This window comes from Venturia canescens, chromosome 8 (genome assembly GCF_019457755.1).
Source record: "Venturia canescens isolate UGA chromosome 8, ASM1945775v1, whole genome shotgun sequence".
Classification (NCBI taxonomy): domain Eukaryota; kingdom Metazoa; phylum Arthropoda; class Insecta; order Hymenoptera; family Ichneumonidae; genus Venturia; species Venturia canescens.
The window spans coordinates 11647670-11791848 of record NC_057428.1 but is presented as its reverse complement, the minus strand read 5'-3'; the positions used below and the strand labels follow the sequence as shown (position 1 = coordinate 11791848).

General features: G+C 40.9%; 6 protein-coding genes and 3 non-coding genes across 14 annotated transcripts; 2 read left to right on the top strand and 7 right to left on the bottom strand.

Annotated features, from left to right (window-relative positions):
• Window positions 1–35344: 35344 nt before the first annotated feature.
• On the top strand, window positions 35345–62605 carry LOC122414545 (uncharacterized). Its single transcript, XM_043425919.1, has 3 exons — window positions 35345–36778; window positions 45345–45754; window positions 53860–62605. Exons 1-3 carry the CDS (start codon window positions 36643–36645, stop codon window positions 54040–54042), a joined length of 729 nt encoding a protein of 242 aa, XP_043281854.1. The 5' UTR covers window positions 35345–36642; the 3' UTR covers window positions 54043–62605.
• Window positions 62606–81685: 19080 nt separating this feature from the next.
• Window positions 81686–82863, bottom strand: LOC122414856 (calcium-binding protein P-like). Its single transcript, XM_043426459.1, has 2 exons — window positions 82056–82863; window positions 81686–81960 (listed from the first exon to the last, which is right to left on the bottom strand). The coding sequence occupies exons 1-2, from the start codon at window positions 82858–82860 to the stop codon at window positions 81722–81724; spliced, it is 1044 nt and encodes a 347-aa protein (XP_043282394.1). The 5' UTR covers window positions 82861–82863; the 3' UTR covers window positions 81686–81721.
• A 619-nt stretch (window positions 82864–83482) lies between these two features.
• LOC122414770 (uncharacterized) lies at window positions 83483–86336 on the bottom strand. Of its 3 annotated transcripts, none has more exons than XM_043426348.1 (6): window positions 85546–86336; window positions 85287–85461; window positions 84951–85207; window positions 84573–84865; window positions 84355–84491; window positions 83483–84267 (listed from the first exon to the last, which is right to left on the bottom strand). In XM_043426348.1, the coding sequence occupies exons 1-6, from the start codon at window positions 85833–85835 to the stop codon at window positions 83659–83661; spliced, it is 1761 nt and encodes a 586-aa protein (XP_043282283.1). In that variant the 5' UTR covers window positions 85836–86336; the 3' UTR covers window positions 83483–83658. The 3 variants fall into 3 exon arrangements, with proteins under 3 accessions (XP_043282283.1, XP_043282284.1, XP_043282282.1); XM_043426349.1 differs by having other exon boundaries at window positions 84355–84455; XM_043426347.1 differs by having other exon boundaries at window positions 84355–84865.
• Window positions 86337–86455: 119 nt separating this feature from the next.
• LOC122414772 (uncharacterized) lies at window positions 86456–88842 on the bottom strand. 3 transcript variants are annotated; one of them, XM_043426352.1, is made up of 4 exons: window positions 88666–88842; window positions 88229–88458; window positions 87353–87557; window positions 86456–86753 (listed from the first exon to the last, which is right to left on the bottom strand). In XM_043426352.1, the coding sequence occupies exons 2-4, from the start codon at window positions 88413–88415 to the stop codon at window positions 86609–86611; spliced, it is 537 nt and encodes a 178-aa protein (XP_043282287.1). In that variant the 5' UTR covers window positions 88416–88458; window positions 88666–88842; the 3' UTR covers window positions 86456–86608. The 3 variants fall into 3 exon arrangements, with proteins under 3 accessions (XP_043282287.1, XP_043282285.1, XP_043282286.1); XM_043426350.1 differs by having other exon boundaries at window positions 88524–88838; XM_043426351.1 differs by having other exon boundaries at window positions 88229–88841.
• A 2566-nt stretch (window positions 88843–91408) lies between these two features.
• Window positions 91409–101885, bottom strand: geko. 2 transcript variants are annotated; one of them, XM_043426354.1, is made up of 4 exons: window positions 101192–101879; window positions 100765–101067; window positions 100380–100512; window positions 91409–91861 (listed from the first exon to the last, which is right to left on the bottom strand). In XM_043426354.1, exons 2-4 carry the CDS (start codon window positions 100985–100987, stop codon window positions 91690–91692), a joined length of 528 nt encoding a protein of 175 aa, XP_043282289.1. In that variant the 5' UTR covers window positions 100988–101067; window positions 101192–101879; the 3' UTR covers window positions 91409–91689. The 2 variants fall into 2 exon arrangements, with proteins under 2 accessions (XP_043282289.1, XP_043282290.1); XM_043426355.1 differs by having other exon boundaries at window positions 100380–100509; window positions 100765–101885.
• A 2028-nt stretch (window positions 101886–103913) lies between these two features.
• On the bottom strand, window positions 103914–105451 carry LOC122415236 (uncharacterized). Its single transcript, XM_043427221.1, has 8 exons — window positions 105362–105451; window positions 105173–105262; window positions 105029–105091; window positions 104875–104940; window positions 104752–104793; window positions 104598–104669; window positions 104390–104500; window positions 103914–104051 (listed from the first exon to the last, which is right to left on the bottom strand). The coding sequence occupies exons 1-8, from the start codon at window positions 105449–105451 to the stop codon at window positions 103914–103916; spliced, it is 672 nt and encodes a 223-aa protein (XP_043283156.1).
• Window positions 105452–116133: 10682 nt separating this feature from the next.
• On the top strand, window positions 116134–116205 carry TRNAQ-CUG (transfer RNA glutamine (anticodon CUG)). Its single transcript has one exon. It is a non-coding gene; the product is annotated as a tRNA-Gln (tRNA).
• Window positions 116206–116371: 166 nt separating this feature from the next.
• On the bottom strand, window positions 116372–116463 carry TRNAY-GUA (transfer RNA tyrosine (anticodon GUA)). The gene is given in 2 exon segments: window positions 116372–116407; window positions 116427–116463. It is a non-coding gene; the product is annotated as a tRNA-Tyr (tRNA).
• An 8039-nt stretch (window positions 116464–124502) lies between these two features.
• On the bottom strand, window positions 124503–124574 carry TRNAQ-UUG (transfer RNA glutamine (anticodon UUG)). Its single transcript has one exon. It is a non-coding gene; the product is annotated as a tRNA-Gln (tRNA).
• Between the last annotated feature and the right edge of the window lie 19605 nt (window positions 124575–144179).

Sequence of the window (144179 nt, the reverse complement as noted above, 5' to 3'; positions counted from 1 at the left end):
GGGCACCATATGGCGTTGCAGGTGTACGAGGAAGCCGATTAGGGCTCGCATGAATTTACATTAATGCCCTTCCGAGTTCACGACGTTTACGTCGATTTATTATTATTCGGGTGTCTCCTCCTGACCCCCAGGAGCAGGATATCGGACTTGCTCGTGGATCGTACTCTTCCAATATTTACACACAGGTACGAGAATTATCGGCCACTCCCGCGGCCACCTGACCTGATTTACTCAATCAATGTGCTTTTTTTTGTATCCAATGATTTTATTGCAGTCGGCTTTTCTTTTTATGCGGGATACGTCCGAGTTTATTATTCATGGGGCGAGCTCGAGGACACCGAGGGTGAATATGATTGATTCACTTGATTCAACTCCGAAGATGCGCTCGCGCTTCCGGCTCGACTAATTGTTATTGACACTTGTCTTTATTCGCAACGGATTCTCGATCAGAGTCCCCGAGTATTTTGTCAATAATTTCAACCGCTAATTCAATAGTCGTGGGCCCCTAATCTCATCAACGTTTCTTCCTATCCTTTGGGAATTATGACGGGTTAACTTTTGTTCGGATAGTTACTCATTTTTCGTTAATGTTTCATGGCAACTTTGGCCAATCCTTTATTCCGATTTATCGCGAAATTTTTCTCCCGATCATGCCGAATTTCTGTCACTGTCAATCTCGGGATGACTCTCTACTATTTTTTAGTTATTTTGACATTTTATTAAAAATTTATCGATTATTTCGCTCTGCTTATTCAACGATTTATTCAATTTTATAATTTTTCTTACAAAATTGATGATATTTACCCAATAAAATCGTTTCGGGGGTTCCATTGCGGAGCTGTCATTACTGAAAAATCTTCCGAATTTCGTACACTGTCAAAGAACAATATTTTTCTCCTGTTTTCTCGTGCAAGATTGCTTTCCTTGGCACTTCCATCTCGTTTCTTGTACTCCGCTCTTTGCCCACTTCACTAATTCCATGTTTTCACGTCGCCCCCAAAAATCTTGTAAACGGTCAGACAAAAAGTTCACCGAGCTTCGGTCGGTCAGCACAATCAGGAACTTTGAATCACTGTCTCCCGCTCGCCTGAGGACTCGATTCGAGAAATCATCCGAGCCACAATAAACCCGTGGCGTACGGAACGTCGTCGATCACCGTGACTGCTTGAAATTTCGACAAAATCTGCAGACTCTTTTTGTCGAATTAATGAATAATTATTGTCGGTGATGCACGAGAGTTTATGCGGCGCGAATGGCCCGGCGGGTGAGTTGCGTCATCGGAGTGCATACAACATCAGAAAGTGCAGAGAGTTGCACGCACGATGACCACCTGTGCGAGCCTACCCCTCGCCGGCACGGACTATTCTAATTTTCGTATATACCACAGCCGAAAACAAGCGATTCGCTGGCATAGATAACGCTGCCCGCGGATCCATTAACGATTTCCCATTAGCATAGATCGATCGTAGATCCTTCCTCGGTGATATAAGGACTCGTGTGCGCGTGTGTGAGTGTCAGCTCGCGTGAATCGTACGGTGCGCGGTTAACGTACGATCACACGTGGTCGGATTCTCGACGCGTGCGTCCCCGGCCACTTTTGGTCGGCCCCCTGCCCTGGAATGCTTATTATGTTTGCAGAATACTTATTTTTCGTATGAAAACTAAGCGTTATGCATCGATAAGAAAATTTCAAATGATTAAAAAAATGGAAGATTGAAAGGATGGAGAGTGAAAGATAATTGGATAGTAGAACAAATGATTTTGGTTACACGTTCGTTTACTCGTGCTTTTGTTCTCGTTGTCATTTGTCACTTTACCTTGATCACGATGATGGAGCTCGTCGGAATATCAAGCGAATCGGAAAGAACGTAAAAACTCGATTGTTTTGCTGCTTCCGATAACACGGTCGACACAAAATTTGACTTTGACATTTAAGTATGGAATTTTGGTAGATTGGATCATATTTGAGCGAAAACAAATTACATGGCACGAATAAGTTTGATTTCGTATCCAGGAGAAGGCGTGAACGATATTTTTGAAAATCAGTCACTTCAATGTTTATTTTATAATGAAACCATGACACTGGAGTTTGCAACGTCAGAGTACAACTAAATGATCTGAAAAAACTCTCCAACGATTCCAGTAATTCTCCAATAATTTGCAATTCGTAGTTAATCAGTCTACGCCAATGATTCGTGAAATAAATAATTGGTGAATTAGAAATGTTATTTACTTTCATTTTGTTGGACTCCAACGTTGCAAACTTCAACATCGCATAATACAAATGTCATTTTCATTCATTTTAACTAGCAAACTAGCTTACAAAAAAGTGGAAAATTATTCGAAAATGAATACAGACCTTGTTGTTCCATGTAAATCTATGCTCTCTGCTTGTACAAAACACCTGATTGTTATTTATCACTCGAGTGCCATCTGGAGACACTGTGTGAATCTAAGAACCCCACTTTTGTCGCGAGGTATTTTTGAATGTATCAAAATGAATTAAAATTCTTATGAAAACATGAAAATGAAGTATTATTGTTATAACTACGACAGAAGCAAACTTTATGCGAAACAAAGGTATTTTTTCTTCGTTTTAGTGCATAATTAACCCGAAAATGATGAAATTACGACAAACAACAAAATTTCTGAAAACACAATGAATTGTCGTTGACTTTAATTTGTCGGCAAATATTTCTAAACGAATTAAATTTATTGGCCGAGTAAGAATTGAGCAGTTTCTGACAAAGTATTATTGGAGAATGATGACTCCAATGAACACGTTTTCGATATTTCGATGGGTGTTACAGCGAGACGTAAATATTTTTCCTAAGTAGGTCAACAGCGATGACGCTAGTAGAGGCATCGAATTGAGTTTTTTTTTGTCAAATCCAGTCGAGAGTAACTCGTCGACACAGAGGATGAGTCAACGCGTCGACCGCGCGAGTGGCCAGACCCTCGAGTGTGTGTGTGTGTATAGAGGATAAGCGCAAGCGCAATTCTAAAATCACGCGGTGTGTCGAGAGTCTCTGAGGGTGAGAGGCGCGAGGGGAGAAAATGTTACGCTACCGCGAGAGCATCGTTTGCAACGGGAAAAAGGTGACTCACCTCGAACTCCAGGTCTCGAATTTTGACCCATCCGCACTGCGGTTCTTCTTCGATCATACGAGAAGGAGAGAAAAAAGAGAATCTCGCAGGTGGAACTTTCGACGCTTGGCCTTCGCATTGATGACTCGTTTTGTTTTCAGTATTTGCTCGATCTGTTCCACTCGCATTTCTCCACTTTCGCCAGCTCGCTTCAGTCCTTTGTCGAATTTAGAATAAAAATATTGTTGTCGCGCCTAAAATTTATCAAACAAAAACCAATTTTATGAGGAATCTCAACTGGAAAACCCCCGCAGATTCAGCAAGCTTTTTTGGACTTTTCGTACCGACCGAAAAGTAAAACTCGAAAATGAATTTCAAAGAACGAATTTATCATTCCGAATTTAATTGGCATACTGCCTTATGACACAATCAACAAAGTCATTAAGGCATTACGACAAAAATGTAATAGATTTGAACAGAAGGTGAACAAAGGTGTGTGCTTAATCGAGCAGTCAATTGCGAGTGTAGCAGGGTAAGAGGAATCAAAGTCCATTATGAGGGGGTTGTCATAAGGGTTGGCTTCGGACACTACTTGTCAGACACGCAACTCGATAATCGTATTTTTCTTCTCCCCTCTTTTCCATTTGTCTATAAATGTCTCGTACGAGAGTTGAAAGAATAAATATGAATATTAACGAACGTAGAAAAATGTTGGAGCGTTTCGTCTCGGTTGTAACGGAGCTTGGCGTTGGCTCGGTCAATCCTTTCGAACGACAGCGTGTCGGATGTATTTATTCCTAAAAAAACGAGTAAGCGAGAACGCATTCATTGCGTTTCCTCTTCAATCGCTGAATTTATTTATATTATTTGGAAAAAACATACGGACCTTTGGAAAGAAAAGAAAAAGAGGAATGGAATGGGATCGAGGATCAAAAAGCATGCGAGGACACTTCCCGACCACCCGACGCCAAAGTCAGATGCTGCTGAATCGCACATATAGAAATATCGCCCCGCTGTACAATTCCGAAGCAGCGAAATATGTGTGCGGATACAGATCGGCGTACACAGAGAGACCCCGAGCGGAGAGAGAAGAGCGAAAAGCTTGGAGCAGCAGCTACCGCGACATCTCGACGCCGCGGCGTGCGTGCGGATAGAGACGAAGGGAGGTATGCGGAATTTTATGTCCCGTAACTCCCTTGGGACACACATGGAAAGGATAGAAAGAGGAGAAGAAGAAGAAAAAAACGGGAAATGAATAGCAGGGAGAAAATCACGAGAATAGAAATAAGAGAGAAAGCAGGACGATCTGCGAGCCCTCTCTTTTCCCGTTTATGTTCTATATACTGTCATCATGATGTCCAACTGAAACGATGAACAAAACAAAACACGTCGTGTGGAGCAGAGCTCTCCCCCTTGCTGAACTCCCACTCGTTGTACGATGTGTCTCGAAAGTCGAGTTCTTCGATGATCGAATGAGTGCTGGATGAAGAAATTCTGAGAAGAAAAGTCTTCGGTGGAAGCCTCCGGGAGGCTTCCACTGAAGACTGAATTCACGCTTGAATCGGGGGCTCTTATTGAAATGGCGACTTTTCGGACACTCCGTACAGTCGTCCCGTGACGTATTTCCAAGTACGAAAAAGCAAAAGAATTCGTGGCATTCGCGCTGTACGTGCGAGGGCTGCGGGAAAAATACTCTGCGATTCGATTTCATTAAGACAAAATTAAATCCCATTCTGTCTGCGTCAATCCTCCAACTACCCCACTTCGGCAAAACGTATCATTCGCAACGTTATTCGAGAACACAACGATTCTCTGCTCGCCCTTGGAAATCAACGAATACCGTACTGTCTATAAAATAAAGGTCCACATTCGTTCGAACTACCGAAACGTTTTCATTCCATCCACGGTACTCTCAACGCCAATTTTAACTCGGCTATCGCTAAACACTTATTCAAGCCCCATTTTCCTCCTTTTCCCAGCCACCTTTTTAACTACCGTTTCTCAAATTTTACGATCAAACGCCCGTGCCTTTTCTCCGATAAAAGTGGGGCCGTTTCTGAGCTGACGGGAGACAGTCGTTCTTTGGATTCTTCGTGGATCAATGACGGCGCGGAATCAATGACGTTTCTTAAGGACTCTCCCGAGGAGTAAATACCACTTCGAACCTGCCTTTTATTTGTGGATACATCCGGGCTTTCTGCCCCTGTTTTGTCATCCCCCAAACAGTTTTTATAGCAAAAAAAAATGTTGTGGATACGAGTGTTGACAGTTCGTCTTGCTAGTCCATTGTGTATCAAGCTACCGGATTTTTCGCACCTGTGATCGTCGATGCGTGTCTCCCTAAAATGAGAATTTCTGTATTCTCGTGACACAAGCGTCTACATAAAAATGGTATTTATAGGTGTTATTTAAGGGGCTATAATGCCGAGTTCCCGAGTTCTAGATCTCGTTAATCAGATGAGTTATTATCACGAAAACGCACCGGGATCAGTATCGCTTCCTCGCGTGTGTAGCACATAAAACTGGAGCAGACTGGGCCACTTCCTTTCGACATGATCATCGGTGCGCAAAAACCTTCTCAATAATCCTAAATAGGCTACCCATTCAAAACAGCGTATACGTATGTGATTATCAAGTTTTATCCGCTCTCTCCAAACGGATCGACGCTCCATCACGTTCGTTCAACCTGAGCGGAGATTAATTCGGAAGGCCCCTCTGCAGCAGGTAAGCATCCAACACGCTGTCTAAAGCTGGTTACCGGGGATTACGTTTAATTCCATCCACAGAGTATTTGCGTATCAAAAGTGTGCATTCTCCCAAAAGTCCGCGGAGGGAACGATTGCTAATTCAGTTTTTTGAGGAACATATATTTTCAAAAAACGTGAAAACTTTTTTTTGCAATTCTATTGGGGACAGTTCGAATCGAATAACTTGACGAGCACGGTTGATTATTTCATTAGGATGAGAATCAATTTGGAATTGATCGTAACTTAAAGTAGTTCGGTCGTTCGATAAAGTACGGTGAAGATCGACACTTTTTTTGGGGTAAATTAAAGTTTCAGGTCCTCTGATAACAAAATTTGGTATTGTTTCACTTACAATTTTGAGTTTTTAACACGGTACCCTATGGGGGAACTCACAATAATATGAATTGTGAAAAAATTGTACGGTGTTCAAACTTTGGAAAATATTTATACTTATTTTTGAGACTGACTCGTGTGCTTTCATTCGTCTAGTTGCTTAGCTTTTTTTCAACGAATTGGCCATTTTTTTCTCAGTGCCATTACACCGATATAAACTTTCATTCGCACAATAAAAATGTTCCCTAGGTTACGTGTATTTAAAGTGTCGGACTCAATCATTAACTATGGTCAAGTTGTAGTAAAAATTTCATCTTTTGATATATTTGCAAAGCATTTTATTGTTGCATCATGATCAATAACCCTTGACATAATAAAAATCTAGCAGGCGCAAAGTAAAAGAAAATGTGGTAAACAAAAAAGTAAGCTTCTTATAAAATTAATATTATATTGGGGAACGAATTTATAAAAAATTATCGTCGCTGAAAAACTTGTGCAGGAGAATCTAACGTAATAAAACTCGCAAATAGAGTCACCATACATAATAACCATGGGACATCTTGTCCGTCATACTGAGCAACTGAGTCACGCGCCAAGATTGCTCTCAAGCCCGTGACACAAATTTTACATGATCCATAGGACCATCCTTATCGCAATAAAGGCGACGAATATCGCAAAGCTGATCCGCGCATAGAAAATAATAAGAAGAAAAATTCATAATGGGGACTTCTCGGAAAAGACATAAAAGTGACTTTATCATCAACAGTCGACAGGAAGGTATCACGGATGACTATACAGTATCTTTATACAGTATCTCTATACATGATCATCGGCGATGACGACCATGGCCAGATAGGTCAAAGCGTCGACCTGAAAACTCCAAATCCAACCCTCAACAACGCAGCTACCACGCCATTTTGATATTGCAAACCAATCGGAAGAAAAAATGGGGAAAAGTACTATTTAAACGGGGCACTAGTACCCTTGAGCGTTGTCTTACATCGAAATCTCTGAAACCGTCATTACGTCGGATTATTTCGCGAATGATTAAAGAAAAAGACTTTGTCATAATTTTCATCGGCTCCCGTATCAATGCGGACTTGGAAAACTTCAAGAAGTAATCGCGAACCAATATCTCAGATTAATACTTAAACCAAATTCGACTTCCAAGAATAATTGTAATAAAAGTAAATATAATTATTAATATCGTAAAGCATATTCGAGCCATTGCAACCGCTCGAAACCTACGACGACGTTTCGCACTCGGACGATTGTAAAGGACAAAAGAGGGAACAGCCAGAACCCTCCAATAAAATATCAACAGCCATTAACCAAGCAAAAATCTTGTGAGTACTCATTTATTCGAAAATATATATACAAAAATATATCGTCACACCTCAGAAGGTTCACCTGCATGCCATCGGGGTCTACATCAATCAAACTCGCAAAAAATCATCCTTGTGCTCCCATACTCAACAGACGTGGCTCTCGTCCCTGGGTAAAGGACTTGAGTGTCTTGACCCGAAAGAAGAGTCAATACCCGTGTTGCGTTCCTTACTAATTCAAAATCTTCTACGAGGACGTAACAACATTCTTGTTATAAAAATTTTCTCAATACAAGTGTTTATTAATTTTATTCATAATTTAAGGAGGGTGGCTAGCGACGATACAATGTTGCCATGCTAAACCATGTTAAATGCATTAAAAATTTCAAAATGATAAGAATTTAATAAAATTTAGTGAACATATTCTTTAGTGCCAAATTTGACAATACAATTTTTTTAAGATTTTCCTTCTGTACAGTTATCGAGTAATTAATCACTAAAATTCACGTGTATAAGCATTGCATTTCCATATATATAGGTATACATTCCGGGCATAAGAAATCTGCTTTAATGCGTAATTACTCGATAACTAAGCAGAAGAAAATTTTGAAAAAAATTGTGTCTTCGCACTTGATGTTGAAGAACATTATCACCAAATTTGATCAATTTCTTATCATTTTGACGAACATAGCCACCCTCCTTAAACTTCCATTAAATCAACATAAAGTAGTCGCTTACTTGACTGATCATAGAACAGCCGAGCTACTAAGAAAACATTGATTCCACTGACCGAGAGAATTCCCTTAATTTTTCCATTCGAAGGTTAGAATATTTTGGAAATTTGCTTTGATTTCTCTCTCTCTCTCTCCTCCTACCTCCGGAGATCGTACGCACTCCAGCATCGTCCATAAGCTCGTTATGCCGCACGACAATGAAAAGGTTTCAACTCGGGATTGTGTTAATTGTAACGCGTTTGCACATATTGACGAGTTTCTCGTCAGTGGACGTCAGCGACAGCAGATTCTCTGTGGCCAAATACGTGCCATTCGAGATTTCTGTCGCTCTCACGCAAAACGTATTTACGTACCAATAAGCGTAAAATTGGCCTAACTACTCAGGGAGACAGAGAGAGAGAGAGAGAGTGAAAGAAAGTGAGGGAGACTCGTGCAATCGCGGGTAATTGAATTCACCTTTGTACGGGAGAGCTGATGTATTTCCTCTTTCTCTCTCTCCCTCTTCGTCCCTCACTCTCCCGACACGTATTTATACATGTATAGCAGAGCTACGGGAACACGAAGCTCCTCGTATGAATATTCAATTCCTCAATTTGCCCCGCGAATAGTCCATACAGCTAGAGGTTCAATTTGGCTGACTAACGTCAAAGAGTATAACGCCAGTGGTATACGCGCGCATCATAGAGTTAATATATACGATGAGTATTAGTCGTACATGTATAGCAGGGTAACAAGCTTGCCCCGCGTTTCCCCATCAATTGGCTTTTTCCCGGAGAAAAGCTCTCTCGAGCTAAAATAATGTTTCGAAAGCTTTCCCGAGCTGTGGCATGCGTATACTGGCCCAGCGTATATGAGCAACAAAGTTTTAGTTAACTTGAACGAACTAATGAAGTTTTAGACAATTCACGAAGCGCGGCTCTCCCCGTTGAGAGCTTTCTTCGGACCCGGCGTATAAGAGTGTTTGAGCCAACGATTCGGGGAGCAGCAAATGTCTCAACTCATTTCCACTGCGATTTTGTGAGTCGAGAGGCACACAGAGAAGTGATCTCGTTACGCGAGTTCTTCTCATTTATTGTTCAACGTTTTTAATGTTTTGAGGCATTTCACGGTTGTACGTTAAATAATTGTATTACGTGCAGTTCGGTTGCTCGTTTTTTTTCAATAAATTTCCGATATTTTCAAACATTTGAAAAACCGTCGATAGTTCTGCCTTCTCTAATCACTGTCACGTGCCAGAGCAGTTTTGATTGTTTTATTTGTGTTGCGAAACAAGCGACCCTTTTCGTCTCATTCGCCCCTGTCGATATCGATACTGGCGTTCACCATTTCGTCATTATCTTCCAGTCGAATTGCATGGAATTCAATACTACTTTATTCCATATCCATGAATACGTGCAGGAGATGAGAAATGGGAGAAGGAGCGGCGAGAGAGAGAGAGAGAGAAAGAAATGGAGAGCTTTTTGTCTACTGCCCTTGGATCATGCACCGAACGCGAATTACTTACACTCGATGATCGCAATCAGCACGACTATTCATTGAGAGAAGCTTTGCCTCTTTCCCCTCCCTTTACAAGCCCCGCAATATCTGCACCGCGAATGTTTCCATTCGTTCTTTCGGGTTTTTGTGTTTCGTACGTCATCGCGGGACAAGCGAAATTGACATTGTAAATAACGATGAAAATACGTTTCGTAACGTCCTCGTCAACCACTCAATTTTATATGCTTAATTGCACCGATTCAACGCTTTTATTTGTTCAATGGAAGAGGTCAGCAGCATATGCAACGAGGACGTCGCTCCGTGGATTGTTGTAAGACTCGCATAATTCGCATTTTAAAATTAGCATCGGAAACGGAAGCGCAGTTTCTCTTACGAGGCAGAATTTATTAAAAATGGGAGGAACGAGCCACACTTTTTCGCAATCTAAACAAGCATCTAAATCAACCTGGTGCTTGCACGCCAGTACGGAAATGAAGGTAGAAAGGCCACTCAGGATAAATCAACGAAGTAAAATGATTTTTTCGCGAATAAAGAGAGAGCCCGAGAGGAAGAAACGTATAAAAAAGACTCATTTGCATTACGCTGCCATTAGAGCCGTATTACGATTTGTACCGGCGTTTAACTTTCGTCAGTTTTAGGACGATCTTTCTCCCTTCGCGCATTAACAAGCGCATTGCCTTTTGCCTCGTGACCGTTCTCCCCTTTTTATCACAAATATACGCGCACGCACACACACGTTTTTCGACGTCCTACTACGACCGGGGTAATTATCAGAACTAATTTTAATTGCTGCAAACTCGCGCGGGCGCGCGCCCGCCTTTGCTAAAGTCTCGCACATTTACGGGAAAACAAAGAGCGGATGAGCCCTCGATTCCCACGTGGTGCACGCACATTACCGAGCTCCGTAAAAAGTACTTAAGAGACGCCAAAAGAGTTGAATTCATCCAATGTGTTTTTATATACGTGCGCGTTCGAAAAGGAGACTCTTGTGTGCTCAAAGAATCACCCTCCGTGTCGAGTCGAGTACGATCAAACGACCACCATTTTTCGTTTTCAGTTCTGACAGAATGTCAATGAGAGTCGGGCACGAATTTGAGTTCTGCAAAAAGATTTTTTGTTCTATTCGTCATTTTTTGTTCTGCAATCTCTTTCGTTAATGCCGAGAATTAAGGTAGGTACTGTACAGCATGCTGAATCGTCAAATGAGTGCCAAATTCTCAAATGCTTTTAACCACGAAAATGTCAAGTGTTCAAGTTTTCAAAATGCCCTTCTTCAATTTGCTCATTTTTCTATAATGAAACTTGTTTTTTCAATTTTTCTAATGATTGCAATCGATTACTAGGGAATTTTTACCCCTGAAAAGTCTCGTTGGAAGATTAAATCCATACATTCATGGGTGGAATATAAAATTTTGATAAGTCCAAGTGCAAATTTGCACCAGTGTGGTGAGTGTGTGGCCTCAAAGAGAATGTGGTGTAGACGAGTCAAACTGACTTCAATGTACCCACTAAATGTATTGTTAGTGAATTTGTATTGCAGCATATCTTATTAACACGTAAAAATATTAAAAATGATAGTTCTGCGAAACCATGAACTGATAAATGCAAATCTCCACGCGATGACACATTTTCAGTGGTATTTTTCAAAAAATCATCTGCATTTTTTGACCAATTTTATTGCACCACGTCTCATTTTGTTCTTTAACCGCGATCTAAAAATCCACTATGTAGTTTTTTTTAAACTTAATCGTTTCACTGTTGCATGTTCATTGAGCGAAAAAACTTTTTCATTAATCATTTCTGAAGGAAAGAATTTTAGAAAATATCTACGTGGTGAATTCGTAAAGGATCAGTCGACGAACTAAATGAGACTGAGTGCAACAAAATCGGTCAAAAAATACAGATAATTCTTTGAAAAATACCACTGAAAATGGGTAATCGTGGGAATTTGGATTTATCAGTTGATCATTTTGTAAAACTATTCTTTTCAATATTTTTTTTAGGTCAATAAAATATGCTTTAATGCATATCTACTAACAATAATTATACCTTAATGGAGCTTTTTCAAATCGAGAAAACTGGATAAACCTCTTCCCATTATCAGGCGATATATAAAAGCTCTCGAAAACATTCGTAATATGAGAATTCCCTCGAATTTACTTTTAAAACACGAATGGGATTGAAATTTTAAAAAATTTTCCTGACGATGCTGTGCGATGAAAAAACTGTATAATTTTGACCACGCAGCTGCAATCGTTTGGGGTGCGCGTCTGTATTTATATTGGGTAGAGTTTCAATAACGCATACGCAAAATTCGGTGATCGCTCTCGAAACCCGCTATTTTTTCTCACGTCAAATTCTTTTTTTTTGCTCCATTCATTTTCCGCTAACACTGGTGCGGCTGTTGCCGCGCTGCTGCGTATGCATGATGCGAGAGCTGGGCATTAAAAATTCACGCGGATGCCCGGAAGTGCATGCTGCAAGTATATTGCACTCGTGAATCTCGTTCGCGTTCCGAAATCCCGAGCTGTGAGTTCCAGTTAAATTGTTCACTTTCGGCAGGGGATATATATTTGCTGGGAAAAAAGGATGGAGCAAAAAGTCTCGATCACAACCGGATGTCGATGAAATACCGGACACGATGGAAATCCCATCAGTACCAAGCCGTATGAATAAATAAATTCCTTAAATACGCACTCGATTTACACTGCTGCCTAAAAGTTTTAAGGTATTATTGCTGCTATTATTATTATCAGAAAAAACAATCTTTTATTTGGCATCAACGGATGGAATTTTTATGGTTTTTTGACAGCGATTGGGCTAGCAGCGAAAGTGACTTAAACAAATTTTTAGAAAAATTGGGCAACCCTTTTCCTTGATTCAGTATATTGAATTATTAGAATTGAACAAACTTTTTTTTCCAATTAGAAAGTATTCGCGGTGATCATGTTCAAAGTTGAGAGCTCAATTAAAAATCATTTTTAAAAACTCTACATGAAAACTAGCGTGATTTTTAAAACAATCAATCGAGTTCTAGAGACTTCAGGATTTCGCAACAATTGCACATTTTGTGAAATCAATTAGATCGAAAAACCGATGCTATCGTACATTTTGTTAACTTTTTCGAAAAAAATTAAAATTTTTCCAATGATCAGCGATTTTAATTCTTATAATTATCATTGTTTTTGCAACTTTTAAGGTTCTCGGTACATTCTAGAAAACGTTCAAAGTGGTGTCATTAGAAATAAGCTGAATGGAAAAAAATGTTCTTTTTTTGTAGTGAATCATTTTTGAAAATTCTCGGGGTATCATGAATATTTTGCACAACCAATTTCGTTACTTATAATAAAATTCGATCCGCATCCCTCTGCACATTATTTTCTGGAGCTCTTTTAGTAAAAAATGTCAAAAATATAATTGTATATCGATTTTTATAATTTCTCACGAACCATCTGTGTGTGAACACAAATTATCACAACACGAATCTACGATCGACGTAACGCGTCGCTCAATCATTTTCGTTTGATTCGATAATAATTATGGCCAAATGTCTCCATCGCGGTCTCATCCGATAAAATCGCTGATTCTCGTGGATACGATGGTCGCGTTATCATAAAAATCGGAGGCCAGACGTGAAAAACGTTGAAGGAAAGGAAAATGGTAGAAAGCAGTGTTCAACGTGCCGAATTCGTAATGATCGAGTCTCATGTAACCAGGAAAATAAACGAGCACGTGGTCCTCGTTCCGTGTACGGCACCAAAGAACTTCGTCCCCGTTCGGAGGCGTTTTTTCGCTGACTTTTTTCAAAGCTTTTGTTTGGAGTGTTGGGCAGGTTTTAGTTGCGGAGAATCGTCGCAGGTTAAACGCGTCGTTCATCCCCCGAGCGAGCGTGTAATGATGCCGATGGTGGGGTTCAACGATGGGTGACGAAAAAAATGGTCAAACCAGCATGCACGATCAACCCCCACCGTAGCGACTCAGCCGCAGCGATAATCGAGCCTGAGGGACTTTCTCTCGACGAGCTACCAGAGATAAGTCGTTTTTTTCGTCTCTTCGCTTCCGTCGATTCTTTTTATATTTTTTTAGGCTAAACCCCTCGCCCACGAACTTGCAACGGGTCGAAAACGAAACGCGCAATAATAAAACTAAATTACCCGTTCTATGGGTAATAATTCATAGGGAACGCACACACGCGGGCACAAGCTTTTTCCTCTCTTCTTCGCGTCGCGTTACGTTTTTTTTTCATCCCCTCCCCTCGCTCGCATACTTTCTCGTCGACTCGCGAGCTCTCTTTGACGCTCCATTCCCAAATTATCGGTAAATCTTGACTGGATTTGTCAACGCTCCTCGCTGTTTCCAAACTCTTTTTCGTCTCGCGAAAACGTCGAGCGAGGAGAGCTCGTTACATCAGCGTTTTTCTCCGCGCATATTAAATCGTTCGGTAATTACGAGTTCCTGCGCGCTCCGAGTGCCTATAAAAATGTTCATTTTTTCGCTGCGCCAATTGCATCAATTATAACGTACGCGGAAACACACGAAAATGTCTGAGCCACCTGCGAGTGTAGCAATTTGCAGATCGCGATCTTTCTGTTCATTTATTATTTCCAAAAAAAAAGCTCACGTTGGAAGTTCAAAAACATCGATTCGCAGTTCTCAATAAATCCACAAATAATTGACAACGACAAACTTCTCTTGATTTTCCGTCACCGATCATCTGAGCTTCTGATATTATCAAGTGTGAAAAAACTCCATTCGCTCTTCGTCATCTTCAATCATCATTTCGGGAAAAAATATTCGAACCTGTTTCACTGCTTGAAAGCAATACAAAAAGGCCACGTGCATACGCAATCGTCCTGTTTCGTCTCCCGTTTCACTTCATTCTTTTTATTCATCCGCCTTTCATTCTCCCACGTCCTCCTCTGTAACGGAAACAAATGACAGGTCGTTCGTATAATCGTATTGAGTCGTCCCGGAACGAGTGAAACTTCGAATAATGCGGGGGGTTGTTCCTTGTCAATTTTTTTCCTTTCGACGACGAGGATTTTAATCTCGTAATGTCAAAGTTGGATGTGAGCGAGAAGCAGCGGATCATTAGTCAAGCTGTCATATCGATATTAATAGTATGAGCTTTTCACGAATATTATCAGCGTCCCATGTACGTGCAGTGGCTTGAGGAAATGCATTTCATTTGTGCCCCCTGCTCGCCCACGCGTTGAAAAACTTTGCGAACGCTCGCGGAGACAAGGGAGGAAGAGTGACATTGTTGAATGATCGCTTGCATGAACCACATCATCGTACGACGACGGAGATTTCTCGTGGAAAAATTCACCGCTCAATTCGCTTCATTACCATTTTTATTGGAGTAAATAGGAAAAACGTGTTCGCATCATTTAGTACTCGATGAATATTTATCCAATGATCGAATTGACTGGGCAGCAGGAGGAAAAATTTTTTCATTGAAAATTGATGCTTCTGTAGCGCGTGGAATGATGAAATTTCATGGCAAAACGTTGTGTCGTCAAATGGAAAATTCGAACGTCCACTCCTCAGAAATCATCCCCGATCTCCCGATGCTTTTGTTTTTCGATTATTTATTCATAGATATTCTGTCAATCTGGAAAGGGAGTGAGAGAGGAAGACTAAAAATTGCAATTATTACGAAGCCCGGTGGTCGAAAATCTGTCGTTAACATTTTGTTGTTGGGAGTCACACGGACAGACGGCAGACGAATAAAGGCGTACGACGAGCTACAAACTAAGACGATTAGCGAAGCGGTGTGAGGTCTGTGTACACCGTTTAACGAGGTTAGCTAGTCTAGGCTTGCCTGCCACCCAGTGATGCGGACTGTTCACATCGGGAACGTCAAATTTGACGAACGTAAGAAGTGCGCACGCAGAACTTTGAAGCGCACACGAATCCGTGAAAATAAATCGGAGAAACAATTGGTCGTCAAAATTGTGGAGGGAAAAGTTCGGAGTCAAATTTCTGTGCGATGGACCATGAAAGAACTGGCGCGGCGGGGAGCCAATCCTGGATGCCGCTCAGACGAAATCGGCGGGGCGAATGGAACTTCCCAGCGCTCCGGATTGGCTGACAGTGCTCAACGAATAGTTCATTAAGATGGCGGTGAATCACGAAATCAAAATAATCAGAATTTGATAAAATTTGGTGATAACGTTCTTTGCCATCAAGCATACAAATACAATTTTTTTCAAATTTTTTTACCACGTGATCATCGAATAATTGAGCGTTAAATCGATGTAAACTCTATGCTTTATACACGTGAAATTTAGTATTCAATTACTCGAGAACTATGTGGTAGAAAAATCTAAAAAAATTTATATTGTCTCAAGTATTTTTAAAGAATACATTTACAAAATTTTATGAAATTCTTAATATTTTTAACGTTGTTCAGCAAGGCAACATTGTATCGTCGCGATCCCCCAGAAAAAAACAGTAGAGAACTTTTTTCTTCGGAATTTCAGAGCCTGCTTGACTCCGAAGCTAAAAAGTACTTTACGCACACTCAGCATTGGCTATCGCAGATAAACTGGATTGCTTGTAATCCGCTGATGGGAAAGCCTCCTTTTTTCTCGAATCCGTCAAAGGATTTTGAATCGCCCTATAAATATGCAGCTCGCCCGCTCTGCTATTGTCTATAGAAAAACCAGCGTACATGAATTCGCACACGTGTACCTATACAGAAACTTAATACACATAAAGAGAGTGCGAAGGCGCCCCGGACCTCATCGCAGTCCTCCCCTTTTCCGGCGGCCCCACGTGGAGGGATCTCGTCAACGTTCGAAGATGACTCATGCCCAAGAGACGTTAAGGTAGACCCCGGATGGGTACCGTTTTTCTACCTCGAAGAGACCGAGGTACCGAAGAGACCACTCTCCCCCTAGGAAGTCGCTTCCCTTCAGCCACAAGCTCATCGCCACATACCGATATACACAGGCGTGTACTCGCTCATAATACACACTTCGTCTTTCTGCTCCACGTGCGTCCATGACTTAGTCATCGCGTCTGTACATACTTTGGATTTTTTTACTTTTTTTCACCGGTTTCTTCTCCCTCCTTCCTCCCGCTCTCTGCCACCTCACTCGAGTCTGGGTACCCGCACGATTGCAACGTTTGCGGAACTTCCTATTTGCGTATGCATTGTGGGGAGAAAATGAACCCTTCTGGGAATAATGGTAACGGAAATTGAAGAATGCTTTGTGTTTCGTTAATGAAACAATGTTAGGAACGATTCGGATTATATTTTGGATATTCATATTCAATGGATTGGTGCTACTCTTCATATTTCGGGTTCAGTGTGTCAGATAACCAAATTGTTGAACGGTCGATATTTCGAAATTTTAAAAGCTTCAAATCAGATTGGAGAAAAATAAGTTATTCGAAATTCTTATCTCCGATCGACTATTTAGCAGATTACGTGTTTAATCGAACACTCTTGAATTCGTATTTACTTGAAAATATATATGACAATAGTTTTCATTTCGAATGCATCTTTAACAGACCATACGAATGTCAAAAGTTCATATTTTCGAATTTAAAATGGAGTTGTTTTATAGAATCTAAAATGAATTTTTCGAGCCTATAAAACACTTAGAATGCAGAATAGCGATGGCTTGAACAGGCGAAAATGGCCATGTTTGAGCGCCGTGTGTTTTGAACTCCGCTGCGTTTCTTTATTTTTATCAGTCGACTTTCTAACGTTTCGCCATTTTGACAGTTCGACTTTGTGGTGTTTCACTATTTCAACCTCAGTAATATTAGCTCTTTAGTTACTATATTTTCGAAATTGTGAATATATTCACAGTATTTTTGATTGTAGTGATTCATGAATCGAAAGAGTGATAGTCGAATTTTCGGAAAAACGATATTTTAGTCGTCGTTCCATGGGCGATTGTTACATTCTATTTTCGATTGTAAACGCGCTTCGAACCTTGAAGTTTCTGCTTTATTTATTTTCCATATCTAGTCGAATTTCTCTGTCTCCATATTATCATTCGAATTTAAAAAACTTGAGATCGTAGCTGTTCGAAATTTTAGTCATTCTAACATTTTATCCCCACCCCACATATTTCGTGGCAATACTGGAGATTGCTATTAATTTTTGACATTGACACGCGCGAAGTGTGAAACGCGATTTCATTAGAATGTTCAATGTGAAAAATGACTGGATTCAACACCGTTTTATTGCTTTTTTCTTCCAATTTTTCTTTCCTTTTTCATAACATTATCATGCAACGTCTTACGAGCTCAGTTATTCGAGATAATATACACTACACGGAGAGATTCGAAAATGCGTCATTTAATAATTTCCAAGTAGGAGGTGCCCCGCGTGTTGGAAATTCACGCTCCGCTGCTGATACACGAGAAGTGATTCAGAAGTCGTTGCTGCACCACCATCAGGCCTTTGTCTCTTTCTCTCTCTCTCTCTCTTCTCTCTCCTGGTATTCCGGATTCTCTATGCAGCTATTCCACATCGCAAGGGAGTCGCACGAACTGTAATTTGCTCTGTCATTTGGCCCATCGTCACACTTAACATCACCTTTCTCTCTCTCTCCGTGCTCGCGTTCTCGAGCGCTCAGGATTTCGAGCTCTCAGTTTCGGAGGGCGAGAGCCTGTGCAATCGGACGTTGCACTCGCGGTTGCGAGATGACGCATCTTGCCGACATGCTCCGACGAGGATAATGCAGGTGACACAACGGAACCGCGTCGACGATCGAGACACGTCGACGCATTTTTTCTATGAAACAAACAAACAAACAAGCCGAAATTCTTGTAAAATCCAAGATTTTCAGTTTCTTTTGCTTCGACGTAACCGTGTGAATAATTTTTTGTTCAATCGAGTCTTTTTCATGAGACGCTTTTTGTTTTCACGGTTGTCTCGCGCGAGTGGTGAAGAGGCCCGTCGGTATCCCGGGATCGTCCGAGCTCCTTGGCCCAAACGCAAACACAAAAGGCTCATCGCGCTTTGAAAAGACTCGGGAATAGAAACGATGAGTTTTTTCTCTAGTCGAAAATATTTCAGTTATATTGGCCCTGCCGATTATTCCGAACGGAGATCGTCTTCGAGATAGCATACTCTGATCGCTGCTTTATTTACGAATCCCACGAGCTGAAAATAGGAAGAAAAATGTCTGTCTCGACGCCTTCTCTCCTCGGCATTTGCATATTACGCATGATTATTTGTCCTTTGAAAGATGTAACGAAAAATAATGGCCATTTTTCCCACGGGGATTTCCGAGTTATTCATTTGATAACGCGAGAGTAAGTTCTAGGCGAGCGTGAGAATTTTTAGTGGGCGAAAAAATGCCGAGATTCGAGCTCACATGCGTCGAGCTCCGCAGAACGTATAACGCGATATTGAGCGTTAGGTTTTTTGTAATTGGCTCAACTGCATTTTCTCATTACAGCGAAGGGGCTTTTATTTTCTTAATTTTAGTTCTTGACCGCGCGGTGCGAAGACGAGTCCTGGAATCGATTTATCATTATTTTTGGCTTGCCATAATCGCGTCGAGTCCGCCCACCGATTACGCGCACGTTGACCGCTCGAGGCAATTTCCCATTACACGCGAAACACCATCGAAGCCCCTTTATATATCTCACTCTTGGTTCTCCTCCGTTGTTTTCACTGCTTCCTTCTCCTTTTTTCTCCTTCTCCGAAGGAGTTTCAGAGAGCTTCGTTTCGTTTGCGTTTTATTAAAATTTAAGGATGAAAAAGTAGGCACAGCTTGATGCCGGATCGTAAATAACTGTAATTAAGTGAGGAAGCCGTGTCGTTTCTCCCACGCTATGAGCGACTCCTTTTTCCTCTGCCCTGCCCTAATTTTGCAGTGCACCCTGCTTCAGTTGTTTTTCGCATCTTTCGTACCGTTCCAATTTCCCGTGAAGATAAACAAAACGCCAGAGACTCAAAGCAGCCTTTGAGGCTCCGTATTTTCGAGTCCTCCGGGAATAAATAAAAAAGCGACTGGAAGAAAGAAAAGGAGGCAAAAAGAGAGGCTGATTTCTCCGGCGATATAAGATCGCTAATGTATACGCAGATATCGTGTCCTTTGATCGAACAACATTTGATACTTTACGATTGAATCTTTTAAGTGTGTTCGCGAGACCTGTTAAAAGACAACGAAAGAACATCGCCAGCGAGGAGAAACTCCTTCCTAAATCAAGAGTGGAGGGGAGCTTGGGCAATGCCCCAAAAGGCTCGGGGACTTCGGAGTACCAGGAGCAAAACTCTGAGAAAACCTCGTCGAATTCCAGGAAGCTCCCCGAAATCTTTGCCTCCTTTTTCTCTTTCTTCTATCAACCTCTCTTTCTCTCCTCGGAGTGTTCTTTGTCCATGTAACCTGGACGCGCGATCCCATAAAGATGGGCACCACACGAGGGACCAGTTTCGCCAGGTCGCCCCCCTCCCTCCCTCTCTTTTCCCCCCTTCGTCGCTGTCGCTCCGGCCCTCTTCAACTTGCCCTTTATTATATCGCTGTGTATACACTCCGGCTTCGGAGCTTCAGAGTTCTTTTCGAAAAACCACCAAAAGAGAGGCCCAGATGTGGTCGCTGCTGCGGCCACGAGACCCCCGGTCCCAAAACCTTTTTCTCCCCCTCCAGCTCCTTCTATTTTGCCTCGCTTTCGTTTTCTTCCTCTCTTCGACACCCGATCGCGACTCCTCGATCCATTTCGTCCTTAATCTTCTATTTTTTCCTTATTCCTCGAGCATTTTCTCTCTCTTTTCGAATCTCTGGACGTCTGGGTGACGGACGAGCGAACAATAACAGGCAGACCTTTGGGTTCCTTTTTTCCTAACTCATTTGAAACTTCTGCCTTGTTACATTCTTTTTCATCCTTCGCAACGACGAATAAAGTCGAGGAATCTCGCCCGTTCTCGATATGTTCCAAGAGGAAATGGCGTCGATGCGAATTATCTTGGAACTGGAGCCTCGGAAGTTGCACTGCACCGAGAAATCTGACAGTTTGATTCGAATCGACGATTCGCTCATCACCGTGAACTTCATCCAAACGCATCCGGAAATCCGGCCCCGTTAAAAAGCCTTTTTTCATCTCCACAAAGTGGATCTTTTGAGAAATAAATATTTCGAGAACGCGTTGAGACGAGAAACGCGTCAGTGGGGAAATGGAAAGGGAGCGAGGGCCGATAGAAACGACCTGCTACGACCTGCTCTTTCTCGCAGGTGCATCCTCGAGGCTCCGTTTTCTCGCTCATGGGTCTCGAGGGGGGGACGAAAAAAAATGTATAAAAAAAAGACGAAAAGCCCACAAAGAGATGCCCCCACAGTGAGAACAAACTGCGCACTTTTCGTAGCGTAGAAAACGAGCTCGTTGCACACAGCGACGAAAAGCAACACTCGCTTCAACTTCGCGCTCCGTTGCGAGCTTCACAAGAGTCGAGGGAAAAAAATCTTCGAGTCGAAATGTGAACGGGGAACACCCCCTGCGGCGTGTCACGACTACCCTTACGCACAAACGATAGTTTCTTGCTGAGGATGTTTCCATGGAGACGAAGAAAACGGTGCTGGGTTAAAAAGAGAACGAAACGGGCGGAGGTCAGGTTTCGCGCGGAGGGATCTCGCCGCGAACCCGACTCCTCTTTATGAACTCTAAACAGGAGCACCCGAAGCGAAAACATTAATTTAAAAAAATGCTTTGTTTTGCTCCTTCGCAAAGTAAACGCGGGCATATACAACAGCTAGAGAGCGTCGGATCTCAAAATACTGGCCCGCGCGCAGCAAACGTTCGTTTCATTTTCAATCGACAAACTGTCAACTTTTTTCTTCTTCTTTCGTTCAACTTTTCAATCAATTTTTTGCGCAAGCGTCAGTGGAGAATCGAGAAATGAAAAAAAGGATCGTAACGACGGTTTCGTGTCCCGATATTCGAAATTAGTGAAAATCATTTTTCCCCACTTTCGAGTCTACAAAAGTCTGAGCATCGAGTACTTTGAAAATGGCGTTCGTTCAAGTGGCCGTCAAAAGCAGCAGATTTTCGCGACTTATCGAGCTTCTCATAGTATTTTTCGAGTGGACTTGACAAAAGTGCAAATCCAGAGTTTTTATAACGATAAATTTCGTACGAAAAGAGGACAAAAACGGCGGCGGAGCGAGCGGGTCGGGGAGAAAAATAAAAAGATAATTATGGGGGCAGCAGGTAGTGAGGTGGGTCGGCCAGCCAAAAATAAAAGAAAGTGGCGACGTCTCGAAGCTCGAGATGCCCACACTATTTTATTTTCGATGTGTGTTACAGAGGCTTCGACTCGAAAAAGTCGTTGTGCGGAGGCTCGAGTAGAAAAATTCGAGATCGAGGGACGAGCCACCGGAGTATGGCCGGAGGAAAAAATGAGCACACAAAAAAATCTAGAGAAATAAACAATTAGAAGAAAGAATGAATTTTGAAGTGCCTCGGCGTCGCGTTCGCGAGCTCGGCGTCAGATCGTCTAGCGAAATGGCTCCAGCCTCGTTCCCCGTTCCGTTCATTGCGACAGGCATCGAGCAGCAAAATGACGAATAAATAACACACTCGCGGAAAAAATAATGCGTTATTCACAGTCTCCGCGCACGAATCAAACGAACGAAAAAACACCAAAACCAACTGCCATAACCAGTCGAAAAATGCTGTTTTATCCTTTTATCGATGAAATAATAAACTCGCGCTGTTTCGTGCCCCCACGGTAGATGGAATAACTACTGTAAAACCACTTCTAGAATGTTTCTGCATGTGTAAACACGCCCGCGTTCTTAGAGTATCTGCAAACTGCATTTTACCTACTTCCACACGTACAAATATGCACGATCCGCGTCTGTCGCGTTTCAGTTGCGCTCGTACTCGCGTGTAGATGCACTCGCTCACGTAGGCGAAAGTATTACACAGCCAACGTACACATGCATGAAATCACGTTGCGGTTGAACGATTCTCGTCTATAATTATTGCGCGTGCGTCTATTAAATCCCCGAGGTGCACGATCTTATAAGTTCATCGACGCTTCATTAAGCTCCATTCCTCTTTTGCTCTCCCTCTCTATTGCTCTTGTTAATAATTTGTGTAAAACAGATCTTGGCTTATCGTATTTGATTCGTGTGATAATTATTGTCGTGTATTGTGACAAATTTATTAATACGAAAGTATCATTAAACCAATTCGCGAGTATTCAATTCAATGTTAAAATTCAAATCGGTTGAGTCACTTGCGACAACGAAGTTAGTGAAGTCCTTAAATCGATGATTCTCCTGGAAAAATGACGATTCTGCCTTTTCGATGAATTTTCCGAATCCAAAAATTTAACGAACGCCCAGAAAAAGGGTAATAAGATCTAATGAGTTTGAGGATAAAAATGTTAAAAACGCAGGAGAACGAGCGAACAGCGGCAGATTAAGGGGGTTCGAGCGTATCTTATGGAAAAATTGTTTTCCAACTTTGCACGATAACCTGTCATTTTCAACGATGAATATCTCGATTACCGCGGACGGTGAGACCTCTCCAAATTTTTCACACATAATTGAGCACTGTTCAAGAAGATTCACGCAAATTTTCAATTCGTTAACTTGAAATAATAAAATCTAATGAATTTTTCTTGTGTTATTCTATACATGACGCTTGAACTACCTTAAAAGTGAGAAAAGGCAAGTGACGCCCAAAGTTTTTGTCGAGCGACAAAAATTTCCGGTTTTTTCGTCGGCGCTCACAGGCCCGTACCGGAAATGCTTGTGAATCCGAAGACCAGAAAGAAAAGATTGAGTCGCATTAGTCCATGCGAAAGGTAAATGCAACGCCGATTGTTTTTTTCTCTCGTTCTCTCCGCCGCGTACTCGAGAGATTGATTTACGATAAAGAAACAAAGTGCAACGGGCATAAATACGTGTAATAAGGTGGCTTTAAAATGCGACGAGGAAGAGAGAGAGAGAGAGAGAGAGAGAAAAAAAAGAGAGAGAGAGAAAGAGAAACTGAGATACGCCCGAGATACGAAAAGTGAGTCGAATAAAAGGCAGCCGGTATTGCATCGTGATTCATGAACGATAGTTCGAACGTGTGTGTACGTTTTCATGTGCATATATATACATAGCTATATTCGAGGTCAATCACGAGTCAACCGATTTTCTCGTTTTTCTCGGAGATCATTGTTCCGATAACGCCAAAATACAAGCTGATTATTTATTGATCGTTTATTAGAAATCCCAAGTGTCGTCATGCTCGCTTTATCGTGAATATATATATAATTGATATTTCGCAGTTACGAATACAAAAATTGACTCGACTCATTAACCGAACATTAATTAATTCAATTATTTTAATAATTGGGTGGAGCCTGCAAGCACGAAGGATTCGTAACGACATAATAATTAATTGAATTCGTAACAGATTGTTGTTTCATTATGATAAAGCAGAAAAAGCAAGGTTTTTTTGCTTATTTGTTAAATAAATTTCTTGATCGATTACGCAAGCGATTGGAACCGCGAGTAGGCGGTTAATAAATCAATTGAAAAAACTAGTTTGAGGCATCGGTAGAACGAGACAGAAATTTCGTGCTAAAGTAACTGCCCAAAAAGTGATGTCAACGCTCCGCGGTTTCGTTTTGACAGAGACTGTGAAATGTGCTGTAACGAAGGAAACGAGGAAGGGAATGACTTTTTAATTCGTTCCTCTCGCATCGTCGAGGTGAGTCATTGGCGGGTCGCGCTCTCTCCCTTTGAGTTTCTCACAAGCCTTTTTCTCCGAAAGCTTCGATGTTGCACGAGGCGTTTATTCTCATCGAGATCCCCTCGCGCGGATGGAAGAAATTTAGCGTTTACCTTCTCTCTTCGTTCACAGACCTGTTTCTCCTACTTTTTATTTTCTCTCCAAGCCTCTCGTCCTTTTTCCTATTTTCGCACCGAGACTCCGTGATTCATCTCCGTTCTGACTAACCTGCTCCATTTGGCTTCGATGAGTCAATAAATAGAGAAGAAACAGGTAAACGCAGAGTTAATATACTCACGAGTAGCATCGCACCAACGGTCAACACAATTAGGATTCAATTTTTAAGGGACTTAACGATTGCACACTCCGCCCCTGATGGATCGCACTACGGGCAAATCAGTTCAACGAAGTACGATGAAAAAATACAAAATTTCTACAAACCTCATAGAAATAGATGTAAAAATATTATCACTAAAATCTTGTTCATAGTTTCGTATCTGGAGAACGAACGACGCCGTCGGATCATCCGTAAAAAGGCAAACAGAATAAATCTGCGTGTTATAATTGATGGTCTCTGATCGTTGTATCAGTCATCCAGATTAATAGATGCAATCTCGGTGCTTCGGAGTCGCCGCGTATACGTTCGAGAAGCGCGAAAGCCCGAGTGAAAAAGAAAAAATTGAAAAAAAAAAACGAAGAAAAATGAAAAAAATCAACGTAAACATAAAAAAATGAAACTGACAAAGACGCGCGTTATCGTTCGCGAGTTATGCTATATATATGTGAGTCACGATCGTGGAATGGACCAATCGCAAAGTTGAGAGAACCGGAGACCAGTTTGCGGATTGGTCCCTGGACATGGCGTGTTTCGAGACGCTCCGAACGACCATTGGCCAGAAGACTCGTACCCCTTTTTCTCTTTCTCCTCTTTCCTCTCTCTCTCTCTCTATTTCTTGTTCTCTCGGCAAGTCTGTGTGTCACAGAGTCTTTTACATCACGAGACACTTTCGTATATCAAACAACGCACACACTTGATGCAGATCACGCATGCATCGGATGCAGCCTGCATATACAAGATGCAAATCCAACGATTCGTAGTCTCGTGAACGAAAATGATTTATGCTTCTTCCCAAAATACTTGATTTACTCGAAAATCAATGTTGCTCGATGATTTTTTTCCAGTCGGATGTTACTGAGCTTAACGTGACTCTTTTTATTGATTGACCGCTGACGCGGTTATTCGAAACTGCCATTCGGTTTTAGTCAGCGAATGTTTACGAGTTCGAATTATCGGATTTCGTGTTTTCTTAGAAAATAGATTAGTTGGTTTGAGTATCAAATGGTTGATTGAGGAAGATTCATTGGAAAATAATCGATCAAATTTCGTCGGATGCGAAAAAAAATGTAAAAAGTGCTGAATTCGCATTATTTTGATAGAAACTTTCGATGAGTTTCTTTCTCAGAATATTCCTCGATCGAATCTCTCTGCCACATTGATTTTCAGTCAAAGTTTAAATGCGCAATTGATACGGGAGACGAAGTTTGATCAGCGGAGATCGCGGTCTCTCTCTTCCACTTTTATAACGAGCTAATTTTTCATTTTGTTTCATTCGATACGTTGAAAATTTGCTTGAGACTATCAGCGAGAGTTATATACGATTTGACCACGGTGACGGTGAACTTCTTCTGCGGTCTTGGGCAGATGTTCAAGGCAATAAGTCCGCGGGAGGAAGTCGCGCGTCTCCGAGGCGATAACGATTCTCGTTATCCTACGTGAGGCTATCTCGTTTTGTTATGGCCACCAGCTCGTGATCGATGTTGGTCAACTGCGTATTTTACAAGCCTCGAACCACAAGAATTCGGACCGCAAAACTCGTACGATGCTCACTGATATATTCGTGCGTATGGGGCTTTCGATAACAACGTGCGAAATTCGTTCACTTTTTTTCAACAATTAAACTATGTTTTGATTTTCGAATTGTTCTTTTGACAAATTTTCTTTTTATCAAAATCAAGTTGATGGTTCGATTAAAAAATTTCAACTACGTATTGTTTCGAAAAATTTAATGTTTTTTTGAAAATGTCAATTTTCAATAACTTTTTTGATTGGTTTAAAAGAGCAAAGAAAGATTGAAAAATCTTTTTATTTTTTAATTATTTTTTCAACGAAGTTTCCTTTTATCAAAATCCAGTTGATGGTTCGATTAAAAAAGTTCAAATTTCTTCGAAATATGCATTGTTTTGAAAAATCTTATTTTCTTTTGAAAAAATCCAATTTCCAATAGCTTTTTTGATTAAACAAAAAATGAATTTTTTCATTTGATTTTCTCCGATAAATTTCTCATCGCCTACTTACACCGGAAACAAGACAAATTTGACATTGAGGTGCATCAATGTTGTGGCAGTTTAAATGTAACTTATCAATTTGGATTTTTGTAAACAAATGTAAGAAATAGGATGATTACGAAACAATTGGTTCAGCGATGAGTAGTTTACGTAAACACATACAAGGTCGAGGAATCAGCGTGGTTTCGTTTTTCCCAAGATCAATATTATTGAGACTCAGTTAAAATTTTCAACCGGAAAATGAATAAATTAGAAAACGTGTGTACAGGAAATTTGAAGCCACAAACATTTCGGCCACAAATACCTCGTTGTTTTATCATTTCATCTTCAATTTGTTCATTTCAAAGTAGCATCGACCGCCAGTAAACATAGTAAAAGCGTGATTCCGAGTATTTATTTCCTCTAACCGTGAGCTCGTTTTCCTCGAAAGTCAAAATCAAGGGCCAAATAAATTTTCATTCGAAGCCTTTCAGCAGTGACCCATTCCAAAGTATTTTCAATTCGAGGGCCAACAAAATCACGCCAACGACATTTCGGATTACGAGATCGACTAAATTCTATAGAAAAAACGACTTTTTTTTCAACTTTAGATTCGCGTTACGAAAAATATTTTTTTGTCATTTTTTAACGAGCAACCGGAAGACTCACGACGAGTAAGCTTATGACTGAGCTCGATAATGTTTTATTCAAAGATTCCAATTTCAGGACGTTTTTATACAATTTTTAAAATCGACCAGTTTCACCGACCCAATTTCTGAGCCTGAAAAACCTTCTTTGTTAAATTTGTTCAGCTGAAAAGTCAGCTTACACTTCGTCCTGAGATCAACCTGTCCTAAAAGCAGATAAAACAACGTCGATTAAAAAACAAAAGCAACTGCAACCTTTTCCTCCCATTATTTTTGCATCTTCACCATTTAATCAGTATCCATTCTCCGCAAAGTGATTTTTCAAAGGAATAAGACCAAGGCCACGAGATCATGAAACTTCCACCTTGATTGAGTTGATTGCCCATTTCCTCGTCGTATCTCGATGCACGAATGAAAATAAATCATCTTATCTATTATGCGCGTATACGAAAGACATAACGTTAAATATTGCGAGCTGACAAAGCGATAAGACCGCTACGATATGGCGTGTCTGAGGCTCTGACTCGTCATTTCGTTTTTAATTGTCCCACGAGTTTATAGCTCCGCCCATACGTCGTTCATTTGTACTAATCTTCAGACCAATTCGAGTTACGAGGGAGTCAAACTTCGCTTGAAACTTAAACCGAGATAAATCAACAGAAAATAACTTATAAGAAACTCCGTAAAACTGTCAAAATTGCAAAAAAATATGCTGACGTTTCATTCCTGAAAATGCCACTCTCAGCAAGTTTATCAAGTCTGCAGTGCTCGATGATTTTACAAAAATGGCGAGATTTCGAGCGTCGAAATTATATTGTCGTGTTCGAAATAACTTTCCCACAAAAAGAGATTTCTATATGTATACAAAGTCCGTGCTGCTTTTACGATTTAAGGTAGTCCGTTCACGATTTTCTTGAAAAAGTCTTGAAATTTACACAGAAACTGACACGCATATCAAATTTTAAAGGGTTCGTTTCTTTGTTTATTCATATCAACGTCTTTAAATGTAAAAAAAAATACACAGGGTTATAGGGACTATGCGTAAAAAATCGTTTATCTTTCCATATAACGAATGAACACTTCTTACGAAGTTTATGAAAAAGTACATGATATAAATGAAGTATATAATGAAGATTGGGAAAAAATTCGAGACGATTGTCTTACTAGTAATAAAGATTTGAAGATTTAAGGAGTTTCGGTACAGAAGTCTAAATATTAAGAAATTGATCAAATTTCGTGATTAATGTTCTTCAACATCAAGTGCGAAAATACAATTTTTTTCAAAATTTTCTTCTACTTAGTTATCGAGTAATTACGCATTAAAGCAGATTTCTTATGCCTGGAATGTATACCTATAACTCTATGCTTATACACGTGAACTTTAAGAAAGTGAACTGAAAGAAAAATCTTAAAAAATTTGTGTTGTCCAATTTGGCACTAAAGAATATGTTCACCAAATTTTATAAAATTTTGAATTTTTTTTATGTTTTTAGCATGGTTTAGCATGGCAAAATTGTATCGCCTGTGCCGAAACGAATGCTCATTAAAATGAAATTGGTAATGAGCATTCGTGTACCTCACATTTGCTTATTTCAGCATTTTGTGTCTTCTTGGCTTGGCCAATTCCGGTCATAGCCTTCTGTCTTTTTATTAATACTTTTTTCTCCATCCATTTCCCTCTGCGCGTTTACTCTTCGCGCTCTCTAACGCGATTTTTTACATAAAGTGCTATAGTATTTTCGTCAGGGACGAATGGAATTTTGGGTTCGATCAATGATGGACCCCGCCCGATAAATTAATGGTTTGTAATTTCATTCGCCAAAAAATAAGTTGAAAAAATGTATTTACAATTTCGAATTAATAACTCTGACATTAATTTGAAGTGGTAAGTGACATTAATGGGAGTGACATTAATTTTTATTCCTTAAGGAGGAACATCAGCTTGGGAAAAGTGGTGATAGCTTAATGAAACTTTTAGAATACATTTTTCGATATATTTTCTATAGCCTCTCAAATTTTTAATCCATTACGTTCAGCCATTTTTTAGTAAATCATTTCCAAACTTGGAATATTTAACACCTACGCATAGGAAATAATTCCACAGACCCCATCTTTTCATACTCAAAAACAAATAAAAAATGGTGATAGTTTAGAAAAAAAGTACTATTCCACAGTTTGAACTCTAATGTGTACAAAACTCAAGGTCGTTTAATTCTGCCATTTTTTTATATATCACATAAATTCCACCTAAAAATGACGTATTTTTGGGGGTTAATCTCGTATAAATAAAGAAAACAGGGTTTACATAACCTAGATAATTGAGATAAAAACAATGAAATTCGTATTTACATAAGCTCGCTTTACGCGAAGCTGATGTTCCTCCTTAAAACCAGTGAATAAATTGAAAATCCGTTGTTTTTGTTTGTGAGGAGCTAAAAATGATGTAATTAAAATGAAATTGCGTGCTTCGTGATACGTTGAATGATGTAAAAGAAACGCGAATTAACGAATGACGAGTTTGAGATTCGTTGAACGAAAGAGTCTGCTGAGCGCGGAGAGGATATCGCATCGAATTCGCGGTCGGTTGACCAGGAGAGCGCACGCGCGCCCACGCGTCAGCGGTGGTCGTTCTAAATATAAATTTAGTGGTCCTCTCTCGTACGGAATTACCGGTTTCGAGTCCTCTCGCTCGCTGCGTCTCTTGTTTTTTCCCCTTTATTTCTCTTCTCTTTCTCCCCGCGCATGTCCCGCCGCGACTCGAATCACGCACGTGCACTCCGAATTTCAAGATCGTTCGAGATCCCTGCAGCTTGAATGTTTCATTGATCGAGGTGCGAGCTTGAGAAAATTGAGAAAAAACGCGACACCGCGGAGGCTTCGTCGAGGCTCGGGCCCCTGGAAAGAACCTTCGTATTTCGTTAAATTATAAATGAATTAACTAAAATTCACAACTATAGAAACAAATTTGGCGAAAGAAATGCTTTCGTCGCCTTTGACTCGACTGGAAATATGTTCAAGGACTCGAATAAATTGAACTATTGAATTCCACACGATAAATTGACGAACAGTTTTTAATGTAACTTCAAACTTATTGCTAAATCCAAGGAAACGAGACTTTTGAAGCGCACGATGAAGCTGTTAATCGAGTATAAAAATGTTATTATGATGTGCGTGATTCATGGAACTCTTATCGAAAAGGTACGGTGAAAACAGCAACGGAAAATGACGAGCATCGACTGACTCGATATCTCTGCTCCACGCTTTCAACGACACTTCCGTTAAACTCGTCTCTCTTTTTTCTCAAACATCCGAAAATACGTGTATACGAGGTTGATTCAAGGAACTGTTAGGTTAATGTAATGTGGGTCATTGGCCGTCCGGCGATCGAGCCAATATCAATTGAAAATTCGAATGTTCTCGAACAAAGGGTGCGACGAGAGTATTATTCGTAACGATCTTTCAAAACTTCCAATAGTCAAAGTTTCCCGGAAAACGGAGCAACGAAATTGCAGACGTATACGAAATCGCACTCCGCTATCATTCCAACCGCCTGGCGTGCAGTTCGAAAATGCAATTGCGCGTTTGCAAGAGTTCATCTTAGAGAAGTGGATCGACATCAAGCAAATGTAAGCTCGCAGTTTGCTCGTTTGTTCATCGAATAAAAGAGGGAGGAAGAGCGAGGATTTGGCGAATTTTACGAATTCCGTTTCCGATTGAAATCAATCCCGCCAAATCATAAAAACGATCAACAATTTTGTGGTTTTATTATTTCTGGATTTCCAATAAAAATCCCGGTAACTTGACTCTCGGAAAAAATGGTCGAAAAGTCAGCCGCGAAACGGTAATTTCGTCTCTGGCGTCGCAACAGAATCGCACGAAATAATCGTCGCCTAAATTTGACGAAATAACAAAAGAGACGCATTTAACAATATTTTGGAAATTCAGGTAAGTAGGAACGTTGACTTGGAAGCCTCTCAAATCACTTCCAGTCTATTCCCCCTTATCAGCGCTCCTTCACATACACAAATACGAATATTGAGGATTAAGAAGTGGAAACGAGATAAGGAAAGTAAAAAGTAAAAAATCTGTGTAAACCTCCGTATAAAAACGGACGATAGCGCGGTTGACAGACGATGGCCAGCGGAGCGAAGCGTTATAGCGTTATTATTAGTTTCGGAGCGTACATAGAGCGTGCCACCGTAGTTAAGATAGCGCGGAGGCGCGTTCGTACTCGTGCTCGAGCTCGCTTAATGCGACGCGTTCGACACTTTATTTTTTTCGTCCTACACACGCGCGTTGCATTAAAAAGCGGGTGGATTAATTGATCAACGACTTTTCAGGGATTCTTATGTCATGGGATCGTCGACTGTCGACGTTGCCCGCGATTGCTCATTCGCAGATCGGCTATTTGAGGCGAAAACGAGGTTGACTGAGAGATTGTTGATATTCTAGAAAGGCAAAAATAACCTGAGCTAGCATAAAAGCAAATGATGATCTCTTAATAATTGTAGAATCATTCTAGAAGGCTTTGTTGCTCTGTGACGCTTGTTGGAAATATTTTCTGAAAAAGTGAGTGATTAGGGCTAAATGCGAATGAATTCCACAGGAACCTTAATTCATTCGCTGCACTTGGCTACGTTAGAAAATGTTCTCATTTTTATTGATTTCCAAAATTCTCAATTCCTACAAGAAACGTAATTCATTCACTGTATATTTTACAACAGATCTCATATTTTTGGACGGTTAAAAATATCTTCAAATTTATTTATTGACAATGCAAATATTGAAAATCATTTAAAACTACGGCCACGACCTTTTAATACTTGGCGTGCCTCTTTTACTTTTCGAATTTTTAATACTTTCTAGAAACGCAAAAATCATGAAGTTTTGAATTATACTGAATTGAGCCGCGTTACAAACCCGGGGCAGTTTGAGTGTGCAACGAAGTATCCTGAGGAGGAGACTTATCGACGAAAACTCATTTTATTTTGAACGCGCACGACTCCCAGGATGCGGAGTTTCGCACAAAAGTGATTCGCGCCGCGAGCAGCGAAAGGGGCGCGCGGAAATTGAGCCCGGGAAAGACTGCGGCGCGAGAGGTTTTATCGCGCAAAGTGCCGCGGCTACAAGGTGCATAATACATTGGCCTTGAGTCGATAAAACTTATTGATAAAGGAAACGCAGTAGTGCGAAGGGAAGGACGATGCGGGGCCGAAGGCGACTGCTACTGCACGAGCGAACACGTGCGCGAGCCGAGTCGAGGCGTAGAAAATATGCGCGCGATATCTTCGACGCACGCAAACGAGAAAAGTATGCTCGCACAGATCGGGCGCGGATGCGCGCAGTGCGAAAGAGTTGGTGCACTTCACGAGCGATTGCGTCGACTCTGTCACTGGTATCGCGAGCCATTCGTCACGCGTACTTAATAAATAATCATCGAATATTCTCCCGCAGAGTGTGCTCTCGTATCACTTTGCAAAGAGGAGTTCAATTTCGATCTTAATCGTTGTTTTATCGGAGTCGCGTTCGTCCTTAACGTCGATAATGACAGCTGCAGACTTTTGTTATTTGTAACTCGAGCGCGGAGCCAACAACAACGGCCGGCGATGGAGTAGCTGCGGAATCTCTCCGTTGCTCCTAACCAAAACACACTTCCCCCTCGAAGAAGATTTCAGCGACGAAAGGGCGAATGATACAAAAGTCGAAATAATTATAAATTGATCAAATTTGGTGATAATCTTCTTCAACATCAAGTGCGAAAACACAAATTTTTTCACAATTTTCTTCTGTTTAGTTATCGAGTAATTACACATTAAAGCAGATTTCTTATGCCCGGAATGTATACCTATATATACGGAAACGCTATGCTTATACACGTGAACTTTAGTGATCAATTACTCGATAACTGTACAGAAGAAAAGTCTTAAAAAATTTGTATTATCAAATTTGGCACTAAAGAATATGTTCACCAAATTTTATAAAATTCTGATCATTTTGAATTTTTTTATGTTTTTAGCACGGTCTAGCATGGCAACATTGTATCGCCTGTGCAATATATCCTTAATCAGATTCGCCACCGCTCGACGAGACTCGCTTTTCGCACGCGCGCCCACCGCCCAAAATAATAGAGCGATCCAGAAACCTGGAAAAGTGTAATTACCTACGGACTCGCGGTTTCTCTGTGAAAAAAAGGAATGAAAGAGGAAAAATTGACTGTGTTCTCGAGCGCGGATAGAAGCAGCGAGGCCTTCGAGTCCGGTCCACCGTGTCTGCTTCTCCCTTCTTTCGAGAGAAAAAGAGAGAGAGAGAGAGAGCTACCCCCGCATCGTCCCTCTCGAGAATATCTACAACCGAGAGACTTCGGTGTACAAACTACGCAGTTACGCTCGAGTTGTCAGACCGGTGTGGCGGTGGTGGTAAACGCCGATTTTATATGTGTATTTATGTGGATGCACATACACGTACGTATCCCTCAGTTTAACGGGCCTCTCTCTCTTTCCCTCGTTCTATCTCCCTCCAGGCATAATATTTCCCTTTCTCTCGGTCGAGCGCCGTATCAGTGGTCCCTGACGCATTTATGTATGTGCGAGTATCGTAAGAAAACACTCGCCGTCGTAATAGTACACAGTCGCAAGTGTGTCGAACCTCGCAAGACACGTTGAAAAGCGAATTCTTTATTCTCGTAGTGTTTAACCGGAGATATGGAAAAAGCGATAAGAAGGCACGTTTCAATAATCGCGTACATGGATGTGGATGCTTTGAGAGATCCCATTGGTTTTGCTGTTACAGGCGAATGTCATCCGACTGTCAGGGACGCTTGAAAGTAATAGCTGATTTTGGAAATATGCCTCGAATGCAAAGCAACCTTTGATGGGTCCACCGAGATTCTTGTTCCTTGTCGCATCGAGCGCGCAGCGCCGAAAACTCGATGCCGATGATCGCGGAGACTGTGTCGTCATTGACGCGATATTTTTTTTCTTTACAATCGTTTTTTTCAGACTCCCTAAAAATATAGGACTTTGCAATTTTTTCGGGTTTTTCTAGGTTCGTATGGAAGGATATAATGAAAATGGAAAAAACATTTGGAGTTTTTTATTGCAGAGGATAATAACGATCTCCGCACATTGCACGCACGCGGCTGAGGAACTTCGACAATCAGACTTTGCGCATAAACCACGTACAAATGAGTATTTATTTCTCACGCGAAAAAAATGTTTTTCTACTCTCGGAATATCCTTGAAACTACACCGAAAAGTTCGCTACGCCGAGTTACTTCCGTCTCCAAAAGCATTCTTGAAAATAATCGATTATTCGACTAGCGTGAAAGTTCGACAGCGTGAAAGAAGAAAATTACGAATCGAGAAAAATGTGTGAAAAATGTTTATAGCTTCGCGTTAGGCTGATCGGCGTTATTAATTGGGACACCCGTGTCCAGTGTGGGCCCACTGAATAAAGCACTCAACGGTAGCAGACAAGCAAAATTGATGCATATACGCGTTTACGCATTCTCAGGTACACGTACGGAAAGCTGGATCGCGCGCAGTGCGCTGGAGAAAATAAAAGGAAGCGTGAAAGTATATCTGTAGAGTGCAAGATCGAGCGTAGCCCGCTGCACGCTCCCCACTTGGACGGTTCTCCCCGCCCCGCCCGCCGCGCGCCCCACTCGGCAGCAGGCGGCGTGCGCGCGCACACTTCGCGCATCCCCTTCTCTCCCCGTTCGCCGCTCCGGGCTCGCTCGGTCTCGCTCCCTCGCGCTGCTCACATCGACGAGGGTTCACGCGTGGTCCAAGGGCGGTGGTAAGCCGGTGGGGGAAAAGCGTGCGCCACTGACTCTTTGCGTGTCAGTGTGTCTTGTCTCGTTTTGTCTCCTCTCCGTCCTCCCATCCGTGTGAACGCGCTCGTGTGCCCCTCTGCGCTCTGTGGCTCTATGCGTGCTGCTGCTTATTGGTGTGTACAGTCGGCACGGAATCAGGGGAGCAACGTTCCCCCGAGTGCATTCGCCGAGTGCTAGAGGAATCATTACCACGACGGACCTCGAGGAGAATAGACGTGTTTTCCGTTCGCTCAAGCTCAGTCGAGATTACTCGTGTTTTATACTCGTGTTTTCTACGCTTTCTCCCCACCGGATATCTCCGTCATCTCAACGTTTATTCGTACGCCAACGCTTCGCTCAAACCCCCCCCCGTGCGATCGAATATTTCGCGGTACTCGCGGTCGAGTATTTTTCATTATTTCACATTTTTCGGCACACTTTCCATCTCGATTGGTCGGCCGCTGCTCGCGGAGCCTGCTTCGAGTACACAGTGATAAAGCTCCCGGAGAGTGATCGACGAGACTCGGGAACGAGGCGATAATATCGTCGGGAAATAAACTCTTTTTTGTCGAAAGTGCTCGAGGCCTCGAAGCACGTGGAGACGGGTGAAACTTTCGGAGGCACCGACTCACCAGAACTTTACTGTCATCCACGACGCTCTTTTTACTGAATTCTCGTCGAGCACGAGTCACTCTACCAACGAGAGCTGAGAACATATATCGCAAAACGAACAAGTGCGGCCGATCATTCGCTACACCAAACCGCGACGATTTTATCGAAGTTTCTTCTTCGGTCGTGTCGGCGGCGTGCCAAGAGCCCGCTAATCAAGACCTATGGAAATAGATCCATTCGAGGATCCACCTTACAGGCGATTTAGACGGCGATTTTGAGCCGCTTCGATCAATCGAATCGACGCGATCTCGCTCTCAACTACGTTTATCAAGTTTTTTTATATCCACCGGGGAATAAAAACGCTTTTTTCTTTCGTTAAAATAAGAAAAGAAAGAGTATCGACGAGGAGGAAAAGTGCGCGATAAACGTTTACAGAAAGTGCGCGCACTTTGCCGCGTGTGTTGTGTGTGAAGAGAGCAACGTGCGCCGCTCGAGCCGAGCCACGTGCTCTCCTCCTCTGCGCTACTTCATTCCACCCTCGACCACTGAACATGACACTTCGGAACTCGAAGCCTCTCCTCGAAAAGTGAACCTTGTGCTACTGCGATTAAATCGTCTCGAAAGAAACTCACTTTTTCCTCGAATGTAACGAGACGTTTTGTGCTACTGAATTATTATTTTTCTACGCTTTGTGATAGTGCTCGATACAAAGTTCGATCCTCGACGAAAATCTCTTCAATTTTTGTAGAACTCACGCTTTTGTGAATAAAAGACTCCTCGGAAGAATAATCGTCTGTTGAATAGACAAATCATCGACTCAACATGGCAAGACCTTTTGCCTTGCCGTCCGAAGACGAAGCCGAGGTCCAGGAACAACAACTCGAGCAACTCATGCTCGATCTGTACGCTGCGCTTCAACAAGTCCTTCGAAGAAGAACGCAGCATCCATCTCGAAATCGTGAGTCACTCTTTTTCCTATCTTTCACCATTTCTCGCGAACGCTGATTCTACGAGAGCCCAAAATTTCATTTATCTTTTTCCCAATGATGAAACCCGATTGAAATAAACATTGGAGTGTCCAAACTTGCGCCATCGAGCTTCGGAAATTCTGATTTCGATAAATCTTGCTACTTCTCGATCGAAGGATCAAGATTTTGCTCGAATTGTCGAGTTTCTTCAGTGCTGGAAAAAACATTGCGCGATAAAAGTCACGAATTGGAGTGAATTCGTCAAAATTACTCCAATTCATGACTCTCTCTCTCTCTCTCTATAAACTCGTATTTTTCTAGCAACCGAGAGTGAAATTAGCTGGTGATAGAGTTTACGCAAAGTGCCGATTCACGCGTGTTGTGTCTACGTTTGTTTATTTGGGTCACTGACCTCGGGCAAAGTGTTCGCGGTCGAACGAAATGAAAATATTATTGGGGACGTGGACGGTTTTATTTGGGCAAGCCGAGCGAGTGACGTCTCTGGAAATTCCGTTGCCACCGTTCCAAGTTCGCGTCTCACTACGGCCGCGATAATCGACTAATTCGAGAAATAAAAGCAACGCGGAGTGCAAATGACCGTTGAAGAAAGTGAAATTAAAGAAAAGAACGAATTTTCCTCGTCGTCAAATGCGCACTCCGATAAATTCGCAAAATATATTCCCGGGTTCGATGCGATCTCTAGTTCGGTGACTCTCAATTGTGCAACTCGATTCGCGCAATCGAAATAATCTCCAAGATTTCTAAGAATCCGAGCGGTTAACAATCGAGAAAAGACCGCGTTTCGGTCGTCGACCCCTCTGACTCATTTGCCGAAAATTTTTCGACCAATTCGCGTGGGCTCGGGCGCTCACCTGGCTGGAATTCGGCAACGATAGGCGCGGGTACAAAGTCTTAATCGTGCAACGTTTTATTTTTAATCGCGATCCTCGATGAGACAGATTTTCACGAAATTTCGTCATAATTTTTCGTTTTAGTGCAAACTCATTTTGCGACTGGCGCGCGTTTTATTTTCATCCGGAGAATATAATCACTTTGAGCCGGGCTAAATAGTTGTTCGAATCGTTAAAAAATCTTCGCTAAATCGAAAAAAAGGGACGGGAATTCCGATGAAAAGTGGAAAAACAAAAATTTTGTTGTTTTTATCGAGTCTCTCGAGACGAAATTTCGTAAAACGGAGCGATCTGTGCTCGCTGTGTGCTCAAGGGTTAAGGGCTGCTGCTCGGATTGCTCAGTCACATCGCGTGGGTGCAATGCCGAGAGTAAACTGGCAGACGATGTCCGGCCGTGACCCCGTTCGCTCGTCGAGTGTCGACGGATTTTCTCTTGCAATCCTAAAAACTGGTGCTTCCTTCGGAATTCCCAAATTTGCATGAGTTTTCTTGAATATTTTATACTCATCGGTGAGAAATTTTCTCGTACTTCGAAAATGGAAAAACTCGTTCGAACAAAATTTTCTGCAGAATTGCAGCGATAATCCTGCGACAAAATTCCTTTTCATGAAACGTGGTAAAATTTATGCGATGGAAACGAGTGAAAAAATTTCTTTACACGTAGTACGAGGATGGAACACGTGAGCCTTGACAAAGGGAAAAAATTTGCTACTTTTGTCAGGCGGTTGAAACGATTTCGAAGTTTCGTCGTCGCGATTCCGTTCCCTGCACTTTTAGAGCAAACGAGCAAGACAGTGAATTTTCGAAGCTTGAGAAACCTCGCGTACGCGAACTGACAGCCGGAGTTATTGGAAGTTGCTGGTCCCGGAGCTTTGGGTTCGAAGAAGGGAGTAAAAGTCGTTTCCAACTCTGGAGCACTGCGACGTACGATAATTTTGTAAAATTTATCATTTTTGACGGTTTTCGAATGACCGATGAGACAGGGTGATGGATTTTTATGCACAGACTCTGTGAGCCAGTTTCTGTATTGACTTTTCGGTGGCGTTGCAAAATCAAAAGACTTTGGCAGTCGATAAATTTATCCTGAAACCAAGAACGAAGATGGCAACAGGACGCTGAATTTTGCGACGTCGGAGTTCAACGAAACGATTGAATAAAAGTTTTGCAATTCACCAATTTTTTAGTTGACGAATCATCGGTTGGAAATTCGGCAGCGAACGAAATTGGAGATTCACTGGAATTATTCGAGAGTTTTTAGATCGTTTCGTTGGACCCGAACGTTGCAAGCTCAAGAAAAATCATTTATTCGTTCGAGGTCAAACGAAAAGTGTGAAACCTCAAAATAGTTTTGACGAATGGCGAACGCGCGTGAAGACGGTTGATGCGATGATGAATTCGGGACGGCGAGAGACCGAAATCTCGACGAAGAGAACTCGGTAAAGCTGAGCCGAAAATAAGCTCAAAAATGGAGTGAAAATGGGTAAAAGGAGTAAAACGAAGGGGAGGATGTAAGAGTAAGAAAATAGAAGAGGCGCAGCGGGTCAATATACCCTACTTTGCGTCGAGTTTATTTGCAACTCGCTGTAGTGAGATTCGAAATTGCTCCCGGTCGAGCGACGTTGCGCTAAAGCGCGGAGTAAGCGAGGAGTTTAAACGGAGAGAGGAAAAAGTAAAAGAGCAAAGGAAGAGAAGAAAAGCGTGGAGGGAAAGGGTTTCGGAGGGTCGGGAAACGACTAGTTCTCCGCCGGTGTTTGTTGCATCAGATTCGCAAGCTTCTCTTTATTTATAGAAACAGCTGTGAGTGCCACCCGCGAGAGAGAAATGAGGCGGGGGAAGAAACGAAGAGTTTTTCAATCTCGTCGGGATTAGGGCTTTCTTTTATTTTTCGCAGCGATCAAATTATTTCCAGAGTCTACTATTTGGCTTAAATCAGAACAAAAAGTTGTCCAGAAACCTCAGAAAAATGAGAATTTCGAAAGAAAAGGAGACCGCGGGAATGAACTTTGCTGTCGTTTCCGCCGCGGACGCTCACTCGCCAGCTTATTTTTTGTCCGCCTCAAAGATTCGTTTACCTCAAAGAGTGTCGAGCTCCGTAACAAAAAAATTGTCCGATTACCCCTTCGGCACGTGTCGTTACGACTTTTTGTCATTTTCAACGCGACAACTGAGATGTATGTGTATATAAACGCGAGTAAAGATGTGTTTGCATTACGTGGGTAATTGCGAGTGCGTTCAACCGCGAAAGCGACAACTTTCTGGCTTGCCGAGCGGCGTTAATTTTTTCTCTCCCCCTTTTTTGCTGTTCTAACAAATTTCAACGATTTTCCTCTCCGTCGATTCTCTCTGCCCATTTTCCACTCGCTCTTTTCTCTTTTTATTTAACGACGCGATATCTTTGGCGTTTATGCCCCCGATAAAATCTCTCGCGAGATTTCGTATCGACTTGCGACCGCGTCGAGGCTATTATTCGCTCATTAAACGGTAAATATTGATCGAAGATACGATTAAATAAATTGAAAGAGGCAGCGAGCCAACGGGCAAAGCTAGCCACACATTCGTGTTTGAGATACTGCGGTTAAATTGTGACAAAACGGGCGTTTTATCAGCGCATCGCTGAAGAAAAAAGTCGAGAAAAATAGTAGCCCAACGAACGCGCGCATTGCGACAACAAAACGGATCGCGAGGCTCGTTGCCTTCGGTATCTCTGCTAATGTCCCATTGTTCCGGAAAAGTGTCAAAGTGTCGCGATAGGGAAAATAGAAAAGGAGAAAAAACCTGTTGCAGCAACGCATTGGCTCGCGCGGATGAACGCATGCTCGCGGGTGCGTTTGCAGAAGCGTAACAAACGCACGTTCGGCGAGTGAACAACGACGAGGAGTTGAGTCAGTCACACACTTTGTGTGATATAAACACACTCCAATTAGCCAAAGGAGATAAGGCCGCGAGCTCGTGCTGCGACGTCTGTATCGGGGGGCTGAAAAAGGGGGGAAACGGTGTTAGCAGGGAGCCGAGAATTGGTTGCCCGACAAAATGGCGCACTCGTGAGGTCCGGAGGTGAGAAAATGGCGGGACTTGCGAGCAGGCTATTTCAGAGTCAATTCGTCTCGGTAAATCTCGAAAAACTCGTCTCAAGTATCAAAATCTCAACGGGAGAATAAAGAATAAATCGAATGAAAAGGAGGGGAAAAGGAAAGAAAAAAATAAAAGAGTCGACGCGAGTGACGTCGAAGTTGGCGACGCGCCGCGTGTGCGCCTCCTCCGATGGCCTTGACGAGACTCTTTGTGTGCTCGCCACTGTTTTCCTCTCCGCTGCACTCCGCAATGATTCGCCTGACCAAGTGAGCGCAAGCGGCCAAGTCGAGCTCGATCCCCGTCGGTGTATTTGAAACTGATTAATTCACGGACGCTCCTGCCATTTCGGTATCGAAAAGTTACGCCCTTTTCTGTCTCCCTCCATGCCCGCGTGTGCGCTCGTATTTTCGTGCACTCAAACATACTCGCGGCAGTTGCACTTTTCACACTCGCGACTCCCGATTCCTCCGCGCGCGCGGTTACTCCGTGACTCACGCTTCCCCGGGCTCCAATTCTGCGCACACTAACGCCATCTTCTTCCCACTGCTCCAGACACGCGCGCCCAACTCTCAGTCTCTTTTCTCTCTTGCAATAAACCTGCTCTCCGCAGAAGCCCGGTAAACTGACGAACAAAAGGGCACTTCGGGGCTCTGGCTCGATCAGCCAAATCCGTTATTTACGACCTTTTGCTCCGTAACTCTTGATTTATCCTCGTACGTGTGTCTGAGTCTGTATCAACGTGCTCGTGCGTGGCGTCACACCGCCACCGAAAGGTCTCACTCCCATGTGCACCAGCGACATTAAATCGAATGCATGCGGGCGTCAGCCACGTGCGTCGCACACGCTCCCTGCTGCTGCAACGCTCGCAACTCGCAATTGCACTTTTTCAGCATATATTTTTACCTATGCATTATACGCTGCGGTTTATAGTCTCTTTTTGCACTCCGTTGGGATCAAAGTGCAGCTACACACTTATACGTTACCGCATGAAGCATCGATACGACGCACTTTTATTCGCCAATTTAATGCACACGAATATATGGAAAAGACGCTTTTCTTCTACGTGCTTAAGTCAAATCGCCCGAAAAATCGTGCGACAATGGAAAACTCCGGTCGGGAGTCTCGTAACGGAGGCTTCGATGAAAATTTCTGTAAATAATACTAATCGCGTCGTCCCCTCAAAAATTAAGCCCATTTCGGTTATTAATTTTCCTACGCCGATGTCACGGGATGGGGCTGAAGTTTCCAACGTGGGAGTCCAACGAAATGGTCTAAAAAAACTCATCAAATAATTCCAGTAAATCTCCAATTTTGTTCCCTGCCGAATTTCCAATTCTTCATATTTCAAGCCACATCAATAATTCGTGAAATAAAAAAATAATGTATTATAAATATTTTTTTCCTTTATTTCGTTGAACTCCAACGTTGCAAACTTCAGCGTCGTGTCACGGGGGGATTACGCGCGATTGCTTTTTTTCACGATTTCCCGAATGAAGAAATTCCGTATTCGTGAACTCGATGAAGCCATGAAAAACTCGTCGGCGTTTTGCAATAATCCAGTCGTTGGGAAAATTGTTGATAAAGCGACTCTCGTCTAGCGGGCTCTATGAAGTGTGATTAGTTTTCTCCGAGGCTTATCGACTCTTCGTATATGCGCGCCTGTTTACAAACATTTCTCACACATCGCTCTGTACACACGTGGGTGATTTCTCCACAGTCTCTGAACACACCGAGTCTCGATGTATGCAGCATATGCCATTGCACAAGTGAAAGAGCAGTTGCGGTGCAGGCGAGATGCTGTCTCTTTGAGCATGTGAACGCTAAATGTCAAGGATCGATGCTACGAGCATACGTGAGCACACACTCGCTCGATCTTTATTCAAAATGCACGTACATGTGCGCGCATTCGTGTACGCGGAGACGGAATTATAATATTATTAATAAATCGAGACGGAGAAAGAATGGAGAACAATGGTCGAAGGGATGGCGACAGAAACACGTTTTTGTCACGCTCCATTCGACGGATTATCGTAATGAGCTCGAGCGTACGAATTGCATGAAAATAACGCGTTATTTCTCTGCTGTTCGATGCGAGAGATTATTTTGGTTGTGCGGCAATCGAGAAAATTCTCATGATGATTCGAGAGTCCTTATCAAATCGTGGGCGGAGTTCAATATGTCGAATAACTGAATTGTAGAAAGAACGGTCGATATTTCGAAATTTTATAAGTTGTGATATCAGTTTGGAGAAAAATAAGTTATTCGAAATTCTTATTCCCGATCGACTGTTCAGCAGATTGCGTGTTTAATCAAACATTCCTTCTTTGAATTCTTCATATTTATCCGAAAATATATACTTCAATAGTTTTCATTTCGAATGCAATTTTAACAGACCATCCGAATGTCAAAAGTTTTCATATTTTCGAATTCAAAATGGAGAGTTATTGTTTTATAGACAGACCGGAATGTAGAGTAGCAAAAAATCGAAAGTGAATTTTTCGAGCCTATAAAACTTAGATATGCGGAATAACGATAGCTCGAAAAGGCGAAAGTCGAAATGGCGATGTTTAAAATTGAAGATCACCGGTCTGAGTAAGTGAGTGAGTGAGACGCGTGTATTTGGAGCTCCGCTGCATTTCTTTATTTTGATCGATCGACTTTCTAACGTTTCGCTATTTTGATTGTTCGACTTTTTGGTGTTTCAGTATTTCAATCTCAGTAATATTTGGTCTTTCGTTATTATATTTTTAAAATTGTGAATTTTCACAGTATCGCTGACCGTAGTAATTTATGACTCGAAAGAGTGATAGTCGAATTTTCGAAAAATCGATATTTCAGTCATCGTCCTATGGGCGATTGTTACATTCTATTTTCGATGTAAACGTTCTTCGAACCTTGCAGTTCAAACCTCTAGTCGAATCTATCCGCCTCCATATTATCATTCAAAGTTTATAAACTCGAGATTTTAGCTGTTCGAAATTTTAATCGTTCCAACATTTGATCCCCACCCCAAATCGTAAAATTTGTAAAACTCTCCAATTATTCGAGTTATTATCCAATTTCATTCCCTGCCGAATTTTCAATTCGTTGTTTTACAACCTGCACCGCGTGAAATAAATAAAAAGGGCGAATCACAATTTTTTTTCGTTCATTTCGTCGGACCCTTGCGAATTTCAGCTTAACAAATCGCTCGATTCCTTGTTAGCTCAATCTCAAAACCTGTTTTCTTAAACTTCCATTATTTTTAACTCTCCATATTCCTGGAAGCAGCGACTATTATTTTTTTCGTTTCAAGCATATCGAATCGCAACAGGAATTTAGTTTGGTAGATGTGCAAACGTTTCGACATATCGCACAGGCTGAACGGTGAATTTTCTCGAGTCAGCTGTCTAGTTTACGTGATGCACAAAAGGTCTCTCAGTCCTTGACGAGCTGGAATAAAACCCTTTTCCTAGACGCTAATTTGCCTCTCGTTTCCTAACATCCTTTCTTCCCCCCCCCCTTCTTTCTCCCCCTCTCCCTCTCTTTTGGGTCTTTTCTCGTTGTCTTGGCCGTCTAGACTCGATAAACCAAGATATATATACTGGTGCACCATATGCAAGACTTTACGAGTGCATAAAAGTTTGTAACCTTCTCTAAGTCTCACTTGGTCTAACACGCCATCTTCCTTGGATAGAGTAGCGAACGCTGTGTGCATTCTGCTCATCATCTCTGCTTCTCTTTTCGGCTTATCCCTCCTTCCCTGCTCTTCCTCTCATTTTTCCTTCCTCGTTCTCTCTCTCTCTCTCTCTCTCTCAGCCTCTCACCTGCAAATTCTCCAGGGAGCTTTACCTCCACGAAGAACCCCCTCTCGCATCTAAATCTTCGGACTCGATGAGATTCTCCTGCATATACAGTGCACGTGCATACACATAATGTATATACGAGCAGTAAAAAAGCGTGCAAGACTTCATTATCACTGGATTATGTCATCTCGAGGGGATAATAAGAGTCTGCGCGGCGCGGTAATATCGTTCTAGATTTATGAATATACATCTCTCCGAGTAGATGTTGGATGATTGAGACGAGAGACTTGAAACGCGCCGGTGGAGTGTGCGCAACGTTTACGGCTTCGTGGAACGACGCTGGAGCTTGCAACGTTCGAGTCCAACGAAATGAACGAAAAATAAGATTTGCGATGGACCATTTTTTATTTCACGAACCGGTGTAGAGTGAAAAATTAGGAATTTCGGGAGGCAACGAAATTGGAGATTTGCTGAAATCGTTCGAGAGTTATTTAAGATCGGTTCGTTGGGCTCCGACGTTGCGAACTTCAGCGTCGTTTTCCTGGGTAGTTTATCGCGGGTTTGATTTTGAGTCCGCATCGATCGTTCGGAGAGAAAGCATCTGTGCGAGGCTTTCGTGATTATTAGGACGACGAGAAAGATTGGCTGAAAGAATTTTTGGTTATTCGAACGAGCGTATTTATAGCTGAATGAGTTTCTTATCGATTGTAAAAGCAACGAAAAAATGCAGAAACTTGTTGGAAATTGAATGACGTTGGAAATGTTTTTTTGTTTTGTTGAAATTGCAGATCGTTTGCCTCGTCGACCAGGCGATACTCCCGGCAGCCGTGAACATCCGGTGGTCCTCGTCGACTCGGATCTCTCGAGGCTTCCACTTCCGGATCTTGTGCTTTCCGCAGTCGACCAATTGCCACCCGCCGCACCTCAGGTAACCGTTTCCGCCCCCAGCAGTCCGACCCGCGACGCTGCTTTCCAATTTCCCGAATTCAGCCCACCGGTACCGAGCCCAAGGCCACGACCGCGGAGACGAAGACTCACGTCCGAGGGCTCGGCACTCGAAAAGGGCAGAAATGAAAGCACGAACGTTCGGGGCAACTCCTGTCGACATCTCAGCCCGTCAATCAGCGAGAGGGAATGGGCCAACGTCGGAGCTAATCTCAGAAACATTGCTGACGATTTTCACGCCTCCAAGACCAAGGTGAGCTTTTTTCGTATCACAAACTCATTGAAATATTTTCGCGAAGGAATATTTCAGCAGGGTTTTTTCTAAATTTCCATCTTCGATGGTTCTCGCGTATAAATGAACCAAATTAGTCGAATTATCCAATCGCCGGTCGAAAATCAAAAGTTTTTCAAACGAGACTTTTCGGTCGATTATAATTAATTTTATCAGACTATTGCTCTTCGAGTTCAATTAAAATTTGCATTTTTCAAATCGATGAAAAATCGACAATTGAGGGATCCCACTTTAGAAAATCAAAAATCGATTGTTTTCGATTTTGTTTGTTTTTTTTTTTTTTTAATGTGATAAATACTAATAATTTGTACATCGTTATGCGCAAAGTCTGATTGTCGAAGTTTCACAGCTGCGTACAGTGTGGAGATCGTAATTATTGTCTGCAACAAAAATTCCAAATGTTTTTTTCATTTTCATATATATTTTTCTTCCACGTGAACCTAAAAAAAACCGAAAATATTGCGAAATTTTATATTTACAGCACGTCAAAGTGACATTCTTCTTCTTTAGAATCGTTTTTTTTTTCAAACTCGCTGAAAATATAGAATTTCGTAATTTTTTCGGATTTTTATAGGTTCATATGGAAGGAAAATATATGAAAATGAGAAAATAATTTGGAATTTTCGTTTCAAATAATAATTACGATCTCCACATTGTACACAGTCGAGGAACTTCGACAATCAGACTTTGCCCATAAACCATATATAAATAAGTATTCATCACATGAAAAAAATGTTTTTGTACTCTTGAAATGTCCTTGAAACTATACCGAAAAGTTGGTCATGTTGAGTTATTTCCATCCTAAAAACATTCTCGAAAACAATAGATTTTTTAGGCTTTCTAAAGTAGGACCCCCCCTTAATTCAATCAACGACATGAGTGATGAATTTTTAATATTCGAGCAACGAGTAGAACCACTAATGTCTCAGTCACGAAGTAAATTGAACGAATTGAAGTAGCACAAGTTGAGTCAAACAAGATAATTGAATTGTTAAAAAAATGAATTGACTTAAATTCCCCGGACAATAGTGATTATAAAATGGTATAATCTCGTAACTCTCGAACAAGAGACGCGCCAGTCTGCTCTAATTATGGACACGAAATGTACGGTGGGAAACAGAGTAATTTAGAATTCAGATGCTCGCCACAAACGACGAGGGTCGCGACGCCCAAAACTACATAGAAATGCATGAGGTTCGAGTGTACATCGTTAAGTATATACGTAGCGTCTACTCTGTTTATGTGTCTTTTATACCACATCCCAGAACACGGTGTGCTTGTCCTGGGTGTCTGCGACGACGGAAACTAACTTGAACTTTGCGAATTCTCACTCTCGTGAGCCTCGCCACTCAAGCCCACCTTCCCTGTCTCGCCTAATGACATTTTTCATATATTTCTTCCTGCACATACTGCGCTTTTAAATTCACGTGTTATTTCGTTTTGTACTCTCTTATACACACACGTATAAACCTTTATGAAAATGTTTACGCGTTATTACTTCGAGTCTCGTTGATAAGGTTGCTGCTGGGATTCGTACATTTTCCCATGTACCTTCGTAATTGTGAGGTTTCGTTGCCCACGAAATTTCTCGGACTCTCCAATTCCACTAGGGCCAATTTCGGATCCAAATAACAGCCCGACCAACTTCTCGCTTCATGGAAAGCAATTAGCTTCTATGTGCCCCCGCATAAAGTATCAAACAAATGAAGGCATTAAGAAAATTTTCGAAAATTACTCCAGCATTCGTTCCTTTGGATTTTTCGTATTTAATAATTCGTTATTATTATTCCTCTGCAATAACAGCGATCAAAACACCTCTTGACATTTTCATTTCGCAGTCTGCTCGTCTGCAATAACTCAGTCCTCACTCCTCCGCAGTTTTCTTATTGTACGATATTTTTTTTTTTTTTTCTTTCATTTAATCGTAACATCGATCATCAGCGCGATAAAATCGCCATATACGACATGAAAGACGATGAATTTGTTGGCTGCGGCTACGGCGGGCAGGGGGAATGATTCACGATCTCTCGTGGCATATCTTTTGCTCTATCCCACGATTTCGTGGTTTACCAAAGTCCCTTCTATTCGCCGCACGTTTTGTGCTTCACACTCCGGCAAGCTTTCTTGCTCACTCCGTGTGCGTTTCATCATTTATGAATACATATTATTAAATGGATGTTAAGATTGAGGAATATGTGCGTGTGTGTGATGAGGCGAGAAAGCTTCAATGGCCATAAACGTGAATTTAGTTATCACACGGCCCCACTTTCTCGGCAAGGAAACGTTCCCTCCTCCCTCCTGTACAGACCGAATACCCCATGGGCGTAATAAATATCGGGTGTCTCGACACGCCAACGATCCCCCGGCCTCGCTTCTCCTGTCTCACGACGCATACACCCCCGTTCATAACAAATTGAAGGGGCAATTTTTTATTAATACGTATTTTGAGCTGGCCTCGAAAACGTTTGTTTTTCTCTCGATTCTCGAGTGTCATATTGCGGCTCGAGTGTCGCTGAGTTTCCTCAGAATCATGGAGCATACTCTGGGAATCAAACCTTTCGAAATGGCCCTCGTAGTGTCACTAAATTTCGGACGCTTTCCCATTCAACGCCTCAGAAGGAAATCTCTGAATGAAAAATTCGAGCCGCTTTCGATTTTAATCGGTAAAAAGCGTTCGTGACTCGATTTGAATCGCTCTGTACCCAACACTTAGCGAAGTTGCTTGAAGTGGATCTTGAGGAAATCCCCCCGTGTTGTCCAACACGGAGTAGTTATAGCTGTCGCGAGCTTTAGTTTCGATGTCAGGGGTCGGGCGCAGACACGAGCGCAGACTTAGGCACACGCACACAGCGAGTATAATTCCATCGAACGATGGCAAACAGATCGACCCTCCTTGATCTTTCACGCCCACGCCAACAATAGCTCGTCTTACAGAATTCATGCTAGTTTCATTTGCCGTTCCCTTTTTTTGCACCCTTAGGAATCTCCCTCGTGGCTCGATCAAATATGTATCGACTTATCGAGATACGATAAAGGAACAAGTGCGGCGTGAAAAAGTTCCTTTCAGCCCCTCGTTCCTTTCCCCCCCTCCCGCAGTCTCGACGTTCCCCGTCACCGCACGCGAGAGACTCCTTGGCTTCGTCCTACCCACTCGCCTCCTTTCAAGACTCCTCCAACGATCCTGCCATTTTCTCCCCTTTTCCCCTCTCCCCCGCGTGCTCAATTTTCCTCTTGTTTGCTCAAGGAACTCTGCAAAAGGAGACGGAAATCAGAGAACCTTTTCCTCTCGTCGCTCCTCGCCGTCGGTGCGCGATCTCCTGTTTCTCAACGCACCAAAGAAAAGATACTCGCTTGTCCTTGACTGGAAATGGGACGAGGAGAGGACGAAAGTCTTTGGACATTCGATACTGCTCGGACCCCGCGCCCTTCGGCCTCTCTCTCTCTCTCTCTCCCTCGCCCCTTAACCCAACGTCTAATTATTACCGTTTAAGTTGCCGTATAATTGGGAAATACCGAGAGAATTAAGACCGACTCGTTTTACCGTGAAATTGTCCCGAACATTTTTATCTCGTGGCTGCTCCGCTTCTCCGCGCTTCCTTCGGATCGTGAGCTTCCGTTTCCATCTTCTGGCACCGCGACGTTGCCATTGTTATCGAGAAACGCCGTTCGCTTTATCGGATTTAAGATTTTCGTTTGAATTTAAAATAAACAAGTGCCGTTGCATTTTAATACGTTTTTAAACACTTCCAGCTCGATATTGTCCAAAAAATAATTATGCTCGTTTGACAAATTCAAGGACAGAATTGATTTCACTGGTCGAACGAGCCTTTGATAGAAATAGTCGTGAAAGCAGCAGCAATAACCGACCATTTCTTTCTCCGTTTACTTCGTGTACTTCCACCGCAGCTGACGATCGATTTCCACTATTTTATACATCAGAACTTGCAGCCCTGACACATCGCGCGATACCTGCCCACCGCCAGGGTAAACCCAGTGATTCGACGCGAGGAAATAATGATGATAATGACAATGATAAAATAATAACAGTAGTAAGAGAACCGATAATCTCGTTGATCCGGCCTGACTCAGATCCACGAATCGCGGTAGTTTTGCCACGAAATAAAAATCGAATGAAAATATTTCAATTGACAAACTCGCCGATAAATCACGGCCGTAATCGACTGTTTTATTGATTCTTCGATTTTTTTACTTTTTTTACTTGAAATTTAGGTTGAGCGAATCCAAATTTTTTTCGTTAAATTGGAGCCAGTAATAATCGATTTGAATAGCAGAGAAAATTCCAGTAAAAAATTCCAAAAAAAATGTAGCGCTCACATGTGTACCGATATATTATCGTACAAGCGCGATTGAAATTCTGCTATTTACCGTAGTAAATTTCTATGCACTTTGGCGGATCATCGATGCTGCGGGGTTCTCAAATTTTACTAATGTTCAACTGTTTATTTTGATTGTGAGAACAGTACTAACCATAGCAAAACGACATAAATAATTCTACTTTACAGTTCATACTCGAGACGACACAAATTTTACAATGTTTTCTCGGTGAACTACGTAGGAAAAAATAGCACAGTTTAAACCTCTGTAAGAGCAAAATAAGCAACTTGAAAGTTTTTATTCGGAATTGACTTGGAAGTTACAATGTTTTTGGTAAAAACCTCCAAAATGGGCGATGTGGAACCCTGACACTACGGTGTCAAAGTAATTTTTACAATTTTTTTCTCTTCGTCTTAATATTCAAGAGCAAATGAAATTCTGCTATGTCGCATGGTAAATTGTCAAAAATTTCGGCGGATCGGCGACACTTGTATTCGAGCTCTTGGAATTTTACTATGCTCAACCGTAAAATAAGCAATTCAGAAATTTTAATTTGCAACTGACACGAAAATAACAACGTTTTTGGTAAAAACCTCCAAAATGGGCGACATAGAAGCCTAACACTACGGTGGCACAGTAATTCTTCAGGGTGTCTAACGACCTGAAAAGTCATGAAAATTCTTAAATGTCATGAAATTACACTCGGACCTGAAAAAATCATTAAATGTCATGAAAAATGACCAAACAACCTGATTTTTTAAGATCTCTGCAACGCTCATTGTCATTGTCGATTTTTTGGTTTTCTTCAACATGATTTCAAAATTCGCGGGGTGGCGACAATGTCTGGTTCGTCAATACTCATCATCGATATAAAAACGAATATCGAATGAATAGTTTGTAAGAAAAAAAAGATTCTTTATTTCAAAATAAAATATCATTTCTTTGTTATTTTTATTGAATTCTTTTATAATTAAAAGATGAATAAAAAGTATCAGAACCATAAGAAAAGTCATGAAAAATTCCTGTTCCTTGACTTAAAAAGCCTTAAAAGTCATGAAATTTCTGTTCCGGTCAAAATTAGACACCCTGTTCTTACTATTTTTTTCTCTCCGTGCTCTTCTTTATAAAGAAAACACTTACACACGAAAAAAGGGCACAGATTCGCCTTTTTTGATCATCCTGCATTTGCTTTTACGTAATTTACGAATTGACTGTACGTTACGTTCCATTATCGCATTTTATCCAACATTTACATACACGTATCTCCGGGCGGGGCAAGCGAGCATGCAACGAGGATCGTGCGATGCAGGGACAAAACTACTATAGATCTTTATATAACTTGTTACATACATGTGCACACGTACAAGTATACAAAGCAGTACAGAGAGAGAGAGGAGTCGTGAAGAAAACGTGAAAGTTAAGTGGTCGTGGGTCTGCACCGTTGGCACGAGCCTTGCTTTGGCTACTGCCCGAGAAAATGATCTCCGATTATCTTCAACGATGTCTTCTCTCTCGCTCTCGCGTCCTGCCCAATCCGCTTTGCTCTCTCTCCCTCTATTATCATTTTTTTACAACGCATAATATTTTTTCCCCTCTCTTTTCGCCGTGCAACAGGCTGCATATCGCTTTTTCCGTCACTGCTCTCGATCGCTGCAAATTGACTTGGCTAGCTTTAATATATCCTCGGATCGCTCCTCTCGCGTATTAAACAACGCGAGCCTTCGCTCGGCTGCTGTATCTCGCGGGCCCGACGTAAACCCTCCTACCGTTATGTTTCTCCAACTTTCTTTCGGATATTCCGCGCAGTTGTTATTCCCAATGGCACGTTATTGCTCCGCGAGGACAAGAAAAAGTATATTGACTCGCCTAGAAAATAGTGTCTCTGCGAAAAACAATTACGTACGTACAGATATATTTGATTGGTGGGCGATTCTCTTTCTCCACGGCTTATGAAAAATATTGTTTTTATCGAAATATATCGAGTTTAGTAATCATTTTATAGTCCATTGTTGCAGTTATTTACTTAATTTTCTTCCTCGCTTCTTATTCCGCACACTGCTTACTCGCTTCTCTCAAATAGCTCGAAAATCGTTCGGATTGTTATCTTGTTCACAATTACTCCTCATTTATCGTCGTTGAAACCGAGATTTCTCAGATGGAATTTCACATTTTAACAATCTACTTTGGCCGCAGCCCTTATTTTTTCTGCTCTCTCGCGTACCGGATAAGAAAAGAGAGGGCTTTTTGGGCGATTCGTTCCTCCAAAATTTCACGGTCCAGTGGACTGCGAGTCTGCGCTGCAAACGCCGGGACTCGTTGGAACGTTTGCACGCGGTAATCGCGGTCAAGAGAGCGCGGAAATGGTCAGAAGCAAATGATTTTTATCGCGCTCACGCGCCGCAGCATATTCTCTTATTACGATGAAAGATATTACGGGCGATGGAGCGTGGACAATGCACTCACGACGATTTATGCTTACGAGCCTGTATAGAATCTTGCGATCGCTAAATATATACGCGCGTAAAAACTGATGTCGGAGAAAAATATATGTTTGAGAGAATTTCCGAGGGATATGATCTTAGCGGAGGCGAGAAAGAGAGAGAATAAATAAGGAAAAGACAATTAATAGAGAACGAGAGAGCGAAACTTTCTTCGATGGGTTTCCCTATCTCGGCCAATTCGCCATAATTCTTTCTTAATGTGACGTGTTTCTTTTTTTCCTCTCATCTCGTGTCCACAGTTTTCTCACTCCCCCGGTGATAATGTTTCATCCCTCGGTGCGGATTCTTCCGCACGTCTGATAATCTCTTCTCTCTTGTCGCGCGGGATCGCTGCTCCGATGGGCGATCGTGTGATCGGCCAAATGCTTTTTTTCCCTCCATGTATATCCATATTTATTCAGGGGTGAGACCGAGGGAGGGGATGAGCATTATCCCGGGTTCTCGCGCGTTAAGAAAACTGTGGTCCGAGACACCTCGAGCTCAGCCCTCTTGTGGGCTACTGTTATTCTTATTATTATTATTATTATTATTATTATTATTATTCTTATAAAGCCGCGGAGATTGGACTTTCGCCCTGTTCATTAATGTTCGGATCTTCCTCACGAATTAAGACGAGGAGAGAATGGGAAGTCGAGCACGAGATAATATTTCTTGTGGGCTTGGGCTCCTCCGATTTCTTGCACTTGGCGCCCCGGCTTCTCTTCCGCGGACAAAGAATCTTCCTCGTTCAATTAATTGCGCTTGCGCCGCAGTTTGACGCATTTTTGTCACCCCCGCTCCTTAATCGACTCGCCATCTTACGCTCCCTTTGACTCTGATTCGTTTGCTTTTTTTAATCGCCCAACGAGCATCATTTTTATCAACTTTCCTTTCGTTGATTCGGGAATTTGTGGGGAAATACGAGCGAGTCACGACGCACATTTTCGACTCTTTTTTTTCGACCTTTTTTTTCGCTTCGCACACTCGAATACTTTGTTGCCATTGTCATGAGAAATGAAATAATGAAAGAGAGAATTGGGAGCGGAGCACTCGTTACGGAGCGGACGCGCAGGCAGGTACATTCCGAGGTACAAAAAACCGAATATCGCAACGGTTGGGAGTGCCAAACTCGTCGAGCAACGGTCCAATCTTTGCGTCAATTTAATAAAAAACAAGATTTTTTCAATACTGAAAATATGCAAGAATCTGGCGGATAATAAACGAGAAATTTGTCATTTCGCATTGTTCCAGGACGCCGAGATCGAGAAATCGAGGCTTCCGTTCATCGGCGGGAGTTTTCCGGGTGTTACAGCCCCAAGCGCCCCATCCTCGGACAGCATTTTGTCGCTTCTAATACCAGCACCGTTGCGCGAGACTCTGTGGACGACGGTGGCTCTCTATCTCGGTTGGCGGTTGGTCTCGCGTTTACGATAGAGAGCAGCCAAAAGCAGCAAGAATCGTAACGATGCTTGCGAACCGAGATAAACGATCGTTGAATCATTCAAGCCGTTCGGCGACGAGCCCAAAAGAAGAGGGCGAAAGCCAAGAAAAACGAGAGTCCGGGCGATATTGAAAGAAATAAAAAAAATAAAAAAAAAAAAAAAACAACATCGCCTGCGATTTTCGTATCCGAGAACAAAAAAACCGAACGAGTCTCGAAAAACGTGAATTTCGAGACTTTTCGAAACGAAAGAAACAAACGGCTTGATTCGGTTTGGCAATGAATTCCGGATCTTAGTCCGACCCTTGCGTGGGGCAACTCCCTGACGCAAATTTCAACAACGAAAGAAGAACGATACAATTGTAGGACGAAGAAGACGAAGAAGAAAAGAAAAGTAATGAAAAAGACCGAAAAGCAGCGACAAAAATTGGTCAAATTTTTCAACGATTTCCTCGTCGTATCGTCGATCTTTTTTTTTGTTCTTCTGCAGTACTTTTCAAAGTATCGCAAGTCCCAAAAAATTGGGCCTTCTCGTTCTACGTCGAAGCAACGATAAGCGAGAATGAAAAGAAAAACAAACCATTATTATTGCGTTAATAGTAATAATAATCATAATAATAATAATCACAATAATAATAACAACAACAACAATAATAATAATTATACAAATATTAATAATAATTACAACAATAATGAGAATATTAATAATAATAATATTAATGATAATACCGATAAGAATAATAATCATTCGAAGATGTCAACGCGACCGATCGAGAGTATTATTTTCCATTTATTTCTTCCGTACAGACGGTGGATCGAATCGCGGTTATATCGGACGCGACAAATTTGTATTTTGTATAAATTACCCGAGGAAGGAGGGGCGGAGGGGGTTCGCGAAGACAAAAGATTTGCTGAATTTCCTTTTTTTAATATATAATAATAAATATATATATTTTTTTTTAATTGTAATTTGAACGCCAGGGGAGGGGGTTAAGGACGAGATCCAAAGAGGACTTAACCGAATAATCAAATGATGATCTCATTACGGATAAAACAAGCAAAAGAAAAAAGATAGCAAACAAAGAGGAATAAGCGTAAGGTTACAGTGTTTATTAATGGTGTGATATTGAAGAGATAAATGAATAAATAAATATAAAGTTATATAAATATATATATATTCGCATATACATATTTATATTGACATATATATGTAAACATATATGTGTAAAATCACGTTTTAAGGGCTGCTTAAAGTCTCCCGAAAGTCTCTTTTCGTTGTGATGATCTAAGGCTGCGAAGTCTGACCGTGTCTCGACTCGTTCTACTCGGATGCTTGAAACTTCGAGATTTTTCTCTATTTATTAAAGGAAAATTCGATAATACTTTAGCCGATTATGTATGAAATTGATAAAATTACTCCAAACGATCACTGTGGCTGTTATACTTTTACGATTGTGAGAGGAACGAGTCTTGAGAGGTAAAACGAAAATATCGAGGAGGGCGATGGTGATTGTGAATTTTGAAAAAACAAAAGAAAAAGAAAAAGTTAAAATTACGTTAGATGAGAAAAGGATAAGTGGAGAAAAACATTCATTACGTGGAGTATGTATAGAGAAATGAGGGAGACGAAAGAAAAATCGCTAATTAAAAAACAAAAAAAAAAACAAACAAAAATTGCGAGAAGTTGAGCATCGGTCATAAATTCAAGATTTTTCTTTTGGTTTTTTTTTTTTTCGTTCGTTCGTTTGTTTAATTTAAACGATAAAAGTAGATAATTGACATATTATATGCATAAATATATTTATATAAATATATGTATATGTGTGTACGTATATGCATTTTTTTTAAATAATGAAAAATCATGTACATATATGTATACACAAATATATAGACCCGAGGCACGCAGCATCTTGATTGGCTCGCTGCGAGGCCTGTGGACAGTTTTCAAATGATCTCCGGTAGCTTAGCTCTTACAGAGAAGTCCTCGTTCACTCGTAGACACTTTGGACGAGGCTAATCTCTCTCCCAACCCCTCCTTTCCCCTCTCTCTGACCCTTTTCAGCTCCCTTTTTTATCTCGGTGACGTAAAAATTCTCTGCTCTGTCCAAACGAAACTATTTTCTTTCTCCACCTACTTTTCTACTATTTTTCTATCATTCTACCAGGTCTATTTTTCCTTCGAAAAAAACCACCTTTGCTTGTCCACATCTTTCGTTGTTTCGACGCGAATTATTTTTCTCGTGATACATGAAAAAAATGAGGGTTATGAGCGAAACAACGAGAGAGATTGTCCATTCGTTTTTGTTTTTTTTTTCTCTTCTTTTTATTCTCTTCCAATCTTTCTTATCCCATTTGTCCATCGATGCTGAATGAAAAAGATGAAAAAAATAAAATAAAAAAAAAAAACGTAAAAAAAAAGAAAAGAAAAGAAAAGAAAAGAAAAAAAAACGCGTAACGTAATGAATAATGATAGTTAAATATAAATTAAACAAAAGTACACTCGTAAAATCGTCCGTAATAAGTATTTCCAGTGAGTAAAGAGAATAGTATTTATTTAGATTGTAATAATGATGATACACGTCTGTATTTTTCAATCAGCTGATGAGGCCTACGAATCAATATTATACGTATAATATAATAACACGCATTATACATGAATATGAATATAAATAGATATTCATGTATATGAGTGGCTCGTCAATTTTATTTCGAAACTTAATGAAAAAACTGCCATTCGTGTCTCACCGAGATGCGGACAATTCCACTGTCAATATCTGCCCTTATATTCGTTTCTCAAACGCTCTCTGTCACTCGTTCGCTCTTCGCCTGTTTTCACACTCGTATTTTCTCGCTCTCCCCTCCCACCTCTTCGATTTTCCTTTTAATTCGTTAGTCGAGGGTATTTTGCGGTCAAATGCCCTCTACCGATAAAACGCCTCCCCCTGCCCCGTTATTCTACCTCTTTCAATCGATATTATTATGGCCTTCCTCCAAATTGAGTTTTTTTCCTCGGTCGCGGTGAGCACGATCACAATTCACTTTCGTTCGTTCATCTTCTCATCCCAACTGTCTTCACGTCCGAATGAGAGGATTATGGCTTGCTCTGAATAAACTTAATGTAAGATTGTCCCCGAAGGACGAAGACGAAGAGAAAAAATAAAAGCAACACACGAATAAGGAAAAAAAAAAAACAAACACTTAGCCTATAGATAAATATAAAATAAAAATAACGAAGTACGAATATAACGATTATGAAAGAAATCAATGGAAAAAAGCTTCTCGAGACAGGGGACCTGTCGCGATCGAATTTTTTTTTTTTTTTTTTTTTTTTTTTTTTCTGCGAGCAAAAGGACGCGTGTAAATATTCGCTTTTGTCCGAGAGATGCTCCTCCCTCCCCCAGCTACGAATTCAGCGACCCCCTCCCCCGAGCCCACTGCCCCCTTGTGCATTTACAGCAACGATTTAAGGGAAGACGAAAAAGGTGGAAGCTGCAGGTCGACTTAAAAATTACTTTCATAAAGTTTGTTCTGACACAGCCATAAAATTTTGCTCCGTATCGACTTTTCTTCTTCGCCTTTTTTTTTTGCTTTGCTTCGTCTTCCTTTATCGCGTTGCAACTACTTTCGTTCGATAAAGTAAGTACGGACATTTAGAAATTGTAAGCGATTTGTAGGAACCTTGTTTTTTTTTAAGCTATTAGCCAGCCATATTGAGAACGTAATACTTACCGGACAAACATTGATCACGGAAGGAGGATTATATATATATATAAACACATTTAAGGAGGCGCGAGCCCACATACACACATATGTATGTATATGTATTATATACTTGTGTACATATATATGTGTATGTATATTTATATATGTGTAAATGTTTTTTTAAAAACGACACCGACGTGATGAAGAGCGTGAGGTGTAAATTTGTTTCCTCGGGGAGGGGCGAGACAGGCGATTGTCTCGTGACGATTAACGAGGAGGTGATTGGCGCGAGGGGACTTTGAGTCGACGAAAGTATGAAAAATTATCATGTTTTATTTATTTATGTAAATTTTTCAGTTCTCTTATCGTTTGCCTTTTTCTTTGTAAAATTCATGTTTTCGGCGATTTCGTTCTCTTTTCCTCGGTAAAAATGAAAACGTAGTTTTTTCGTCTGGTCGTCGTCGTAGATGACTATAAAATAAAAATGATGTTGAATAATGCGCTGATTATGAGAATTATTAAGATGCGAGTTTGATGATGATAGGATGAGAGAGACTACGTCGTTTTGTAAGGCGAGAAAGGTGGAAAAGATAAGCTGTAACTGTGACTATGTGGATCGTGGGGAGCAGGCTGTGCCATTCGTGTCTCGTTCGTTGTTTATAAATTCTTTTATTTCATTTACATTTTACTCGCGTGAATGTATAACGAGAATATACTAATATGAAATTGACTCGATGAAGGGGAAAAACATGGTGGAGCTCGTGGTAGAGCGTCGGATCGATTGAAATATTTATTTTTTTCTCTTTCCCTCATACGAAATCGAACGAGGAGTTTTGAAAAGGAGCAACGAGCACCGAGACACTACAGCCCGCTCGCCCGAGATCCCCGCGCGTCAAAGCGTCACTGTGATCTCGTAATTATTAACAAATATATTCTAATTGTAGAAGAAGAAAAACGAAACAATATTAATCGTATGAATATTGTAATCCCAAATTTTCACCCCCATTTTGTGTCCCTTCCTTGTCCCTTATTCTTCACCCACCCCCTCGAGAACGAGGCTGACATTGTTTTTCCTCATCCTACCCATTTCCCATGGAAAAGAAAAAAAAACAAACAAAAACCAACCAACACTTTGATAACGAATGAAAATATTGCGAGAAAACTTGTACACGAATCCACGAACAACATAGTACATGCGATAATACTTATTGAAATAACGAAAGCTCAAAAGAATATGGCTACGTTGAATTTTTCGATGAATCCAATAACACAAAGCACACTCAATGTTCACACATACATTTTCAAATGATCTCCTGGAGGCACGCAGAATCGGTGACTTTGGATTTTTCAAACGTTTATTCATATTTGTAAAAACAAAAAATATATAAATATATATATATATAAATTAAAATAAAAATTTCGAATATACAAAAATAGATGAAAACGATGTTTTTTTGCTTTATTTTTGCGTTTCTCTTTATTTCTTCATCTCTCTCTTTCTCTCTCTCTCTCTCTCTCTCTCTCTCTCTCTCTCTCTTTCGAAAACAACGACACTCCGAAGGAAAATCGAAAGTCAACGTTACTCTTCGACCTCCTCATATAAAGTATATTTATATCGATATTGCGTTGATTATGTATAGTAGCTAGTTTATTATTATTATTATTATTATTATTATTATTATTATTATTATTATTATTATTATTATCATTACTCTTATTATTATCATTACAATTATTATTATTGTCTTTATTATTATATTATTGAATTATGAATTATTATTACTATTATTATTATTATTACGATTATTATTCATTACTCTCCAATCGTTTTTCATTACCGACCATTGAGTCTTCGAATTGCTATCGTACCGTCGTACGTCATATAAATGAGGGTCAGATTTATTCTGACACCGAAGCGGTAATCGACTAGTCTTTACCGGACCAAGCATTGAGATTTTTTAATTCATTTTTTCGATCTTTGTTTTCTACAATTCCACAATGGATATTCTCTTTTTTCTTTGACGCTCTATCGTTTCGTACTCGTCTCAGGTGTTCATTGACTCTGTTTCTACTTCTCTCTTTCCCCCTCTCTTGCTCGTTTTTTTTTCGATTTTAGTTTTCTCACTGGCCTCGAATGCGTTGCTTTTTTTTTGGTTTTCCTTTCGCTTCCTTTCTTCTGCAGGCTTCGTCTGATTCTTGTTATTTTTGGGAATGTCGAATTTGGCAAAAAAAATGAATTTATTTGAGAGGAAAAACTTGCCGAATGGTAGACGAGAATCGCGTTGTTCGTAGCCAAATGTCCCGTGGACCATAAAGACCGCCCTGCTTTATCGTCCAGAGCTTCGCGAGCGATTTAAACGGGGACGAAACAAAAGTAATTTGTCCTCGGATCGCTCAGAACGAAAAATTGAATGATTCTGGGAGAGAAAGTGCGGGAAGGAAAAAGAGAGAGAACGAAATTGTGTGCATTGATGAATGATCGAAGGTTTTTCAAAAACTCGAATTTCTCGTATGCATGCTTTTGATTCTGCGTGTGTGTGTGTGTGAATGGTTGCATGGGCAGAGTACATTTTTCAAGGGAAGGAGGATGGAAGGATGGGAGAAGGGTATAAAAATACTCGCGTCGTAGTCAAAGCTCGCAAATAAACATTGTGATAAAGTCTGGACTTTGAACATAGCCACTGACCCCGATTAACCGTATTTTTGCAAAAAGTACATGATTTCGTTCCTGCCCCAGCCCCTTGCAGGAAATCAAAGTAAATGAACTATTGAAAGGAATGAAAAATTGATAAATGAGATATAATCAATATGAATATTAATTAAGGTGCTCTGTCGCTTGTTCAGTCGGTAAAAATCCTGTTGCACGGTTTATTCCGGGTAGCTTGATATTTGAAAGAAAATATGAGTTACACGCTATTCTCATTTTTTCAGAGAACAAGGTGTAACCTTCATTTTTCTCAAAAAATCAAGGGCGTCCAAGTAAACCGTGCAACCATTTTGCAGTTATCTCTCTCGCACTCGCGCAAGTGATAGATCACCTTAAATACAAATGTTCGTTTGTAGATTAAAAAAATAATATTCAGAGTCGTATAGAGAAAATTTCGGGAAGAAGGCTTGGAAATGAGAGGGAGAAAGGGATGGGAGAGATTCAAAAATTTCATCATTATGGGAATGAGATTTTTTCTCGTTGTTCGTTTTTTATTCGTCCAGCTGACCAATCCAAAGAAGTGACCAAATATATTAACGAGGGAGAGAACGAATGTTTGCGAGCTGTTGGCTAACGGCGCACGAGCTCAATTTCGATACTCCATTTTTTAATGCCTTTTTTTTTTGTTTTCGTTTACATATTTTTCTACTCCTTGATATTTGTCGTTTTTTTCTTCTTCTTCTCTTCATACTTTTTTGATACTCCGACTCGTGTGATAATCGATTTGGACGGTGGGAGGGCGGTCACGTGATATATTTGTACAACGCTATCTCGTATTTGCATTCGGGCGAGAGGTTTTGTTTTTTTTTTTCTTTATTTTATTTTTTTCAAACTTTCACATCTCTTTGGAATTGGGGAAAAAATTTTTTCTGTTTCTTTCGTCGTCTTTATTCGTTTTTCTTCCCTCTCTACTTCGTCTTTTCTCTACTCAATAACATCGCTACCTGCCGGCCTGAAAACATGCCATGTGGAGTAATAATCTTAATGAAACATGAAAAAAAAAAAAATAAATAAAAAATTAATTGTATTTCGCAAGGGAACATTGTCGATAGTAATAATCACATTCGCCACTTTCTCTTTCTTTCCCATTCTTCCTTCTCTCTTCTCTCTATCCCCAACTTTGTTCTCCCTCGATCTGCTTATTTTCATTTCGCAAACTCACGGTTTATAATCGTTCACGATGATTACGGTTTTCGCCTCCTCGTGGCTCTGCTTATTCCGGCCATGTGCAGGATTCACATTTACTGAAATCTGGACGAGACGAAAAACTCATGGATGCACGAGATCGAAGCGATAAAATTGCCGATCGAGCGAGCGTAAGCGAGAGAAAAAAGGGAAGAAGAAACGTGGAAAACCTAATCATACGATGCTGTGTTAATTAAGTCACTACGGACCATACGTTATTGCTACCTTTTTATTTTTCATCTACGACCATCTAATCGTGTTATTAATTTTATTAAGAACATCATTTTTTCTACTTCTTTATTTCAAACGATGAGGAACCATGTACCACGATGATTTGTATTATTACCAGGATAATATATATTATTATTATTTTTCTTTAATCATATGTTGTCACGAATAATGAACGTGCATCTACATTGATCGATTATTTTACATATATATATATATATATTTATATATGTACGAATCGAATGATAAATAATACGGAAAACAAAAATATATATATAAATAAAATGATCGTCTCGCGTCTGCTGTCCTCGTCGATGTGCGTTTTCGAATCGCTACCGGTGGCTGAGCGCGCGCGAGGCCGCAATAATAATATAAACGATACGAGCCTCATTCCGCAGAGCGGTTTATCGTAGGAACGAAATAACAAAACGTCAAATTTTTTTATCCCTTCCCAGCGAGCCTGCTCCGATCCTAAACGTCCTTCTCCTTCCTCTCCACCCACCATGCGATTTGTCAAATACAAAGATTTACGGACAGGGACATCTCTCCGCTACCCGCATGTCTTTCATTGTACAGATTTTTTCACTTTTATATAGTTATGTATATCTCGTAAAGACGACAACAAGACAAATTTTACAAGGTTATGTGAAACGTCGATTATAAAACGCGCCGCTTTCCCCGGCCCTTCGTAGGCCTCTATTGCGTCGCCAATTATATTATTGTACTTGAAACGATTTTTGTTCTTGTTTTTTATTTTTTTTTCTCTCTCTCTCTCTCTCTCTTTCTTTATTTTCTATTATTTTTCTAACGAATAAATGTAAACACGCCGAACGCTGTAAAACAAAAACTTGAGTTTTTTATTTCCCATCATTCTCGAATCCTCTGATCCCAAGATCCCGAGATTCTCAGTGTCTCGTCTCGCTTCTTCGAACCGTGGACTTCACGCAACGAATCGCTTTGGAAGTCATCGATATTACGGCGATCTTCGGATTATAAAATTCAGCGTCGACACGATTCGAGCAATCTCACTATCCAGAGCTAACGAAACCATCGTTTGTGACGTCAAATGCTAGATGAAACTATTCCCTTAGGGGGGGGTCCAGCTTTAGAAAGTCAAAAAAATCGGGTGTTTTCGCGAATGTTTTTAGGATGGACGGAAATAACTCAACGTAGCGAATTTTTCTGTGTAGTTTCAAGGATATTTCAAGAGTACAAAAACATTTTTTTAATGTGAGAAATTCGTACATGGTGTTTTTGCACAGTCTAATTGTCGAAATTTCTCAACTGAGTACAGTGTCGAGATCGTAATCATTGTCTGCAACAAAAATTCCAATTTTTTTTCCATTTTCATATATTTTCCTTGCACATAAACCCATGAAGACTCGAAAAAATTGCGAAATTCTATATTTACAGTATTCTTCTTCTTTGGAAGCGTTTTTTTTTTCAAACTCGCTAAAAATTTACAATTTCGCAATTTTTTCGGATTTTTATAGGTTCATATGGAAGGAGAATATATGAAAATGAGAAAATAATTTGGAATTTCCGTTTCAGACAATAATTACGATCTCCACATTGTACACAGCTGAGATATTTGGACAATCAGACTTTGCCCGAAAACCATATACAAATAAGTATTTCTCACATTAAAACAACGTTTTTGTCCTATTGAAATATCTTTGGAACTATACCGAAAAGTTCGCTGTCCTGAGTTATTACCGTCGATCCTAAAAACATTCCCGAAAACAATCGATTTTTTTGACTCCCTAAAGCAGGACCCCCTTAAACTAGTAAATTTTTTTCCAACTTTGAAATTCATCCACTTTTCTCCAAGGTCGAGTTACCTATCAGAAAAAACAAATCTCATGGAATCAATGAGAACGAAATGCAAAAATGTTCATAAATCTCCTGCCAAATTTGGAGCCTACAATAGGGTCGAGATGACATTGAATAAAAAGCGTTTGTTTACAAGCATTGTCATCGAAGCGTGGCAGCAAATAGGGTGCTTCTCAGGAATCGCCCTTTATTCAGTACGTCACGAATCCATTGTATATACGGGTTATGCTATTGAACGTGATGTTTAGAGTCACTCGATGTGCGGTGGTGGCCGAGGAGAGAACCCGGGAAATTAGGTCGGCCGGTTAGGGATATTCTGAGACGTGTCATCCAGGTAGCTCATTAACAACGAGGGGCTTGAAACCGCTAACCAATCAAGCCCGGACCATTGCTGGATCCAGATTGCTGTACATATCTGGACAGGCACGCTCTTCACTTATACCCAAGCAGAGGGGAAAACACCGCGATGGGCTCATTAACCGCAAGCTGCACGAGTTCTGATTGCACCCACTAGATATACGACGTCTTGTCCTTCCCTTCACGCATGACATCGGGTGCGTGGTTATTGCTTCACTGTAAACAACGTTCGATCGACTGAACCGGTAGATTTAAAGTTTTTTATTTTTATCTCAGTTGCGACGATACTTTGCTCTGGATAAACCAAAGAAATTTTTAGACGTCTCTGGTCTATAGTTCACACTGAAAAAAAGGATCGGTAAATTAAAAAAAAATTAAAAAAAAAATTGAATTGTTTCAACTCACTGATTCGGTTCATTTGAAAAGGACATTTTTTTTTTAATTTGCATCCACATTTGATTGATCCAACAAAACATTAATGAAATTTGGTTATTTAATTTGTAGTTTCAACCAGATTAAAAATAATTCTCCTATATTTTTGTTGTTGATTTAGGTATTGAAAATATATGAAGTAATTCATTGATCGATTTTGTTAGATCAACTATTACGTGTTCAAGTTTAACTAAATTTGTCAATTTCAACACATTTTCGTCAATCGCATTTGGTGAGTTAAATTGACCAATTCTTTTTTTCAGTACATCTGCAAGATGCTGAGATCGAGCCGAGGGAATGAGTGCTTTTCCTAATACTGAAGTACACTAGGAAAAAAAAAGTCATTGAAATGACGAAATGTGGCATTAAAGGGTGCCAATGAAATATGTGTTCATCACATGGCATGATTAAACGAACGAAAGAGTTTCAGATCAAACTGCAGATTCATTCTTGAATGAAGAAAACTCTTCCAATAAAATCAATTGCGTTATTGAATCAACAATTTTTTTTCTTTGCAGTGTACTTTGCAGTGGAAACTGCAAACAAGTCTAATAAAGAGAAAAAGATTTTTTGCCACATGAACTCTGATATGGAGTCAAAAGGTAGAAAATGCAGTTGTTTTCCAAGGAGGTTCGACTGACAGCAAACAGTGAACGAGTGTTTATGAAATTTTGTATATGAAAAAAGTATACCAAGACGGCTGTCTTGATAGATTTTCGTTGATTCGTCATTTCACTAAACTTGTTGTAGTCGATGACTTTTTCAGGTTGAATTCTACCCGAGGATTGTTATTCCTCCAAATCGTTCTTTTTGGCAAATCTCAGCGTTTTTCACTGCCAGTCTCAATTCCACTTTTGTCTGTTTTTATATTCCCTATAGAACCAGCTTTTATCTTCCTAGTTGAAGCGGATGCTGCCAGAATCAAATGGAAAGGAATAAGAACGTTCCAGGACATGAAAACATCATTAAAAAAGTAAATAGAAAAACAGATGATGGTTGTAACAAGGGTAACGAGGGTAACATCGACGCCGAAGGGAACGAAATTCGCCCGCAGCTCCAACGACGCTTTACTGCCACGTCAAAGTTTGTCTTTTTGTTTTAACCTCGACTGTATCTTGGGTAGTTTCTTGAAAAACTGCATCGTTAATTTTACTCCTGCAACAATCTCCTCCGCTTGCTCTCAATGCAGAAACTGCTAATCTGCCGAAAAAATTGTGGACACCATTGCTAGTAACGGAGATAAACAATGTGCTGCATCGCCGTCAGATATAAGTCCTCACAATACTGACATGTAAAATCCCAGTTGTGCTTCCAAGCTCATCAAGGCTACACATGCACAACACGGTGTCTGTACGTGCCTTAAAACATAAAATTCCACATGGCTATTTCATCCTACCCCATGGGCTACTCCATGCGACGTAAAGAATTGATCAATCATCAAAGTGGGACCATTTAGCACACTTCCCCAAGCATCAACTCCTTCAGTGTCAGTTTTTAAATTTCTGTTAAAATCATTAATCGATAATATTATTTTTATTTTAATTTGATGTCATTTCAGTCATTTACGTACAGTTTATTCTCATAATCGTTTTTTCTTATTAAACGAAATTCTCACGATCTACAGCTGCGAATCAATAATAGACTTTTGTGTAGAGTGATTAAGGTATTTCTTTCACATGAGCGAATTTTTTGGTAGCAAAAATTGGGGCACTCGAAATTCAGGTGATTCCTAACCTCCGAGAAGTCGCGGTTACACAGGAAAAGCTTTTGTTTCTGCCATTTTTCCAACTTCTATCCTTAATATCTCTTTTCAAGCATTCGGTAACTCTTTATTCCCATCGTCGCTATGAATTTCGTAAATCGCATGTACTTTTACTTCACCGTAATTTAAAATCAGTCGCTTGAAGAATATTCGGGCTCGCGAGCTTTAAAAGCTGTGGATCGAGTCCAATTATGAAAAACGAATAACTCGATGATGCTTCATTGATGAGTGTCATAAATTTAATAAAAAAAGTGAAACAGTCACAATTTATGATCGACATGGAACGACCGATGCAGTTATAAAAGGTGCATGTATCACAGTTCTACAGCCCTTCGTATACAATGTTTGATTGTCTCGCTCTGACTCAACGCGGGGTATCTAGCGTTGCATCCATATGCAGATCCTCATTGATATGACAACATTTACATACTGCATATTCGGTCTGGACCATACTCATCACTGATGCAACGGAATGGACCCGCGAGAGCAACCCGTGGATAGAAATTTCTCTCGCTCTCCTCGTCTCTTTCTCTCTTCAGGTCGATCTATGTATCTTTGGTAACTTGTCCCCATTCCCCATTGTTGGCTTACCAACCACCAGTGCGTTTGATTGACATTATTGCTCGGGCCGCTGACACCAGATTACATTTCTATTTGCATACATTCGCGGAATCGCTTTAATCCTCCGGGCGTGACTCTCGCGGTCACCTTCTCCCTTGCCCCCTTCGTTTAATCTCCGAAATATCAGAGCCAGGAGCGAGGGCTTTATGGTGCTTCGTCCCTTTCCGCAATCGGAAGAGTTTCCCTTTTCATTTTCACTAATGGCCAACCGTTGACAAATAAAATAATAATTGCAAAAACACTGTTTTCGAAACATGAGAGCTCGACTGCACAGTGGCGCGGTGTTGCGAGCGTTGGATTCGCCAACGGTAATTCAATCATTGACGGGGATTCAGTGGAAAGGGAAAATCTGCCTCCAATTCCGCAGCATCCAAAATTACATCTTTTTCAAAGCCCACTTTTCGAATTTTTCGTCAATTTAATTTGACACAATAGTCAAGAGCGACTTTATTCTACTTTCCATACCAGAAGATGGAAACCCTCTACGTGACGATGATCGAAGGTCTTTACGAACACTTCCAAGGTCTCCTCTTTTCAAGCAGTGAATAATGATAATCCATCGAACGTACTACACCATAATAAAGTATGATGCGTAAATCGGTGTTTCCCTGTAATCTCCGCGGGACCTGCGATTCTAAAAGAGTGATTTTGTAAAGGGTTAATCTGGCGAATCGATCCGGCCGATTTGCGTCACGTCCAAAAGAACAATGGCGAACGGGAGGAGAGGAAACAAGGGTTGAAAAAAGGGAAGAAGGCGGCGGGGACAGCGGCGCGGATCGTTGTGAGAGCGAAAGCATTGACAACTAAGATAATACGCGCGTGTCCTCGCTGACACGCACTTTGTGGTTTGCCCTTTATTAATGAACCCGTAACTCGACTGTGAAATATTAACCCATAAGCTCTCTCGCATAAGAGCCTCTAAATTGTGCGGGCACTTTTGTCAATGGGAAAATCTACGTATGCAGATATTTGCGTACATTATTGTGGGCACGTCAAGCCACTGGGCACGTTGGCCAATAATTTATGAAAAATCAAACGACCGGGGATATGCGTACCACTCGAACCGAGAGTAATCGTGGGCGTTGAAAAAAATGTTCAACCGCCTCGTTTGCTGACAATAATACCGCGGTTTTTCGCATGTTATGAATTGGCTCGTTCATTCGTCCTTTTTCGTTGACGTTGCGAAAAGTTCTCATGGAGTTATATGCGTTAAAAGATCTTTCTATGGGTGATAAAAATAATACGAATAAAGCGGGCATTTTTTTAGTCTTGTTGCTATACTGAAATATTTTCTTGCGGTTTCTGTATCAGAGGAGCAACATAAAAAACATTTACTAACGATTTCACCTCTATTTTTAAAAAAAAAAGTGTGATCGCGCATTCTCTGTAGCTTGAAAAACTACTACAAAGGCGAATAAAATGTGTGCCGAGTGCGAACGTGACAATTACGGGTTTTATTAATCCCTGGATGAGTCAAATACACCGAAGACAGAGTTCAGGTTTCAGACTCCGGAAGATTAATCGTATAATAAATGTTGGCGTGTGCTGAAACTTGATTCCGCATTACATTGAGCTATTTGTAAAGTGAGATATTGGACTTATATTAATTCGATAATTAAGGGGGGTCCTGCTTTAGAAAGTCAAAAAATCGATTGTTTTTGGGAATGTTTTTAGGATAGACGGAAATAACTCAACATAGCGAACTTTTCGGTATCGTTTCAAGGATATTTCACGAGTACAAAAAAAATTTTTTAATGTTAGAAATACTTATTTGTTTATGGTTTTTGCGCGAAGTCTGATTGTGAAAATTCTTCAGCTGTGTACGATGTGGAGATCGTAATTATTGTCTGAAACGAAAATTCCAAATTATTTTTCCATTTCCATAAATTTTCCTTCCATATGAACCTATAAAAAGTCGAAAAAATTGCGAAATTCTATATTTACAGAATGTACAGCTTCTTCTTTAGAAGCGGTGTTTTTCAAACCCACTAAAAATACAGAGTTTCACAATTTTTTTGACTTTCCAAAGCAGGAGCTCCCTTAAGAACATTCTTTCAAGTAGATTGAAAGATCAAAGTTACTCAAGATGAATCCCATCAATTTTACGCAGTGCCAAATCACGAGTCAACAATTTAATCAACTCTCCGAATCGGTGGCATACAAATACGTGTTTGAAATATTATCTTGGAGCATAATTGATTTGAGCGTTCAAATAATCGTAATTGATTACCGGTTTGGAGTGGATCGCGTGACTGGTGGCCGCGAATCGAAAACCTCGTCGCAGCTTCGTCGTCTTTGCGATCGAATTTTTTTCATCACGTTCTTTCGAATCTCTTTTTTTTTTTATCGTACTCGCATACGACTCACACGCCAATCACGACGCAAATATAATGAATCATTATCGGCCTCGACACTCGCCGACGCAGTTCGATAACGTATGCTGCAACATAAAAAAAAATCGAGAATAAAGAACCGTCGTCGCACCGAAGCGGTTGGCGTCATGCCGTCTACCGTTTTGACACGGTATCTTCAGCGATTAGCTCTCATTCTTCAAATGTTCCCCTCTCTTTCCCTCTCTTTCCATAATACTTTTTTTTCCTTATCTCTCGTTCAATTTTTTCCCTCGACTTCTGGCAGTTATTTATTCAATATATCTGTCGTTTTTTCCCATCTGTTTTCAGATGTTTATTCTTCTTTTTCTACGATACACCTTGACAACGGGGTTAACGAGCTCGAAGATTGTTCAGTTACTTTTTTACACCTTACGCCTGGGTACACAAAGTTAACACAATTTTTCTTCTTGATTTCTGCTCACGCTCACGGGCTTTCGATCTACAGTCGGAGCTTCGATCGGCAAAACTCTCGTTCAGCATTGTTTGCACGCAAAAAATGAGAGTAAAATTGCACAACCAGGCGAGAATATCTTTGAGAATTGATCCTCATATTTGAGAAAAAGATTAAAAAAAGAAAACTTGTTGATCCGTGAATCATTCACGGGCATCGGTCCCATTTATTATCCACCACACGCTAATCCGTATATTTAGGTCGATCTTTTTTATCACTTATCTATAATATTTCTTATCGTTCGACCTACCGCAACGGAAGAGTGTTATTTCACGAGGGAATTTTCCATTGATCCATTAAACCGCGACGTTCATGACGATTGCCGCTGAACATTGTTCAGCTTGCAGCGATTAAAATTTTGGAATTTAAGGTAGATCATGCCCGAAGGATCGTATTTTATGGGTGTCCAAATTGGGTCGATTCTCACTTCCTAATTAAAGATATTATCACTCTAAATTAATGTCAGAGCTATTAATTCGAAATTGTAAATACATTTTTTCAACTCATTTATTGGCGAATGAAATTACAAGCCATTAATTAATCGGAGATTCATCACTGACTGAACCCAAAATTTTATCTGTCCCTGGATAAAATGCTATAGTTCTTCATGTAAAAAATCGCATTAGAGAGCGCAAAAGGTAATGGATCTAGAAAAAAGCATTAATGAAAAAACAGAAAGCTATGACAGGAATGGGCCAAGTCAAGAAGAAACAAAATGTCGAAATAAGCAAATGTAAAGTTATACGAGTGTTCAATATCAATTTCGACCAATCTTTAACGTAACATATCTTTACTACTAGTAAAACAATCGTCTCGAATTTTTTCTCAAATCTTCATTTTACACTTCATTGTTATTCTGTGTACTTTTTTATAAACTGTAATATGGAAAGATAAACGATTTTTTACGCATTGTCTCTATAATCCTGTGTATATTTTTCTTTATATTTAAACACGTTTATATAAATAACTCATAAGACGAACCCTTTAAAATTTGATATACGTGTCAGTCGACTACCCACTTAAGAAGGGTGGATCACGAAATCAGAATAATCAGAATTTGATAAAATTTGATGATAACATTCTTTGGCATCAAGTATACGAATACAATTTTTTTCAAATTTTTTTACCACACTGTTATCAAATAATTGAGCGTTAAATCGAAATTCTCATGCACGAGATGTATAATGTAAACTCTATGCTTATACACGTGAACTTTAGTGTTCAATTACTCGAGAGCTATGTGCTAGAAAAATCCAAAATAATGTACGTTGTCTTATATATTTTTAAAGAATACATTTACCAAATTTTCTTAAACTCTTGTCATTTTGAAATTCTTCATATTTTTAACATGGTTTAGCATAGCAACATTGTATCGTCGCGATCCGTCCTCCTTAAATTCTGTGTAAATTTCAAGACTTTCTTAAGAAAATCGTTTCATGCATGAGCTACCTTAATGAAAATTAAGACTGTAGCTTTGAGGTTTCCTCGAAATCATAAAAGGGAAGTTTTCCTATGTGCAATCGATAACATACGATCGTTCTCGTTTCCCGGCGGATAATTAATTTCACCTCAAAATCAGTGCTCGATGAATGGCGATGAACGAAGATCCCCGCAAAGCTATATCAATCGATGAAAATGGGAGCTCTTTAGATACGACGTGCACGCATGCACTCGCGAGAATCACTTTCATCAATTAATAACTGTCGAATAAAATCTTCTGCCGACTTGCTCGACGAGCCCTGACGTAAACGTGCACGAGTATACATAATTATATACACATAGCGGTTCGTCTTGCATGACGTTGGCAAAAAATGTATAAAGACACAGCGACGATTCGTCGCAGTTGAAGGGAGGGAAGAAAAAGGCTCGTGCGAAATTCCACACCTTCGCGCGCGCGTTACTCACAGTCGTTTGTTTCCCTCGCACCAGAACGGTTCACGCCCCAAAATTTGCATTCGGGCCCCCTGGCCATTCGGAATTATTTTCCTCCCCCTTCTTCTCTATTTAACTCTCATTCTCGACGCATCTCCTTCCTGCACTTTCTTTCCTTATTCTCACATCTCCACAGTTTTCTACACATTTATAAAAACGAATATACCGGATGTGTAGAAATTCGTGCACAAATGACGGCGAGCAGACAAATCGTTCGAGTCCCAGTGAAAACGGTCCTTTGGCATTTTCCTCGCCGAGCAATGGTTCGCGAGATATTTGCCCGTCGATGAAGAACCAATCGAGAGCGCCGGGGCGTGGCGAACGTGGCGTACCCGCGCCCCTCATTGGTCAGAACTTTCCCATTGAATTATCTCGTCAACGCTGCATCCCACAGAAAAGTGCACAAATAATAATCCCCTCAGAATTTGACGAGCTGTTCGCTCGAAAAATTACGAGATCAAACTTCAGGACACCGGGTATAGCCTTACGTAGAGTTCGTTAGCACAGCGCAAGTCACAATCCGGAACAACGATCCCGGTGTTCCGTTGGACGTGTATGAGTTACGAGTCAAAGGGTTGAATTATGAACGAAATTATTCGAGCGCTGAATTTATATGTACCGGGCAAGCGTAACAGACGACTACGAGGACAACGACTTAAATATCTCTTTCCTCCGTTTCACCCTCGTCCACATACTTCCACCGCGAGATCGTGTGATATTAATCGCCATGACAATTTCCCATTCTACCCTCTTGTCTTTTGCACTGGTGTAGAAAAAAAAACGATCAACTCGCGTGGGTCTTTATGCGCGGACTAAAATACAGGTAGTTATCGAACCCTCGTGTCTTTACGACGAATAATGACGGAAAAATTGCCTCACAAGCCAATTGCTTTTTGCTTCCTCCAAAAGGATTTTCTTCCAAACAACGTTTTGCCTCTCAACGATGACGACATTGATAAATATTCTTGCTCGAATTGTGCTCAATCGTTAGAGATCTCATCTCGAGCCAATTAATTATCGAAATGCTGAGGAGCGTATGCAAATATTATTCACCGCCCAAATTACAGTAAAATCTGTTTGCCACAAGCTCACGCGTGTACATATCTGCCAGATCGATTGATACAACACACGTATAATCATAGCCGCGTAATATTGATCGATATCGAAACGTTGTCTTAAGAGCGAGGATTTCTCGACGTTTGTATAGCCGGGCATCGAGCTACCGACTAATTATAGCATGCTGATTACTCGCGCTGTACATCTGGAATACATTTACACGGTGCATAAGGGAAAGCTCTACAATTACTGGTTATCTCTTCCAGGATTAGCTTCCTATATAATAATCAATAATTTGTCAAATGAGAGGTTGTCCGAAGGACAGTTTAAGCCGCAATTCTCAAACGGAAATTTCACATTTCATTTCTGCTTTAAATATTCAATATCAACATTTATTTTTAATCTAGACATAAAATTCAATAATCCAAGTAATTTCGTTGTTTTTTAAATCGAAATAATAACATTGAAAAATTCTTCTTTCCCCTTCATTTTTGTTGAAATGATTTCTTTCCTCGGATTTTTTGAATTCGAGGCAACTTCGCACTATAAAAATTCGAGGAATTTCTTTTTTTATGAGTCGCATAAACAATATTCGTTTCCGCGTGCATTTCGAACACTCGCTTCGTTTCCATGGGCTTACGTATCGGATAATATTTAAGTGCGGCATTCTAATCTCGACATACGTTTCATATCACACATATATTTGCCAGATTTGCGACTATTATGAGCGGGGCACGTGCCTTTTCTAATGTTACAGACGCAAGACTCCCGAGCGCATATAATTGGCTCGCTGTACACCCGAGGGCGCTAATCCACGTCACGTAAGTGGCAAAACTTATGAGAGTTGTGTCGTTTTATGTCGTGGCCGGCCGAGCACATTTTACGTGTACGTCTTTTCGCTTGACCACAGACATTTCTCTCTTCATATTACAGCCCCGTGTATACATGTGTGTATCTCCGAGATATAAGATCTCGTGCGATTATTTTATCGAGATTGAGAATGAGAGCCGAGTCTCTGGGCGCGAACAGCGTTGCAGCTTGGGCACAATGGAAAAGAGATTAATGCTTGAGAATGTTGATTGAGAAGCATTGTTCCATTTCCCCATCACAATAATCAACGATTATTTCGTAACTTGGTACAGCGCCGGAGCAATTCAAATGTCGATGCAAATGATGAATGAAATAATGAGCATTCACTAAAATAAGTTGCTGATTAAGAATTCACATTTAGACCAATAATTAACGACTGCTCAGCAATCTGGTGTCGGATTTGCAATTACAATCAAAATGTTGACTCGAATTTCAGAAACAACTCAATTGCTGTAAATCATTTATTGAAGCACACGGAGAGAATTAAATTTTGAAAATTACCGTGAGCGCAACGATAGCGCAGTGACGAGCTGCAATCCACGATATTATTATGAATAAACAATGAAGTTTCCTATAAGTTAAATAATATTTACATATTTATTGTTCCAAGTAGGAACTTTTGTCAGAGTATTTAGTAAATTTTGACGTCCTATCCGCAATATTTACCGTTACAAAATCGAAAATTCTGCAAAATATTTAAAATTTTACAGTGCGTTACAGGAATTGATATTTTTCAAATATATCGCGGTAAATTTTACAGTGAATTTCACCCTCGATATTATCGTTTAATTTTCTCCGTGCAGCACATGCAGCAGGAAATGAAATAGAGATACTACGAAAGAAAAATATGCTGGAGAACTCCACGAATAATTGACAATCGATATTCGCATCTGTTGCTTAAGGTGGTTCCTCCACGAGACAGTTAAATTAGGAAATTATTTATATTTGGCATACGTATTGTTTAACATATGAACACACCTATATAAAATTTTAACAAGTTTCACCATCTCGAACCCGAGATATATGTAATTGAAGTTGACTCAATTAACACGTAATATATGGACTATGCATAGGCAAACAGTACATTATTAATTCTACCGCTAGTACTAAAATTAGGAAGTTTATAAAAAACGAGGAGGAGTTAGAGCAGGATATCATAGATATTGTGAAAAAAAATCAAGGTGATTGACCATCTAGTTTGACAGATATAGTCACGATAAGTACGAAGGTTTAGGCTGCATACGATATATTTTGCAAGCGAACAAGCGAATGTCGTCTGTATAGGCAACCTTTTCTGTGTGTTGAAGCGTAGCACGGATAGTTCCGTCAAAAAATTTACTCGCTATGTCAGATCAAAAATACTTTTAGAATAAATTTTACGAAAGCAAATGATATTTGTGTACTATATCTGCTGGCACCGAGTACGTATATAGGCTCTTTACAAAGTTATTAATTACGATCCGAACGAATTATCAACCCTTTTAATATGCAGACGGTACATAATTTTTGGTTGGGGCTGTCGTAGGGGATCGACCTTAAATTCGCAATGATAAGTAACTTGGATACACCAAAGATTGCGATTTCATTTGAACTAGTTTTCAGTAGCTATTAAAATGGCCATAGAACCTCAACGAAATCTCCATATGAATAGCAAGGAGCGAGAAAGATGAAAGGATACTTGGATGAGTGAATAAAAATCACGATTATTAGTATCGTAGATTTTATTCGAAGGGACGGTACGACGAGCCGTGAAAAGTCGAGCGACTAATGCAGCAAATAATTTGCAAGGCACTACTCAAGGTGGGGGAATTAGTGAAAATTACGTGGAGTAGGGATGAAGGGTGGTTAACCCAGAGCGAGCAGAAGGAGAGACAAAAATAGGAGAGTTATAGAGAAATGCTGGGAAAAGGGGCACGGGGTGGTCTGGGGGCGGTTATAAGAGAGGCATATAATTACAGGACGCTTAAATGGCAGATCCGAGCTTGCACGCGTCGCTATTATGATGCATGGGAGTCGAATTTCAACCCCATAGACTAGCCACATAGCCACCGCTTCACTTTTCCTCTTCAACTCCAATAATCCTGGCTCTCTTTCTCTCCCTCTTTCTATTTCGCATTCGCACCCCTCTGGCCCCGCGAACCTCCGAGCCTTCCATCTTTCCCTCCTTCGTTATACCGTGTGTTTTGTCCGCTTAATAATACCCCGCACTACGAGCAAAGTGCGGGAGCAGCTCTGTATATACGCCACTGACACCATATAATCACCGCATACATGCCAATGTCTCCTTCATGATTCATCCCTATTGCATATATTCAATGTCGAAGGCTCGATGAGAAAAAAATATAATAAAATCGCCAAGTATCCGCGTTTTTTTCGCCGTCTACTCGTAGGATTTTTTGTGTAGGGTGACGCACACTAAGGCGCTCACTTTCGATCCCATCATTCCTGACATTTTTATCGGACAAAGTTTCAGGTGCGTATTGCACTTTTTATTTCTTTCTCAAAAAACGTTCTTCTGGAATTTTCTTCAATTTCACGTGTAAATATTTGTTACAGAGGGTGCTACGAGGAATCGAAATAATTCAATGGGCCATTCGCCAACTATTGTACAATCACATGTTTTTTTTTTGTTTTTTTGTTTTTTTTGGATCTTTAGTTCCCACGGAGTGTCAAATTATGGATGCGAGAATTATGCAAAAACTTGGAATATCGTTTGAGAGCGTGCGAATTTGGTTTTTCTCATGCTTTTACTACCGCCTGTCCTATATTTCTGTGAGCTTTTACCGATCCTTTATCGATCCTGGAAGGGAAGGTTTATTCTTGCTGCTACGTCTCGAGACTCTATTTTCTCTTCTATGGAGTTCCTATTATATGCAAAGACGTCGAATATGAAAGCGTGCGAAAGAAGGAAGAAGATATATCGATGTCTCGCATGGATATATAACAAGAGGAGAAGAAGAGAGTCATAAAGGCTTCTTGGAGGGCGAGCGATCTTTCCATCCTCGAGTTTAGCGATCGTTCCACGCGGTTTTATACGCGAAATATCGTGCTGGCTCGAGCACTCGGAGCTATGAGCTTCGAGCTCCTTCTGCCACGCCGATGGATTCAAGGGAAACACTTGGAAAATATGATAAAACTACTTTTTACGGTGTATACGTATATTTATCGACGGGCTTTTCTCCTTCAACAAGTTAGGGACAATCCTGTGGTCACGAGAGCAGAACGAGAACCTCTAATCGACCTAAAGCCTAAAACGATCCCCCCCTTCAGACGGATTTTATGTGCCTTAGGAGAATTACCAGTGGAAAACAGAACTCTACGGAATCGCATATAATTTGTACATAGATATACATTTGACATGCTAACCACTCGAGAATTCTACCAGTTTATTTGCAGAAGCTTCTCACAGATGTTTCCCATCGCATTTCAAACTTTATGTCATTCCTTCACATTCAAATATTTCCTTTTGTTTCGATAGATGCAGTGGATTAATAACGTAAACCGATTAGGAACCCAGCACTTTAGGATATTGGCGAAACGAGAAACAATGGAAAAACGAGAGAAAATCGTCAAGAATACCTGTTTGGATGAAGAGCGGAGAACCCAACTCCGAGGACATTTTGTATGATTTGACAGCTCTACATAGAGCTATTGATATGTGAAAATAGAGCTGTTACATAGTGCTGTTAATAACACATGAAAAAAAACTTCAGTGAGTGTTGTTATTACATATCATCGGTAGAAAAAAATTCACTTGCTTTGAATCACTTCGAAACTGAAAACTTTTACCGCCACACAGCCATATTTCGAAGGCAACAATTTCTGGAGGATTATTCACCTTGAATACGCCACTGAAAAAAATGATAAGGTACATTATCGACTATTTACGAAGTCGCTCTGTTCAATGGTGTATTTTGAATTAGGCTAAAATCCTTTTTTTGTTATATATTTTTACAATATAAAGCAACACCGTAGCAATTTTCGAGGTCCGTTTTTTATTCATTCCATGATTCGTGCAAGTGCAAATTGAGGGTAAAATTGTTAAGAAAAATTGTCCAGTTGCCCGAGTATTATTTACATTTTATGATGAGAACGGGGGTTTTTTTTTTTTTTTTTATAGATAACATGCGTTTCTACCTGATATCGAAGATTTTTCGGGTTGCTGATCACAAATGTGCTTGGAAAATTGATCGACGTAAACAATATGTTCGAACAAATTTTAAGAAAAAATGAAAATTTTTCATAATGGTTTTCAGAAGCCTAATAAATGTTCTTCGATTCTATGTAAAGTCTCTTTGCTGATCGGTTTTGTTGAAAGTTTACCATCCCTTTTTTCTGTGTATTAATTGCATACAAACATTCGTACCTGCATTTATACCATTGGCAGTGGCTTGATTGACATTCGATCAGCTGACTAATACTAAAACGCTGGTCGAACTCTAGGTCTTCCGTAGAAGAGAGCGAGTCAAGTTCAGTAAAGTTTTTTATTTCGTAGGGATTTCATTCTCTACGAAAATAAATAAGTGGCATATCCGTGAAATTTTTTCTACGAATGACATGCAACACTCACCGTAGTTTTTTTTTCACGCATGTTATTCTTATGGAAAATCGAAGAATGTTGGAGCAAATAATTTTATTTCAAGCCGTCTTGTTGGCTAGCTTTATCTTTTGATATAATACGAAGAAAAATGCTCGTGGAGCAGGCCAGAAAAAAATATCGATTCTTCCCAACACATCCTAATTGTGACAGCACAATTTTCCAGCAGCGAATTACGCATTTCAACAGTAGAATAGTCGGAAGTAGCTCACTTTCGTGTGTATTTCCTTGTTTTGCCGCTCGAAGTGTTTCAATTTTCTCGAAAGCCAAGCTCCTACTCTCTCACAATAGCTGTCTCTGTTTTTCGTCTGTTAAATTCGTCTTGCTTTTCCTCGTATTTGTTACGACGCTTCTCCAGTCTTTCCTTCTAAACTTACCTCTTGTTCTCATCCATTTTAAGTTAGGATACTTTGCCTCCTGCTTTTAATTCAGCCATGAGAGTTTCACGTTGCCCAAGGCTAATTACCGTTACGAGGACCGAACGATCAACAGGAACAGCATAGAGCCTACTTCGTTACTCTAACTAGCAGACAATTCGTTTAGCATGTACCGACAGACGCAGCTGCGAAATGAACGTATATATTATGTAATGGTGGAACAGGTAAAGTCCTGAGATAATCCTTATGCCATTCCTCTTCTTCTTATGCAGAGTTCATTATTTCCATCAAAACTGTCAAGGATCCCCGACACCCTTCTCAGTTTCAGCGAATATAAACATTTCATTGCCCTCAGTTTTCCTAACTTTCTTCCAAGCCAGTACAGTGAATATCTCAATCTTCTCTGCTATTTGAATTTAATTCTTGATGAATCTCTATTGACGTTAACGTATCAGACTTCATCCCAGGCGGGGTTGTTTCCCGGCTAATCCTCCGGGCATTATACATGCCTGCCTCCGTTCTCGTGTGTCACCGTGTTTTAAAACTTGCTATATGTTGTACGGCCACCTCTTTTCGGACATGGTGGTGGTCACGTGTTTGGTTTTCCTCTCAAATTCATCGGCTTTGGGTGTGCGGTGCGTGTATTCGGTACTATTATACCGCATCGTTCAGGATACAATCGAAAACTCGTACGATGTGTGTATGGGGTGAAAAAAAAATAAAGAGAGAAGAAAAAAGTGAATCCTCGGGTGCGTCGATGATGCGAAAATACTGGCACGCGGCCTCTCATCTCTCTGCCCATCGCGCGGGGATTGATCCGCGCCACGTGCCCTCAATGCAGCAATCAACGTGGCTGAGTGACGGCGTGGTCGTACACCGAGCCACCCCCAACCTCCACTTTCGATGTTACCCGGCTTCGTATTGCTTCGGGACTAATGCTTTATTTATGAACGATTCGAAAAAAGCGGTCACTCGTATTGCCGTTTCCTACCCTCTTCCTTCGTCTCTCTTCCCTTTTTTCCCTGCATCTCCGATCGCGCTGTTTCCATCGCGTGTACGACGCGGAGCATCGAGGAAATGAGATGAAGAAGAAAAAAAACGAATGCATGAGATTCTTTTGTTGGCTTGCTCGAGCCACTTATCGAGGATCCTCTGACCGGTCCAACGAGAATCCGCCGCCGTCTCGAAATATTGAAAAGAAAGCTGTCCCCGTGCGTCCGAGAGTGAGAGCGAAAGAGAGCAGGGAAACGCCGTTTTCAATGCAGCTATTTTATTCCGGATTTCTCGAGGGTGTGAAATGAATTTTTATGCCTATCAAATTATCCTGTCCGGCACAGCACCCCAGGGAAACTGGAGATCCGCCACCAATTTTCTAATCTCCAGTTTATTTTCGACCTCTGTGTGGGGGAGTTAAGGCTCTCCGATAAAGGGAACATATGGTGAGACGCTCATGCGATCCGACGTTGGCCCATTGCGCTCTATTTCACCAGTTGGATCTACGCGAACCTTTTTTAAGTCACACCAATAGCCTATGGAATAATGCTAAATTAATTCGCTTATTGGGACGGCCAAACGAGATAAGTTCTCCATGCCCCCTTTGCCATTTTATATTAATTTAATATCACGCATTATCCTCTTTCATGGCATCCCAGAAGGATCGGCTAGAATGCCGATCCGGGCGACTTCCCAGTTTAATCCAATCCCTCGTAGATTCGTTGAGGATTTGCCACCATGTTGTCTCTTTATTTATCGCTGCAAACACTGCACTGTAGCACCCAACAGCCTTCCTTTTCCTCGTGTGCAGTCGTACAGCCACATGAACACACACCTGCTACGGGAGGATGTGATTTGTAGAGTTCGTTCACCTGCGGGACACTTTCTATTTCTTCTTTTTTTGTTACGACGGATTAGTCGCTACAGCAGTCATTTGGGTCTGGGGGATAGTCCTTTGTCAGGGTGTTCGCGAGGCCCACAGCACCACAGGAGCTCTTTTCCCCTGCTCCAACTGGTGTATCATATAGATATAAAGCCCCCTATAAACTTATAATACACCGCAGCGCACCTCCGATGTTAAAGCTCCTTTGCATCGTTTCCAATTCCGCCGGATTTGTTTCAGCACTTGGGGTGTGGTAAGCCGACATTTGAACCAGGCTACACTGTTCCTGGACCCTCGCCACCCCTCAATTATCCATCACTCTTGCACTTGCACGACGTTTTTAGGCCTGAACACCTTACAACTTTCTTCGGGCTCGTTGTTTCTGTACTTATTGCCGTAATAACGAGGAATTATCGCTCACAATACCGACGCCAGGTGGTCTCTTTGGTATCACGCTGTCAAGAATATCAGCGGCTCAATGCAATTTTTATTCTGCATCACTAGCAGCATCTCTGTCTTGAGTCTCCATTAAAATGGGAACTTTCAGGTATTTTGATGTGCAAAGTGACATCAGCAATTCAGCTTTGTTTCGCATGGAAGTTTAGGTGAAAAGTCGTTGATGCCCATCGACATTGGAATAGAGGCTGTTTAATAAATGTATTAATTCAAACTCGAGAACGGCATAAGTATGCAGCTATTGATGATAGTACAGACGCCTCAACGAAACTCAAGTACCCGGCTGTGTACACAGCATTTTATGCTATGTCTCGACTTTGACATGAAGTACCAACGACGTTGTTCAAACAAGTATCAAGCCGAAAAGCGGCGGTGAAGCTTCGTCCATAGGTGAAAGGCAGCATGTAATTATTTTCTCCTCTCTGGCGTATAATTTAGGGTGTAGACTTTGGTGGAAAAGGGGAGGATCTCTCCGTCACCGTCCCTCGGTGACGACTATACAGGAGGCAGCGAACAGCCAGTACCAGCTTCGGGGGGCTATAGAACAGACAGCGGGAAAGGCAGAGACAGAGAGCCCGGAGGGGCGTTTGGCATGGACAGCGCCAAGTGGGGTGCAACTGACAGCGGAAGACAATTAGCTTTCTGATACATAAATGCATGCTATCGCTTGTCATGCTTACCGCGAAATCGTATCAACTCGTTTCGGACTCTGTCGATATATTCTTCTATACAGACTTAAGATTCCTTAATTATTTTTGCTTGCACGTATGCATGTTGATACAATGAGAGAATGTTGGTGATAAATACAGTACGAGGAATTGTAATTGAGCACTTGAATTAAGTGGCTTTTATGTAGGTTATGTTTCCCTTATCAGAGATGAGCACCAGCTTCTTCTTCTTTTTTCTTAGCCTATGCTTGTTGAACGGCTTTCTTGTCACCCCGGACCAAGGAGACCCTGGCAAGTGGGTGTAGTCAAAGTCTATATCCGGATCATATTTGATCGGTACGCATTCATGTGCATCAAGGTTCCAGAATTCCCCTTCTAGGCAGGACTGTTGGGGATAATCTTCTCCCTCTTTGAGCACAAAGAGCAAGTAATTTTTTGAGGTTAACAGTGGCACGTGGTGATAAAGTTTGAGTATTATAAAAAGTGGAAAAATTGAAACTAACCAGGAGGCCGGAATTTGTGGGTTGTCCCAACCATTACCTCAGGGTCCGGACCGGTAAATGGAGGAGGAGTGAATCCTTGCATACCGGAAATCGTGCTTTTTCCATTGTCATAAAATGACGTAGAAAGTTGACCTCCTGGGAGAAACCCAGGATGCTGGGTATACCCTTGATATTCCCCGGGTCCTGAGGCCTCTCCAAGTCCCGGATGACCTCCAGACCCTGGGTGTGCTCCCGGTTCGGGGTGTGATCCGGGACCTGGATGATCTCCAACTTCTGGCTGTTGCTCAAATCCTTGGTGATCGCCCACTTCTGGATGTTGCCCTGGTCCTGGGTATTGTTCAGGTCCTGGATGATCTTCAGTTTCTGGGTGTTGTCCATTTCCTGGCTGTTGTTCAGGTCCTGGGTGATCTCCAATTCCTGGCTGTTGTTCGGGTCCCGGACGTTTTGTAACGTCTTGGTAGTGAGGAATCGAAGAATTCCCGTGTCCGTCAGAACCTGTTGATGCTCCGTTAGAAATCAGAATCGCACAAAATGGTAGCGTCGCAAGTACCCCCGGTGGTATGAAATACAGCTTTCCCCCGCACAGCTTTAGAATCCTTTTGGGCGGTCCTTGTCGCAGGCACTCAGGAGTCAAACAAATTATTTTTGTTGGAACTGGCCGAATCGGACGCACTAATGGCATGAAGCCGGGGTACATGGGCATCATTCCCATGCTGGGCGGGAACCCAAGGCCAAAAGGATTCGGTGATCGCGGAGGGAAAAGAAATGGCGGTTTCTGCAGAAAACCTGGCATTCCCCCTGGCATTCCCATGAATCCCATCGAGCGACCAGCATAGGGAATCTGTTCAAGAACAGTGATCATCCGTCGGCACAACATGAGTCAAACTGTTAGATAACAAATTATAAAGATATTCATACACGACGATTATTGAAGGCAAAAGGCTGTCCAGGCATGAAAGACCTTTTCCCATCTCTATTGACACTGCTTGCTTGCCTCTCACTTTGATTAATGTCACGAAGCTCGGAAAAGTGTGATTGAAATTCACCGCTCGTGTTCTGATCTACGAATTCGAAGATTTTTATGTATTCACAAGAGCAATTATAGTTAATGAATTACTTGTACCTTTTGAAGGGATCGCGGGTTGTTCACGATCGATGTCGAATTCTTGAATTTGTTGTGCTTCTTGCGGCGACCGTTTAATGTTTTGCCGAGCTTTATGGTTCTTTGTAAATCTTGTCCGCTGCGGACGATTTAAAGATCGGAAATCCCGATTCTGCCATTCATCTGAAATAATGGTTGAGGCTACAAGGAGAGCTCTATCAATTGCGGTTGATGGTCTGATGACATTCATGAAAAGAGACGCGAGAGGAACGGGTGTTGGAATTACGCATGCTGCATATTTTTGACAACGAATTTATTAGTTTTCGCAGAATTTTAACAAATAGGTATCGTGACCTATCGTCATACATGTAATACCGAAACATACATAATCCCATTACACCTCTCACAATGGAAATAAATTCCGAAGTATGACGGATGAACTGAAGAAGAAGAAATATGAATGTCCTTAATTTTGACAGTGTCATTGATCGCCTTAACAAGTCAAAATTGTGAACCTTGGAATCCTGTGACATCGAGACCTGGTTGTTGTTCGTCATCGATTCTTAAAACCTGATTCAAAGTCGTTGAGAGCTGTCTTTTTTCACCCGTGCGATCAATGCATATTATTTCGCATGGTACGGTCTCTGACAAATCGATGGTCGGTTGATCAGGTGTCATAAGGGTACTGAGCTTCCGAGAGTGCAGAAGAATTTGACTGAACTGCACAGGGGTGCCTTTGGAATCATGGCAAACCATGTCGCAAGGATGAACAACTTGGAGATCCAGTCTGGCCCTATCGTTCGGAAAAAGTTCTGCGAGGTTGATCATGCTGAAGCTCTCGAAGTTGACCGGTTCTGGACCATGATCGTTGGCGAAACTCCGTCTCAAAGCTTTGCTGTAATTTTCGGAAAAGAGTTTCGAAAATGCCACGTTTATCTGGACTTTTTGGCCGTCCGGGAATGTGTACGTTGATATCGTCTCATTGATAGGATCTTCGGGAAGATATAATCTGCCTTTTCGTGATCCCGTTGCTTGTGGAAACTGCCTATTTTGAATCTGCATCGAAGGATTCAACGAATACAACAGATTTGACTCTGGATCGTTCCTGTCCTAGGTAAATACAAATCACGAGTGAGTTTGATCGAAATAAAAGCAAGAGAACGAGCAGTTTGTTATGAAATCTCTGAATCATCGTACCTGAGGAAAGAATGGAGAATTCTGATAATCATTTGCAGTGTCGGAAAAAGGCATCAGGGATTTAGAAACCCGATTCAGGGACTGTTCTCCTCGAAGTGGCTCTTGAGGAAAAGTGATCTTGTCAGATTCGTTGTACTCTTTTTTAACGGAAAATAAATTTTTCATATAGTCTCGGCTGAGTGATCCAGCTAAGCTATCGAACTTAAGTTCTCCAGTACCAGTGCGGTCAGATTCAGGTCCAGAAATTCCTGGGGGTGGCGCTGGTTGTCGCCTAAGATTGCCCCGATAGTAACTCCCTTGATAACCCGAGCCACGAACGTTGCCAAAAAATCGGAAAAATCCGCCGTTGTGGTTGTTTAAATAATCAATTAGTTCGGCGCTGCTCCTCGGGCACTTTGGATATTGGCGGTAACAGATATTCGGATTTCCTCGATTGGCGTAGCCCATCAAAGCTGATTTTCCGAAACTCAACAGCGGCGAAGTTTCGCCAGTTTCGAGAGTGGTTAATAGACTGAAAATTGAACATCTTGAGTAGCTTAAATTAAGTTCACCACGAAAAACTGACATGGTGGATCCAACGGATCGAAACCTCGTACCTGATCAACGAGTTGCCTCCATCGTAACCTTGTCTGTAGCCCGCATTACCTGGTACAACGCCCGTAGCCACTTCGCACAGAATTCGAGACACACATTTGAGATCATCGTACTGAGAAATCGAAGCTAAAGCTTCGAAAAGTCTTGCACCTACACCTCCGGGTAAACGGTTAGGTTGATCGACTCCGGACGAGTATTTTGATCCTCCATCGTAATATCCTGATTGGCCTGATTGGTACGAAGCTGAATCTGGAAATACCTGAAGAGAAACAAATTAAACATGTCACCCCCCTCGATTCCGTCAACGCGATATTGGCCCGAGGTCAACTAGCACTCACCCGAGAAGGCCTTCGCTCGTAGTAGCTTTGGAAGTCATTTGTCTGTCTTCGTGGGTATTGATAATCTGTTGATAAATAAGCTGGACTTTTTTTAGGGTTGGGGAAGAAATAATCTTCGGAAGCACGGCCGATCCTCGATCGGGAAACTGCTGCGGAGGCCAGCTCGTTCATACACCTTTTTCATCAATTCAGAGAGCAGCTTTTACATTTACCACACAAATGTGAGATTTCATGGATGAAAACTTGTGGTTTTACTCACTGCACCAAATTCGTGATGTTGTATATTTTTTCTGTACTTAGGAAATCACAATAACGTGATGCAATGGCCTCCATGCTGGAGTCTGGCTCTTCTCGCGGTCGGGTTATAGCCTCGGCGAACTGAGTTTGGATAAGTAAAATCAAAGTAAGAGCGAAACAGCCCCGAATGAGTGAAACGTTTCGCGATGCTCTCATCCGCAGACACGATTTCGCGATGTCGTTCGTCTCTTCCATTTTCGCGTTTCCATGAAATATTTTCATCTTTCTTCGGACCCCATCAACTTGTTTCATCGGCGACTGACGCTCGAAATAGCGGTTTTTTCCAACGGAGAGCTCGAGGGTTAATCAACAAGCTGCCATTCGACGACAATTAATTTGCCATGCTTCGATCAACACTCGTTACGAACACCGATCAGCAATAAAACGATCGTAGAAGTTAATTTTGCAGTCGTGGTGCAACGATTTGGCGGCAAAAAGTCAATGATTCCCCGGGCAAATAAAAACCGTTTCTTTACTTTTATAGTCCATTAATCGCGAGAATAGAAATTTTATTTGCTAATTCCAAGTATCAATGATCAACGGATCGAAGTGTTCTGCTTCAAATTGAAGATATTCGAAAAATTTCAAAGTAAGAACCAATTTTACGTCATTGGACGAACCACTCGAAAGGCGCGGAGTAACTGGTACGACCGCGAGTTCGTTTGCGGCATCGAAGCCGGAGTGAGATAGGCGTGGGACGAGACCTAATAGCGTCATCATCGTTGGTCCACTCTCTCTTTGACTCCGCGGGACCTACATTTCTCCAGGTTGAAATCCGCGCAAATCACCGGTCGCGAGAGAAAGATTCATGTCAAATTATATCTCGAGATTGGAATTTCATCATTAGGATGTTTCAAGGCCTTTCAACTTTGTCGACCCGTTTAGTTTGATTTTATTCCTGCTCACAAAACTTAATGATTACAAAACAAGCGGCGGTTGGACCGCGAACTACAAAAATATGTACAAACAAACACTGAAATCAGGCTGAAAAGATTCGAGAGTTTTCGAGATCTTTGACGTGATTTTCAGTCGGAGAGCGAAGAAGATTCGCCGCAACTTCGACCCCGTTTTGCCAGCTGGTGGCAGAGTTCAGGACTTCCAACAATGTCCCCAAGGAACACGCTTACCAAATAGTTGTCCTTCATCCTACTCGGCGATGCTTTGTACTGGCTGGAAGGAGTAAACATTGCCGTTAATCGAAAAAGGAAAGACACGAGCGGGCCTCGCTTCTACAAGGAAATCTCACTTTCAGTCGGTTCACCGACACCTTTGCCATCTCCTCACTTTTACGGTTCTACAAATATAGACAGTGAAAGTAGAAAAAAAACAAAATTTGTCCAAGCTCGCCAAACAATCGAGAAAACTCGTTTCATAAGCGATCGTTTCTCTCTTTATCTTACTTTGGAACTGCACTCATTTAATTTTCTAAGGAACGATGACACGAGAGCAATAAAAAAGTGTCAGTTACTGGGTCGTCGATGAAACATTATTTTTCATCTTTGCAACCCACATTGTAAAAATCAATGTGACGAATGAGCCAACAAATGGTCGGAGCGATGCAAATGACTTTTTTTCTACGTTGCCTGAACACGCAGTAGGCAAAGATCATCAGAGAATCGACAATTAAGCGCGTAGCAATGGTCGCAATTTTCATATTGACTCTGAGGGCAAAGTGCGTCAAGCAGGCATAGAACCGTGTCGAAGAGATGTCACAACAATATAAAAACCGAGTACATAAAACGGTGGGGAAACGGTGAAAAAAAGTTCACCTGAATATAACGTTCCAGTCAAGGCTAGCCGGTCTTCCTTTCCTGCGCAATGTCAATCCGGCATATTTCGCACAAATTCTTTCGTACACGCAAACGTTTTCGCCCAGTTCAGCGATCAGTTTTTTCTCGACCTCATTCGCATCGAAAACGTCCTCGTTTTTGGTCGTCTCCCCAAGCGATCTTGTCACACGGTTCGTGTACGTTTCTGCAAGTATTTCAATGTCCTTTATCAATAAGTTACAAAATAAAAAATAAAACGTTTCATTTTTATAGAATTTGCGTTTCGATAAAATTCAACGCATTTTTCTGGGATTTTCGTTGCAACCTCACTATTCTGCTCTACAAAATTTCTTCGCATTGTTTATCCAACGTTGTTGCGATTCAATGACGTTACAAAACTGTCAGTCAATAAGTTAAAAACGACGATAATTTATTCTTAAGGACATCTGGGACTGAAAACGCTTAGGAAATTGTTTATCACAGAGGATCTTTTTCAACAAATTCGTTACGTGATTGCGTGAGGACTTTAACGAGTGAAACACAAGAATTGAGAAGCACAGGCGGATATTATTCCGGCGAGGAACTCGACCGCACTTTCGCTTTCGCTTTACGTGCTCACAATACGGCTCGCGTGTTTCACCGACTCGCACTAGTTCCGGCTACGCGCGCTCCGTTAGCGGCAACAGGTAACCGAACAATCTTAAATAAACACACACGCAGGTAATTCTCGCGTGGCACTTGCGTTATGAAAAGTTGGATTTCAGGATGTGTATGAACATGAATATTTCGCGATGAGCATTACGATAATTACGCATTTGATTAGCGCCCCGGAGAGAAAATAAGCAGAACGAATACACGAGGTCGATTATTACTCACGTGGGTTCAAAGAGTACGCGAGTTTCTTTATGAAATTCGTGATCCTGACGGCTGCGATGATGACCGGGAAGCCGACTAATTGAACCGGAAGCTCGAACGCCGGCTCCTGGGGACTCGGCGCCGACGTAACTTGGCCTAGTGCCGATAAGCAGGACACCGTTAGCAAAAACACCTTCGGAAATCGCATCGTTCCCGTTTCGATACCGGCTGATTATGGCTCTCGAGAAACTCTTGAACATGAGATTGATAAAAAGACTGTGCAGTGTAGAAATTTCGACGGGGCTTGAAGACTCACTCGCTAGATTGGAAACGAACGAGATTCAAACTCGATCGATGACTTGTTTTTCTCCAAATTTTATCCCAACGTCGTTCGAACGTTTCATTTATTCGCAATTCAAATTTGAGAATGCGCGCACTATGAACAATTGATAACGTACTTCACTTCGTTGTCGCACAAAGCCCGACGCGACGAATACTCAAAAGAGGAAGGAACTGGCGGTCTTGTGTTTCTTTGGTTAAAACTCGTTGTCGAATGTGAAGTTTGCTTCGGTCGCGACCACGACGCCCTGGGAAGCACGTTTCAGCAGGAGAGAAAGTCTCCGCCGAGACTCGCGCCCCACTCGTGTATATAACACGAAATAAAACTCAATGCTGAGCTATAATATTGTGACCACATATCGATATATAAGCAGGAAAGTCGTACGATCCAACCGAACAGACTTAGCTCATGTTTCAACGCGATATAATCGCGTTGTGACATCGGAAGAAAACGAAGAGTCGAAAGTTCGAGTCAGCGGGTAGACTCACCGTGTTTCGGCGACATTACGGATTACGGAATCGAAAGAACGCGTATCTCGATTTTCCAATATTTTGGAAAAACAGCTTATGGCTTTATTCTTCAAAAAGTTGAAGATAATAAAATGATCACTTTTTACTAAAAGATATAAAATAACAATTAGAAAGAATGAGGCAATTGTCGAATCGTTGATTAGTGGTCGGAGGAATTAATTTTTCACCAAATAATTTGTAAATTATGTGAATTGTGGTATTAGATTCGAAATTAACTTTTGCTAGAAATTTCATCATCGGAGACTAGCCCATTAAGATCTTCAACACTTTCTTTATTTTCAACATTCTCTCTCCGACGACCAAGTACTCAAATCTTGAGGATTTATAAGCATTGCATGATCTTTGCGGGAGTCGAACGTCAGCCAACTAAAGTTTTCGTTCAAGTGGATAACCAAATATTATAAAAACATTACTGATGTATGTTTTCCCAATATTGAAATCACCTGCCTCGTTCCATCGACGAATTATATTTATCCAGTCGACACTTCTCACAACGAGCTCGCGCATAGCTTCGAAATCTTAAGGCGAAATGGAAACGTAGTTTTTATTCGACAATTCAAGTTTACATTTCAATTTAAAAACTCCCAATATTTTCCAGTAAAATGTTTCGTCGAACGAATCCTTCGTTACAAATCCATAATTTTGTATGCACAATCAATAAATCCTGCCAGGAGAAGGAAATGAATGAAAAAAACTACAAGCTCTGTTTGCTTAATCCAATTTCCACAAAACATATCTTTTTGAATCAAAACCACAAATTATCGTAGAAGCACCAATTTAAATCCTTACAAACATCAATTTTTGAAACGAACCTAGCTTAAAACTAAAGAAATTTAATGATATCAAGACCAGCGTGGGTGGTAATTCCCAAAAGAGTCGTCAGAATATTTTCTGCTCGAAATCTCGGAGAGTAATTCAAAGAAAATCTCGTCGAGAAAGGTCGCGAGGATCAGATTCTTTTCCGCACAGAGCTGCTCCATCAAAGTTTCCCAATTACAAGGAATACCGTCGACGATATTCTCGGATAACTCGTCACGAGCATTTTCTCGAAATGTACCCTGCTCATCCTTTTTCTCTTTTTTTTACTCTCTCGCATATAAACTATAAAACTGATGGAAGAAGTGTTCCTTCGTTCGAGCCAGCAAATTGCACTCTTGATATTATATACTTGAGAATCGAGTTAGTAGCAGTTGACTAAATGTAGGTGTATACAGATCCACTTGAGTCCTGGTTGTAGTACATTCGAGTACGAGGACAGAAAAATCCAGACGTCGTAAGAAAAACGAGCCGGTTCCTCATAACGTTCATAACTACTAATAGAGAGACAATTTCTCGTGATTCCAAGAGAATTGTGATTGCACATGGATATATAAATATACATTTAGAAACATAGAGTTCGAGAACACTTTTTCATCTTTCTGCGTACAACGAAATGAAAGAAACGTTTAGATTTTTTATCCTGCGCTTGTTGGAACGAAGCTGAGCTGCAGAAGAAAGTTACGTTCATTTCCTTGCCGATCATTTTCTGGCGCAACAGTGCCGACTCAGCTCCTGCGTGAACAGGATTTTTACATCTTATAAAGCGTTCGGTGTTACTTGCTACGGAGACGCATTTTATTCAAAATTGCGTGCCAAATCTAATGCTTCGTTGCATTAGAAATTGTTACGGTAATCGAGGATATTTTTTAAATTGTATTCCATTTTATTTTGCAATGAAAAATGGTACATGAAAAATGATGTTCAGTTGTGTTGCTCGTGACTATTTTGTTAGTGGAAAATGTTAAGGGAAAATTTTGTTTAGTGCCAAGAAAATATTGTTGGTTCAACCGTTTTTGTTGAATGAAGTAAATTGTTCGTAATTTCCAAAAAAAAAAGAATACTCGAATCCACTCCATTCTCGTTCAACTTAATGAAATTTGGGCAAGATTCTTTATCAGCACAAATTTGTATTTGAAACATCGAGCGTATTTCGTAGATTTGAAATTTATAAAATGGCCAAAATGAAAATAATTTTATTCACAACCCACGAGTATATGAAAATCCATAAAGTTCACACTGAGATTCGTGGTCGCAGCGTGCATGATAACACAAAAGTTCACCAGAGCGGTGTAGGTTCGACAATTTGAATGAAAAAACTTACGAGCCAGGAAAGTACAGAGAGAAAATAATGTGCGCGTATGTAACGAATGGGAGGTGAGAAAAAACGATATTTTCAAATTTGGCGAGTCATGGACTAGCGTTACAACGTAATGGTAACGATTAATCGAAGAAATAATTGCTGAATCGACAGTGGGCGACTGGTTCACCAAATGGAAGAAGAATATAAAAAACTTATCATTAACGACGTTTATTTACAATTAAATATAAATTACGTGGTTATGGAATATTTACAACGTTCCTTTTACAAATTCGACTCGGCGAATGAAAAATTGTCGAGATTCATATCACACAGTAATAAAAAATCAGTTTTTCGTTTTCCCTTCGAAAGTATCGGATCGGAGAACACTAATTGGCCAACAAATTGATGCGCAATTTTTCCGAACGTCAATTTTTCGGCTCGTTTCTTCTTTATCACTGACTCGACAATATTATCACGTGTGCGGAACTCGAGACTAACGCATTCTGATTTTTTTCATCATATTGAGGACACTGGAGCGAGGCAAAGGACACGTAGGAAAAAAGTTGTGACAGCCTTGACCCTCAATGCCGGCTATTAGTTGACCCATGTGTGCACCGAAATGATATCTCGAGGGGAGTTCCGCCATCATCGACAAGCTCGTGTCCCTGTTAAACACACAAATCTCGATTAATATCCAGATGCTTAATCATTTTTATAGTTGTCAAAACGTTTTTATAATATTCATTATCGTTACGAATATAACGAGAAAATAAATGAAAACTTCATTCCAATATATTTCATTAGAACGAGGAAAAGTACACGACTCTACAAAAAAAAATGTTGTTTGTCCTAAAGTTCATTTCATGATTATGTGGTTAATAATCCACAAAAACGAAGAAAAAATATCCTCATTTCATAGAAAGTTTGCTTTAGTGATGTTTATAATAATAACACTCATATTCATGTTTTCATAAGTATTTTAATTGATTTTGATACACTCAAAAATACCCCGGAATAAAAGTGTGGTTCTTACATTCCAGATGGCACTCGAGTGATAAATAACAATGGGGTGTTTTGTACAAGCAGGGAGCATGGATTTGCATGGAACAAAAGGGCTCGTGTTCATTTTTGAATCATTTTCCACTTTTTTGTAAGCTGGAATATACATTTATGTGATTCTGAAATTAGCAAAGTTGGAGTCTAACGAAATTGACGATAATCACGTTTGTAATTCACCATTTTTTTATTTCACGAATCATTGATATAGGCTGAGTAACTGCGAATTGCAAATTAGGCAGTTAACAGAATTGGAGAACTACTGGAATTGTTGGAGACTTTTTTCGGATCATTTCGTTCCAGATCCAACGTTGCAAACTTGAGTGGTTTTATTATGAAATCAACATTGAAATCACTGATTTTCAAAAATATCGTTCAAACGTTCTCCTTGCTACAAAAGCAAACTTTTTCATGCCATGTAATTTTTTTTCGTTCAAATATGATCCAATCTACCAAAACTTCATACTTAAATGTCGACGTCAAATTTTTTGTTGACCCGTGGTATCGAAGAAGTTATTTCACAAGTGAAATGTCAATAAATAATACAAACATCGCGAAGCCTGGGAATGGATAAACGAAAGTGATTTTATCTACAGTTTAGTTCCGTCGAGTGCAAATGAACTCGATTTCCTATAAATGAGCACGAGGAAAGGAAGGGAAATCGAAGCAACTATTTTCGTTAGTGCAAAAAAGAAAATTTAGCACCTGACGAGTAAAGAGCTTGATTGATTATTAATTCTATAGTAATTATGAGATTCCACCGAGGTCATTGGTACTCTTTCAAAGTGCCATGTTACGAGGAGTCTCGAATAATGACCATAAAATAGTTGCGATCGCGGCCGTAACGAAACGACTGTAAATAGTTCATGAAACGAATAAGCAAGCACTTGTTTGAATATTCTTCGTCCCCTAGAGTTAGCGTAATTTCTCGAACATGCGGCGATACTTGATCACAATAAAAGTACATAAATGTATACACGCTACGTGAAGCCTCGGGAGAACAGAACAGGGACAAGGCGAGTCGCCTGACTTTTACTTTCGAAGTCGATCGCGCACGGCGGCTGGCAAAACTCGTTCGCCAACAAAACACGTTTTGTCTGCACGCTATCTACGCATCTATAGCATATTAAGTATTATTCTTTGTCCTCGCGAATCGCGTTTAGGAAAGCTTGCAAAAAATTCAATTTTATCCGCGCAGTGTAATCGTCGAGATTAAAGTGTCATTAGGCGGAGAGTTTTGACTGATAACGCTGCTTCCCAAGTGAAAACTTATTCGTTTGGGCATTAAGAAGCATAAGTTAGAAAAAATGTTGTTTTACATCTCGTTAATAACCTAGCGTACGTTGATTGTCTCTAATTGTTACATTTCATTTTTGCTCTTCAAGAGAAAGCTCCAAAGCCATAAAACGTGAAAATGAAAAATTTCTCTCAACAATATCGCATCATTTTTAGTGTAAACATAAAAAAAATTAACCTCGAGAATATTTAAAAACACCGTTGCAATGTCACTGCACTGATTTTTCAAGCGATTTCAGCGGATTCAATGATCCGCGACAGTGAAAGTATCAGCGGCAGAAGCTGTTGCTGCGCTGATTTTCTGTTTGACAAGATCACTCATTCGGGAACTTATAATCGAAAGTTTTTTCCTCGCTTCCTAGAGAGGAGCACTCGGAGCCCAGGCTCTTTACGCTCCTTACGACTCAAGGGGGAAAATCCTTTACGATCGAAACTGGCAGTTCCAACCCATGGCTTCAGGGGCTAAATAATACTGCTGTACACACAAACACACACGCGGATACCCGTATCTGTGCACGGATGAAAGCAGGAGGGATAACGAATAAACGAAAACGGCTTTTTAGCTTCTCCATCTTGATCGCTTTAACTCGATGCGATTTCGTAACCAATAAAATCGACAATTCGACTTGCCATGACTACATACTAAACTACCAACTGTAACATCCTTATATGCACCCCGGTCTATGTACGCACACATATATATATGCATACATATTTAGAGCTAAGATGCTTTAGCTCCACATTTGCGTTTACGCTCGCATAAAAGTAAATATAAAGGATGGTGGATGTTTCCGGAACGTTAAGCTGCCTCCTGGGCTGTAAGAGCAGCAACAATTTTCAGGATATCTTGCCCCCGAAGCATCGCTCGCCACTCTTTATTTAAACTCGTATTTTGTGAATCTTCCCAGCGAAATGACGCTTCCGGAATTGAAATTTTAACGACTGAGTCAACAAGACGAGGAACACTTGCTTCGTCATTGGCAGCTGAGAATTTTTCTTTCGCGATCTCAGTGAGATAAATCACAAGATTTCCCCATTATCGATTCGTATTTTTATCATGATTTTCTAGAAAGAAAATGAGCAGCAACAATTTCCGTTCATTTTTATTCTTTCAACAACGTCGATTGATTGTTACCAGTTTTGAATTTTTTAAATTAACTTGCTCTAATCCAGTAATTTGATGCACTAGCCATTTTTAGTCCGAAAAATGAAATTATTCGAATGCTTCGTTCGAGACTCGTTTTTCATATTAGAAAATTAATTATTCAGAACTTCAAGCCAACGATGAAAACTCGTGATAAGGTTATTTTCTTCCTGAATGCTAACGGCGCGACGCACTTGTTTACGGGAGAAAGTCAACGCTGCTGTTGGATAATATAAAAGGAAAAGGAAAGTACTCTCGCGAGTCTCGAAGACTAACGATCTTTGTGTTACACGAGAGGAGCGTAGTTATGAGGGAATAAAAAGAATAAAGAAATACGAGTAAAATCAGTGGGAACGGCTCATGTAATATGAGAGACGCGAAGTCAGGCATCGGGTATTTGGGCAGACACAATTTTTACGTAACGCAAGGACCCTCGAGTTATTTGCGAGTGTACGCTTTCACGATCGAATATTCTCGAAGAAAACTTGTCGAGAAGCATCGATATTTTCACCATCGTAAATATCGCTATCATCGCACTCGTTTATCACGCTGTTTTTATTTTAATTAAATCCATTTTTTAAGTTCCTGTTTATTCAAACACGTAATGAAAAGTGTATCGGAATCCGAGGCTTTGGATTATGTGGGTCAAAGTTCGATGGCGCGAGCACGTCCGGAACGTTTTTGTGGACTCTGAATATACTGGAAAATAGTGGAGGAGCACAGAGCGATGTTCTACAACCAGAAAATACAAATTTTGAGCAATCAATTCCGGAAATAAAGAAACACTTTTTTTCTATTATTTCATAGTTCATATTCTTTTGTGGCAAATACTTTTTGCCACTTTCCTTGTACTGCAGAATTTTGTTGATTTATAACGATCGAGCAAAGTGTTGATAAAGAATATTTTTTCCAAAGCCCTACGACATTTCTGCGAGAACAATCAGAGCATTCGTAGTCAAGATAAGAGTCATAAAGGAACTAAAAATCGAATTGATCGGGTTCGAGTAATATGGACGAGGATTTTGGTCGAAAAACGAGAATGGCAAAAGCAGGAAAAGCTTTGAAAGCGTTTGCCTGAGCCGGGGTAGGTTAACTTTTATGCAAATTGTCCCAGAACAAATGGCAAGCTCAAATATGCAAACGTATATTTTCATACTCATCGGACGAAAGAATGTTTATCCGCGTGTGTTTCGGACTCGATGAAAATGGGGCGCAGAGCATGCAGAATTTCAGGCAGCCAACGGTCAAGTCGACACAGTTAGTACATTTGCTTTCGTTGCTGCTGACTGAAGGGGAAATCATCATCGTGAATAATCCCTCGATCATCGTTAAATACGGGCTCGGCGTATCGAACCGATATATTGCGGAGGCGAATGAGCAAAGCGTTGGTTGTATACGTTGCACCGAGGTTATCGAATTCGCGTAAACGAAACGTGTACGCCGCTCGAGCTCTGTATAATATGTGTTTGTGCGTTCGCGATTTCCCAATATTCACGTATCCGAAATTTCAACCCCTTCGTGATTTCGCCAAACGATCATACTTCGGTGACGGAGCCTGGCCCAGGATCCTGTTTCATTCCTGATAACGCACGAACTTCCGAGCGTGCAAACCATTCTCCGGTTCACCTTTAATTCACGAATTTTTATGTTGCACACATTGGCTTTCGAACCAGTCATGAAAGTGTAATAAATATCGATTTAAAGGAGAGCGATTAGTCCGGTGGTTGAGGGCCGAGGCTTGCACGAATTATAATCAGACGTGAACGAGAATTTGATCGACTTTTTAACTATTTTTACTGCGATTCTCGATGCTTCATAAATTCAGGCCTGCTGTGCGAATGTCAGTGCGAAAAAAATAGCTTGGGTGCAAAAGAGCTTCTGTATGGTCCAGGGATAGCAGACTAATCGGTAAGAACTTGTTTTATATTAATATTTAAGTTACATCATTCAACTTTATTCTCTCGAAACTTTAAACGCGTTTTTCTTGAAACCATGTTTTTTGACCTGGCTGACAGCATAACTCTTCAGAAAACTTATCGTCGTCGTCGCATCGTAGAGTTTTTTTTCAAATTATTCAGATCTTTTTTAACAATTTACTGCAAAATTTTTGTGTAAAATTCGATTTTTTTTTAAATGAGCGTCATTTTTTTCTCATAAAAATTTTCAAACTTCTTACGATGCTGCGATAACTATGTACTATTATAATTTAATAATCTTCTTGAATTTTTGATTTCAGATGCTTGCTGTGGCACTTATGCTGTCAATCGTCGGGGAGTCTTTTTTTGCAATGCCATTTTACGACCGCTCCCCTGCTTAATAAAACGTACTAAAAATAAATAAAAAAAATTCTTCGTATGCTTCATTACTTCAATAATTAATACACTAATTTTCAAACAATGTCATCGAGCCGTTTTTTTCCAAAAAATTCCTTAAAATACCTGACTTTTCATCCTGTCGCACTGATATTCCCCCTTAACTTGGCTCGTCGAATTCGAGAATGCTCGGATTGCGACCTGAAGAAGATTAGTTTTCTGCTGGTTTGTCTTTCTCTCCAGCAAATACGATACTGCGTCAGACATGAAGCAAGTACAGCCATTCAGAAGTGGGGGAGGCAAACCGAGGCTGGTTATCGGTGGTCCGATATTCAAACCAACGTACCGGCGCTATCTATTAACCTCCAAACCATCCACTGGTGCGAATCCCTACTAACGAAATGAAAACTACAGACGAATATTCAGAGTAACTTCATTCAAATGAATTTTCCTCATCAGCTGAATATCGATGGCCAATTTAATCATGACTGTGTAATTGGCCGGGAAATTCTACCCCAAAATCACCTACTTATCATTGCATTTTGGATCCTATTGTCATCTTGAAATCGTGAGATAAAATCATAAAATTCTGAACCGCGAGTGTGTACAGTTCAAAATATTACGAAAACACAAAGTCCATTTTTTCATGTTTGTAACAGTACTCGAATGATAGAAGTTGGAAAAATTTCATGAATCAATACGAACCTGATTGGAGAGGTCATGAATGCACAAAAAGTGAAGAAAATATTCGTTTTTTCAATCTTTCTTAAAAAGAGATCATTTGTAATTGTTCAAAATATAGTTCCACTCAATTCCTGTGATCATACGTAATTTCTGTATTATTTATCACGCTAATGATCGAATTTCAGGAGAGCCCAGGAAAAAGTGGGATACAGAAAGAACCGTTAACCCGCGTGGAGGCATTCTCGGAATGAAAAATTAGTGGATCACATTATAGAACCTGAAATGGCTCATTCGCTTGACGCACCACGTCGATGCGTCCGCGTTCACGCACACGTCGGGAGTCACGTAGAACATTGTAAGAGAAATAGTGAACGGACGAAAGTCGTGAAAGTGCGGTTGCATATTAACACGCGTGATCGCCGAGCGAGTGCAGAAAGTCGTGAAAATTCAACTGGTCGAAAGTTTCGCGTCCAAATTGTTGACACTTCGGGTTCGGAGGTAGAATTCTGGGAAAGTTCTCGCAGAAGTGACAGAATCAATGACAATTGCTTTCGTACAGCATCCCGAAATTCCCAAATTCATTCTCACTAAAAAAACAAACGGAACGATTACTCAGCTACTTCAGATTACAATCGAAGATCAAAGAAAATTGAATTTTCCAGGCTCACAATACCCGAATCTCGTGTTTCAGAAATCCTACTTTTGGCAAAATCTTTAACTGCAAGATTCCCAGAGAGTTGTGCCCTCAATTTAGGGAACGGTCAAAAATCAAGTCGAATTCGAAATTAGCTCGAAAAGAGAGTACCGCAAAAATGTGCCTCCAATAACCGGATATTGACGCGATGAAAGCTGCGTCGACACGGTGAAAGGCAGCGTTAATCTTGATTCCCCGCATAGTCGCTTATTTAAATGTTACATTTTGACGGCTGCGACTTTGCGGATTCGCAAAGATTCCGTGCTGGTATCCATAAATGAAATTGACCCCGTCGATTCCGACGCCACACGATGCAGGAACAAGATAAATTTCAATAAATCGACGAACCGAAGAGTTTCGATGTAACGAAATTAATTAATCAACGCGTCCAGTGGCAGTCAATGAATCGAATTTGACGAATCAATGGATCCGGTAAAAGGAATTAAGTCCAGAGGCGAAATAGTGTATTTTTTTATGGCAAGCAGAGGCAAAATGTACAGGAACTTGTAATGTTTGATTAATGAGACTCGCGAAGGGACAATTAACACGCAACTAATCGAACTCGGTACGAGTATTGATGTATGGAGTCGAATATTGACGATGGGCAGTGGCTATAGTTTCGGGACAAACCAATAGGCGAATTCCAACGGCACGTTACACCAGACATAGCCTATGAGCCAGGTAACACGTGCTTGATTTGCCGCATTACCGGTTGAATTGACGATTGGAGTACATTATAGAGGCAACTGTATCCGACGTATGGCCGCTGTGGTACTCTCAAGAGCACCCACTCGGACACTTGGGAGTAATTTCCTCAAAGCTACACAGTGAAAGTGAGGAATCGCCCTCGTGAACACCGTAAACCAGTTTCGAGTACAACGGAGTCTCGTGTTTGCTTTACCGTTACATCAACACTTGTTCAAAAGCGTTCGAATGAGGGAAAAAATATGTTTGGGAGTTACTTTTGGTATGAGCGGAAAACCGAGCAAAAACAGGGTAAAGTGCGATATGTCGAATAACCAAATTGACATAAAATTAGTTATATCAGATTGGAGAAAAATAAGCTATTCGAAATTCTTTTTTCGGCTCGGCTATTTAGCAGATTATGTGTTAACCGAATATTCCTTCTTTGAATTCGTATTTACTCGAAAATATATATTTCGATAGTTTTCATTTCAAATGTCATTTTAACAGACCATACAAATGTCAAAAGTTCATATTTTCGAATTCAAAATGGAGAGTAGTTGCTTTATATGGACAGATCAGAATATAAAGTAGAAAAATATCGAAAGTGAATTTTTCGAGCCTAAAAACTTACTTAGATATGCATAATAGCGATGGCCCGAAAAGACGAAAGTCAAAAAGGCGATATTTTAAATTAGAGATCACCAGTCTGAGTGAGTGAGTGAGACGCGTGTATTTTGAGCTCCGCTGCATTTCTTTATTTTGATCGGTCGACTTACTAACGTCTCGCAATTTTGACCGTTCGACTTTTTGGTGTTTCAGTATTTCAACCTCAGTCTTTATTTATTTATTTGTTTGTTTGTTCATTTATTTATTTTTTTATTATTTATATTTAGTCTTTCGTTATTATATTTTCGAAATTGTGAATATTCACAGCATTGCTGATTGTAGTAATTTACGAATAAAAATATTTTAGTCGTCTTTTTATGGGCAATTGTTGCATTCTATTTTCGACGTAAACGTGCTTCGAACCTTGAAGTTTCTACTTTATTTATTTTCAACATTCGAAGCTCTGGTCGAATTGATCTGTCTCCGTATTATCATTCGAAGTTTATAAACTCAAAATTTTAGCTGTTCGAAATTTTAGTCCCCAACATTTCATCCCCACCCAAAAAACTGTTTGATCTCAAACCCTCGCATTGGTTGCCAGTTTCAGACTGAGCAAAATGACTTTTTCACATGCATAGCATCGTGATTAATTTTTATACAAACCAGTAATCATGATGGGAGCAAAAAGAGAATGAGAAATGTACCTGATGAGGCTCAGGAGCGATCTTTCCATCTCGCTGAGCTGATCTTGATACGGCGAGGAGGTCAATTCGCATATGAGCTTCGGCAGACAAGCATTTTTTATGGTCGCCATCATTTTCGCCTTCCTCGTTTCTTCTGTAATGATATTGTCAAAAAAAGTGATTTGAGTTACACACTTTGGTCACGCAATGCTATTAAATCGAGTCTTTAATTCCAATTTTGTTGTCAAGAAAAATGCATGTTTTGGTAGAGTTACAGTCCAGTTAAGAGTCCAGAAAGAGCCGTTTGAGGGCTTTGTAATTCGTGCTTACCCGGTAAAGTCCGTCGTGATTCAAGTCATCCTTCTTTCTGTGTTATTTTTTTGTATACTTCACCTATTTTTCTTACCATTATCCACTTCTTCCTCCCGCTCTTCACCGAGCAGGTCCAGGCTGTCAATAGCTCGAGGTCCGTTCCTCGGTGGGCCTTCGGGTCCTTGTAACGAAGAATTTTTCGCTGTTTGTTGCGCGTTACCAAATATCGAGGCCAAAAAAGTGCTGTAATCGCCGGCGAAGACGAGGAACATACCGAGGAAAATGACTAGGCGAATGGTCCCCGTGTCCACGACCATGATCGCTGAGTTTCTTTTTAGTTTTGCTGTGCCTCAAAACCGCAACTCCTACTCGCACTGCTCTATCGAATAAAAAAGTTCTGAAAGAAATCCTTCGCTTGAATTTTATCGGTGAAAAGTTTCAGTCGTCACAAAAGATTTCTCCCAATAACTATTGGACTTTCAGGGGGATCCGAATGAGGCGAACACTTTCATCTCGCTTACTCGAACTCTCAGCAATAAATGTTGCGAATTCCAAGCTCACGATCGTCATCGAAACTGCAGCGAGTTGATTTTGCAGTTTCGTTTTATCGTTACTTTTTTCTTTTCGGTTTTTTTTTACGGCAATTCAATAAACACGCTGGAAAAGTCGAGCTGAAACCTGGTCGTTAACGGCTTCCGTTCGGAATAATCATTTCTAACACACCTCGACCATTAGAGTCGATTCAAATTCCCTTTCGATTCACTCTCGATTTCCTCCGAGTTATCGTTCAAAAACACTGTTTTATAGCCTCGTTTGCGCACTGATTTTCACGCCGATTTGAAAATTGTTTTTTTTTTGTTTTTTTTTTTTTTTTTTTTTAATGTTATCAAATATCGAAGAGGAAAAAGGTGGAAGAACTCTTTGTTATCGACTGGAATTAAGCACTCAATGCCACAACTGCACCGAACTCGACATTTTTTTCCAGTTGTCACGAATTTGTGAAGCACAAAGGCAGAAAAAAAAAACTGCAGTCTAGTCAACTGATTGTTACCGTGTCCAAGGCGTCGAATGACTGCGAATGATTCGAAACAACGCGCGCTAGCTGTTCTCCGACTACTGCTCGCCAGGCCAGTAGTCAGTGAAAGTTTGTCTGGCTCACTGTGAGAAATATACATGCAGCCACTACTACCTGCGGTCCGGGCTCGAATCGCTCTACAGACAAACAATCGCTCGAGATACGACACTGCGTTAAATCCCCCACACACGAAACCCGAATCTTTTTTATCGCTCGCTCAAACGAGACTCATTTTCTTCCGGGTAATATAATTTTTCGAGCGTCCGGTATTGCCGGAAGTGAGTTTATCCGCGTGGTGGAAAGCACTGGAATCGTCAGTTGTTCTTCCAATTATTCGCGATTCAATGCCGCAGTTTTTTCACTGTTTTCGTTGAAACAACGCTCCCCGATCCGGCTACTGAACGTTCCATTTTAAGAAATAGTTTCTCCACTGCAAAGCCTCCATTCCAGGATGACGAAAATTAATCATTTTCATTCAAAAGTCCCATGCCATCAGACCGAAATTCACGAAACGTCAAAACTTCGAAAAAAAGCGTCTACGCGCAATTATTTCCCGCACAGAAAATTGAATGTCACCACACTTTTTTCAAATCAACTTCCATGTCAAAATGGTACAAGAAAATAAAGGAAAAAAAGTAATGGCCAAAGGTGAAAGTGCTTCATGCACCAAAGAACTTATTGACTGTTCGAAGCGAAACGAAACGTTCGATTAGCAATTTCGCTTGAACGCACCTTAAAATATTTTATTTTTGAAAACATCGATATAAATTTTTCCCAAAAAATTCAATCTTTACGTCTTTTTGATGACGCTATTTCTAGTCGCTATTTCAATAGTGAAGTCGTTTAGAAAATGTTGAAAAACATTATTTTTATTGTAGTTTCAACGATTTTATTCAAACATTCCATTTTAATAGAGCAAGTAAAGTCCAAATTAACCACGCAGCTCGCCTTGAGAGACTGAACGGACGAGTATCGGTCCAAGGTCAGTGTAGCTCGTTTTTTTTCTTCCAATGGAATTCTGAGAAGAAGCGTTTATCGCGGTAATTCGACAATGTCATTAATAGCAGCCTCGTTAGAGGGCAAAATAAACGAACGTAAAAGGAATGATTGGAAAATGATTCTTGTAAAAATCGTAATTATTTGAAATACGAAATAATTTAAATTTCGTCTTCGTTCATTTCTCGAATGATCGTCGTAACTAATTTTTATAAAACGTCTCACGTCGTGAACAACGTTGAAAAACTGGTAGGTCCCCATGACGCAATAGCTCCGGAGAAAAACTCGCAGATTCGAGCAAGTTGCGTCACAGCACAGAATTTTCGGATCAACCGATCGCATAATACGGCCGTTTTCCTACTCTACGAATAATTTTGCTTAGCCTCGCAATAACATGGCGTCATCGCGCATTTGAAATTCAAATAAGGTATTCGAAAAAGAGCGTTTAAAACGACCGATCACCTGCTGAAACTCAATTCCATATTTGTTTTAATCTTCACCCACACTTTAAATCATTGAAACGGTCGTTCGATGACTCGACGTACTTATTCGTTGTATTCTAAGGAAGATTTATTTTCGAGAAATAAGTTTGCGTGTGGAATAACGTGAGAACAAGTGTTTCAAGATTATCTCAATCTGCAGAAACTTGAAACAATAAAAATATGTTTTGCGTTCCAACGACAACCGACGAAATAATACTTTTTTGTCAACTTTTGCATTCGGATGTTTGTTGTCATTGCTCGTAATTATCATAAATGGAATCGCGATGATACGAAGCGATGGTAAACCGGATGTGGATGCGGGTTTGTACGCACACTTTTCGATCGAGCTCGGGTCAATAAGCCAAGGTCGATAATACGATGACGCTTGGAGTCGGAGAGCATCGCTGCGAAGCCGACAAAAAAGCTCGATCAAATGGAATTTTAAAATATTTTTAATGGTCATTCTGTAAAATAGAACTTTTGTCCAAAAATGATTTTGGTTTTAATGCTTCCGATGACAATTTATTGATGCTCGTTGAGGAATTTTTTCTCGAGATGGAAATTCTTGCAGAACGTTTTTTCGAATGAAATCGTGTTCCATCGATTTCTACCTGACATTTACACCTCGACGGGGCTCTGCATAAACTTTTCCGATGAGAATCGTTCGACGAAGTTTCAGCGGATGCTCGATTACTTGAATCCGATTTTCGACGCTGGAGATCGGGGGGTCGGTGGCAGACGTTGGCCTGGTGGCCTCGTGACAAAGATACCGTACTTCCGTGGCGGTGGTTCCGGTGGTACCGTTGGTGGAAACGACGGTTCGAGGATCTTTGGAACAACAATTTTCGTAAATTTCGTTTTTTCATGTAAAACAATGACTTTTTGACACACTCAAAATCGTTTCCTGACGTACAAAGTCCAGAGGGACTAACAATATTGAATTCTGTCGTCACGAAAACGAGGCTGTTTGTCAAATCTTGAAGTGACTTTTTGAAAAAACTCGTTACGCTTAAAATGAATTTCGAAAACCTGTTTATCCTTGTACCAAAAAGTATCGAACGAAAAGTATTTCTCTGACGATATTTTTTCCCAGTTGGCCCCAATTTTTACAGGAAAAAACTTGAAATCGAATGTGCTGACGAATAAAAAAGGTTGAATTCAGTAACCTTGAAGTCCTCGAGCGAGTCCGTGACAGCCTCTGCCTGTTCGTTGCCACTTCGTTCCCTCGTTCCATGATTTCCTTCTCCGCGGTTTCGATACTTTTCCCCGAATTTACACTGCAAAGAATCTGTGATTTAACAACGAATACTGAATGTTTCGTCGGTTTTGTAAGCCGAGCAAGCGTATGAGAGGAATCTCAATTTTTTCTTTTACTTTCTCCAAAATCTTCTCCAATTCCGCCATTTTGTTGCCGGTCGCGATGAGTTCTGTGCTCAGTCTTTTCATCTAAATAAATAAAGCAACAGTAGGAAATTAGTTGAGTCTTAAGATTCGTTGAGTATTTTTAGACTACCTTAGCAAAGCTTACTTCGTTGTCGAGATGTTTGGCTGTCACTTTCTGGGCGCCTTTCTAGAATCGTTCGTCGATTAAAAAGCACTTTATTTATCGTTCATTTATCCGGTGACATGGAAAAACATTTTTTCATATTACCGCTTTTACGACGATATTTTCATACTCCGCCCGCTTGTCCTTCAGTGCCATGACGTCGTCAAGTTTCTGAATTGATTCAACCATGAAAATACTGCACTTTAAATCACATAAACAAATTTCATAAAGTGAATTCCGCTTCGTTATTATTCCTCACCGTTCTGTTGCTAACAACCGTTTCCATAAGTTTTTTATTCTTCTTCTCGATACGTTTAATGGCCTGAGAAATTGGGAAAAAAGGAATGATTTCTCGTCTCAGATTCAATTGATTACCGGTGATTATATTTTCAAATTTATTTACCTTAGTAGCGTACCAAATTGCGACATAAAACAGGACGTACGCGAAGATACAAAGGTAAGTGTTGTCCAGAACATACTCGCGTACGAATGACTGGGAAAGGCAAAAAAATCGAAGCCGATGAATCTCGAAATAATGTAAAACGAAAGTACGTCGTTGTGGGTTGATGGAAAATGAAAAATTCGAGGTTACCTGACGATCGTAAATGTCAAAGGCTTTTAGTACCGGATACGTTCTTGTCAATCGTGTAAAATAGCTTTGCTTATATTTATGATGGAACATGACGAGGGCCACGAGAATCTCCGATCATATTAAAAAAGCTATGATCAAATCCGCTGTTGACTTAATCCGCATTATAATAAACGAGTCAATGAATTAACGTAACGAACAATTGTAATCAACTTCTCTTAAATAATTAACCAAAATTTTTTCTGATTTCTCCTCGTGACATAAAGAACTTCCGATGAAATAAAAGACGCTCATATATTCCTGGCTCGCGTGGCAAATTTCAATGCGATTACGTATCCGCGTGGGACGTCGTTTCGTTTATTATTTCTCATGGTATATTGTTGCTCACGAGCGAAGGAGTTTGTCGAAAATTACGGAACTTGCTCTCGAGGGGAGAATTCGTTGGAATTCATTCGAGATGATATCGCTCGGAGGTGGTGTCAGGAAAAACGGTTCGGCTAGAAAATATCATCGGAGTCTGAATTGCAATCGGAAGCATAGCTCGTTCACTCGCCAGACACACTCACGCCTCGTTGAGCCCCCGCGAAAAATTTCTTTTGTCTTGTCTTTATTATCGAGTATCAATCCTCGGAGGAAGAGAATCGTGGAGCTAAGATTGCGGATAGGCAGGAGGAATATCCGAAGTAGAATGGGCCTTAATGTCTTCTTCGTCCGTTGCCAAATCGGCTGGCAGCGTTATGTTCTTTTCTTCGCAGCTACGAAAAGCCTTCTCTCTATTTCTATATCCGTCCGCATCGTTTTTTCCAACGACTCTTAACGACGATCTACAATTTCGCGTCTTGAGCTTTTCCACGTTTGTTTCTTCGTCTTCGCGCGCCGCCATATTCTTGAGAAGTGCGGAGCTGCGATTAAACCCCAGGCTTCTACCGAACATGGCCTTTGGCCAATTTCACCAACGCTCAATCCTTTCTATTTTTTCATAACAATTTTCCTCCCATGATTATTCGAAAAGACATAACGGGGGGTATGGCAGCCCGAGATAAAAATACGAAAAAAATTTTGTGCTTGATCATCAAATCTTCAACTACAAAATTCGATTCCCAAGCAACCTTAAGGTAGACCATGCCCGTAGGATCGTATTTTATGGGTGTCTAAATTGGGTCGAATTTTACTTCCTAATTAAAGATATTATCACTCTAAATTAATTTCACAGTTATTCATTCAAAATAGTGAATGAATTTCTTCAAATTATCTTTCGGTGAATTAAATTAAAAACCATTTACAAACCGATTTTTTTTATGTAAAAAAATCGCTTTAGAGAGCGCAAAGAACACAAAGGGAAATGGATCAAGAAAAAAGTTTGAAGGCTACGACAGGAATGGCTGAAGCCAAAAAGAAACCAAATACCGAAATAAGCAAGCCTGAGGTTATATGAGTGCTCGTTGCCAATTTCGTTCAATATTTAACGTAATGCATCTTTATCACTAGTAAGACAATCGTCTCGAACTATTTTCAAAACTTCATTATAGTGTACTTTTTCATAAACTTCGTAAGAACCGTTCATTCGTTATACGGTATGATAAGCGATTTTTCACGCATTTAAACACGATAATCTATAAATAACCAATGAGACAAACCCGTTAAAATTTGATACGCGAATCAGTCGACTACCCATCGAAATTCTGTATAAATTTCAAGAAATCGTTTTGCGCATGAACTACCTTAAAAATCGGATCACACACCCCGATAGAATCACGTGCGAAAAGTCGCATTCGTGAAAACTACAAAACTCGTTTGTATATCGCTGGTAATGAGTGCAGAGCACGTTTTTTAAAAAGCTGATAAATTTGAAGAAAAAAAAACAAGCTCACGCATCAACCGGTTGTGAACGCGTGTCCAGGTTCGCTGCTGCTGCTTTGCGCGCATCACCACGGAAAAAAGCACGTAACACAAGCTGCATATTATTTCCATATAAAATCCGCATAATCAAGTGAAAAAAGCCAGGAGAATAAAAACCGTGAGCGTATCAGCGAGACGGCAATGAGTATACGAGGGCAAAAAATGTCTGGCGGGGTTGAAAAAAGCGTATCACGTACCACGGATTACGTAGCTCTCGTAAAGTCATTTCCGCGTTGAGAAGCTGCTGCACGAAGATGAGTCGAGAATTCTAATCACGGGGCGATCCGTTGAATTTTAGTACCGAAACTTTATAATTTAACGGTAGGTTTAATCAGCTGAATTTTCGCATCTTTTACGACAAGTATGTGGAAAAAGGTGGCTCACGCCCACGGCGATAATATCGCCGTGAAAAATGCATTTTGTCCAAAGAAAAGAAGGAGAATAGAGAAAGAAAATATAAGACTTTTTCACACACTCGTTACAAGTGCTCTCGTATTCTCGTTATAATTCAACACCGAACGCAATCGATCGCAGTCACGTTCTGATTAGCCGAAGAATGCTGAAACTATATACACGTATATTAAGGGCCATGTCAAAGTGGCTATAATCGCGATAATTTTATTACCAAACCTATTACGTATAAAGGGCAAAATGGAGGGAGAGGGCAGCGATGGGGTAGCTCGAAATGTAGAGAGGCCCTTTGGCAATGGGGGGAGAGAAGCCAGGAGCGGCACACCTCTATCAGCGCTATTAGCATTCGATCGAATAAACAGAGATTAGCACATGAAAGGGCTCCCGTTCGATCGATAATAAGCTCCGCGGAGAGACAGCCCGGATAGACAGAGCGAGAAATTTCGATGGGTTTACACGCATACGCACAATCGTGAATAAATTCGGTTAAGCTATTTACAATTTACATGCACATGCGTACGCGGATATATAGATAACTCTGAGCGATCGTCTCGCTCTCGCCACTTGTCATTTCCCATGACGCCTCCCGGGCACGCAGTTGACTAACCAAATACGAAGTTAGACAAATAGACTCCGGGCCAGGGTTAAAGCCTCCGAAAGTTTTCGTGAATTTGCGATTTGTACATAGTGATTCTCGTGCGCATTCGTTCGCTTAGGTACGCGTCATTTCCCTTTGTCAATGTAGAGGAGATTACGAGCCGAAACGTACGGGATTTCAGGGAAAAAGCTAGTTTTTTGTTCTCTTTCAAAGGTGCTGAAACAGCTTGAACACAGAACTCAAAATACTGTCGCTCCCATGACTCATTTTTCCGCTAACCTCGTTTTCGATCCAACGAAGAATTCATCTTGCCATCGACAAAGGAGCCTGCACGAAATTCGCTGTAGATAGAATTCAAAATACTCACCATGATCCCCCCTCGCACCGTGTCACAAGGGCCACTGTAAATTAAGGCAGCACAAACAGACTTGATGAATCGTAAAAACTCGCCGGTTTGTTAGGGCGCATCATGCACGAGAAATCATTCGAAATTCCATTCGATTTTTCTCTGCCCGATCCTTGATAAAATCAACTCGAAAGTACTGCTTCGAAGAACGCTCGATGACGCCACTGAAAATCACGTCGAATCAAGTCGGAACTTGCTTCCTCGTTTTCATCAAAATTCCAGCTTTTTCATCGTAACGATAGTCAACCTTCCCAAACGTTGCTGACGAATGTTTCACGTTCGATTGTATTTTACGTGTTCGACCGAACGCATCGATTTTCCAAAATCATTATTTTTTCAAGCTGCAAATAATGAGCACTTATTTTATCGAGTGAAAGCAACCCTTGCACGATCTAAAAGCCACGAAACATCGGGAACCCATGTGCACTCGACGATTAGGGATTGCTCTCGAGAGATGTTTATGGAAAACAGTTCGTATTATATATACGTCATCGGAGGGTGTTCGATGCGTGTGCGTGTGTATTTCGAGTCCTTCGTCACTGTAGCAAAATGTTCTGTCTAAAATGCCCCTCCTGTTCGCGTATCTCGTGTCTTTTCCTCCTTCCTCTCGAACGTTTCACCAACTCTCTCCCTCTTACTCTTGTATCTCTTTCGGTTGCGTAACCACTTGACGCGTCAAAAACGTCAGTTACACATTCGAATGGAAACACGCCTTGTTCCCCTTGCCCTCTCGCACTCGTGAGCGGTTCACTGTCGAGTGTTTTTGTTGAAGATGGAAGGAAAAAAATGGAGAACGTAAGCGCGAGCTTATATAGTAGACAACGCCATTTGTTAATGAGGGCTTAAGACGCGGAGGGGCGAGGAGAGGAGTGTGGGGAAGAGCAGAACTGTGACACGCTCCGACAGAGCCCAGTGCACGGGGACGTGGGCTGGAGGGATTTCGGCGGCTAAGTTCGTTGAGCGTAAGCAGCCGTCTGGTGACACGTGAAACTGACGAAATTGAAGGGAGTCGGGTCACATACGGAGGAGTAGAAAAATAAATAAATTTCGATGAAACGTTGCTAATCGAAAGGAAGGTCCATGGCACTTGACTTTGTGCAGGAGACAACAAATTATTGGACGATGGACTGAAAGGGAAAGGAAAAAAAATCATTGCACCTGGAAGCATTTTGTGAGGTGAACGGTGATCGGTGGGTCTGAAAATTTTCGGGTGGGGATCAAATGTTGGAATGACTAAAATTTCGAACAGCTAAAATCTCGAATTTATAAACTTCGAATGATAATATGGAGACGGATCGATTCGACTAGAGCTTTCAATGCCGAAAATAAATAAAGCAGAAACTGCAAGGTTCGAAGAACGTTTACATCGAAAATAGAATGTAACGATCGCCCATAGGACGATGATTAAAATATCGATTTTTCGAAAATTCGACTATCACTCTTTCGATTCATAAATTACTACGGTCAGCGATACTGTGAAAATTCACAATTTTGAAAATATAATAACGAAAGACCAAATATTACTCTGAAGTTGAAATACTGAAACACCAAAAAGTCGACGAACAGTCAAAATAGCGAAACGTTAGAAAGTCGATCGATCAAAATAAAGAAATGCAGCGGAGCTCCAAACACACGCGTCTCACTCACTCACTTACTCAGACCGGTGATCTCCCGTTTTAAACATCGCCATTTTGACTTTCGCCTTTTCGAGCCATCGCTATTCTGCATATCCAAGTTTTATAGGCTCGAAAAATTCACTTTCGACTTTTTGCTACTCTATATTCTGGTCTGTCTGTAAAACAATTACTGTCCATTTTGAATTCGAAAATATGAACTTTTGACATTCGGATGGTCTGTTAAAATTGCATTCGAAATGAAAACTATCGAAATATATATTTTCGGGTAAATATGAATTCAAAGAAGGAATTTTTGATTAAACGCGCAAAATCTGCTGAATAGTTGATCGGGAATAAGAATTTCGAATAATTTATTTTTCTCCAAACTGATATTACAACTTTTAAAATTTCGAAATATCGACCGTTCTACAATTCAGTTATTCGACATATTGAACCCCACCCAAATTTTCCATAAATGGCAAATACTGGTTTGTTGGATCAACCCATAAATCTTTTGCTCATCAGCAAAGTGTTTTGTCTTAGGACCTTGGTCTTGTCAGACGAAATGTAACGTTGGAGTAAAACGAAGTTTGTTAATTTCCCACAAAATTTGCATTCGATGAATCGTTTGAATAATCCGCTACGGTTCGAGTGCGTCCTCGATCCCCTCGTTAGGACGTAACTAACCTCGGTTTTCAGGAGGTAACTCGACGCGGCGAATAGTCGGCTGAGAACGGTGAGAAAATTGATAAGTGATAAGGGTTCGTTGAGGAGAGCGATCGAAGAACTAAAGGGAATAATAGCGTAAAGCTTGTGCTGGCTCGATTCACCGTGACGTGCGATAGAAAGGGAAGAGGAAGCAGGGAACTGGAGGAAGACGAAAATGAAGTAAGCCGCAGGACTATGAGACATATATTTGCGCGTGTGCGCGTATAGATATGTATACAAGTTGTAAGCTCGCAGGTTCGGTACCTAATCGATTTGCCGTTAAGCCAAGCGTAATTCAGCCCTCGCCTCTACCTTGCTAAAGTCAGTGTGACAAGAAAGTCTTCTCTGTCTTCTCTCCTGTACGTTGGCAAAGGCGCCATCGAAGCGAGAAATTACTCATCGTTCTGATTGAGGTTAATTAATTAGATAATTAAGTCCCTTGCAGCGAAGTCGAGACAAACGGAGATCCCGCGGCGAAACTTGGTCGTACACGCCTTACCAGAGACTTCGAGTGCATGATCTGCCCTCTTGTGCTTTTTTTTTAGCTTTTTTCTCTTCGCCGTGTATATACGCATAGCGAATTCAAAACGTGGCATACAGAGTGGGGGGATTTCTCTTTATACTCTCCTTTTCGTTACACGATGAGCCTCGGATACACGAAAAGACTTAGACTGGGTGACCCACACCGAAAAAAAAGTATCTCTTGCGGCCCCTTATCTCATTAATTCACGTTCCAGAGCGACGTCAATTCGCTTTTTCTTTTTCGTTCTGCGGGGACCCGCGAGGTCTTTGGGCGCATCTTCACAGGGGAAATAATTACCGAGCCTTTTGACGGTTAATTTAATGAAAAATGGCAAGTCAGCCCAAATTCATTTGAATTTCATCATTTTTTGGTGATGAAAAGTGGCTGTTTGTTTGGCTTCTTGTATAAATGAAGGAACGAGTTTATAATCAATACATTTTTCCATTCCCCCTTTGAACGGGTTGTAAATGAGCCTTTCATCAAGCATTTTGCGATGCGATGACGCCGGTGAAAGTGCTCTGGAAAATTTGCGTTCTTTCACATACAGTCGAAGAATCGAGTTGAGAAAATTGATGCTTATAGCCAAACATGAAGTGAACGCACACGGATTTATTACTTCAAAAAATGAGAGAAATTTGAATGGAGAAAAAAAAACTGGTATAAACTGATCTTTCTTAAAAAAATGTTATAAAATAAAGGAACTTATTGTTTGATCAATGATTCATTCTTTGAATTGAGTATTAATATTATCGATTGGTGTTGACAGTGAAGATGGTTACACTGTCTTTGACTAGTAATATATCGATATAAAAGAGAAGAAACACAGGAACAAACGAAAGAAAAAGACGTTTGTTTACTTGGAGACAGTTTTTCTCCAACGAACGGTGAAAAAGGACGTAAAGTAAACGTCATGGAAATATTCAATCGTGCAGTTTATCGAACATCGATATTTTGTGTTATAATTACGTCTTCACGTTTAAAATTGTACTCGAGTTGCGAAAGAACAAGAAGATTTCTTAACGTAATGAAATTTACGTCTGTGTGATCAAAAAAACGAGTGATGGAGACGAATTAATGGAAACATTTTTTCCTTCGCTTGAATTACAGTTAATCAATATTTCGTCAGGTAATCTACTAAAACTTAACGTTTCTTTATTATTTACACTTTTATTGGAATAATCATATTGCATTTGTGTGCGATAGTTTCTATGCTCTATTCGATTGCTCACTCGCGTTTCTTCTTAAATTCAATGAAGTTCATCCTCGAAAACTGTCATATCGATTACCTCAAATTCTCTAGTTATGTCTCATCACTAAATTCTCAAATTCTCAAACTGGAGCAAGACACGGTGCATCATCGTTTCATACGCGTCTCGTGAAGATTCTCTTCTCGTGTGAGTCTTGCTCCAAATCAATTATCATAATATTTTTCCTCCTAACCACCGAATCCCAATCAAATTCCTACTGCCTTTCAGAAATCATACATTTTCTTGTACCGAAAGGGGTTTAATTTAACAAATCGAATGGACAAAACAAAGCTTCGTTTTAATTGATCGAGAAAGAAGTGGCGAATCGAAGTATAAAAACACGACGAGTTTGGGACAAAAAAATGTGAGAGACGGAGAAAGCGGGTGAGTGAGGGGTGGTGAGGGATGCTGGAAAAGGCACTGGTCCACTATTGAAATCGTCCGAGCGTGCCAAATCTGTGATTCATCCAAGTACGATCGAATCTAAAACGATTTAACAATGCCACTTGTTCCCTTTTTCCTTTTCGCCCCCCTCTCCGGGGCAGCCCCCTCAGATGTGTCACGGAGTTTTTGACGAGAGAGTCGCCACCTCCGGTGCGTAACGCGACACGCTGGTGTTTTCTGGTCCGTGTTTGACGCGTGTGTTCCCGTACGAAAATCTCATTGAAGCGGCCTCGCTCGCGCATCGTGCTGGCTCCTTCGGTCCAAACTGAAGCGATCGCGGGGGTGATCCACCAGGACGGAGACGCGTCTCGCTTTTTAACCGCCTCTTTCTCTCTTCTTTTCACTCTTGCTGCCACGGCACTGTCAGTCACGAGTTAACCAACCGTAAGAATAGAAGCATTGTGAGGCGCGTGGTAAAAATTACATTGGAAATGAAACGAGAGAGCTTGCACGAGGGAGATAAAAAGGGACGACTGTCTTCGCTCGCAACAACAATTCGCAACAACAACAATTCTCAATCCATAACGAGTCCCAACTGCACCATCGAACCTCCCAACACGAGAATTTCGGTCGCGAACTATTTTCCTCGGCATCGACTTCGAGTGCTATAAAAATTGAAGCGAAACGAGGAAAAACGATAAACGAATGTGCGGCACGCTCCGCTTCTTTCTCCAACCGTCTCACCCTCCGCCATATTTTTCGGGATCGATCCCCAGAAACTGATTGCATGTCAGACCCCCCCCTCCGCGACAGATCTCGAAGAATATGTTTGTTCAACTTGAAATTAATTTGAGTGGTTTCCACCAGAATGACCTTGCCACAAGGGTCACACGAAATCGGTCTACAAAATACAATAACAGAAGCGTATAAACGCGTGTGACAAATAAATCTATACACACAAATACACATATTAATACACAGATATATGTACAGAATCCTGTTTACTTCTCGACTGTACATGCACGCATTGTGTTAAAAATGAATTCAGTGTTGCATACACACATGCACGCGTATGTGCGCCCCGATCTACATACCTATTTATGTATGTATATACGAATATATGCTCCTGATTAATTACTTGGACACCGTGACTGCATCGTCTACACCCCTTGGGGATGTCTCTTGGGAGAGATCTCAATCGCAACGGATCTTGATCTCTATACATACGCTGCTATACACGCTGCTGCGCATCGTGGGCACCATTGTACGTAAATAGATATTATATATGTATGTATATATAAGTAAATGGATATTGTCGGTAACGCATACAAATTAAAGGGACAATGAGCAAAGTTATCCTCGCGTTTAATCAGTCAATCTGATCCGACGTTTCTGGGCGCTAAGCATGTTGGCCTTTGCGACGCTCTGACGATCCAAAATACTTTTGGCATTTCTATTTTCCATGAGACTGGAGATCGTGAGGAGGGTTTGATCGTTTTTTATTAAGAGTACGAATCAGCCACCTGAGCTGACTTGAAATTTTGGAAATCGAAATTCTTTGGTACGGTTTGAACGATTAAGAGGAGGTTCATGCGAATCTAATGGAAATCGAAAGTTCCAGCTTGAAGAGTCGAAGCTAGGAAATGTGCTAGAAGTATACAGTGTGGAGAGTCAAAAACGAGAATAAGAAAATAGAATGTTTTTAGATGTTCTGAGAGACCCTTGTTACCGGTGAAAATCACTTGGGAACGGAAAAAAAAGCTTATTTGAGGTTAACGAGTAATAACGACACAAACGGTGGGAGGTTTGACAACACCATGAGCCAGCTGGTTTAAAATATGGATGTGCATACTCACATGAATAGAAAATGGCTTTTGTCACATTTTGCTTGATAATTTACCTACGAAAGTATTTTGACCGATATGATTAAATTAAAAATTGATCAATCTCAACAAATAAATAACACATAATTTTAATAATTGCGAGAACACATTTTAATCGTTTCTTTGATCATGAAAAGAGCAAAAAAGTTCAGTTGCTTTTTTGAATGACAAGTAACGCAAGATCTTCCTTAAAAAAAGGTGCTGTCAGCCCACGCAGGACGATGGCAAAAATGAGCTGACATTTTCATTGTTTCGATCAGGCGAACTGTGTGAAAAAATTTCACTTCAAAATTTGTAGCTATTTCGCTCGCCCTCACGCAGTTGCGATATGCCGACTGATCCATCCTCTTAAAGGATTAAATTGAAGGGTTTGTTAGCACTGAGAAAATCTCGATATTTTGACAACGCCTCGAAATAGTTATCGATCGAAAATGGACGACAAAATTCATCAGTTTCAGTTTGTCCATCAACGACTGATTAGCATCCCCACAAGCCCGAATGCTGCGGACTTTCTCATTATCTTTTCTTTAGAAATATAAACTCCCTTTGTTGCTAACTCAAAATGTATACGATTGTTTGAAAAAAATCCGTTATTAAGCTCCCGCATTCGCGGTATCGCAAAACAGTCACGCATTGTCTGTGCTCCGAGCGAGCTCTTCATCGAAAATGATGCACCCACTGCATATGAGCTTTTCATCATCAATGTTTTTTTTAATCGCACTGAAACAACCGTCAATGGGAAACATCCTGTGCACGATAACAGGTGGATTATTCCCTTGATGATTATCCGCACGCATTTATATGTACATGTATATACGTGGATGTGTCGTAACGATGTGTTTTGTGAAGCGAAACGCTGCTGGCGACACGGGTCAAATTGACAATCCAAACCCGAAAACGTGTGTTTGATGTAATTCCGTATTACAGGTGTTTGTAATTGGAATTCGCGTCGCGTGTAACGACGTTCGGTCTATCGACAAGGGACGGACTGCATTTGGACGAATGTGTCAATGTATAGATATACAGATCGACGTCGAGTTAGTAATGGAATTCCTCTGAACGGTTAGGGAAGTTATTTATAAAAAGTTAAGGGTATGTGCGGTTCCATGGTGTAATGGTTAGCACTCTGGACTCTGAATCCAGCGATCCGAGTTCAAATCTCGGTGGAACCTGCTTTTTATTTCCACCCCCGAGTGTCATGCGCGCAGAGTTTTTTTACACGAAGAAAAACGAATTTCTCGGGTTTTTTTAACAGCAGAAAATAATTGAAATGCCATTGAGAGTCGACGGATCCAATTTGATGGTTGAAAATAAAAGAATTGGGGGAAAAAAAAAAATTCCTTCGAGCCGGATTTGAACCAGCGACCTATGGATTTCAGCGATTCTTGTCCTACTACAGTCCACCGCTCTACCAACTGAGCTATCGAAGGCTTGGAGAAACGGTGCTGAAATTTTGATGTAAGCGTCGTCCCAGCCTACTCCGTATCACCGATTTGTTTTCATCGTTTGTTTATTCTCTTATTGTTGTCTGACACGAATAAATGAACTTCGGAAACTTCGGAAATTCAAATCTTTGGAAAATTTTGTTGATCAACCTCCAGAAAAACGTTGAATACACTAAAGCCTTAGAACCAACTAATGAAAATTCTGCAAATTAATTCAATCGTGCTGACGTTCCGCAGAAGCATGACGTTCGAATAAATTTTTTATCCACAAAAATCTTCCGATGTAGAAAATAAAATTTTGGATGAGAAAATACGCCTTTTGCTCCCACGTACTTATAATTTATCTTCACGTTTGAAACTATAGTTCGCCCCACAATCGTTATTAAACACGGGATCGTAGATTCGAAAGAAAATGGCGTCGTCGTCAGCCCCTAAAACCGGAGAATCTTCCCCCGTCGATGAAGTTAACATAAAACTATAAAATTATAGCCGTAACCGAAAACTCAAGGGAGCAGTTTTTGACGAGCCGAGCAGTGGCAGAGGGTAAGTAAAAGCGGTGCGGAAGTAGACATATATTTATAAGGGTTAATGTCGTAAAGACAAAACAGAATGAAATTTTTGCATGCGCCTCTTCGCCGTTACGAGTTTACTTAAGTGCAAGACAAAATGCTCCGCACTCCCGACGACTTTCGACGTAATTACCCCTTATCGCGATAATTAAGTCACTAAAACTACGCAGACTGTTGTTAAGGGTTGTTTCGGTATCCAACATGGCTGCCGAGTCTCGTATACCGGAATGTAATTTCCATACTCAATTGTGAGAAATACCGACTTCTGATCGTCTCCGTGCAGCACTATTTTTGACAGCCAGTAAATACATTTAAGGTAGTTCATGCACGGAACGATTTTCTTGATAAAGTCTTGAAATTTAGACGGAGTTTCGGTGGGTAGTCGGCTGACACGCACATCAAATTTCAAAGAGTTCGTCTTATTGGTTATTTTAGATAAACGTGTTTAAATATGAAGAAAAATACACAGGGTTTTAAGGAGTATGCTTAAAAAATCGTTCATCTTTCCATATAACGAATGAAATTTTTTTACGAAGTTTATGAAAAAGTGCGCAATAACAATGAAGTGTGTAATGAAGGTTTGGGAATTTCAGCATTTTGTTTCTTCCTAACTTGGGCCATTCCTGTCATAGCCTTCTGTCTTTTTATTCATACTTTTTTCTTAATCCATTTCCCTTTGTGTTCTTTGCGCTCTCTAAAGCGATTTTTTTACATAAAAAAGTATAGTACTTTAGCCAGGGACGAATGAAATGTGGGGTTCAGTCAGTGACGAATCCTTGATTAAGGAGTTTCGGTACAAAAGTCTAAATGTTAAGAAATTGATCAAATTTGGTGATAATGTTCTTCAACATCAAGTGCGAAAACACAAATTTTTTCAAAATTTTCTTCTACTTAGTTATCGAGTAATTACGCATTAAAGCAGATTTCTTATGCCCGGAATGTATACCTATATATATGGAAACGCTATGCTTATACACGTGAACTTTAGTGATCAATTGCTCGATAACTGTGTAGAAGAAAAATCTTAAAAAATTTGTATAGTCAAATTTGGCACTAAAGAATATGTTCACCAAATTTTATAAAATTCTGAACTTTTTGAATTTTTAAATTTTTTTAGCATGGATTAGCATGGCAACATTGTATCGCCTGTACCGAAACTCCTTAATTAATGGCTTGTCATTTTATTGGCCAAAAAATAAGTTAAAAAAATGTATTAACAATTTCGAATCGATAATTTATGCTGACATTAATTTAGAGTGATAGATCTTTAATTGGGAAGTGAAAGTCGACCCAATTTAGACACGATCTACCTTAAATAAAAATGTAAAAAATTTAAAATCACCGTCTGCAAAATGAAAATTTTGGTTAAAGACCACGATAAACTTTGTGAATTCGAGACATTGTGAGATTCTAATTGAATTTCTTTTCTCCTGAACAACCCAAGATGGCATTCGTATTATTTTCCGTTCAATTTACTGGCAATCCTCAACTTTTTTATTCGCTGCGTTTTCGTCTGCAAATGAACAAATATATAGACAGAGCGATCTTTCTCTCTTTCTATATTGGTATTTAGCCTTTGGGCTATACATCCACCGTTTCCGCTTAACCAAGAGAAAACGAAGAAGCTATATAAAAAGAATATTCCCTGAAGCGTGCGTAATATAAAGAAGCCGCAGTAAAAAACCTCTTACGACAATACACATGCAAGTATATTACTATGGTGTATAAAACGATCTGTAAAATTTGCTAGGCAAACAATTTTTACAGGCAGTTACGTATAACGTAATATTGTGCACCTGTAATATTCTTAGGGAACAATAAATTGCTACGAGTTATTTCGTCTCAGTTGATACAAGCGTTCGAGCGTTCACTTCCATTTGCATCAACAAATAAAATAATTTTATTGAAATTATTTCCGCGAATGATACACTTGCGAGCTTGAAAAACAATTTTTTCTCCACGAATGCTGCGAAACGTTTGAAAAAACATTGAAAACGTTGATATTGCTCGCAAAAATTGCAACATGAGAGACTCGTTTACTGAGCACATTGTCAATGGATTCCTAAGTCCAAGTGATGAACAAACCATCTTCGATTGAACGATCGGTACGAAAAATTGTAAGTCGCTTCGAACGGATGAGCCTATGCACGTGCGTAGAAAAGTGCCAAGGGCTGATTTGTGTTTTTTTTACGAACGTTTTTCGAAGATCCAGAAGCTCTTCATGCGGCAAAGCTTGGGCACTTAAAGGGGATGAAAAAAGAAAATTTCTCGTCTTATTTAAACGTCGGAGGGGGGGGGGGGGGGGGGCTGGTGGTGTAGAACGAAGCAAGAGTTTTGTGTACAGCGATAGAGGGTTGAGGGAGGCGCATCAGGCAGTCTAATAACGTTTTTACGATATAAGTTCGAGGGGGTGGTTGCACCGGTCGTCATCGTAAGAAGAAGCGTGTCTTCTTCTCGTGAAAAGAACGACGAGGAGGCATCGACGCGGATAGGGGATCGCTGCAACGAGACGGGGGTGGCACAACAGTTGCCGAGGAGTCCTCCTCACTTTTTGTTGTTATAAAACACGTTATAATTGCCGTGACGCGCGTAAATCTTGAGCAACGGACTTTTACGAGCGACGAGAGAAAATTGGCTCAAGACGCTGCTTATTCCTCCTGCTCCAACACACGAGCCCTGTCCTTCTCGAATAACTTTGCGCCTCTCGCCTAAAATTCGACGTGTCAATCGTCTGCTTTCGTATGAATACAAATTCTCCGCGATTAGGTGTAATCGTTTTCCTCGTTAAAAAGTTGCTTGAGTAACTTACCGCGGTGACCAAAGAGACGAATTTCGAGGCGTACAATGTCCTTTCACGACTGTTAAAACTTCCCATCTAAAAGTCTTCCGAAGCAAAAGTTCCTTCGTTTTCCTACGAAGATTCTCACTGTCGTCTTAGCCTGAAAAATCCTAAATTTTTAATGAAGAACAAACAGTCGCGATACTATTCTCATATACATAAATGCATTTACACTGAAAATGCGTATCAGATGAAAAAAATGGCGGGCTGTAATGCGACGCGAGGAGCAGCGATCCGCTTTATGTCTGGATTTAAGGAATACGCCGTTGGTCATAAACCATAAAGATTCTCGCAGTCATAACTCGGCTGGTAGCGTATCACATTTTATTTAATTGCCCGAAGGCTCCCGCGGCTCTTTCAATTCTCCCCTGCGTCAAGTATTTTTGTGTACAATACACGGAGCACCGAATTATACAGGGCGTTACAAAAAACTCGGAGAATAGATCGAGCCATGGACCATCAAAGATTTTTCTCTCCGGTTTTCCCCATTTTGGAACTTTCTGTAAATCCACCGAATCGGGATTATTTTTCGCGAAGATGGCGCTCGGGAAACTCGGATGTGTGCATAATATTATTTATTGCTACGGAAGCTGAAGCTGTTAAGGGATTTAATGCCGAAGGCGCGCTCACTCTTAAAATTAAACTCGATAAAATGTTTGGGATCCAATCGCCCGTGGTGAATTTGATACCGATAGCCTGCCTATCTTGTAACTTGTAGCAAGATTATATAGAGATGTGTAAATATACGCTTGCGGGGAGGCGAAGCATTGAATTTGTCAGAAAGAGCTAAACGCAGTGCGAGAAGCAAAGCGCGTGCAGCGTTATATCTTTCAGCGAGCGGATAAGGCGATAGCTCGATGGCGTCGCTTTATGACCCAAAAGAGTTCAAACTCTCAGTTGAAACGTGTACGTGTACGAGCATTTGTCTAAGTGTGAGTGGGTAATACGCCATCGAGATCTTAGCGACGTACGGACCATTCGGAAACTTTAAACTGGGAGAGTGGATCGCGATTTTTATCATTCCGCGCGTCGAGCGAGAATAGCCCGCTCCTCCGTCTTGGATTATTCTCAAATCTCGTTTTCATAGAGAGCCATCAACGTTATTATTACCGTCGATTATTCCAGGGCGTGGAAATAAATGGAGAAAAATCATGGGATGAATTTATGAGAAAACAAAATAAAGCAACGCAGCGCCATGCGAATACGATTCGAGGCGACATCGCCCTCGGGGATGCATTAAAAAAACGGCAAATAATCTTGAATCACTGCGGTCATAATTCAACCTGGCAATTTACCGGAATCATGAATTTTCCGGACTTAAGTGTGATTGAATTATTTATTCGGAGAGGCACATTGAAGATCGATTGAAACCGAGTCGTGGAGAGAAACGCGTCTCGATCTGATACGCCGCGAGGCGTAACAAACTCGTTGAGAGATCACAGAACGAGCCATTCGCAAACACTCCCGAAGACCATTATATTCTCCGTGTACACAGGCGCCTCTATACGTATATATCATTTTAAATATTGCCAATATATACTTCTATATATGTATGTACAAAGGCTAAAGCTCGATCTGCTTGCCAGGGAAGATACGCGCGCGGAGATGTTTCCTATATCTTGGTCCATGAATCTACGCCAAGATCGAAACTCACAAGTGTCCGGGCTTCTCCCATTTCATGCGATATTTTATAGATGCGGCGGGGGAGGTTCGGTGGAGGGCGCCACCGGTCTTCGAGTTACGGGGGACGCGGCTGGGGGATGGTTACGCTCGTTAAGCTCTCTCCCAAGCATCTCGCTCGGCTCTCCTCGTATATGCTCTCTCGTCGTGCTTTACCGAGTTAAACCTCGGAGCGTGTGCTCCTGCTATGGTGGTGCTCGAAGGATCGACTCAAATTTAAATTGGGAAAGTATTTTACGAGAGCCTCGGGTATCCGCTTGAGATACGAGCGAGAGAGACAGCGACGCTGATAGACAGGATAAGAGTCGCGGACGATGAGAGATCCAGTTTCACGGTGGCGTTGTCACATCTTGATGAACTTCCGGTAACGATCTGAGGTGGAATCTCGTAGTCTGGCGCGGCGGCATAACGCCCGTTTTAACCTGGAAAAGCTTTTCCTACTTTGACCCCTTCTTCCCAAATGCTTTTCCTTCCTCCGCCGATATGGCTGAGACACGCGGATGGAAAGTGACGGAGAAGGAAAGAGCGGACGAGAGCGGCGGACCGAGATTCCTTTCAAAGCCAACGACGAATTCGCCGCAGGCAGAAATGCTTAATTACGTTAATTTCATGTCTCAATGAATATGAGATATCGAGAGAAGACGGTATGGGGCTCGTAAACTATGCAGAGATCGTACAGGGAACCATCGTACATTCAGGTATTTACAGTATTTTATGTCAAACACGTTTATCCAATTGTGACTGTTTCATGCTACTTTACAGATGCTGAATTCTCGCTCCAGTCATGTGGATATCGATCTATTTCGAACAGTCTGTTAAAAGTCTTCACAAAATTCTTTATGTCTTTCGAATTCCTGAAAATTTCATTCAAACATATTGAATCGGCCTTTAAAGATAGTTCACACACGAAACGAATTTCTTAAGAAAGTCTTGAAATTTACACAGAATTTAAATGGGTAGTCGACTGACATGCATTTCAAATTTTGAAGGATTCGTCTAATTGGTTATTTAGATAAACGTCTTTAAATATGAAGAAAAATACATAAGGTTTTAAAGACTGTGTGTAAAATCGTTTATCTTTCCAGATAACGAATGAAAGTTTCTTACGAGGTTTATGAAAAAGCACGTAAAGATGAAGTACATAATGAAGGTCTGGGAAAAAATTCGAGACGATTGACTTACTAGGAACAAAGATATATTACGTTTAAGATTGAACGAAACTGCTAAAATGAGCTATCGTAAGCTCACATTTGCTCATTTCTGCATTTTTTGTTTCTCCTTGGTTTCTGTCATGGCCCTTTGTATTTTTATTAATACTTTTTTCTTTATCTATTTCCGTTGTCTTTTCCCTTAAGATGATAGATCAGTCGGTAATCACACCTCGAATTTTTGATATTGAAACTCTTTGACATCGTTCGTCCGATTAAAATAATAAAAATGTCATCGTACGCAGCACGATCGCAAAAATCCGATGACATTTTTATTTTTTCGATCAGACGAACGAAGTGGAAAAATTTCTTTTTCAAAATTTGCACCTATCTCTCTCGCACTCACGGTTGTGATTACCGACTGATCCATCATCTTAACGCTCTCTAAAGCGATTTTTTACATAAAAAACAATGGTATTTTAGCCAGGGACGAATGAAATTTGGGGCTGAGTCAGTGATGGATTCCCGTTGAATTAATGGCTTGTCATTTCATTTGGCAAAAGATAAGCTGAAAAAATGTATTTACAATTTTTAATTAATGACTCTGACATTAATTTAGAGTGGTAATATTTTTAATTAGGCAGTGAAAATCAGCCTAATTTAGAAACCATAAAATACGATCCTACGGGCTAAATAGTGAACGATGAAAAATCAAATAAATTCTCTAAATTGTGAAAATTCTCCAAACGGGTCGAACGGTGTAGGACTTTTCAATGGAAGATTTGAGAATCGAAGACAAAGTACTCGAGCTACCAACCCGCAGCGAATCATCATTGAATCATAGTGCGCCATCGAATGATGCATTTCATTGTTAATTATCTAAAAAAGTCGAAAAAACCACGATGGAACATGGGGACGTTTGGAACGAGGGAGATAAAGAGCGCGAGGAAAAAAAAAGATAGCGAGAAAATTTGTACAATTGCGAGCAATAAAAGTCTCGACAAGCGTCGAGCGGTTTTGCTGATCGAAGATAAGACCTGTCAGAGGAACTCACGAGCCCAGTGCATCCAATCACTCCGCTTACTAAAACTGGAGATAAGGAAACGAGCTACGCAAAGAATATTTATAGATATCTGCCCATATGGGGCGTTAAAGAGCAACGTCAACAAGCAAAAACGACGAAATGAATTTATTGTTTTCAATTGCAGTACACATTATAAAAAAAAGTGTGCAAATTTTTTTTTGTAAAATTCGTACTCGACACTAAAAACGATCGAAAACCTCTTAACACATTGCGATATTCGAAGAAATTTTTGAAAAAGTATTTTAAACGTGCACTTCAACTTGGTGCTTGAAGTGTGTCATAATATTTGTCAAACCATTCAGTGAGTTTTCTGTTCTCTTTTGAAACCGACAGCAACGAGTAAAAAGTAGCTTCAGTGCTGTCGATTGAGCAGCGAAAGCCCTTTATAAGTAGGGATTCTGACAGTTGCAACGCGGGTAGACGACGAGGGAGAGGCGTCGGTGGAGAAATGCCCCGTTACGTGAATAATGGAAGGGTAATTACATTACAAGCGTGTAATGTTTTATCGGTTAGATCAGTGACATCGAAATTGAGCTTGATAAAAGTACCAGGTCGTCCGAGCATTATTGTAGAAAAAAAGGAGGAAAAATAAAAAATAATGGCAGGCCATACAGTAGATTGAATAAATCGATAACAAAACAATTTCCTCATATTCACTGCGATGAAAAAAAAAAAAAAAACAAAAAGTATCGTTTTATGATTGAAGGTCCCACCGAGATTTGAACTCGGATCGCTGGATTCAAAGTCCAGAGTGCTAACCATTACACCATGGGACCTGCGATGCTGACAAAAATCTATAAACACCATTTCAAATTATCTTGATTTCGACGAATGTTTAGTTTCGTTAAAAGTACTTGAAAAATGTTATTTTCCGGAAATCGATCTATTTTATCGTTATATTATTATCATGCCACCTTTTTCATCAGCATCAAATTTCTCGGACTGATATCGATGCGAATGCTCCGAAGAAAGCGTCATTTCGACTCAAGATAAATTTGGACAAATTTTTATTCAATTAAGTGCACGAAACGATTGTCTTAAGAAAGTCTCAATTTACACAGAGTTTAAATGGATAGTCGACTGACACGCATTTCAAATTTAAAGGGTTCGTCTTATTAGTTATTTACATAAACGTCTTTAAATATGAAGAAAAATATACACAGGATTATAGAGACAAAGCGTAAAAAATCGTTTATTTTTCCATATAACGAATGAACGTTTCTTAAGAAGTTTATGAAAAAGTACACAACAACAATGAAGTACATAATGAAGGTCTCGGAAAAAATTCGAGACGATCGTCTTACTAGCGACAAAGATATGTTACATTAAAGATTGAACGAAATTGGTAAAGTGAGCCCTCGTAAGCTCACATTTACTTATTTCGGCATTTTGTTTCTCCTTGGTTTGGCCCATTCCTGTCATTTTTATCTGTATTTTTATCAATGCTTTCTTCTTGATTCATTTTAGCCAGGAACGAATAAAATTTGAGATTCGGTCAGTGATGGATCCCCGTTGAATTAATGACTTGTAATTTCATTCGCCAAAAGATAAGTTGAAAAAATGTATTTACAGCTTCGAATTAATAACTGTGACATTAATTTAAAGTGATTATATCTTTAATTAGGGAATAAAAATTGTTCCAACCGAGGTTCCAACTTAGACGCCCATAAAATACGATCCTACGAGCCATCTACCTTAAACTGTCAAAAAATACTGTTTTTCTCAAATCAATTGCTTTTATATTCAAAATATTATTCAATAGTTGAAATAAATCTGCACACATAAACAATCGTTAAAATTTCCCGCAAAAGCCTTAATTGACTGCGTGGAAAAAAGAAAAAAATCCATTTTCAAATATCACAAATGTCCATCAACAGCAATGAAAATTCGGTAAATATAGTTAAGTGAGTATGTGCATATTCTCTACGGGGCTCGAAATTTTTGTTGACCCTCGAAAAATCTGCGGTAAATTCCCATTCCTTTTCGGTATTATTGAATTAGAAAATAGCTGGTGTTCACATATGTGTGCATCAGGCGCACTTCACCCTATTCTATTTGGAATAACAGAGCGACAGGGCATTGGGCGACAGGATCGAAAGAGCTACGAGTTTGAATCGTTTGAAGACAGTCAAGGAAAAGCTTAGGGGATTTTATATATCTGTGTATAGAAAAAGCCATGTATTACGTAGTGAGAAAAAGATATACAGTGTTGAGTGGCGTCGAGGGCAACCCCTCTCTATGAACCGTCAACCCCTAATTGAACGGAAGTCGGCAATAAATATTATGTTTCGGTCTCTTCGTTGTCGCTGTACGATTGTATACGCAGGGGTTGATTTTACAATGGCACATTCAACGAAATAAGTATAGCAACATTTTTTTTCTTCCGGAAACGGATGTGCAATCAGTGTGACGAGTTTTTTTTATTTTTCTTTCTCTCTCTCTCTCTCACCCTCTTCCTCAATCTTGCTTTCGAACGTACATTCGCGCCCACTATTTAACAGCAGGATCGTTTTTCTTATTAGCATCCCTTACGATTTTCACTCGGTCGCACACGTCACGTGTGTACACAACGAGTTAATGGCCAACGTGTATCGCGTCGATTAAAATCCGGACGGCGGTGATATTACACGAATTTAATACTCGAGTGCCACCTTAAAATTGGGGTCTGCGAGCCCCTTTCTCGGTGTGTGAAAATAATTTGTTTTTATTTTTCAAACTTCACGTTGATGGGTAACATTTGTGACATTTGACCGGATATAGGGGAACATGGGGCAAAGTGGCCACATGGGGCAAAGTGGCCATCCACTTTTTTGGGGCATTTTTGAATTCTGGGGCAAAGTGGCGACTCACGCAATTCCGATTTCTGGCGGGGCTCAGGTTCAGTGAGAATTCTATGTTTTTTGAGAAATTGATAGCTATTTGAGGCAGAGGGTGAGAATCATTTTGCGAATTACTGATAAATGTCTATTTTATTTTAATTGACAAAAATCGTACTTATAATGGACTTGATCTTCATCAACACCTGCGCACAAGGTGTGCGCCCATTTTAGGCATGTTTCGCAGCGAATTCAATCTTTGGAGGAATGCGAATAAAGTTGATCGCAGAAAATACACGCAACGTTCGCCGCAGACAAGAATTTTTCTTTTTTGATGATCTCTTTTTTCTTACTCACTAGATTTGCGCGATACGACAGACTCGTGACAATGGCGGTTTTCCCACGATTTGCCCCCGATAAGAACGGGCTTTTGCCACTGGTAATGGCAAAATTTATCCAAGTATTCCGACTAATTCTTTTTTCATCCCATCGAAGGAGGGTACCTACTATGCCTCGTTTCTTTTCGGTTTATCGCGGCCTTCAATGTTCCATGCGGGAACAGTCTATTACAACGTCTATTTAACCAGAAGTGACAATTATCGATTTTCACCGCATTCGAGAGGGTGGCCACTTTGCCCCAAAAAATTTTCTCGACCAAATAAGGAAAAAGAGGATGAACAAAGAGTTTTAAGACTCAACAATAGTCGAAAGATCATTTATTATCTGATAAAGTGGGCTGGATATTCATTTTCGGCATGAAAAAAAATTTGGCAAAATTTATCGAAGTATTCTGACTAATTTTTTTTTCATCCCATCGAAGGAGGGTTCCTACTATGCCTCGTTTCTTTTCGTTTTATCGCATCCTTCAATGTTCCATGCGAGAACAGTCAATTCCAACGTCTATTTAACGAGAAGTGACAATTATCGATTTTCACCGCATTCGAGGGGGTGGCCACTTTGCCCCAAAAATTTTTTTTTTCAAAATTCGAGCAATAAGGAGGTGGAATCAGTTTGGGGACATAAAAATAAGTAAATGACCATGTGCCACCCGACAAAACTCGTTAAATTCCTTAAGTGGGCCACTTTGCCCCATACTCCCCTATATAACTGCTTTTTTCAATGATTATATTTCTTTCGAAGCCTACGAAGTATTGTTGACGCATTCAGCTCGGCTGCGAAATTTTTTTTACGATCCCATTCTATTTACAAAGTTTCACAATGAAAATTGAATGCCTTCACGATGAACGATCCCATTCCAAGACCGGAAGCACCAAAAGAATCACGAGGTTTTACTGTCTGACCGATCACACGATACAGTTGTTCAACCTCTTATCGTAAAACAAAAGAAACGAAAAATCTCTCGAAAATGATGATGAACAATCCCTATAGACCATCCAACGAAACCCTTATTTGTTTGTTTCCGTTGGCATAATTTAACGAAAGTGTAGAAGCTCTCCGATTTAGTGTATCGTCGTTTTCATACGAGTTCGAATAAAACTAAAAATTTTCCTCCACGCAGAATATTCGCGTAACAGAATATTCGAGATCGCTATTAGCCTGCTCGAAGTGATCTGGATTGTGAAAAGACTTGTGCGAGGAGGGATTGAAATTCGGCTGCGAGTGTCTCCCTTTCTGACTCTGTTTTATCCGCAGCAAGAGGGAGAGAGAGGGAGGGATAAAAGGCGAAAGATCGAGACGGAGGAAAGGGGGAAAAGAATATGGTTGGTGCGTCGGCGAGGAGGGAGGGATCAGAGGGTTAACTGTAAAATACAAAATGAATCTCATTAGTCATGCTCGGGCGAATGCGTTCGTCGGGGAGTTGGAGGGTGCGAGAGGGGCAAAGAGATAGGGACGTCACTTTGATGTCGAAGGACGTGCCCTCCAGCTACCTAGCCACGCGATACATTGTTGCTTATCATTATTACCGGTATTATCATTATAATCGCCATTGAATTTTCTCCAGAATCGGCGACAGCAGTTTTTTAATTATCAAGCAGAAAATGAAAGAGTTTGAGGCTCGTTTGAGCCATTTATACCTATGCGACTGAGGCTGGAGTGTGAAATTTTATCATACTTTTTAGTGAACAGTCCAAAGAAAAGGAACGCCGGAAAAGTGAAAGGTCAGAATCACCAAAAGCCTTTGCCACCTCCTCGAAAATAGATATACAAATAAAAAAGGAACATGCCACGTGGAAGCGAGAAAAATATACGGAGGGATGGGGAGAGCGAATATGTGACGATGAATGCATTACGAAGACAGAGCACCCCTATAACGCCACGTGACCGGTTCGCTCGAATAGCGCGGGCCTTGGGACAGCCATGCTGGATTTTTAAAACGCGCGGGAAAGAGAGAAACCGAGGAGGATATAATACAAGGGGGTTCCCATTGCAGTGCCTCGAAAATAATACATTTACAAATATATATCTATATGAATATACATTTGTGTGTACGTGCACTCGGTAAACTAGGACGATACGTTGTTGGATGACATGTTAGAGGGGAGATTCACCCCCCCCCCGCCCCCCTCCCCCCGCGTCCCGCTCCCCTCCCTCGACCTCACAAGCATTCAGAAAGACTCGAATTAACGATCACAAAAAAGCGTGCACGTCACGCCTGGTGGTAAAATGGTGTGTGACTAATGCACGATTCTCTGCTGCTGGCCTTAACACGTTACTCTTGTGCTTTATAATATCCACATACACATTTATGTACGAATGTGTATACTCTTTTATAGCAGGGAATGAAGTCTATTATGAGTACTAAACTTATAGACACTTTTGCCATTGATCAAGCGAGCATGGGGTCGTGGATGGGGACTAAAGGATCGTAGCGCTGGATCGTTATTTTTCTGTGCCCAGCGTTCACTTGGTGAAAAGACTGAGACTTGACTCGTTTTTGGGTGGTTCGTGTGGAGGAATTGAATATTTTTCGGTTTGATTGTTTAAACTATTATAATCGAAGTATGCTTGTTTTTTGAAATTTCCGAATAAATATTTTGGACTGTTTACGTTTGTATATTGAAGTATCAGAGACTGGGAGGAGTAAAATTAAAGAATGAATGCGCGGAAGAACTGAGTGTGTTTCGTAGTGAAAATTCACGATTCACCGATCCAATGAAAAATGAATTTCGCCATTCAAGTAAATCGGAATGAGATTCAAGTGAAAATAAAATCGCCAGATTGGCGAAGCAGGTCAGCAGGTCCACGGAATTCCAACGTATCAGCAATCCGTTCGTCGCGGTGCAAAAAAATGCACCCATGTGCGATTCACCGTGAGGGTAAAGAAACTTTTCGAAAGTATTGGGCCAGGTCAGTTTCGAGTTTCGTGCGTGTCGTTTGGACAGACCGCAGAGAAAGAGAGAGAGAGAGAGAGGAAGAGAGAAAGCAAACGAAACTTTTCGAACGAACCTAGATGGCATCTAAAAAGCTTGAGTGCATGTCACCTAATTAATAAATTATTCGAGAGCGCATCGGCGAATGTGACAGCGACCTAGAGAAAAAAAAACAATTCTCAGCGGTCGTTGATCACGCGATTTGCACACGTGTATTACAGTACACAAATGTGGAGCAACTGCTGGCATGAAACAAAACGAAAAAAATTCACCGGCCATCCGCATATGCGTCCACGTGCACCGACGAGCCTTTTAGTAACTTCAAAATTGTGTATTTCCCTCCGTCCGCGTGTGTGCGCCCCCTTAAGGCAGGGGGAGAGCGAGAGCTTTTCGATTTATCTCGAAAATCTGTAGATCGCAGCACGCGCAGCGTGACAGTCATCCTTTTACACCCATTTAAATATACACGCGTATAATGAATGCGTACTTAAACGTGTGTTTGTACAGTACAGAGCGGCCAGCGAAGGAGTTCGTTGACGCAACGCGAGAGCTCATAATCGGCGCCTTGACGCGCGCACAGATGACGCTATGCGGGCCCTATCTCGATCCTGTAATCTTCTCGCTCCGTTACACCTTTTAGATCTCCACTCCGACGTATCCCTACGAACGCGAGTTTTCACAGGGTGCATATTCGAACCTCACTCGTAAAAGCCACGGCACGAAAGTCGAGCCTTAAATAGTTACGCGTCTGCGGAGCGAGTCATGTGTGCCCAATATGCTTAATATAACACTGTACACGTACCAGTTATCACTCCAATTTTCAACCCTCTTCCATCCCCCCCCCCGAGCCGACAAAATCGAGGAAAAATGATGTCCCGCAAGGTTAACTACCCTTTGAACACCCCGACTCTTCGTCGCGAGCTCAAAGACTTCTGTTTCCAGCTGGAGTGACGAGCGTTTGAACAAAAAAATGGAGAACCATTAGCACCGAGCGGTCCGTTGATTCGACACGAATGATATCGCACGCTCCAGGACCTCGGTCGTAAGGATCTTTGATCCGCTCAACGATACGACTGAGCTTCGAATTTTTCATTCAATCAAAATGATCGTCTGATCGATCATTTCCTCAATTGCACGAGCCACGGAATTGGACGAATCTAGGAGCTGAATTTCTCACTCCAATGTTAGTTCGCTGGATTGGATGAGGACCCGCGGGCATGGACACGAAGCCTCCGATTTTGACGTTGATTTTCCAAAGTCTTTGACTTCCATCACTGTCATCCGAGTACTTTTCCAAAATGTTCTCTGCGCAATAGCACTGTAACATTAGCGCGTTTCGACCCCTCGGGAAGCCACTTAATTGAAGCCAAATGTTCATTACAAATGAAACGCAATAAATATCCTCCGAATATAGTTGACAGTATTGACACAATGACGAATGAGGAGAAAAGCATATCATATGAGTATAATCAATTTCTCTAATACATACACGGACACACATTTGCGGGCGTGATCGCGTACGTACATCCGGTTGATGCACGGATGGAATGGGCGGGAGTGTAATCCCCAAAGGGCAAAGCTATCGGCATCTACGTCCACGGATGCCCCGATGCTGCCTCTCCGTGTACGTGCATACGTATTAATAGCGAGGCAAAACGAGGAGGATAATTAATCACGATAAAGTCCTTGGCGTGACGGATCGTGTTCGTGAGTGCGAGCAGCGTTACCGGAAATTCTTTCGGCTCGTGTATCGCTACACCCGACCAGTTTATATATAGGCTGACGGAAAAGTAGTGCGCGAGTTTTTCAGGGTCCGTGGATCGCCAAATCCTGAAGAGAAAACGTCTTGAAGGGTTTTTCACTTGGATTTACGGTTTGAAGTGATTGACGAAGTAACGATGACTGATCCGGAGCAGCAATGAGGATGAAGGGCTGCGCTGACGTCCGACTCCATTACGCATCAGCGCTTTTTCCACGTTGCAATTCCGGTACTGCGCGCAAGATCGAAGGAAATATGAAAAAATGTGTTTGTCTTTAGACGCTCCTCCGACTCAGGAATCAACTGCGCTCGAGCCGATACTTTGGGGACCCCGTATATAGAATTCTCAGCGATGCGGCGATGGGGTTTCGTGGGCTTGTCTTCCGAAGAGTGGAGAGTTAACGCTCGAGCGAAACCCTTCTCAAGAGCGACCGAGTCCAGGATCCCCTCTCAACGCTGGACGCGCACTCCTCGCGTGGACTAACTTGTCCAGAAGGGTTAGATTAGATGTGTTGGACATCGCGAGAGTTTGCCCCGCGCGGAGTCTCTAATAGATACACTGCGCGGGTACAGCGTCCAGCCTTAATCACGTCAGCGCGTTCGGGGCTTCGAATGGTCTCGATAAACGAACCGATCCCTTTTCTTCCTGCCTCGACAAGCCTCAGAGGACATTTAACCTCGCCGAATATGCTTTTATACCCGAAGACCGCTTAAGGGTGTAAGAAAATGCGTAATAAACTTGCTATTTTGTCCGGTATCGCGATTAATCAGAGGACGATGAACCTTCGTGTCCGAAAATCTGAAAACATCGTTCAATCTTCGGACGAAAAAAAAGTGTTGGAAATTCGCATCGAAATAGTCTAGTATCTCGACTCGAGGTCGTACAGGATCGTATTTTATATGGGTGGCTAAATTGGGTCGATTTTTACTTCCTAATTAAAGATATTATCGCTCTAAATTAATGACAGAGTTATTAAGGATGTACGAGCACTAGACTCGAGTTCAGATGGCACTCTAATTTTTTTGTATGTTGTAGTCCAAGCTTAATACTTGATCTGTGTGAAATTTCAAGGTCCCTTATCGACTGTTTAATCGAAATATTATTAGTTAAAAAGAACACAATTTTACGTGTCGCCTATAGCCGCAATGGCTTCGAAGCTTGTATAACTCAAAATTCGATGTATTTCTATATCAGATGTCAACAATAAAAAAAAATCTATTATATGAATTGAACCCTCAGGATTCTAACGATTGGTTAAAAAATGGGGGGTCAACGGACATCTGAATTAGAAATATAAAGTTAAAGACGACGCAAATGCTCACGGAATCTGAGGATTTTATAACCCTGAGAAGTTGTGGCAACGTCGCAAAAACTATATAAGTATACATCTGTACATAACCTAACTTTACCGTCAGAGGCTCACTCCAAATAAAAAGAATTGACGATATTTTGATACTCAGCATTTCAAGGGATATAAAAACTATGAAGAAATAATTACATTCATAAAATAACTAAACGTTAGTGCAAAAAAAATGTATATAATTTGCGTTTAGAAAATATTTCAATTGGCTGAGAAAGGCGGTTTGCACATTGTGTATATAAACATTTTTTTGAGATGGGCTCTTTTTTTCATTAATAAACGGAAAATGAAAAAATGAACGGAAAAAAAATTTGGGATGGTATATTTTTGTAAAATAAATTTCATTTCATCATATGCTTGGTAATATGTGTAAGATTTTTTATTGAGAGGCCTCAAAAGGTATGGGATCGATCGTTTGGAAATAAATTTCCCTTTATCTCTACCGTGAGTGGCGCGTGAATGTTATGCCGGATCATTTTGTTGACATAATAACTTGAGGTTATGGGTACCTCAACGCCCGACGTTGTCAGACGTAAACTTTTCACAATGCACTACCGAGTCATATTAACAACTCTGCACAAAATCTTTTCCATGATAAAATGAACTTGAATATTATTTACTGTTCAAAAATCATTATAACATTTCTTAATAATATTATGCTACATATAATTGCCTATGGTAATTTCTTTCAAAAAATATGGACAAAGACTGTCGATTGACCAGTACGACCCGCCTTAACATCCTTAATTTAAAATTGTAAATACATTTTTTCAACTTATTTTTTGGCGAATGAAATTACGAGCTATTGAACGGGGATCCATCACTGATCGAACCCAAAATTTCATTCGTCCCTGATTAAAATACCATACTTTTTTATGTTTAAAAATCGCTTTAGAGAGCGCAAAGGTAGATGGATCAAGAAAAAAGTTTGAATAAAAAGACAGAAGGCTGTGACGGGAAACAAAATGCCGAAATAAGCAAATGTGAGCTTACGAGGGCTCGCTTTACCAATTTCGTTCAATCTTTAATCCAATATATCTTTGTTGCTAGTAAGACGATCGTCTCGAATTTTTTCCCAGACCTTCATTACGTGCTTCATCGTTGTTGTGTACTTTTTCATAAACTTGGTAAGAAACGTTCATTCGTTACATCGAAAGATAAACAATTTTTACGCATAGTCCTTAAAGCCCTGTGTATTTATCTTCATATTTAAGCACGTTTATCTAAATAACCAATGAGACGAACCCCTTAAAATTTGATATGTGTATTAGTCGACTACTCGTTTAAACTCTGTGTAAATTTAAATACTTTCTTAATAAAATCATTTATTCGTGCATAAACAACCTTAATTATCATACGCACTGTTTTTTTCAATTATTTTAATAGTGACCTTCCAACGCGTGTTGAACATACGCTCTCCATTCTCCAATGTCCATTCGGCTCTCTTGGATATGTTCGAATATGTGTCCACTCGGTGTGGTTCCACGTGTGTGGCCTCGCGTTTAACCGGACACGCGTGTACGGCTCGAGCAGAGCGATAGTTGCCTCGAATATACAAGCTTCGGGGAAGGTGGGTGAGAATTTGCGTGTGTGTCCGTGTGTGCGGTGAGTTACGGGACTGCGGACAGAGTGATGCATTGCCGGTGAAACCGAAGGACCGAGAGATATCCCATGGGAATCGAACGGGAAGGGACTTGCACACCTCGCACCATTAGAGGCACACCCGACCAACGTCGGGAAACCTCCAATGACAAGAATATACACACATCTATACGTATATATATATATTGTTAGAGTAGGTGAACGCGTGGCACGCCTCGACGTGCGACCCTTGAATTATTGGAATATCGACGACCCTACGCGTCGTCGCTACCTCCGATCCTCAACCCCGTCCTGCACCGCAATTGTCTCTCAATGCTTTTTCGATCATTCCCATGAGTAAGATTCATCGCAGATCTTTGGAAGTCGTCACGTCACAAAACTCTTAAGAATTATCATTTTTTTTAGTTCGTCCTGCCGGACCATTCTCGAAGGATTATTTTAATAAATGTTTATTTGTCAGCTTAGTTTTACAGGTCATAATTCCTCTTAATGCCTTTTTAATGATCCCCGTGAGCACGATTCCTCGCAGATTCTCGAAGAAGTAAAGAAAGAATGTTGGCAAGTTTTCTGTTTTTTTTATACGCAGACGAGGTTTCTAGATCGAATCGAGAGAAATTGACAGATCGGTTGAATCACCGTTGCGATTAACGGATTTTTTTTACCGTACACACGGAGAAAACGGATTCGTTTTGTATACTCAGTTTTGTATACGGTGGCTAAATACTTTAAAAGTATTTAGCCACCGATTACAAACAGCATAGTCATTTTTGAATTTTCCTATTTTTCCTCCCTTCAATTCTAAACACTTTTATGTCGATAGCAAAAAGTGATGCACTCGAGAACTATGTTTCCTTTTGTTTTCGAGTGTTATTCATCACGTCAGACTAGCACTTACCGATAAGTGAAAATGTATTGTGAATCACAAATTTTGACTGTCAGCATAATAAATTCTACGATAAATACACAAATATACACCAAATACGTGTGACGTTTTACCATAATTTTTATTCAGCGTTGCCCGAGCATGCTTCACAGTATAAACATTAGAAGAGACTGAAAACATTTTTTACTATGCTTATAGAGAAAAAGACTAGAGTCTTTTGAATAAAAGGTATGGGTCTTTTTACTATGGTGGATAGAACAATTCTTATTATACTATATTCCTAGTGCTTTCTTCTAGAATTTTCGGGCTCGTTATCTCCGTGCATTAATCGTAAAAATTGCAGGGTCCTGATGTCGTGAGCGAAATTATTGATATCGTCAGAAGGAGCTGCGACTCTGAACGGTAAGCATAACTGAAAATTGAAATTCTTTGGTAATTGCAGATCCGACACTTGTGGGTTTACGGTTGTAACAACTCCTAAATTCTCGTCTTCGATTTCCCGTTTTCATAATGATTTTTTTACGCTTTCGTAAAGTTCGAACGGTATTGGGAACCGTTACATTCATTGAAATAAAATTCAGTTGTGCAGAAATACTGATGGCTGATGGATCGAGTTTGCGATGCGGAGACGTAAAAGAATTTCGCGAAAGATAGATCGATGCGATTAAATCTTGTTATTCGTGACCCGAGTAGGAGGAAACGCGAGCGAAATAATATTTATGGAGCGAGAAACGTTGCGTTGATGAGTAAAAAAAAACTGAATATATTTTATTCGCCTCCTAAATACCATGGCTCACAACGAAAGTACGGCGAAAATATATCGGGCTCGGGTTATTTATGGCTCGGAAGCTGCACTCAAAAACGCTCGCTAAACTCGAACGAGAGTGGAAGGTGTAGAATGATTGATTAATTCGATGAAAAGATAACGGTTAAAGTGGGCATTACTTCGGCCCGAGTATGTGGTATTAATTGAAATAGAGAGGAGGAGAAAAGGGTTATAATGGACGGGAATTTGAAACGGTGTCGAAAATACGAGAGTTTCACCAACTCGTTAAAAGTAACTTGTCTCGTTTTCCTTCTTTCTCCGTCCCGCTCCCCGTTGCTGGCCTTCTCTCTCTCTCTCTCCCTTTCTCATCCTATTCGCTAATGCGTATCCGGCATATTCGAGGGAGGCAAATTTCCCGGGCACTTTATTTTTATTTAAAGTACAGGAGGTTCGTATATACGCGGAGCGAGAGACGACGAGGATGAGATTCGTGAAAAGGAAACGACACGAGAGGCACTGTCGCGATGCGGAGCTTTTCGAGCCACTCTGGTCTGCTCCTCGCTTTTAAAAAGCACCCCTCCAGCAGGAATGTACGCGTAGCGATAGCCTCGGATTCTTCACCGATGCTTTAATTCCATGGGGCGATTCGATCGATTACCGCGATTAAAATAAAATGTAAATGCTGCTGGCTCGTTGTGCACGAGCGTATATACAAAAATGCGTGTGTTATGCAAATCCCCTTTCGCGATCTAGCCAAACGGTATAATCGCTTATTCGAGGCTTCTGTTGGTCGGTGTGTCTTTTCACTCGTTCCTTTCTCGAGCTCCGCTCGGCTTTAATGCCGCTCGGCTAAATGTAACGAGCGACGACGCAGCGTCAGCCGCGGGAGTCTACCGGAAAAATAAAACACGCGCGCTCACAGACGCGTTCGGGAATAAGAGAACGAAGAAAAATACCGAATTAATCGACGACGAGGGTTGAAAATGGAGGAAGAGAGAGAAAGAGAGAGAGAGAGAAGAAAAAACGTAAATAAAACGAGGAATTAAGTGCCTCAGCCGATGGTAAACGTCTTTCGAGATGTACTTGAGATCGCTCCTTAAATATATATCCGTATATATATTTACGAGGTATTATAGACAGTAGATTATATATATGTATCGATGGGTCAAAGGTCCCCACACTACGTTATCACTCTTGGGTTTCGAACGGTACTTCCTTCGAAACTTACATCTCAGGGGAACCATAAACTTGGTACAATTCACGAAAATTAAAGTGGACAAGCCGAAATTAATGTTGAACGCACTGAATCAGATTCCACGAGAATCGAGCCTGTTCATTTATTCAGAGTCGGTCCCTCGGAATTCCTCTTTCGGAGGGAGCAGTCTACGAATTCCATGCGATTTTACATTTTTTATCAACCGGTCAAAGTCGAATTGATCAAACATATTGGTTATTAATTAATCGGCGAGTGTGTGCGCATCGGGAAATATCGATGATTGCTTTTATTCAGGCTTTGAAAAGCGAGTCGTATACGTACTTCGGATTCAATTATCGAATTGTAAATTCAATAATTCATCGAAATCTTCATTGGGACGCTCGTTCAACGCGCCGTTCGCTTGCTTTCCAATCACATATCACTCTGTCATTTCTATTCAAGCACGCGCTCTCTCGTTTCCAAATTTCAATAATGCCACCACCCGATTCCATAACGATTCCAATGAAATTAGCGAGCAGCTTCCGCGCAACTCGCGAAAATAACGATGCGCGTTCAACATCACAAAACGTTTTCATAGTGACAAAATCGAATCACAAGTTAATGCAGAACGTGGATATTTTCGTCGACTATTCCAAATTCTAGCTCCATCGCGACCTCAACGGTAGTTCAATCCCGTCAAAATGGATTTCATTTTAAGGTAGTTCATGCACGAAACGATTTTATTAAGAAAATCTTGATATTTACACAGAGTTTGAATGGGTAATCGACTGATACGCATATCAAAATTTGAAGAATTCGTCTTATTGGTTATTTAGATAAACGCGAACGTTGAACGTTTAAAATGAACGTTTCTTAAGAAGTTTATGAAAAAGTACACAACAACAATGGAGCACGTAATGAAGGTCTGGGAAAATATTCGAGACGATCGTCTTACTAGCAACAAAGATATATTACATTAAAGATTGAACGAAATTGGTAAAGCGAGCCCTCGTAAGCTCACATTTGCTTATTTCGGCATTTTGTTTCCAGTCATAGCCTTCTGTCTTTTTATTAAAACTTTATATTCTTGATCCATTTCCCTTTGCGCTCTCTAAAGTGATTTTTTAACATAAAAAAGTATGGTATTTTAGCCAGGGACGAATGAAATTTGGGGTTCAGTCAGTGATGGATCCTTGCTCAATTAATGGTTCGTAATTTCATCCGTCAAAAAATAAGTTGGAAAAATTTATTCACAATTTCGAATTAATAACCGTGACATCAATTTAGAGCGATAATATTTTTAATTAGGAAGTAAAAATCGATCCAATTTAGACACCCGTAAAATACGATCCTACGGGCATGATCTACCTTAAATTAATAAATACAAAGCTGATCCGATAGGCGAGCTGACTGTCGACGAATCGACAAAAGATTTTCTGCAACTCTGAAAACGCATGTAAATTCTCATAATTCTCATGACGAATTCTTGTAATTTCAAAAACAATACGCATTGTGCGAATGCATGATGTAAAGCAAACCACAATTGAGAATATCGTGAATTTCTATGCTCGCACATGTAAACGTGGTGGAGGGTGATTTTAGGGTGCTCTCTCGGTTGGATGCACCGGCATTAATATTCGGCACATAGAAACGCGGAATTCCCTCTTTGTCTCCGTCGATCTCTTTCTCCCTGAGCGAGAGCAGTCCCTTTCTTCCTAGCGGGCTTGCATCGTTTCCTGAATGATTAATTAGTTGTCGCGGGCTTTCGCGTCGGAGTGTCACTCTCTTGCGGGGGCTTTGTCACTTCCCGCGAGTGCGGGAGCGCCTATAACGTCCGTTCTTTCTCGTTCTCTCGTCCCTACTCCGTATGCCTCGATGTCGTGTCGCGATGTACAGGAAACATCAAAATGTGTGTCCGCGAGCCTCCCAGCCAGGAATAGCTGACGAATCTGCGAAGATGAAAGTGCTCGATTGCCTTTTCCGTGACGCAGCGTCATCGCGCGGTATCGATAAAACAAAACATCAGGCCCATTTTTTCACTTCGATTCTCCAGGAAGCACGCGGGATTGGTCGTCACTATAAAAAACCCCCCAGGAACGAGTGTCGAAGAACTTGCCTGAATTTCCGGATCCTCCGCGTGGAATTTACTCCGCCGCTCGGCGTGAGTGTAACGCAAATTGCATTGTAAGCAAACTGCAACAGGCGTGCCATTAATCAATGCCCGATGCATCTCTAACCCATATGCATACACGAAGGCACGCGTGTCCGATACATTCTGCCAATTTCCCTGCGTCGCGACTGCGGACTCGCTCTCTCGTCAAGCTGATCGCGCGCGGGTCGCTGGTCAAATAACGCAAGGGCACGAATCCATGAACAATCTCTTTCGATGTGTATACCCGCGTGTAGGATGAGACCGATGCCCTCTCTGGCATTGTAACATTCTCCATACACTCCCCAAATCCTTCCGGATGATGAAAGCGCCCCATGTGCTCGCTAGATATTGGCAGAACGAGAGACATTTGGGATCCCTTAACCCTACTCGCGTGTACGAGCTTCGATGGACAGAGGCGTACAGCAGACGGCTTTAAAAACGTAGTAGATCGATTGTTTTCGATCGCTACACCGAAATACCATCTCGCAATATGACGAACAATGAAGCATCGAATCATCCGCGTATATGTGTGTTTGTCCATGCAATGTATGCACTTCGTGCTTAGAGTCTATACGCCCGGACGTTTCCACATGACGGTAATTAGTTCTCGGTCTTGGATATTGCACAATCGATCATTTACGTCCTATGACACTTGGACAACAATATATGCATAGACGCGTTGGGTAGGTGGTCGGTATTGGACTCCATTGTTTACAGGTGCAAGGGCTTTGTTCCGTGGGAGGTATTATTCATCGATGAACCGCGGAGCATAAAGTATTTGGACGGTTGCGATGATCGAGTCGCTTCATTCGATAAGTTGCTTGGACACGTTGAGGGCTCGTAATCCCTTTTGTTATTCGCGTTTCGGAACGTTTCAGTCGCCATGGGAGGGAAGAAAAATTGGCGACGGTTTCGGGCACTCTGCGTGCTCGATTCGCGTATTCTTGTGAAGAATAATAATCCGGAGCGGCCATTAAATTGGGAGCTTATGTTGCTCGGAATAGTTGGTGCGCTGCTCCCTCCGGAGAAGCAGCAGCTTCTAAATAATTCCGAGCAATTAGAGTTCGCGTTTCGTTGGATAAGCTCTCCTCCATTCTCTCGACGTCGAGTTAAATTTCCTGGAGGTTTTTCAGCGTCCTTGAGACGAGAGAGAGAGGAGGTCTGCGTCAGCGTCCATAATCTGATGAAAAAGGTGTATCAGACCAAACGGTCTGAAGCTCGTCGAAAGTTCCTCCTAATATGTCTGTCTCCGAACATACCTATGTCGAGGTAATACATAAATAATGATAACGACTGAGTGAATCACTCAGCGCGAGGAAGTGGCCGGGAGTGAGAAATTTTTCGCCATAAACGAGAGCGAAGGATTTATAAGGAAGGAAGGAAAGGCGGAAGAAAAAAAAGGGGAATGGCGCAAATAAACGGCTTCCGGGAAAGGTGTGTTGATGAGAAAATTATTTCCTTTCTTTCGCCAAGTGCTTCTCTATTTTATTTCTGTTTTTCTTTTACTCTCTCTCTCTCTCTCTCTCTCTCTCTCTCTCTCTCTCTCTCTCTCTCTCTCTCTCCCAACTTAACCACGTGTCAAACTCGCCCATTTTCTTTCGTTGCCGCACGACAGGCTTAATACGCGATAAATGCGAATAATTAATGGTTAACGAGTTAATTAGAGAAAGGACAGCCCTTTTCCTTTCTCCGCGTAAGTTTAATAACAGAGGTAACGGCAGTGTTTTAATAACATTTTACCTCAGCGTGCATGAAAATAAGTCTGTCGACTACAGCGCGCCTTTTCCTTAAGCCTGACTTCAATATCAGTATTTATAATAATAACGAGAGAGAGAGAGAGAGAGAGAGAGAGAGAGAGAGAGAGAGAGAGAGAGAGAGAGAGAGAGAGAGAGAGAGAGAGAGAGAGAGAGAGAGAGAGAGAGAGAGAGAGAGAGAGAGAGAGAGAGAGAGAGAGAGAGAGAGGGAAAAAGTGAAAAAGTATTCGCTTGATGGCTGTGACGCTTCTATAATCTCTTTGTCACCTGTGAACCCCGATATCCTTAATTACAATTTCAACCTCGATTTCAACCCTTCAGCCTCGAGAATAGGGTAGAATTCGCACTTCCTTTCCCCTGCTTATACACTCCCTGGAAATACTGGAAAAAAAATCAACATTAAAAAAAAATATATATATATATAAAAAATATTGCTGCGGATGATAATCTCAAAATTTCCGGATATTCCATGCTTTCTGCGATCTCCACGATTATTTTTCAACTAAAATTCTTTCGTGCCGTGCGTCTCTTTATTAAGGAGGATCATCCACGTTCACCTACATTTTCAATGATACACTAACGAAGAAATCCTCTCGAGCACTCGAGTGCTAAGAGAGCGAGACGCGGAGCAGAAGAGCCTCCCCCTTGTGCGCCAGGCTCGGATATGCACCCCCGCAAATGTATGTGCACACCCGTGCAATGCTGCTACCGATGACTACACCATATTGCGCGATCTTATGCATACATACGTGCATGTATTTAGTTGCGAGTCCTCTCTCTCTCTCCTTTAAGATCTCAAGCTGTTGCCAAGCTGGATTGATGGGGTTGCCATGGGAACCTGCACGAGGGCCTATTGTTGCACCCCGCGAAGCACTCCTCCTCTTCTCTCTCTCTCTCTCAAACTCTCTCCGTACATAGCCACTCGCGAAGGCCTCTCATCCCTTCATGGCATATTTATTTGCGTGTTATAAACCCGGCTGTTTCTCCTCGCTTTTGCAACTGTGGTCTCTGCGTACGCGTATATTTTTCACTCGCGCACTCACACGCATCAAACGTAAATACAGATATTGCGAGAGTCTTGAGGCTCGCGCGCGCCGCGTTTTCCGGATGCAAAACGAGGAGGAGAAGGCTGCTGCGGTATATCCCTTGGAATTCTCTCAGCAGTAATGGCTACAGGCACGTGAATCACCGAGCGCCAATGCAAACTTTATACATGTATATATGCGCGGCCATGTGCATTTATGTGCATCTGTGCCAGTGGTACAAAACCCCTTTTGCTTCAGCGATGCATCGGGGCCAACGTCCTCCACCCTTAAAGACGAACGATCCTGACCGGCGCGCGACCAAATTATTCATGCTCGTATCATTGAGTTAGTAAATAAACTGAATATTGACAAGAAGTTTTAAAGCGTGGAAAATTATTCAAAGGCGAGGGCGAAGGAAGAATGGGAACTTTGGAAATCCATGAGCGCCGTTGCTGGGTGAATATTTATGAGGATTCTTCGGTTGCCGAAGGAGAATCATAGGAAAAGGTCGTTGCACCCTGGCGTTCGCACCCAGCACGAATTCAGAGAGTGCGTTCGTCTACACACGGCGCATAAGTTGGGCACACAAATGATTTTGCGCTGTCGAAGAATTGCGTTTTACTGCAGCATTTTACCAAGTGCTTCTCCATTTTTTATCGGCTCAATTTTCCCGCAGTTTCCGTTAGCTCATATACTTTTGCGAATTTCTTAGGATACTTGAGTGCGGTGGGCGATTTTCGAATTTATCAACTCCCGCGCAAGCACTCGATGCACTTGCATCTCTCGTAATTAAAACCGCGCGCGGCGTCATCGCGAGGGCAAAAAAGGAAAAGTCGAGCATCGAGGGAGGCCGAAGGAGAGTGAGAAAACACACGGAAGGAAGAAAAATCCGAGGGGATGGATACGTTTCGAGGTTCCGTTGCAACAGTTCCACATGGCCGTGGCCGTCGTATATTCGCAGTAGAAAAAAAGGAGGGAGCATGCCAGTGAAAGAGTGTGCGAGGAATAAGTGAGGATTCGCCTCGACGGTTACGCCTATGAGGGAGGTAAAAAAAGTGTGAAATATACAACGTTGCAAGTAAGTTGAGAAACGAATAATTTTTCCATTGAATTTTATAATCCATTATAAAAAAAAAATATGGATATAAAAAAATGAAAATCTGAAAAACAAAATAAGAAGAAAAATATTTTCCAACCCAAATGGACGCTGCTAATGACGTTCTGCCATACCCACCTTAGATTCATGTCGTTTTGGTCCAGCTTAAATCCCTCACATCCATTCATTCTGCCTCCAAGAAGAGAGGAGTCTTCTGCATTAAACAGGGTTTGCCATTACCCCCCTTTTTCCTTACTCCTCTCAGCAGCGTTTTGCCATCGATATATCTATACGATACACAACTTGAATGGTTATATATACGTGCATAAAGATGCATACGATGATTACTCCAACGAGTTATTACGTAGCTCGAAGGATAGATGTGCTTTTGTCAAAGACTATATCACCCCTTTATTCGCTGCATTGCCGGAGCTCAGTCTCTCTTATTCTTCTCTCTTTCTCACTCTTTCTCTCAACAGTGTCGTAATATCGACGAGAGAAATCTCTTGCACGTCGTACAGGAGTTTCTCATTGTCTCTCCTGATGCTCAGAGATATGCAACTTTTTCTATTAGGCCCCATATCTCGTTCTACTTCTTTTTATATTCCACAATATCGCTCCTTCTTGTCCCCTTCATTCG

Coding starts and splice junctions, on each gene's coding strand:
- LOC122415236 (XM_043427221.1), bottom strand. CDS start 105,451: ATGTTCCATCATAAATATAAGCAAAGCTATTTTACACGATTGACAAGA. Junction 105,263..105,361: donor TTGACATTTACGATCGTCAG/GTAACCTCGAAT, acceptor TGCCTTTCCCAG/TCATTCGTACGCGAGTATGT. Junction 104,941..105,028: donor CGGTTGTTAGCAACAGAACG/GTGAGGAATAAT, acceptor GAATCAATTCAG/AAACTTGACGACGTCATGGC.
- LOC122414856 (XM_043426459.1), bottom strand. CDS start 82,860: ATGCCAGGGGGAATGCCAGGTTTTCTGCAGAAACCGCCATTTCTTTTC. Junction 81,961..82,055: donor CCACAAATTCCGGCCTCCTG/GTTAGTTTCAAT, acceptor TTGTGCTCAAAG/AGGGAGAAGATTATCCCCAA.
- LOC122414770 (XM_043426347.1), bottom strand. CDS start 85,835: ATGAAACAAGTTGATGGGGTCCGAAGAAAGATGAAAATATTTCATGGA. Junction 85,462..85,545: donor AACATCACGAATTTGGTGCA/GTGAGTAAAACC, acceptor TTGATGAAAAAG/GTGTATGAACGAGCTGGCCT. Junction 85,208..85,286: donor ACGAGCGAAGGCCTTCTCGG/GTGAGTGCTAGT, acceptor GTTTCTCTTCAG/GTATTTCCAGATTCAGCTTC.
- LOC122414545 (XM_043425919.1), top strand. CDS start 36,643: ATGGCAAGACCTTTTGCCTTGCCGTCCGAAGACGAAGCCGAGGTCCAG. Junction 36,779..45,344: donor GCAGCATCCATCTCGAAATC/GTGAGTCACTCT, acceptor TTGAAATTGCAG/ATCGTTTGCCTCGTCGACCA. Junction 45,755..53,859: donor TTCACGCCTCCAAGACCAAG/GTGAGCTTTTTT, acceptor GCATTGTTCCAG/GACGCCGAGATCGAGAAATC.
- LOC122414772 (XM_043426352.1), bottom strand. CDS start 88,415: ATGCGATTTCCGAAGGTGTTTTTGCTAACGGTGTCCTGCTTATCGGCA. Junction 87,558..88,228: donor CGCGTACTCTTTGAACCCAC/GTGAGTAATAAT, acceptor AAATACTTGCAG/AAACGTACACGAACCGTGTG. Junction 86,754..87,352: donor GACTGGAACGTTATATTCAG/GTGAACTTTTTT, acceptor TACTCCTTCCAG/CCAGTACAAAGCATCGCCGA.
- geko (XM_043426354.1), bottom strand. CDS start 100,987: ATGGTCGTGGACACGGGGACCATTCGCCTAGTCATTTTCCTCGGTATG. Junction 100,513..100,764: donor GGAGGAAGAAGTGGATAATG/GTAAGAAAAATA, acceptor ATATCATTACAG/AAGAAACGAGGAAGGCGAAA. Junction 91,862..100,379: donor TCGCTCCTGAGCCTCATCAG/GTACATTTCTCA, acceptor TGTGTTTAACAG/GGACACGAGCTTGTCGATGA.